This window comes from Scatophagus argus, chromosome 11 (assembly GCF_020382885.2).
Source record: "Scatophagus argus isolate fScaArg1 chromosome 11, fScaArg1.pri, whole genome shotgun sequence".
In the NCBI taxonomy this organism is placed as follows: Eukaryota; Metazoa; Chordata; class Actinopteri; family Scatophagidae; genus Scatophagus; species Scatophagus argus.
The window spans coordinates 508,472-609,402 of NC_058503.1; the positions used below are offsets into that span (position 1 = coordinate 508,472).

A 100,931-nucleotide genomic window follows, 5' to 3' on the forward strand; every position below is an offset into this window, starting at 1 on the left:
CATTTCTAGAGGCATATAAGTGATGATTGACAGCAGATACACATTACCTTGGCTACAGAAACATACCAGACCCTTCACTGCTGTGATGCTGTGATAATTTTTAAAACATTTATTATCCACATTGTCCGCGCCTTAACACCATGTGAAACACTCACCCAGAGGGTGCAAGACAAAATTCCATTTGCAGTAGGTTACTGGATATTGTTGGAAGACACAATTGGCAAAACTTGACTTGACAAAAATGACTCATTACTTGTCTATTAAATTAAAACAACTAAAAACTATATGCTTGTATGAGGTAACATTTGAAAATTGTGTAACATCCTGAAATGCTTCTCTAAATACTAGCAAATATCACTGTTTCTGCCATTCACTGCTGCTGCTGCTTTGGACTGGCAGTAGTTTTACATCCTCCAACAGCCCCTCCTCCACCCACTTTCTTCCTCCTTCTCCCTCCTGCAAGCTCCTGTGATCCTTTCACAGCTACATCACAAAGGAAGGGGGTACGCTTCCATCTTGGACCTGGATCTGAATAGTAATGTGTTCCTGGGAAACCTCCACTCCAGTGGGACAGGACAGCAGATCCTTTGTGTTGTCGGTTTTGCCCCATTCAACCCTGCAACCCACCCCCTGCCACATCAGGCCTGTAGAGGCCACTGCTATTGTCTGACCACTCTTCTCCTTACTCTTTTCCACTCTGTCTTCCAATTTCTCTATCCTCCCCCGTGGTAGAACAAATCCAACAGACTGATAGCTCTACTGAAAGCTTATTGACTACAACTTGCATTTGAATGTACAATATTTTGATATAGAATGATATATAAGTTACCCCTGTACCTTTCAATAGTATTTCCATCCATACTGAGCCAGCCTCTGCAGTTCTACTTAGAATGTAGATAGAATGGCTGAAAGAAATGACTGATTAAGTGGGGATGTTAGTTCATCAGTTCTACTGTAACACTAGCTACTCTGGATTGTAATCAGTTGGAAAACTCAAATCCCAAAGGGAATTCACTGGTTGATTGTTCCAAATAAAACTTGACCTGGAAACACAGGCCAGGTTTGTTTTGGCTTCAGCTCTTATGATATCTTTATAAGTTAGCTGAATCTCAACAGCTTTGACTTAAATATAGACTGAAATCACTGAATGGATTGCCATAGAATTTGGTACAGATAATCTTGGTGCCAAAAAGAGGAATATAAGTTGCAGATTGTTGACATGCAACACTGCAGTTTATGAACAGTAACAGCATTATTTTCATGAACTTCAAGTTCTCCTCACTTTTTGTAAGGGAATATAAACTATTTTGAATCAGATTTTATCACACACCATTTGACCAAGTTGGTTGAAATGAGTCATTTCACTAGCATGTTATGTGTTACACAGTGAGAGTTCACATATAATGATAATTCTCAGGATCTTGAAATAACTGTATCTACAAAAGTAGAGATAAGAGTACCATCCACTGCATAAGCACCAATTTATGTTTTGCCGTGGGCATCCAAAAACAAATACAACCAAAGTGACGATTGTCACAAAATCACTTTTATTAAGCTCCCTTCAGTAATTATTGTGATGTAGGCTGCTGTTGTCACAAACTTTAACCAAACACAATAGTGGCAACACTGTTCTGCTACAAATTATAACAGATAGACCATACTGGCACACAGTCCATTTTGGGTACCGGTAACAACACGACACTACAGTGTTCATACATATTTATAACAGTACAACCAAGAGATAGCAACACCTAAGCAAAAATACACATATGGTGGTGTCATGCAGTGTTTGCCCATACAAAATCAAAGATGCAGTTTTATTTATTTATTTTTCCATTCATTCATTCATTTCTTACCTTACTGATCAGTCTTTCCTGTGAGTGCTAATCCTGGGTGCTTGCACCCATAGGAGTGGCCTGTATAATCTGGTTGTTTACTATAGGTGTCAAAAGAACTTCTGAGATAACACAAAACACCACACTTTGAGTAAGATTCAAAATACAGAAAGTTACAGTACACACTCAGACACAAAGGTATGCCAGCATTATGCATTTAATTTTGTATTGTTAGCATTCAGTCAGCATGGCCAACCCTAACTCTATTAAAAAAAACTTAAATCTTGTGATATATTGTTCCATTGTCTCTGTCGAAAGCGGCAATATATTATATTGCCAACTGACAGATGATAAATTTCAAATAAGTAGTGACACTGGCAAATAATGACAACTAGTATCTGATCCTCTGCTTTTTTCATTCCTTGTATTAGCTGTTGTTGTTTTTACATAATAAGTTCAGGTAAAATTGAATAAATAAAATCACTGTCTGCAATGTAAATGCACCCAGTATTTTGACACCTGACCATTACAACAACATGTCAGCATTGCATTCTAATACATGACACAAATATGAATTTTCCCCCTTGCTGCTTTAATAGCTTCCACTCTTCTGGGAAGACTTTTCGGAAGATTTTGGAGTGTTTCTGTGGAACTTTTTGCCCATTCATGCAGTAGAGCACTTGTGAGGTCAGGCTCTGACCTAGTCCAAAACCTGAAGGACAGGCCCCTGCTGAGCTTTCTTCACCAGGCTGGAAGTGTTAACGGTCCAGGTCAGATTATCTGTGATGTAGAGAATCAAGAATCAATAATCAAGAGTTTTTATTGTCATTATGTGAACATAATGAATTTTTCCAGAGATTCCCTGCTTAAAGGCACACATCTAAATAACTTTAAAAAAGAACTTATGAATAATATTAAACACATAGTAAGTAAATAAAGTGCAGCTTAGTCTCAGTCCCTGTCTATTGAATGCTGTGAGTGTTTGATTGTGTGTGTGTGTGTGTGTATGTGTGTCTGTCTGGGTGTGAGTGTGTGTATGTTAGAAGGTGAGTGTGTGTGTGTGTGTGAAAAGGTGAATGTATGTGGCTGGTGCATGTGTGAGGGTCCTATAGGGGGATGGGATGTGAGTATATCACTGGGGAAGCTCTGGGGAAGAAGCTGTCCCTGAGTCTGTTTGTGCTTGTTTTTGTGTTCCTGTGCCGCTTTCCTGATGGAAGCGGTACAAACAGTTCGTTGCCCAGGTGGGTGGGATCTGTGGCAATGCTTCTGGCCTTTTTCTGGACTTGGGCAGCGTAAACTGGGTCCAGATCTGCTAGACTGCAGCCCACAATCCCCTGTGCTGTCCTCACCACCCAGGCTAAGTCCTTCCTGTCCTGTGCTGTGCAGCTGGTGTACCACACTGCCACGCTGAGACACAGGATGCTTTCAATCATGGCCCTGTAAAAGTTTGCGAGCAGCTGAGAAGACAGTCCAGTCTGTTTCAGCTTCCTGAGAAAGAAGAGCTGTTGTTGGGCCTTTTTCACCAGGTGTGAAGTCTTCACAGACCAGTAGAAGTCAGAGGAAATGTGGATGCCCAGGAACTTTATGCTGTCCACCCGCTCCACCGCCTCCCCAAGTATACAGACAGAACATGTTTAGTCTTCCTGGACCTCCTATAATCCACTATGACCTCTTTGGTCTTGCTGATGTTCAGGATAAGGTTACTCCTGAAACACCATTGTGTCATGTTCTGGACCTCTTCTCTGTAGTGGGTCTCATCATTGTTAGATATGAGACACACCACGGTGGTGTCGTCCGCAAACTTTACAACCATGTTTGTGGATGGCAGAGAAGTCATGTGTGAAAAGGGTGAATAGGACAGGTACCTGTGTTTTGCCAGCTGGACGCCATTTTTCAGTTCTTTCTGGGCCCTGCTATAAGCCAGTCTATCTCCTAACCTATAGGTAAGCCAGTCTATCTCCTGACCTATAGTCTCAGGAATTTGATGTTGTTGGCCCTCTCCACCTACCCACCATTTATGTGGAGGGCCGAAAGGCTCATTTTTCTGTGTTTTGTTTTAGTGGTGTTCAGGATTAGATATAGTGGTGTCATCAGTTAATTTTGTTATAATATTAGAGGAGTGGATGGATGTACAGTCATGTGTGAACAGACCTGGAGGACAAAACCCTGTGGTGCAACAGTGTTCACAATGAAATTGGACTATGTGTGGTCACCCACCCTGACGTTTTGTTTCTGTTAGTAAGGAGGTCCAAAATCCATGAGTGTGGTGGTTAATCCCAGGTTGCTGAGTTTGTTTATCACTTTATGGGGGACTACTGTTTTAAAAGCGGAGCTAAAGTCAACAAATAGCATCCTGATGTGTGTGTTGGGATGATCTAGCTGGGAAAGGGCTTCATGAAGTGCAGTCAAGCTTGCATCCTCCATTGATTTGTTTCCGTAGTAGACAATCTGGTGGCTGTCCTGATCAATTCAATTTCAATTCAATTTATTTATATAGCGCCAAATCACAGTTGTCTCATGACACTTTCAAATTAGTGTATGTTTATACCAAACTCTTTAATTTAGAGACACAACAAAACCCCCATGAGCAAGCACTTGGCGACAGTGGCGAGGAAAAATTTCCTTTTCGAGGGCAGAAACCTTAGAGCAGACCCTGACTCAATGTGGGTGGCCACCTGCATTGACTGGTTGGGTTGTGAGAGAGAGAGAGAGAGAGAGAGAGAGAGAGAGAGAGAGAGAGTGTGGGGGCTAGATAGACAGAGATGCATAACAACAGCGATAACAACATTGGACAGTCATTGGAATGACAATGACAGTATTAATAATAATGATTTTGATAGTAGTAGTAATAATACCAACATATAACATAATATAAAATAGAATATAAATATATAATATAACAGGTAGTAATAACAGTCATGAGCAGGAGGTCCAGACACCATCCATGGGAACCTGAGAGATGAGAAAGTACAAAGACTCTGGGGAGGAAGTCAAGTTAGTGACATCAGTGGGGATGTTGGCCTTGATGTAATATAGGACAAGCCTCTTAAAACACTTCATAATAATGTGTGTCAGGGCAACTGAGCGATAGTCACTAAGATGCCTGACTGCTAGCTTTTTGGGCATGGAGGCATTAGTGGTAGATTTGAGGCATATGAGGACAGGTTAACGATATGAAGTGAACAGTGAACACCTCTTTGAGTTGGTTAGCACATGACTTCAGTGTGCAGCCTGGTACTCTCACTGGTCCTGCTGCTTTGGTGATGTCAATCATTCTCATAGCCTGTTATTAGGGACATATCGATCATGTCTAATAGAGAGATACTAAGTAAGTGTCAAGAGGATACGGCGTCACTGTTGCACAGGGCTGAACCCTGATGCAGAGTCTAAAAGGGCAGGCAGATGGAGGTCCAAAATAATAGTCTTTAATTTAAATCAAAAGAACTCAAAACAGGCACACACTGTAGCATGAGGATCAACATAAAACTGTGGTAAAAATCATGGTATGGCAAGCAATTCCAGAACGTGAAGACAAAACACGATCCGACAAACAGTGACGGGGAAGACAAGGACTAAATAGACAGCATAACAAGAGACAGGTGAAACACATAATTGGAGGAGAAAGCAATCGTGATAAACCAGAGTAAAGCTACATGAAAAAGAGACACACAGGGGAAGTGACGCTTTCAAAATAAAACAGGACTCAAGGCTCGATAGCACTATGGGTCTCTGTCAGCCTGGCTGCAGTGCTGAAGAGAAACCTGGGGTTATGCTTGTTATCTTCAATTAATTTTGAGTAATAGTCTGCTCTGGCAGTCCGTAGGGCCTTCCTATGCGATCTAAGGCTGTCTTGCCAGATTGAGCGAGATTCAGTGAGCTTGGAGGAACGCCATTTCCTTTCAAGTTTTTGCGCATTTTACTTTAATTTGCGAACCTCTGTATTATACCATGGTGCCTGTGTCTTTTGTTTTATGTGCTTCTATTTTAGTGGGGCAATAGAGTTGATTGTTGTCCTTAATGAGCCAAAGTGGTCAACTTGAGAGGGACTACAATTGGCATGAGACTTCTTTTTAGTATTGTAATCTTCTGCAATACTGGGACATGATATTGAAGTAAATGACAATAAAATTGCTTCCTTAACTTTAGCCACAGCGCTATCAGACAGGTATCTAGTGCAGAAGTTTTTACTTGGTGTATAACTCCTCTTTTTGTATCTGATTTAATTAATTTAGGTGGTCGGGGGACAGATGTGATCTCTATGGGATTTTGGGTGGGTAACTGTGCTAATGGGAGTGCAGAGAGGCGTGTAGGACTGCAACTCCGCCGCCTTGTCTCATCTCTGAGCTGTCATGGTTTTGGTTTGATAAGATATGACAGCTGCTCCATCCAAAGTGGGATGAATGCCGTCTCTCCTAATGAGAAATGGTGTTCATACTTCATACTACATACAGTCAGAGATTGAATGATGACATGCAACTAAACATGTCATCACTGGTCAGATTGGGCAGGGGTCCAGAGAAGACTACGGAGTCCGACATAATCTTTGCAAATGTACACGCCGATTCAACATTAATTTTAGTGACCTCAGACTGGCGCAGTTGGATGTCATTACCGCCGACATGTATTACTATTTTACTGTATTTACACTTATCCTTAGCCAGCTGTTTTAGATATGATTCAACATCGCCCACTCTGGCCCCAAGAATACATTTAACTAGCGCTGGTGTCGCTAACTTCACATTTCCGACTATAAAGCTGCCTATTACAAAAATTGGTTTCTCAGCGACACACCTGCTGGGCTTCCACCTGCTGGGACAATGCTTCCTCCGTACAGTTACCCAGCCTTCTTGGTTTCCCAGCTGCTTGGGAGCTACCGGGGGTAGCTAGAAGGAGCTACACACTGACTTTTCCCTCTCTCCCTCTTACTCCTGCGAGATCCTGCGTTGGGATCTCGTATTCGTGTCACGTGACATATTGCGTATTACGTCACTTCCTGTTCTTGCACTACTCATTCACTTGCTAGCGTTTGGTGCTCAGTGGTATTGGTGTACTTCAATTGACATACATTAGCTTTTACTGTGGTTGGTTTTGACAAATAAGTACACAAGCACTTTAGGAAAAGTTTATTAGGAAAAGTTTATTAACCGCACAATCATCCAGATTCTTTCCTTTCCCAATCCCCGCTCTGTTTGTCGTTCAGCTCAGCTTAGCTTAGTGCTAGCATGGCTTCTTCCACTCACTCTCCCTCTGCCTCTCCCTCTCCCGTCTTCTGTAAGGTGTGTGAAATGTTTAGCTATTCCTCTGCCTCCTTTAGCGAGAGTGAGATGTGTAGAAAGTGTAGCTTATTCATAGCCTTGGAGGCGAGGCTAACTGAGTTAGAGGCCCGGCTTCGTACTGTAGATCATAGTCCATTAGTCCCAACAGCTAGCCAGCAGCAGTTAGCCTGTGCGGACCGGCCTACTTTAGCTACTTTAGCTGATGTCAGCCGCCGAAGTCAGGGAGGTTGTAATACCAAGTTTAACAATCCCATAGAAATAGTGTCAGTGCCTCGTCCTCCCATAGTCCAACTAGCACAAAATTTAAGAAGTGTTAATCATAATAACCTCTTAAAAATACAAACTAGCAAATATTTAGAGCCAAAAAATAGAACAATCAGATGTGGATTATTAAATAAACGATTCCTCCACTCTAAATCCCTCCTAGTCAGTGATCTAATTATTGATCATCAGTCTGATATATTCTGCCTCACTGAGACTTGGTTACGGGATGAAGAATATGTTAGTTTAAATAAATCAACTCCGTCTGGTTATATTAACTATCATGTTCCTCGAGCCACAGGCCGAGGAGGAGGAGTGGCAGCAATCTACCACTCCAGTATTCAGATTAACCCAACTTAAATCTATCTATAGTTCATTTGAGAGTCTCACTCTCAGCCTGTCTCACCAAAACTGTACGTGAGAAAAGCCAGTTTTATTAGTTGTTGTGTATCGCCCACCTGCTGCTGCTTACTCAGAGTTTCTGTCTGAGTTTTCTGACTTCTTATCTAGTTTAGTGCTCAAATATAATTCAAATATACGAACACTGAAGCAAACATCAAAGACGGATGGAGAGGAAGTGGTACTCCTCCAAATCAGGAGAATCCCAAAGGGCCTGGAAAGACAGTCTATTGGCATACAAAAAGGCCCTTCGTAAAGCCAGAACTGCCTATTATTCAACATTAATAGAGCAAAACAAGAACAACCCACATTTTCTCTTAAACACTGTAGCCAGGCTGACCAAGAGTCACAGCTCTGTTGAACCTTGTATTCCTGCAGCTCTTAGCAATGAAGACCTCTTGAGTTTCTTCACCAATAAAATCAATAAAGATCTTCCCAGAATAGCCGATATAGTGCCATCTCTAGAAACCTCTTTTAATCCTTCTCCATCTCTGGACAGCCCATAGACCTCCCTGAGCTGACCTCCAGCATTAATAAATCTAACCCAACTACATGTCTCTTAGACCCCATCCCAACTAAGCTCCTCAAGGACATCTTTCTCTTGATTGGCGTTTCCTTCTGAGATCAGATCAACTTGTCTTTAACAACAGGTTATGTACCACAGGCGTTTAAAGCCACTGTTATTAGACCTTTGCTTATAAAACCTTCACTTGACCTGGACATCTTAGCAAACTATAGGCCCATATCCAACCTCCCATTTTTATCTAAAATACTTGAAAGAGTGGTTGCAAATCAGTTAATTGATCACCTACACAGGAACAGTCTGTTTGAAGTGTTTCAGTCTGGTTTCAGAGCCCATCACAGCACAGAAAAAGCACTGGTTAAAGTCACAAATGACCTCCTCATGGCATCAGACCGTGGGCTTGTCTTCATACTCGTTCTACTGGATCTCAGTGCTGCTTTCGACACAGTAGATCACAACATTTTATTACACAGATAAGAACACGCGACCAGGATCACAGGGACTGCGCTAGGCTGGTTCAAATCATATTTAACTGATAGATTTCACTTTGTTCACGTTAATGATGTTTTCTCTTCATATATAAGGATTAGCCTCATTCAGTGCTTGGGCCGATCCTGTTCACCATATACATGCTCCCTCTAGAAAATATTATTCAGAAACATGGCATAAACTTTCATTGTTATGCTGATGACACTCAGCTGTACCTATCCTTAAAGCCTGAAGAAACAGAGCCGTTAGCCAGACTCCAGGACATGAAGGACTGGATGACCTCCAATTTTTTATTATTAGACTCAGACAAAACTGAGATCGTTGTTCTAGGCCCCAAACACCTTAGAAATAGTATAGCTGATAATATTCTCTCTCTGGACGGCATTACTATGGCCTCCAGTACAACTGCGAGGAACCTCTGCGTTATCTTCAGTCAGGAGGTGTCATTTATTCATCACATTAAACAGACCTCTAAGACCACCTTCTTTCACCTCTGTAATATTGCTAAGATTAGGAGCGTCCTCTCTCAGAGTGATGCTGAAAAACTTGTCCATGCTTTTGTTACTTCTAGGCTGGACTACTGCAACTCACTATTGTCAGGATGTCCAAATTACTCTGTTAATAGCCTGCAGCTGATCCTGCCTGCAGCAGCTAGGGTTTTAACAGGAATCAGTAAAAGGGATCATATCTCCCCCATCTTAGCTTCTCTTCACTGGCTTCCAGTAAAAAAAAAAAAAAAAAAAAGAAAAGAAAAAATATCCTCCTACTTACATATGAGGCCCTAAATGGACTAGCCCCATCATACCTGCAGGATCTAATAGTCCCGTATATTCCCAATAGAACAGTGAGATCACAGAGTGCAGGTTTACTTGCAGTTCCCAGAATTCATAAAAGTAGAACGGGAGGACGAGCCTTCAGCTATCAGGCACCCTTTTTGTGGAACCAGTTGGCAATCTGGGTTCGACAGGCAGACACCACCTCCACTTTTAAGACCAAACCTAAAACCTTTCTGTTTAGTAAAGCATATAGTTAGCCTCAACCAAAGTGTGTAGGGCTGGTAGGCATAGTTACAGTCACTTCTTGATATACAGCCACAGGTAGAATAGGTCTCACTGACTGTTCATCTTTAATCTCTATCATAGCTAAGCTGCTATAGGCCTATGCTGCCGGGGGACACAAACATGATCCACCAAGCAGTTTCCCCTCCTCCTTTTCCTCTTCTTCCTCTTCCATCCTCTCCCCTCGTCAGACTAATATACAATTCATTATTTTATGTCACTAACTATGTGTCCAGTTCTCCTTGTAGTTTTGTGTCTCTCCCTCCCTTTCTCTCTCTCTCTCTGTATCTTTCAGCCCAGTGTCTACTGTTGACATCTGCCTGTCATTCTTCTGTGCACCGACTATCGGAGGGGTGGTTCTTGTGGGCCGAAATTGAACTGAATTGAATTGATAGGATAGTGGTTTTCAACAGAACATGAAAAATACACGAATGATACAGCATTTCATTATAATTTCATTTATATATTTTATATATTTTTTATATTATTTATATTTTTATGAGTTGAGATTTTGTTTTACTTGTCTTTTTAGTAATGTCATTCTCATGTTGTTAACTGCTTTCCTGCCTGTACAACATCCATTGCACGTCTGCCCGTCCTGGGTGAGGGATCCCTCCTCTGTTGCTCACCCTGAGGTTTCTTCCATTTTTTCCTGTTAAAGGTTTTTCTGGGAGTTTTTCCTTAGTCGATGTGAGGGCGTAGATGTTTACCGTAGCAGGACAGATTACTCTGTTGCACCCACTTCACTGCACATTAGCTGCAAGTTCCAGCTCCATAAGTTTGAAGTTTTGCATTAAAAGGAAAAAAATTACTGATCTGAAATGTTCTGTATGTAGACTTAGATTTATATTTTGCCCCGTGGATGCCCAAATTAATCAAATACCAGTAATGGCTGTCACAAAATCACTTTAAGTAGGTGTCAATGACCAGAGCGGTCTAGGCGAGTTCAGATTCAAGTGAAAGGAGGCAGAGAAGCTTCAGGTGCCAAGAAAAACAATATTTTCCAAAAACACCAATACTCTAAATACACTGTCTGAGGGTAGACAAAATGCAAGAATAAATGGCAATAACATAACCTCACAGCAGATCATAGTACTTCCCTTAGATAGCCCCAGAAGCTGAATGAGGCTCTCTTAAAAAGGGCTACTGGTGGAGCCCAATTGGATTAAACCATTATTAAAGGGACCACCAAAATCATAATGGTCCACACACTATTATTATTCATAATAAACCAACACCAAAATAAACAATGCATCATTTCATTTATCCTCACACCATATATTCACACGTCAACAATAACTTTGTACAAAAACCCCATAATCAACACAATATTAAAATACAAACACCCCTGAGCGCAGTGGGACGCGCCCCCTTGCCCCGTGCTTGATAAAGTCCGGCCCTGAAGCGGCGCGTGCTTGAGCAGTGGACCGGAGTGCAGGTGAGTGTACGCGAGAAGAAAGGACCAGAGTCTTGCTTGCTTTAGTAAGCCTACCTAACCAAATGAAACACTGCTCTGCTACAAATTATGAAGAAGGCCAGTCTGAGGAGGAACAGGTAATAAAGAACAGTGAGTCCAAGTCTGGGCGGCACGGTGGTGCAGTGGTTAGCACTGTCGCCTCATAGCAAGAGGGTTCCAGGTTCGAATCCCGGTCTGGGCCCTTCTATGTGGAGTTTGCATGTTCTCCCTGTGCCTGCGTGGGTTTTCTCCGGGTTCTCCGGCTTCCTCCCACAATACCAAAAAAAACATGCACATTAGGTTAATTGGCTACTCTAAATTGCCCCTAGGTGTGAGTGTGAGAGTGTGTGGTTGTTTGTCTTTGTGTGTTGGCCCTGCGATTGACTGGCGACCAGTCCAGGGTGTACCCCGCCTCTCGCCCGTAGTTAGCTGGGATAGGCTCCAGCTCCCCCGCGACCCTCACGGATAAGCGGTATAGAAAATGGATGGATGGATGGAGTCCAAGTCTGATTATGTTTATGAGTTCACGCTGCAGGGTCCTCCTCATCTCTCCCTAGTGTTCCCTCATGAAACAATGATCCTCTTGAAAACTGGGGAAGTCGTGGATCAGCGGTTAGGGTGTCGGACCCGTAACCGGTGGATTGCTGGTTCGATTCCCCATCCCGGTGTCCATGGCTGAGGTACCCTTGAGCAAGGTACCTAACTAAATGCAGAGAACAAATTTCGTTCGTTGGAGTGAGTTCCCTCCAATGACAAAATATGTCACTTTAATCTTTAATCAAACACCCCTTTTATTGGTTATGAAAAATTAAGGTATCATGATGAAATGCCAACCTGTCTGTATCCACATCATTTTTTTTCAGAAATCATAACATTTCAGTGAGCTGGGAAGCATTCTGTAAATGCATCTGCTTGTTTCAATGAGCATTTCACTTCTAATGGCATCATTGATTTACCCAAACTGCAGAGTCATTTTATTCCAAAAGCTTTGTGCAAATTCATGTCTGGTCCTATAGTATTCACCACCAGATGTTGCGGCTCTCTGGTTAACAAGTCTTTATTTTGGTTTTCTGATTTCACATTGTTTAATGAAATTAAACCTAAAACAGTCCTGGTCCCTTTGATTTTTAATAGATTCCAGCTTTCCTTGCTACATTAGAACATGAGAGGGGTTGTGATTAATTGAAACTATAACTGAACCAGCTCCTCTTGCTGCATTTCATTAAGTCATTTACAAGCTGCTGACAATACAGCAGATCTTTTTGAAGAGTGCATGAAAAACATTTTTGAGCTTGTTAACCCAAATCATCGATTGCACAAAACACTGTAGTTAATGACCAGACTCAGGAACCATTGGATGCTGGTTTATTCTTTGATCATTCATGCTTAACTCTGCTTAACAATCTGTTAAAACTTTTAAAAGTTAATATGTTTAACACTCCTCTACAGAAACACAAAGGGCTGTCAGCAGTAAAAAGGGCTTGTGTTTACTCTGCCAGACTGAGATCCCTGTGCTTTGACCTTTGATCTCACCCATCCCCCCATCCCCAGTCTCCTAGAGAATTCCTCACATTGCAGCAGTAAACTCCTGCCATGTTTGTGATCCAATGAAAACTCAGAGCTTTTTTTACAGACTTGCTCTCAGAGAGCTCTAGTGGTAGTAAATGTTTTATTTAATTTTTAGTAAAATGTATAAAATCATTATATTGGGCCATATAACCCCAATTCATCATTCATAACTCCTAATACAATGTGTTTCTATGTTTATTATAATCATATAAGGAGGCACATTGTTTCTTTTTTTGTTTTGTTTTGTTTTGTTTTGTTCTTTGATTTTACTTTTATTTTTAAGCTGTGGACATCTAAATAGAACAAATGGAACAGGCTGATTGATTTGCAAATTGTAGAATAAATAATCACCATAAATAGGCCACTACCAGGAGCATAGAGTGTAACATTTCAAACAGTAGTTTTAGAGGTCAGGAAGGCAGTGTTCCCTCCCTCCCTTTCTTTCTCTCTCTGTATCTTTCTGCAGGTCTCTCTCCATCCAGATCTACATGTTGAACTGCATCCGGCCCTCTGACAAATACAATGTCTACTGTCAACGTCTGCCCATGTTGTTCTTCTATTTAGTGCTAATATAACTATCTTAAACAACATATCAGCTAAAAAACAAATATATACAAGACACAGTCTTCAGAATTCCAATTATAACAACGCGTCATGTTTGTCCTTTGTAATTTATGATGTTTATTGCATGTATGTTCCTCTCTCTCTCTTTCATCCTCTCTGTCCTGTCTACCTCTTCTTCCCCCCCTTCACCCGGCCGACTATCAGCAGGATGGTTCTCCCTTGCAAGCCGGGGCCTGCCCAAGGTTTCTTCCTGTTAAAAGGGAGTTTTTCCTTGTCACTTTCCTTGCCACGCCAGCTGATCTTTCCCGCTGTCTGCGGAAAATGAATGCTTTCATCAAAGAGAAAACAGATTATCCATCTCAAATCCAGTTGACTCCGTTGTTTTTCCTCGCTGCCCATTAAGGAAATCATCTCCTTGCTCCATCATCTTGTTGGGCATGTGTTAGGTCACGTTGTCCCCTTTGTTCTCCACACTCTCAGTTCAAAACCTCACAGTTGAGCCTGCCATCTTGAGCCTGGTGGGATGACGTCACGTGACCTCATCTTCCATTTTTTGTTCTCTCTCTCTCTCTCTCTCTCACACACACACACATACACAACCTGTGTGCTTCTGCTTTACTGTGGTACTATAGTTGCTTGTGTTTGTTGTTTAGTTGTAGTCCATGACTTTTTTAACTGGAAGTAGTGCAGAGTGTCTGGAGTAATAAAGTTTTGCAGAGTGTGATCCAAACTCCAGGAATGTCAGTTCATCTCTTTTAGTATGGCCACATTGTCTGTTCTCCTGCTTTATCACCTCTGCGCCTTGACAAGGGGACCCTGATTGTAGGATTACCACATAGCGACAGAGAAACACACCCTTCCTCAGTCTACTTACCATATGGGTCCCAGTTCAGGTTACCCACCCTCGAAAATCACAGTTGCCTACTTTTCCCTCTGACCTGAATCAAGTACCCTTCTTATTAATTCTACATCTGGTGCAAGGTGATCTAATTCACCACCACCACATGCAGACAAAGTATGGTCAGGCTCAGGTAAGTCAGAAACTCAGTCATGAGATGGCCCAGTTTGGCCTTGGAGTAATTCCTGGGAGGTACATGCAATATTGGGATCACCTGGGGCTCGAGACAGCGCTTGAATTAGCAAGGAGTAAATCATTAGAAACAGGATCAGAGGCTGCATTCTCTACTCTCTCTATTTTCTCTGTTCTTTTGGTTATTATTTCAGGCTTGCAAATGTTTCATTTGTGTACCTGACCACTGAGCCATGAGTGGATTGTAACAAGAGCAAGTTTGAGGGATACACCTATAGGAGGCGATAGTCCACTATGATTGAATGGAATGCCATTTTACCTGGATTATTACCTGGATACCTGGATTATTTTTTATAAATTCTTAAGAAACCTCTTTGTGTACAGTTCTGAAGGTACATTGAGACCATCCAGCAGAAACTGCTTTCAACCATAGCAGATCTCTTTCTTGTCACCATTGAGGCAGACACTCAGGTATCCGGGAAATTGAGAACAGAAAGTAAAATCTCAATATTTAAATAAAACTACCTCTGTATTTATTTATTTATTTTTGTAAATTAGAAAAATATTGAGTTAGTTCCAGGCTTTGGATAAACAGAACAAACACTGAGATGACAATAGTCAACAATAGTAAAATGCTGATACTCTAGAAATCTGTAAGAGGATAGAAATAAGTACAAAGCTGAAAGAGGAAACAGGGACATTGCTCCATTCTACCAAACCTTTGTCTGCCCACTCTGACTTCTAGACAACTCCAAATCTCCTCTATTCAATTCAATTCAATTCAATTCAGTTTATTTATATAGCGCCAATTCACAACAAAAGTTATCTCATGACACTTTCCAATTTGAGCAGGTCTAGACCAAACTCTTTAATTAAATTGTAAAATAGAGAGAGCCCAACATTCCCCCTTGAGCAAGCACTTGGCGACAGTGGCGAGGAAAAACTGCCTTTTAGAAGGCAGAAACCTCGGAGCAGACCCCGGCTCAAGAAGGGCGGCCATCTGCCTTGACCGGTTGGGTTGAGAGAGAGAGAGAGAGAGAGAGAGAGAGAGAGAGAGAGAGAGAGAGAGAGAGAGAGAGCAGGAGAGCGAGAGAGAGAGCAAGGGAGAGAGGCAGAGGGAAGGAGCACACAAGCAGAGATGCATAGCAGCAGTAATAATGCCAGAAGTACACAATATCAAAGTTACCACGTCAAAGCCAAGGTAATTTATTCATAATCAAATACAAAACTATTCTCCCATTCATCTTCAGTCTCTGCAGAAATGAATTATTAATTATGACTTCTGAGTGGGACCCTGAGAATTCTGTGTGAACAAAAGCACAGTAGTGTACAATAAATAATTTTGATGCTATTCACCAGAATAAATGCTATTTCAACATGGTTTTTGTTTCGGTCTTTTAAATGTCTCCTATCCTAAGTATGGACATTCAGAGGGCCCCAGAACTGACTGGGTGGATGATTACAAACTTGAGTGCTACTGACTGGTAAAAACAATTTAACAGCTTTCACTGAGACTGTAAGGAACTCTCAAATAAATCTAAAAGGGAACATGTAGGGCAAACAAGACAGTAAGTAAGCAAAAAAAAAAAGAAAAAGAAAAAAACAGAAAAATTTCACAGACTACTCCAGTATGCAAGCCTGTTTTATAAAACTGTTAGAGGAAAGTTAAAGGTGAAGCCAATCTCACATGGGGGTGAAGTAAATCTGAACAATTTTAGGGTTAAGTTCAACTTTGGTGAACTTTGACACACACAAATTTGCACTGTTGACTATTAGCAAACTGTCATGAGCTGAGCTGACCTTTGAGGAAACAGAGAGCCATAGTCTAAAATGCAGAGAGTAGCTTATGTGCTGTGTATCACCATTCAGTCATTTTGAAGTTTCTGTGTCACTGCTCCACAGCAGAGAAATTATTTGCAAACACTTGTGAGACTGGAATTGATACTACAAATATATGTTTTGAACAAATTAAGTGAACTTATTATCCTGTTGGTGACCAAACCTACTAGTTTTTTTCACCTAGTAACTCTTTTGACATACAGTCCTGAGGTAAACAGCATAGTGCAGAGAGAACAGAAAAAAACTCAGAAAACGGTTGTGACTAGCCTTATCATGTTCCCTGCTGCCTAATGTGTTTGCTGTGTTTACTCTCCATCTACAGTTCACCAACATCATCATTGAGCCTATAGTAAACCGGATAAATACAGTAGATCTATCTGTATACTCAAAAATTAAAAACAAAACAAAACAAAGAAACAACAAATACCTGGGTATTTTCAAATTCTTAGTAAGAATAATAGTTCTCCCTCCTTCTCCGATGTAGGACCAGTATAAAGAAAGTCATGTATTTTTACTTGCTGATGTCTGCTGCAGGTTTTCTGAGCTGCTGTTTGGCTATGCAAAGTCGGGCCTCTTTTCTCAACCAATAAAATGCGTAATTCATCTACACTTTACTAAGCAGCAAGGAGAAATATGGATTGTCATTTTGTGTTCTCTCTCTCTCCTTCTCTCTCTTTGTGTGTGTGTGTGTGTGTGGTGCTGGGGGAAGAAGAGCCCTGGTACCAAGATGAATGGTTGGGACTTTTAGTGTTGGTGACTGAAGGAGCCTGTGTGTCCCTGAAGGCCTCCTTTCCATATACAGGCATGTTTCTGCTTTCTGCTTTCAACTGCAGAAGAAGGGTGACGCATTCTTCAGTCTGCTGCTGAACACACTATAGCACAGAGGGAATAAATCAACAGACAACACTGCCTCTCTGTCTTAATTCACAAGTCTGCAATGTGTAATAGAATAAATAACAACATCAAAAAGTGTTGGTCTTTAGGATTTTCAGTGGATGGGGCTGCTTGAAGAGCTCAAAATAAGAACTCTAAAAGAAATCAATGTACTGTTAACATGAAATGACACTATACTGACATCAACTGTGGCTTTGGGAGATTTATGACAGTCAAACAATGAGCAAACAAAATGTTTGTTCAAAATATTGGAGCCATAATTTGATTTCACCAGCATTCATCTATATTATATAGGCAAAAATATTGGAATGGGGCTGTTTTTCAGGGGTTGTGCTAGGCCCCTTGCTTTCAGTGAAGGGAAATCTTAATGCTTCAGCATACCAAGACATTTTGGACAATGCTATCCTTCCAACGTTGTGACAACAGTTTGTGGACGGCTCTTTTCTATTCCAGCCTGACTGTGTCCCAGTGCAAAAAGCAAGACATGGTTGAATGAGTTTGGTGTGGAAGAACTTGACTGAAGAACCCTGACCTCAACCCCACTGAATACCTTTGGGATGAAACGGAATGGAGAGACAGTAGTTTTTGTGATAAACATCCTATACAGTCAAAATTTCAACATTGTTATTGTGACTACCTCAAAAAGATTTTACATTAGCCAACTGGTTCTGGTTCTATATTAATTGCTTCATATTTGTTGTGGGGATTCTTTGTACTGAAAAGGCAATACTACACTCGAGCACCAAAAGGAGCAGAGAAACAAAGATTTTATTAACACTAGCACTGATAATCAAAGTAAGACTTTTCTGGTATTTAAGGTATGGATCGACCCACCACATCATCTCACAAGATGATCAAATATGGCTAATAACATCATTAGTTCTAGGGTTGAATCCTCAATTGAAAATGAGAATCCAACAGACATAATGTACATTTTACCAAAGTATTGTCTAAGGAAAATATGTTAATATCCCTACTCAAAATGCAGAAAAATCATCATTAGGTAGCTAACTGACTTCGTTGAAGGTTAAAAACGTATTCCTCTTGTGATGAAAAATATTGTTTTGAAGCTCAATATTGAGGTTCTTCCGTAAATAGTTTTTGAATAAATAATACAACAAATTCTGATCAAACCATATCAATTTCATGGTTAAATTAACAGCTTATAGTTAGTCCTGCTAGTTCTGGTAGTCCCCAGCTGGTAGCTCCTTCAAACTTTGTTATATTTTTGTTTTTAATTTGTTATATTATCGTTATTATTTTTTACAGAAATATAGTCATCAGTTTTGGAAAAGGAATTTGAAATATTGTAATAAGCAGATAAAATAGAGGAAATATGAGTGGCCAAGCAATAAGAGAGTGTTGCACCAACATACTTTTAATTTAGGCACTTTTTCCTTTCCAACAAACGCTTTACATTTACTTTTATTGATGTAAGAAAAAATATAAGTTCCTGTTACTAGGCGTAATTTGATATGGTACAATGAGACAATAGAGATTTTGTTGCTGGTTCTAACAAGACTTTGATTTCTTACAGTGTGATTTAATTTTACACATTTTTAATGATGGAGAACTAGCATGTTGTCTTATAATTAGGGTTCTCCTATGTTGGGGCCATTTGTGTACAGTGTTGATCACACTGGTTTATGCATCAATGTGATGAAGTAAATGAATGTAAGAAATGGAGGTAGTACCAGATTTTATTTATACTGCATGTCTCACCCATTCCTCTATGGGTTAACCTGGGTTGTAGTAGGTCACACATGTGACATGTAGTACACTTGTAACATGTAGGTTTACAAACACACCAGGCAACATTAGAGGTCACAGGAGACAATACAAAGACTCAGAAAAAGAGCTGGCTGTTCACACTGAAAACATTTACGGTGTCAGCTTATTATCTTGTTGCTGCTGCAGTGATTGAAGCACCACAAAGACACATTACTCTGTAATCAGCAGTTTGTGTTGCTCCAGCAGGCAGCTCTGTTTGTGCTTTCAGTAGATAATTGGAAAGCTGAGAGAGACAACAACAAAGACTAGAGCAGGAAAGAGAATTCAGAAATGCAGTGTGCAACTTGTTCTGACTTGAAAACCATGGGGCATGTTCTCACTGGTTATTATCACTGACTGCTGGAAGCAATTATCTGACCTGAAATTCAAGTGAAGTCCTCATAATATATAACCAATGACCAACGTGTCTTTTCAAGACATTTCTTCCACAAACAAACAGCAGTTTTGATGCTTTGTTCTGAATGTCTAAAATGACCAACGTTTACATTTTTCTGACAAGCAACTTTTTTCTGGTAGTACAGGTGAGTCTTGAGGTCTTGAATCGGGAGCATGATTCTGTTAGGACACTGCAGCACCTCTTAAAGTGGGCAGACATGAAATGGATGAAGCTTTCTTTTAATGTTGAACCTGCATAATTTTAGAACTTTTTCAGACTTTTTGTTTGGTTGTATGCAGTTTGAACAATTTCATGATCTAATTTCTCTCACTGCTGCTGTTAAAAGGTCAGCTAAACTGTAATGAGCTTGTTTTAATATTATACTAGAAGTATTTTAATTGTTATGGGAAAACAGTATTCTTGATTGAGACTGTACTGTGCTATAAGATAGATAAATAGATAGATAGATAGATAGATACTTTATTGAGGGAAATTCAATAAAACTGAATTTAACTGAACAGACACCATATTGTCTGCCTTTTCCAGACTTCTGGTGCTCCATGTGATTCCTCTTACTATTTATTCACAGTCGAAATGCACGTAGTAATACTGCCTTTCTCTCTTTATGTATCTCAGGGTTGGGGATACAGCCATCTAGTTTGACTAAACTTTTTTGGAACTGTCAATGAGAATACCAACCGCAGGTCTGTGGTCAGTGTGAGCATGAAAGTCAAAGGTTTTGGCGGTGCAGAAATTAAACTCATGTGAAGGTTCAGTCAGGAAGACTATTCTATTGCAAGCTTAGGCCTGTGTTTTATGTTTCATGCTATCCTGTCATTCACTTCTCATCAATGATCAGTGATCAATTTAAAAACCTGAAATAATGTGTCATCTGAACCAGGTGACCTTTATCAATTAGTTTTTGTGCCTAAACTGAACCTTGTGGTGGCAGATCAGAAAATATGTATCACTTTGAAAGGCAATGACAATGTATTTTGTTGTTTCCTTGGGCGACTTTGTTGGTCTGTGTTCTGAAACTTAGCTTCTGTACTGCAGGTTGTAAATTCGCAGCTGCAATTTTGAGTTGACAAAAGTCAGGCCTGGTTTCTGTAGACTAGATGTGATATTTGGAGGCCCTTGTTTTGACAGACCACTCATGTTGCTAACTGCTGTGCACATGTGGCTTCAGCATGTGTCAGGTTGACAAATGTGTCAAATGAAGAGCTGTTCTACTGTTTACTGGCATCAACAGGATTTTGAGTAGCGAGCTTCATATTAAATACAAGAGAAGAATATTCATTAGATTGACTACAGAGTTATAGATTTATATAAACAGTTATTGATTTGCAGGACAACAATGTGGCACTTTTTTGTTTGTGAAGCCAAGCCATGATGCAGGAGGATACCAAACAAGGTGTTCATTTTTATACTTCCTTGTGAGTGTAAACACAGATGGCAACTGCAAACAAATACAAGAAATGTGCTTCTTAAATCACTGAGGGTACACTGAGTTGGTTCTTCTATAATGTTGCCATAGCAACAAGATGTCTGGAAATTCTATCTGTTCTTTTTTGCAGGAAATAACTAGTTTTTCTAAGCTTGTTGTGATTAAAAACTCATTCACAACATTCCTCAACAAAAGCTTTTGTGGAGGGTGTGCATAAAAGAGTTGTTTTAAATTTATTTATTTATTTTTTTTACATCAAATAAATTTAATTTGAAAAGGTATAACACAGCATACATGTTGGTGTTCCCTCCAAATTCCATTAAAACTACAAGGGGACAAAAAAATCTGTAAAATCTTAATCTGAAAGTAGCCTAACTACATCTGTAAAATAAATTCAGTGGAGTAAAAGATTCAGTATTTGCCTCAGAAATGTAATGTAGCAGATATATAAAGTAACCAAAAATGGGAAGATTTCAGTACATTTGGATATACCTGTGCCTAAATACAGTATTTTAGTAATTTTACTTAACTACTTTCCACCACTGAATAAGGGAAACACTCTAAACTTGCATGGCTTTAAAAAGACACTTCTTTCATGATAACTAGTAACACAAAATAAAACTCCCCAAACCAATCAACAAAGTAACTAGTGTTTGACTTGGAAAAGTCACATGAAGAACAAGTCATGCACATGGTTCATGTGAATGTACAAATCAAAATTCAAACAATTAATTGATGGGTAGAAAATTATTAATTGCTCCAGTTTCTAAAATGTAATACAGAAAGCTTTCCTTTGAACTTCTATTAGGTTGAAATTAATACTTTTTGGGGAAATCTGTTGTGTGTATTCACTATTTTCTTACATGTTATGTACCAAGCTGATTCATCACTTAATAGAGAAGATAATTTGCAGAATGATCTACAATTAAAATACTAATGTGTAATTCCATTACCCACTTGAATCTGAGCAGAAAACCAACTGAACATTTTTGCCAAAATAACAAAATGAATGCCTCTATTAATTAGAAAGTAGTGAGCAAAAACTGAACAGAAATCTAACATAGTGGTGAGTGCAGATCCAGTTCGAGCACTGGTTGCTGCTGGGAACTGCTGTCATTTTGAAACAGAAAAGACAACACCACACCGCAGATCCGTAAATTTCACAAACGTGCTTCAGCCTTGCTCTGAATGTTCACTTCACATGCAGAAGATAAAGACAGCAATCTGTGTCGAGCATTTTCAACAGATTGAGCTTCAGATATTAGAAGGACTTTTTCTCAGTTACCCTTCTGTTAGTCTGTCGCAGTTAGCCCTCTCAACTCTGAATTTTGACCTCTTCCTTTGAACCATGCATAGTATGAGATAAAGTATGGAAAAAGCTGTTTGTATTGTCGCTCCTCCTGCTGAGAGTGTAACCTTCACATCATTATCATAACTTCTTTGACCACATTATATGAAAAACAGTCCCACATATCATGGATTTTACATCTTTTAATATTCAAAAAATACTTCAAGTTTGGCTTCTTAGTATACAAACCACCTGGATCTGCCCTCTCACTAATACATTATAGTTCTTTGCTGTTTGTCAGGAAATGAAAAGTGCAAAGTAGTCGACACTCGGTCCTCTTTCCACCAAGCGGATGAAAGGCTATTTTAGTGCTCCATAAAGCAGTCTGCATGACATCCATAATTAAAAAGTAATACTACAGATATCTAAAAAAGAGCACGGGGCTTGAGTGACCCAATCCATGTGCAAAATCAAACTTCTGTTTCCACAGAAGAACTCTTGTGGATGGAAATAAGACGCTAAAAGTCCTCAATGACCTACAATACGTCAAAGTCCGTGATAAAACAGCAGATAAACAGGCCAGCCTGTTTCTTTTCCTGATGCTGTAGATCTCAACAGTCATTTCAAGTTTTTTCATTTGTCTTTTTTGGTTAACCTTATTTTGTATTTAGTTACTGAAGCTGCCTATAGAAAAGTGTCATTCACAGCTTCACAGCACTGAACAGCTTTAATACATAGGATATTTTTCATAAAAAAATTGCTGTAAACTAAACCTGTTTACGGCAGAATCCAGATTCCTTTACAGTAAATTTTACTAAACACTGTCCCGAAAACCAGCAGCTTTTACCGCTTCTTCTTCTGTTTGAGGGATTTCCTCCTCTTCAGTATCATTTCATACAGTTTGTCCATACCCTCGTGAAGACCCTCACCTATTATAGCACATGCAGGTTGGATGTGATAGGCAGTGGAGGGGGTCAACTCGTGCAGACCCAGCTGCTTCTCAATATCCGTCACTGAAAGAGATTTGGGCAGGTCCTGCTTGTTGGCAATGACCAACAGTGGTGTTCCCAGGTTCTCTGCAAACTTGGTGACTTTGTGCAATTCAGTCTTGGCCTCCTCCAGTCTGTCAACATCTACAGAGTCCACAACATAAATGATCCCATCAGTGCACCGGCTATAGGACTTCCACAGGGGCCTCAGCTTTTCTTGGCCTCCCACATCCCAAAAATGACAACTGATGCCTTTCATGGTGCCATTGCTCAGCTTGATCTTCTCAGTGTTGAAGCCGATCGTGGGAACCGTGTTGACAAATTCATTAAATTTGAGTCTGTAAAGAACTGTAGTCTTCCCAGCAGAGTCCAACCCCAGCATGACGAGGTGAAGAGATTGGAAGGTAGAGATGTTGGAGAAGCTGTTTCCCATTTTCGCGTTTTTGTTTTGTTTTGTTTTGTTATTGTTGTTGTTTTGCTTTGTTTTTTGTTTGTTATTTTTGCAGCTGCGTTATGTTTGTGTATAATGTTTTTTAATTCTCCTCCTTGGAAATTAAACAGCTCAGTTCAAATCACGCTCATTAATTCCTTGGTGGTATACAGGCCTCAGGTGCGCTGTGGCGGACTGATCGGCTCTGTTGTTGCCCTCAGCAGCGGCGGAGAACGCTCGGCAGGACGCAGCACGCCGGCCATTAGTATTCTCCTCAAGCACTTACATCCATTTGGCGACGAAGAAGCTCTACTTTTGAAATACCTTTTAAGTGCTGACGATGTGAGCGCTGGAAAGGACAATTATGGTCACAAGCCTTTATCAGCCTGAAAGAACCGTCTCATGCATATTCTCTGTAGTCATCCCCTCCAGTCCCCGAGAGAACCACAATCTCCCTGGAAATTGCGCACAAATAGATTCACTCTTCAGGAGTCTGACTGACCAGCTCTAGTGGTCGAACCGAGAAAATAACGTCCACCGAAAAGCCACCGATTCGTAGGCTACACCCGTTCGTCTCGGACGCTCTTCCCCTGACGGTCGTTGCAGTTGCTCTGATGTGGGTTGAAAGAAACAAGACTGCAAAACGAGAGGCGGCTCCGCGTCGCTCCACCCCACCGGGACATGTGCCAATGAGGCAACGAGCGTCCTCACTGTCGTGACCGCTTCAGACACGAACACTATAATGTAGAAACTCCTTCATCTACAACGTTTTGTTAAGAACAAAATATTGTGGAGAGTAATATTATAAAGTCTAAAGCCTGCCGTCAGAAATAAAAATAATATGAATTAAACAGTGAATTCTACCAATGAAACAAGAGAAAATCAAATATGGAAACATGTCTAATATGAACGAGTTACACTGTCGGTATGCTGTACCATTACTTCAGAAATAGTAGTGTATTTTAGACTGTGGTCGTGGTGCACTTTTAAAATCAATCATGGGCAACTACGTCATCTTCTGGTATGAATTGGTAAGAACATCAGGAGGAGGATAAATTAATCTCGAAGGAAATAGCTTGAGTTAACGAATTAAAAGAAAAACTTGATTGATGCTGACGTTTAAAATAAGAAAACTGAATGTTTTGGTGTCTTTTTGAATTATTACATTTAATCAACTAAAGACCAAGGTGAATTCAGCAGGTGATTAATATTTATGGAGACTGAGTGGCAGTGAAGTGAAAATTTGGAAGGTAAACTTTCTTTCCTTTATTCTGTTTGTTTGTTTCTTTGTCTTATTCTTTTCTTTATTTCTTTATTTACCCCTTTCAACACAAGAGGCTGAAGTGCATCGCGAGCCCATCTTCTAAATAGGACTAAAAGCATTTGAGGTTTCAGTTTTTCCATGTGCTCTAACCATGAGGTACATGAGGTACTGTGTATCAGAAAGTACGTAAAGTATGACTTAAAAAATTAAAACTAATGTGATTCATAGATGGATTATGATTTGGAGTGAAATGTCTCAGTATAGGCTACTTAGTTGGTACACACAGGCACTATATAGACAAAGTTTTGGGATGACTGACCATTACACAGACATTAAACAGGCACTTTAATGACACTGCATTCTAAATACATAGACCGCGAGATATAGAGATATAGAGATTATTGCACATGATTTATTGTCCAGTTAACACATTCAACAGCTTAAATGTCCAGTCTATCAGCTGTGCTTGTTGTGGAGTCTGACAGCAGTGGGCAGGAAGGAGCGGCGGTACCTGCTGAAGTCCACCACCAGCTCCTTGGTTTTACCCACGCTGATTTGGAGGCGGTTCTCCTGGCACCAATCCACAAACCCCTGGTTGAGTTCTCGATACTCTCGATCGTCTCCGTCCACAATGAGGCCGACGATCGCAGAGTCATCTGAGAACTTCTGTAGGTGGCAGGTTGGGGTGTTGTACCTGAAATCAGAGGTGTAGAGAGTGAACAGAAAGGGAGCCAGAACTGTTCCCTGTGGTGCACCTGTGCTACAGAGAGGCATGTCAGACTCACAGCTCTGCGTCCTCACATACTGTGGCCTGTTTGTCAGGTAGTTCACGGTCCAGGCACTGAGGTGGTGGTCTACTCCTGCACATTTCAGCTTGTCTCCCAGTAGGGTGGGCTGGATGGTGTTGAAGGCACTGGAGAAGTCAAAGAACATGATCCTCACAGTGCTCCCAGCCCTCTCCAGGTGAGATAGTGATGTGTGCAGGAGGTAGATAATGACATCCTCCACTCCAATTCATGGCTGGTAGGCCAACTGCAGCGGGTCCATCGATGAGCTCACCAGCGGGCGTAGGTGGGCTGGACGAGTCTCTCCAGAGTCTTCATCAGGTGAGATGTCAGTGCCACTGGCCTGTAACTCCTGAGCTCCCTCGGATGGGGGGTCTTTGGCACTGGTACCAGGCATGATGTCTTCCACAGCTGTGGAACTCTGGCCAGTGACAGGCTCAGGTTGAACATGTGCTGGAAGATTCCACACAGCTGGTCAGCGCAGGATCTCAAGAGCCTGGGACTGATGCCATCTGGACCTGCTGCCTTCCTCACCTTCAGCTTCCTCAGCTGATTCCTCACCTGTGAGGCTGTGACAGACAGACTCAAGCAGAGAGGAGAGGTGCTGGGGACTGAAGAGGGGGAGCCCATGTCTGCAGATGGGGTGTGAAGTGCCTGAGGGCTGAATGCTGGGGGGCGGGGGGCAGTTCACAGTAGGAGAAGTGGGGGGTAGCAGCGGGGACTGAGTGGGGGGAGGTGCAGGCACCACATCAAGCCTGTTGAAAAACAGGTTCAACTCGTTTGCCCACACCTGGTTCCCCCCAAGACGACAACTTTATTTGCTATTTGCATAGCCCATTTTTATCTTTTGTCTTGTCTTTACTCATCTCCCTCTTCTTCTGCACACCCTCAGGTCTCATTAGTGCATTTTACTAACTTAAACTTATCTTCCTCCCCCAAGTCTTTGTGCTTTCTGTTATTGCAGGTACCCATGGATCATGGTTGGAGCTTGGACTGTGGTTTTTGATGGCTGCTTTTATCATTGTTATTATTACTATTATCATTGTTGTTGTTTATTACACTTATTATAGATACCATTATTAGTCACAGTTCTAGTATTTCTGTCAATATTAATGTTGTTGCTGCTCCTGTTCTTGTTGGTGATGAATGGTACATGCAAAGCAGTCTTGTGTGTCAGAAGAGGACTAATAAAATTTTGTACACTCACTTCCTAATCGCCAATCCCCGCCTGAGCAGTTTTGCTGCGGAATAAGGTTATGAACTTCTGTCTTCACTACTTGAAAGTCTACCGTCTTTATTCACATTGACACGAGGTTGCTCGTCGGAAAAGCATATACATTAAAAAGAGAAAAAGATTTAGCAAAAATATAACATAGCAGTTTATTTGCTGTTGTGGAAAAACTAGTGTCTTAATGATAAAAAAAAATGTACTTGTCCTTCAGTTCTTTTAAAGAACACTGTCACTCTCATGTTTGTTGTGAAATATGAAGTTACAGTCAATCTTTCAGTTTAGCGTGGTAACACAATCCTCCTAGCAGCACCTCAGAATCTCACTAATTAAACCGGAAACGCACACAGTTCTTTTCCTTTTACATACACTATACACAAAAGTATTTGGACATACCTCTTTATTATTAAATTCAGGTGTGGTTTGGGGTTGTTTTTTCATTGGTTGGAAGCTGCAATTTCTGTTTTTTTTGAGAAGGTGGTATAGGTGGAATAGTTTGTTTTCAGTCACTCTCCAGTACACCCCTGGATATGACATCCCTAGAAATGAATCAGGCTTCACGGAATGAGTGCAATCAGCAAAGGGTTCTCAAATATACAGGGAAATGAATGTGTGTGTGAGAAGGAGAGAGAAAGATTTCTGCGTGAGCTCTGTGTGTGCATTTATGGAAAGAAGAGGAGGTGGGTGGAGTGGTGCTTCTGCAGGTTTCCTCTCTGGAATATTGATGAAGCTGGAACCATCTGAAAATGTACTCTAACTGCTTGTTGTAACAGGTGACAGATCTGTCACCTGTTACAACAAGATTCCTGCTAATCTACCTCGTTTATTTAACCATACAGTATCATTATTATCTGTCTATTTTTAAGTTCTTCTACCTACACTGTAGGTGTGTCTTTCTTTATCTCATTGTATATAGTGTCTTTATGTTTTTTACTGCCTCTGCGTGGTGTTCACTTTAATATATTGGGTGTTTGTTGTGTACTTGAGAGCAAAGACTAACCGGAGTCAAATTCCTTGTTTGTATACACAAACTTGGCCAATAGCTAATTCTGATTGTGATTCTGATATTCAATGTCAGTATCACTTGATCGGATATTCACGCCCTCTTCACGCCCCATAGAAACTGTGTCTGCCTTGAGACTGTATAAGCCCACAACCAAATCTGGAGGAGTTGTTCATAAAAAGTTACAATCAAAATAACTACTTTAGTTAATCCAAGTTAACTATTAAATGTGGTTTATTAATATTCGGTCCTTCATGTCCAAATCTCTGCTAATAAATGATCTGATACTCAACCACCATTCTGATGTAATGCCACTCACAGAAACCTGGTTGCGGCAGGATGAATTTATCAGTTTAAATGAATGAACCCCTCCATGCTACATTAACTACCAAGTTCCCAGAAATACTGGTAGAGGAGGAGAAGTGGCAGCTGTTTATCAGTCACATCTCCATATTAACCCTAAACCTACTGCTAAATACAACTCATTTGAAACTCTTACTCTTAGCTTCTCACACCCAGACTGGAGAGCAGATAAACCACTCTTATTTGCTGTGGTGAACCATTCCCCAGTGCCTTACTCTGCGTTCTTAAATGAATTCCCTGACTTTCTATCATACTTAGCAATAAACTCAGACAAAGTTATTATAGTGGGAGACTTTAACATACATGTGGATGTTGAAAATGACTGTTCGGACACTGCTGTATCTAAATTTGAAGAACTCATTATGGTATGCTGCGAGTGTTTGATTTTGTGTGTGTGCGTGTGTGTGAGAGAAGGTGTGTGTATGTGGCTAGAGCGGGGAGTGTTAAGTTCCTGTAGGGGGATGGGGTGTGAGTGTTTCACTGCAGGGGGGTTCTGAGGAAGAGGCTGTCTCTGAGTTTGTTTGTCCTTGTTTTAAGGTTCCTGTGCCGCTTTCCTGATGAAAGCGTTACAAACAGTTCGTTCCCCAGAAGGGTGGGATCTGTAGCAATGCGTCTGGCCTTTTTCTGGACTCGGGGAGCATAAACTGAGTCCAGATCTGGTAGACGGCAGCCCACAATCCCCTGTGCTGTCCTCACCACCCAGGCTAAGTCCTTCCTGTCCTGTGCTGTGCAACTGCCATACCACACAGTCACACTGAGACACAGGATGCTTTCAATCATGGCCCTGTAAAAGTTCGCGAGCAGCTGAGAAGACAGTCCAGTCTGTTTCAGCGTCCTGAGAAAGAAGAGCCGTTGTTGGTCCTTTTTCACCGAGTGAGAGGTGTTCACTTACCAGGAGAGGTCAGAGGAAATGTAGATTCCCAGGAACTTCATGCTGTCCACCTGCTCCACCGCCTCCCCAAGTATACAGGTGGAAGTGTGTTCCACTACGACCTCCTTGGTCTTGCTGATGTTCAGGATGAAGTTGTTCCGGGAACACCACTGTGTCCAGTTCTGGACCTCGTCTCTGTAGTGGGTCTCATGATTGTTAGATCCACGGAGACCCACCACGGTGGTGTTACCCGCAAACTTTACAATCATGTTTGTGGGGTGGTGATTGACAAACCCAGGTTGTCGAGCTTCAGGGTAAGCATATCCAGGGGTACAGTGTTAAAGACTGAACTGAAGTCCACAAATAGCACCCTAACATAGGTGTTAGGATACTGCAGGTGAGTCAGGGCCGTGTGAAGTGCTAACGAGACAGCATGCTCCATAGAACGGTTCTCCCTGTAGTCCAGGCCAGCGGGGATGGTGTCTTTGATGTATCTTGAAGCACTTCAGGATAACTTGGGTCAGAGCAACAGGTTGGTAGTCATTGAGGCAGTTGATGGTTAATTTTTTGGGCACAGGCATGATGATGGAGGACTTCAGGTACACAGGGACCATGGACAGCTGCATAGACAGGTTGAAGATGTCTAGAAAGACTTCTGCCAGTTGGTCAGACTTCAAGATGCAACCTGACACCTTGTCTGGACCTGCAGCCTTGTTGGTGTTGATCCTCCTCAAAGCAGAGGTCACTTGGTGCCGCTGCAGGATGAGAGGCTGATGCTGCACCTCTGGCTGAGGAAGATGTACAGTTCTTCTGCTGCTTGGAGAGTCAAAGCATGCGAAGAACATGGGTCAGCTTGTACCTGCACGGCTTTGACACCTTAAACGGGTCGTGGCTGACCTGCAGGTCGTTGCACTTAGTAGTCCGTAATGGTCCTGATGCCTTTTCACATGTTTTGTGGATTGTTGTTGATTGTCATTGTGGATAGGACAGCATCAAGTGAACATAGGACAGCACAGCTGACGTGTATTCCTCCAAATCAGCGTCTGCTTTGAACACTCCCCAGTCTGTGTGCTCAAAGCAGTCCAGTAAGGCTGAGGAAGCCTCCTCAGTCCAAACCTGGATGGTTCTGGTGGTCGGTTTAGTTCTGCAAATCTGTAGGCAGGGATCAGCTCCACAGAGATGTGGTCAGACATGCCTAAGTGAGGAGCTGCTACAGCCTTGTATGCTCCTGGGATATTGCAGTAGACTTGGTCCAGTATATTGTAGTCTCTGGTCGGAAAGTTGATGAATTTTTGGATTTTGGGGAGAACAGCTTTTAATTCCCATGAGAACTGCAATCTGCTTCCTGTTGCGGTAAGCGTCCTACTTCATTTTCTGTTGCTGTGTGTTGCTGGTGTTACCAGCAGCTCCGTCTGCGCTTTAATTTAATATTGCTTAAGTTGTTCTACTATTCGCTGAAGCGATTAATTTCACATTGTTACTTTGAACGTGTGTTCTAGTCATATATTTTGTCACTCACTTTTGTTACAAAGAGTCGGTGTCGCTGACGCATAAAAAGGCTGAACCCCGATGCAGAGTGTAAAAAGGGCAGGCAGGCGAGGTGGAGGTCCAAAAACAATAAGTCTTTATTTTATAAAGCAAACTCAAAAAGCACACTTACTGTGGCATGGGATCTAACGAAAAAATCTGTGGCAAAATCTCCTGGCAAAAAACACGGCATGGCAAGACAAGACTAGGCATGGCAAAGGTTTCCTGGCAATACATGAAAAAGTAACACAAAACGGTTTCCTGGCTTGAACATACAGGCATACACAATCCAGACATGGAACTCACAACAAAGAACAAGGATCACAAACGTAATGCTCTGACAAAGGTGACTGGGAAGACAAGGATTAAATAGACATGACAATGAGACACAGGTGACACACATCAGGAGGGAGAAAGCAATCAAGAAAACTAAAAGCAAAGCTACCTAAAAACAGGACACACGGGGGAAATGACGCTTTTCAAAATAAAACAGGACATGACAAAAACCTTGAACATAATACATGGAAACACAAGACACAAATGGAACATGACACAAGGACTCAAAAACCAAAAGACAGAGAACCAAGACGTGACAGAAAACCTTGAACATAAAACATGAAAACACATGAGAAACAAACATGAAACAGCACGTGGACTACCAAAAATCAAAAAACAAAGCACAACCAAAAACACCAGGCATGACAACTTCAGTAATTTCACGCTAATCTTATAACCGATTAGCATTTGTCAAATTCCGCTAAGCTAGCTTAGTATGTTTATTAGCAATGGCTTTTCTGGCTCCTTCTCTGTCTCCTGCTTAGTGTGTCAAATGTTTAGCGATTCCTCTGCCTCCTTTAGTGAAAATGGTTTACTTGTAGCGCTGGAGGCGAGGCTTAGTGAATTAGAAACGAGGTTCTGCACCATGGAAACAAAGTCTTTAGCTACTGTAGTTAGCCAACCCCCATTAGCCGGTGCGGACTGATCTAGTGTAGCTCCTAGCCTGCCCCTGGTAGCTCTTGAGCAGCCAGAAAACCAGGGAGGCTGGGTGACTGTACGGAGGAAGCATAGTCCTGATCACATGCCCACGGTTCACCCCCAGCCTCTTCATGTTTCCAACAAGTTCTCCCCACTCAGCGACACACCCACTGAGAAACCAACTCTGGTAATTGGCAGCTCTGTAGTCAGAAATGTGATATTAGCGACACCAGCGACCATAGTCAAATGCATTCCTGGGGCCAGAGTGGGTGAAGTTGAATCTTACCTAAAACTGCTGACTAAGGATAAGTGTAAATACAGTAAAATAGTAATACATATCGGCGGTAATGACACTCGACTGCGCCAGTCGGAGGTCACTAAAATTAATGTTGAATCAGTGTGTACTTTTGCAAAAACTATGTCGGACTCCGTAGTTTTCTCTGGACCCCTACCCATTCTGACCAGTGATGATATGTTTAGCCGCATGTCATCATTCAATCGCTGGTTGTCGAGGTGGTGTCCAGCAAACAATGTGGGCTTTGTAGATAATTGGCAGACCTTTTGGGGATGACCTGGTCTCATTAGGAGAGACGGCATTCATCCCACTTTGGATGGAGCAGCTCTCATATCTAGAAATCTGACTCTGTTTCTTATTAAACCAAAACCCTGACAACCCAGAGTTGAGACCAGGAGGCAGAGTTGCAGTCCTACAGGCCTCTCTGCACTTCCATTAGGACAGTTACCCACTCAATATCCCATAGAGACTGTGTGTGTCCCCCGACCGCTTAAATTAATTAAATCCTATACAAAAAGAAGAGTTATACAAAAAATCTAATAAAGAGATCAACAAGAAGATCAACACCAACAACTCCATAGCTACAACAAATAGAAGAATTAAATGTGGACTGTTAAACATTAGTTAGTTTAACGTTCATATGCTCCCCATTGGTGATATTATTAGGAAACACTCCATACATTTTCATTGTTATGCAGATTACACACAATTGTACTTGTCAATGAAACCAGAAGAAACAAATCAGCTAGTCAAACTTCAGGCATTTCTTAAAGACATAAAAACCTGGATGACTTGCAATTTCCTACTTCTAAATTCAGACAAAACTGAAGTTAATGTTCTGGGCCCTGAACACCTTGGAAGCAAATTATCCAGTGATATAGCAATGCTAGATGGCTTAGCCATGGCCTCAATAATTTAGGAGTTATCTTTGACCAGGACATGTCCTTTAACCCATATAGAATATTTCAAGGACTGCATTCTTTCAGCTCCGCAATATTGCAAAAATTAGGCACATTCTGAGTCCGAAAGATGCAGAAAAATTAGTCCACGCATTCATTACCTCTAGACTGGATTACTGTAACTCCCTTCTACCAGGCTGCCCCAATAAATCTATAAAGACTCTCCAGCTAATCCAGAACGCTGCAGCAAGATTACTCACATATTTCTCCTTGTACACACCAGACAAATGGAAAAAACACTTTTATCATGTCAGTTGTAGTGGTAGTGAAACCAGTGTGAAGCTATTTCAATTAGGTGAATATGAATATGTGGCATCATTACATGCAGCAGTCAAGTTAGCATGTTAACATACTAAATATTCCATATTATAACATTGTCCATAGCTTGAAAAGACTGTCAGTACAACTGCACCTGAGGTGGTAGGTATCTGAAGGACATTAATCTTAGGTCTTACCCTGCCCTAACTCCCGCCCTGTCTTACTTCCTGTTTACTTTACACTGCACATTTTCCCCTCTGGACATCAATAAGGGATTATCTAACGTTGTCTTTCTCACGTGGTGTCCTTTGGTCCTTCCTGTTTCAAATAAGGAAGCCTCCTCACCGTGATGTTATGACCAATATGTGCTTTTACAAAGAAAGTATCAAAGACTGCAGCAAGAAGCAGGTACAAGCTGACAAATAGTGTATATAAATATTTACATTTTATTTCTTTTCCACAAAAGTATGCAACTCAAAAAAAAGTTTCTAAACTACTACCATGTTATACAGTATGCAGTACTGAGACAAAACCTAACCAGATGCTTTGACCGACAACATCTTTCCAACAGCGGTCTGAACATGGTTACATGGTTATCAGTATAGAGTATTCATTTTTGGCAAGCTTTGGTAAGTTTTAATAATTACCTCAGACAAAAGAAATGCAGACAGAAGACAGCAAAGAGCTGAAAATGTGTTGCTAATATTTAGTTGTTATATGGAGCTTAAGGCTGAAAATAACAATTACGGTACTTAAATTGATTGATTGATGAAAAATAACAGTCATTGTTGACAAAATAAATTCAACTCACAGTTTACTTGGTTGTTCTGGAGCTTTCAGTTGTAACATTTGGTTCTGATAAGCAGATGGTTTAAGTCAATATGGATGAAAAGTTCAAGAAATTCTCAGAGCAACTGAGCAAACTGAAAGTGCTGATAAAGACCAGGTGATATGGTCAAAAGCACGAGAACAAGTGTGAGAATAAATCTTGTGTTGAGACTGCTTTAAATGACTGTTTACAAATAATAACAATAACAATGATGTTTTGAATTCATGCTGCAATCATTCAGTTTCAACTATTTAATCTGTTGTTGATTATTTTTTTCTGTAAAATGACAATTCATTTAATTTGCAATAATGGAGAGCTTGTTTAAAACATGGTGTATAAGATTAAATAATTGTTTCATTTTCTTCAGTACCAAGTCTTCTGACAGAAGAACTGAAAAGAGCCATCTAAGAGAAAACCTGAAGAAGAAAAAGTAATCTTTGTCTTCCATGTACAAATAAATAGAACAGATGTGACACTTGACAAGGCTACAGTAAAGATAAAAAAAATGGAAACATGTCTTTTCATGAAAAAGCCTCTTTCTTTGCATTCAATCAACAGTTTTTAAACAAAGGGTTCAAAGTATTGCTTTTAAAAAATGCTGTGCTATAATAAGAGTACAAAATGACAACTATGCAAGACAAGAACTACTAAAAAAGTCTTGTGAATACTGTGAGCTCTACACATCACTGTGTTGTTTGGCCAGCAGCTGCTGTTCCCCTGGGCATGAGGAGCTGAAGGCAGTGCTGCATGGAACAAAACAGCAACATATGATAGCAGTAGTGGCATTTAGACTGAGCTGACTGCAGCATTTCAAACTGCGTAATGAACGAGAAAGGTGAACTGGTGTGGGGAAACACCGGCGGTATGAACACTGAGTCATGAGGAGAGACTTTAGATGGCATAATCATCCTGAGTGGTGCAGCTGAAGGCAGAGCTCCGGAGGGAGTCCAGGCAGTGGACTAGGATAAGCGTGCCAGTTAGGTGCTTCCAGCGCTTGGTGATGGGGTTCTTCATCTTGTCTAATCCCATGTGCAGCTCCTGGATTATGTCTCTGTAGCTGTCGCCAATCTGAGCAGCCCACGTGACCAGAAAATCATATGCTGGCTTCCACATGGCCTGCGGACAGGGAGAGACAAAAGAAATGCCATGATCTGCTGAGAGTCTGACTTGTCTGATTATTATCAGAGGAGACTTTGTCTGGACTGCAGACTTATTCTATAGTATATGTTTATTGTTTTTCAAAATGGAAAAAGAACACAGGACAAACAAATAAAGAAAGGAAAAAAGGGGGACCCTCCCCCACCCCAAAACTAACAAATGAACATTAACAGGATCAACTCATCATGTAAAGAGATAACAGAGGCCACAGTCATGACAATAAGCTAAACATACATACATATTAAAAAAATAAGTAAGAATATAAGAACTATACAACATGAATAGTAGGTCGTGTTTCACAGTGATCAACACATTAGTGCTTTTCTTGAAGCAGTTGCAGTACAGGGTTCCAGATCTTTTTAAACACATCTCTCCTGTCTTTGTTGTAAAGTCTCAATCTCTCCAGGTGAAGCATATTTGCTATTTCTCTCAACCACAGATCGTACGTGGGTGCAATGTCTGACCTCCATGCCCGGAGGATTACCGGTAACTTCTTTGCAATCATAGTTCCAAATAGGATAGCTTTTTTCTCATATTTATTGACAGAAGACAAAGGGGTAGTTGCCCCCAAATTGATCAGGCTTCCAACATTTCCCATAAGCCACAGAGAAGCAATGAAAAATACTTTTCCAATATGTGTACAGTTTACTGCAAAACCAAAGAAAATGTATTAAGTTACCAGTCGCAGACTTGCATCTGTTGCAAATGGGTGAAACATCAGGAAAGAAATTGTGCAGCTTTTCTCTAGAGTCACAGAGTCTATGTAATGTCTTTAACTCATATTTCCATGCCTGTCTTATACTTGCTGTGTTCAATGGAGTATTGCTGTGCAAAATCCGGTAAAAGAACAAAACTGCCCCTTTAGCAGCAGGGTCAAGCTTGTTTATTGCCTCAAGGGCCTCATGCTCTCCCCGAATACCGAAATTGGGTTAATGCAACTTGACATAATTTTGAATTAGAAAGAATCGAAAAAGGCCAGATTTAGGAATGACTGCAGACTTATTTTAACCATCTCTATAAAAATTGCAGTTATTTATAAACAATGCATTTAACAATTATGATGTTATTGTGTGGATCTTGACAAGAATTAATGCGTAGCAGCAACATTGAGAAGGAAACTTTGTTGCCTCAGGCTCATTGTGTTTGATGACTTCACACAGCTCATCACTGGTGACTTATGATGTAAGTTAAAAAAAAAACGAGTCTGGCACATACCCAAAACTCAGGACACCCTAGGTCCCTCATAACTCATGGCCTCATGGCTGGTAAAAGTTTCAGCAGTTCAAGCTGAGCTCCCACTCACTGGATGTGGTATTTCAACATATCACTGACGTGGCATGTCAAACCTTAATTTAAGTTTATCATATATAGATCTTTTACGAGTGTTAAGAACCAACATGTGACTGTTATTTAGGGGTCATCTCATCTCTGTCATCTCATAAAGCAGACCTGCCCGATCATGAGACACTTTGCTGAGGTACTTGAGGCTAGCTCACCATCTACACAGCTAAGCCAAACAGCTATGTTAAATATTTGTTTAGTATCTGGGTGTCCACCTCAACCGGACTGGTCACATAACACCGATGCCCTGTACAAGAAGGGCCAAAGTTGCCTCCACCTTCTGAGGAGACTGAGGTCCTTTGGAGTGTGCAGGCCCCTCCAAAAGAACTTTTTATGACTCTGTGGTAGCCTCTGCTATCCACAATGCTGTGGGCTGTTGGGGTCCAGGCAGCATCGACTGCTCTGTCCTGGGCTGCCCACTGGACTCTGCGGAGGAAGTGGGTGAGAGGAGGATGTTAGCCAAGCTGACATCCATCATGGACAACACCTCTCACCCTCTGCATCAGACAGTGGAGACTCTGAGCAGCTCCTTCAGTGGCAGACTGCTACACCCTCAGTGTAGGAAGGAGCTACCGCAGGTCTTTAATTCCCACTGCTGTTAGACTACATAAGTCAATGGCCTCTTTTCCTCTATTATGAGGACTTGTATATAGCTGTATATTGTACTGTGTGTACTTGCAAATTGTTAATTTATTACCTCTATATTTTTTTGTAACTGTTTTTGCACACTTTTTGCTTTTTGCACTCTTTTTTTTGTTCTTGTGAGCTGCCACGACAAGTGAATTTCCCTACTGCAGGATCAATAAAGTTCATCTTATCTTATCTTAATCTACTTTTGAGGACTCTAGGAACCACAAGTAGCCCTCAGGATCAAAAGGTTAATTAATTTGAAAAAAAGATTTGAAATTGAAAGTTGAAATTTCGATTTTGAACTTTGAAAAATACAGTATTGTACTCAAACTAAAAGTAAGTGTTGGAAATTAACTCCAGACTCTTATTTTGAACAAATGATCTATTTTCAGTTTTCACTCTTACAATCTTTTCCTTTTACATATATTTCAACATTTGAGGCCTTATTTTTCAGTTGCAGATTTTGTGTTTTCAGATTCACGTTCTTTTTTTACAGTTTGAAATCCTATTTTTCGAGTTTCCGATTTTTTTCCACGTTCAGGTCTGATGTTTTCAGAATTTAATCTGATGTGGGTGCCCATGGCATCAGCTTAAAGGGGTGTGACTGCATAACAAAGAAGACCTTCCTCTATCACATTGCCTTCAGGGAACATAGGTGCTGTCAGAAGTATGTCTCCACACTTTCTATACACCATATGAACACACCATATACACATAAATACTGACGCCATTGATAAGGTTCTGTTTAGTTTGTTTCTTTAAACCAAACTTGGCACCAATTGCAGTAAAAGAGCAATAAACTATACACAGATTGTGCAGTTCAACAACCACACTTTAGCATTTGACATTTCCCACTTCCACATGCAACTCTGAACGCAGCAAAGTATCGGCTAGCAATGGCGTCTGTACCCCCAGGACCAGCTGCAGGTTGAAATGTTGGAAAAAGCTGGAATTACATGTCCTTTAACCCACACATATCGAATATTTCAAAGACTGCAAAAAAATTAAAAAAAAAATTAGGCACATTCAGAAAGATGCAGAAAAATTAGTCCATGCATTCATTGCCTCCAGGCTGGGTTATTGTAACTCCCTTCTATCAGGCTGCCCCAATAAATCTATAAAGACTCTCCAGCTAATCCAGAACGCTGCTGCAAGATTATTCACAAGAACCAGCATGAGAGATCATATTTCTCCTGTTCTGGCTTCTCTACATTGACTACCTGTAAAATTCATAATAGATTTTAAAATTCTCCTTCTCACATATAAAGCCCTGAACGGTCAGGCACCATCCTATCTTAAAGAGTTAATAGTACCCTATTATCCCACCAGAACTTTGTGTCCTGCTCGAAACTTACTGTGACTACTATACTAATATTGCTATCATAATCACCATAGTACCTCCTGTATACTTCATAGTCATTATCATTATGTACAGTTCCAATATTTCTGTATTATTACTGCTGCTATGCATCTCTACTTGTGTGATGCCATACCCCCCCACCCCCCCTCCCCCAGATGCAGGCAAAAAGTTTGAAACTGAAAAGATGAGACCCAAAAGTGAAAGATCTGAAAGCAAAAAAACATCTAAAACTCAAAAACTCAAAAAAACTAAAAAAAAAATAAGATTTGAAACTGTAAACAACTGAAAAAACAAGACTTCACATATTGAAATATATATTAAAGTGAAGATTGAAAATAGATAATTTATTCAAAAGAATTTCAGAACTGAACTCTCACGCTTATTTTTAGTTTGAGTACAATGTTGTAATTTTTCAAAGTTCAGTTGTTGGCACCACTCCGGGAAGTGCAAATGACATGATTAGCTTTCTGGCTTTTTCTTTTTTACATTATCATCATATTTGTCTCAGGAGACCCTTTCAGCCATTGCTCTATTGTTTACACACGAGAGCAGCTGACTGCGCTATGCGACTCTCATGTACTTTCTGTGGAGAGACTCCGGTCTCCGTGGAAATCAGAAAAAGGAATGAAGGGGATGCAGAGCCGGAGTAAAGCACTGTGAGAGGAAGAGACAGTATAAATCATGCCTGACATCTGTTGTTGTGGGGAACATTAGATTTCTCCCCAACAAGCTGGAGGAGCTAACAGCGCTAACTCAGCTACACAGGGTGTAACGGGAGTGTACTTGTACCTCTCATGTACTTCACAGAGACTTGGCTGAATGAACTCACTGCAGACCAGTACGTCTCCTTGCACGGATTTCAGCTCGTGACAACGGACTGAACAACAAAAGGAGAGTGGTAAGAGGAAAGGAGGAGGGATAGCGATGTTTATGAAGGACAGATGTTATAACTCCGGAAGGAAAAATTGTGTACCTGGGACACTGAACTGCTGGCCTTCGGACTTCGGCCATATTACCTGCCCCTGATGCTGCAGCGGCCTGTGATCTCCTTCACACTGTTGTGCCACAGCTGCAAACAGCGCACCTCCACTCCCTTCTTCTCTTCTCCAGTGACTTCAACCATGCCTGCCTGTTCTCCACTCTCCCAACTTTTACACAGTATGTTACATGCCACACAAGGGACAATAAGACTTTGGAATTATTGTATGGAAATGTAAAGGATGACTATAGTCACCCCCCTTCACAATACCCACACATTCTGCACCCCCTCCTCAGGCCACCCCACACTGAGAAGAGAGCTATAGAGGATCAGGAAAGCCACATGTCCAGATGACATTAGGTCCAGACTACTTAGGAACTGTGCAGACCAGCTCTGTCAAGTGGTACAGTATATTTTAACCCCTGCCTCTGTCTGGAGAAGGTCCCAGTTCTTTGGAAAACTTCCTGTGTGGTTCCAGTACCAAAGACCACACATGCCAGGGAACCCAACCACTTCGGACCTGTAGCTTTAACCTCTCACCTGATGAAGACCATGGAGAGGCTCATGCTGAACCACCTCCAACCCCTGGTGAGCTCCAAGCTGGATCCCTGGCTATTTGCTAACTGACCAGGCATTGGGGTGGATGATGCTGTTATCTAACTACTGCATAGATCCCTACTGCACCTTGAGGAACCTGGAGGCACTGTGAGGATCATGTTTTTTTTTAATTCTCCAGTGCCTTTAACACCAAGCTGGTGGAAGCAGGGGTGGACAGCCAGCTGACTGCATGGACCACTGACCTCACCAACAGACCACAGTAGTGAGGATTTATACATTGTTGCTTTCGCCCCTACTCAGTGAAATCCTATTTGCTATGACTTCAGTCATTTTCAGTGCTGTAACACTGAAACTATGCATGCTTGTTTTCAAAGAAATATATCACAAGTTGGTAATGTTTATTGCCTTGAATAGTATCTGCTGACTTCCCTTTAAGAAACAGCCCTGCTCACTCAAAAGCTTTCAGACATGCTATTACTAAACAAGCATTATAGTATTGTGGGTGGGGCATTAAGTGAGACTACAGAGTTGTGACCACAGGCTGAGGTGCCTACATCAGAGGAAAAGTAACACATTTTTGAATTAACCCTTATGTTTTATTGCTGATATAAACTATTTACTACATTATCACTTACAGACTCACAAGGGTCTCCTGAAGAAGTGGTTGATAAAAATGATTAAGCATCCTTATGCCTACTTTTTTGATCTTTAAATAAATTTCGCAAACACTTAAGTTAATATTTAACATAACACCTATAATACCTTTTTATCTCAATAACATGTACTGCAACATATGTATATACAACACCAAAGGGCAATTTATTGTTTTGGCTGGTGAAAAAATATGCTTTGCTGGTGGAATTTTTCATCTACCAATCCCCTTAGCTGGCAAGTCAAAGAGTTTATTTGATATTGGATACAGGTATACAGCATGACCATTAAAACCATTCAGTTAACACACTCATGTCAGCAGCATTTTCCACCACAGCTCCCTCCACCACCCAAATTTCCTCCTTATGTGCTACATTTGCCATTCCTATTGTTGATTTACCGTATTTTCCGCACTATAAGGCGCACCTAAAAGCCTTCAATTTTCTCAAAATCCGACAGTGCGCCTTATAATCCGATGCACCTTATCTGTGGATCAATATTGGTCAATCGTGGCTACCGTAGTCAGGGGGCGTGGCCGAATTAACAGATTTAAGCACCGGTACGGCGAAGAGGAATTCCAGTACAACACCATTTGTGTGTGTGTGAAGACCCCGAGATGGCTCCTTGCAAGAGACACGCTTACGACGCAGAGTTCAAGCTGAAGGCTATTAGTCATGCAGTAGAACATGGGAACAGAGCAGCAGCGAGACACTTCAACATTAACGAGTCAAGGTGCGGAAGTGGAGGAAGCAGCAAGATGAACTGCGCCAGGTAAAGAAGACTAAACAGAGTTTCCGAGGGAACAAAGCGAGATGGCCACAGTTAGTCTGAGGACAAACTCGAACAGTGGGCTGTTGAACAGAGAGCAGCAAGTAGAAGTGTCTCTACAGTCACTATTCGAGTGAAGGCAACAGTGCTAGCACGTGAACTTAACATCAGTGAATTTAGAGGCGGTCCTTCCTGGTGTTATCGGTTTATGAAAAGACGTAATCTCTCCATCCGCACACGCACTAGTGTTTCGCAGCAACTACCGAAAGACTATCAAGAAAAGCTGGCCACTTTCCGTGCATACTGCAAAGAGAAGAACGCTGAAAAAAAGATCCGGCCGGAGCACATCATCAACATGGACGAGGTTCCACTCACTTTTGATATTCCTGTGAACCGCACTGTGGATAAAACGGGAGCACGTACGGTGAATGTTCGCACCACAGGGAATGAGAAGTCGTCATTCACCGTAGTTCTCGCTTGCCAGGCTAATGGCCAGAAACTACCACCCATGGTTATTTTCAAGAGGATGACCTTGCCAAAAGAAAACTTTCCAGCCGGCGTCGTTATCAAGGCTAACTCGAAGGGATGGATGGACGAAGAAAAGATGAGTGAGTGGCTGAGGGAAATTTACGTCAAGAGACCGGGTGGCTTTTTTCACACAGCCCCGTCCCTATTGATCTGCGACTCCATGCGCTCCCATATCACCGATGGAGTCAAAAAACAAGTGAAACACACTAATTCAGTGCTTGCCGTCATTCCGGGTGGATTGACAAAAGAACTCCAACCGCTAGATATTGGTGTAAACAGGGCATTCAAAGCTAGACTGCGAACTGCGTGGGAGCAGTGGATGACGGAACACACGTTCACCAAGACAGGGAGACAGCACCGAACGACATACGCCACTATCTGCCAGTGGATCGTAAATGCCTGGGCTGATATATCAGTCTCAACTGTGGTCCGAGCTTTCAGGAAGGCTGGAATCGTGGCTGAACTACCAGACAACAGCAGCGACACTGACTCGGATAATGACGACTTTGACGAGACAGAGCATGCCGTATTCGCCCAGCTGTTCAATTCGGACACTGAAGAAGAAGAATTCGAGGGATTCGTGGATGAGGAGTGAACTGATAGAGTGAGCTTTACGTGTTTCTTTTGTGTGTTCACAACTGAACAAGGTTGGTCATATTGTGAATATGGACATTAACGTTTGAGCAACGTTGAGCTATTGTTAAATGGTTATTGCTTTGCATTATTTCGAGAGTTACTATATTGTTATTGCACTTACGTTTGAGTTACCGTAACGGTATCAGACTCTTTTACGTGTTTACTGAATCGAGGAAAATGTTGCACTACCTGTTATACCTTGCTGTTGTTAAAAGATAAACTGTGTCGCAAAAATACTACGTCGCTGACAATACCTCGGGAAAAATAATAACACAGCTGTTTATTCATTTTGGGAGTGAACGGGGTTGTTATATTGTTATTACTTTGCACTATGTCGAGAGTTACTATATTGTTATTGCACTTTCGTTTGAGTTACTGTAATGGTATCAGACTCTTTTACGTGTTTACTGAATCGAGGAAAAGTTCCCGTCCACTAAGTGATAAAAATGTTGCACTACCTGTTATACCTTGCTGTTGTTAAAAGATAAACTGTGTCGCGAAAATACTATGTCGCTGACATTACCTCGGGAAAAATAATAACACAGCTGTTTATTCATTTTGGGAGTGAACAGAGTTGTCAGAACGCTGGTTTGTATTCTATTAATAAAGTTTGACTGACTTATCTGACTGTTTTGTTGACATTCCCTTTAGCGCAGCTCCATCTAGTGGATGCAAAACGCAACCCGAGCCACTGCTGTAGCTTCTATTCTATGCACCTTATAATGCGGTGCGCCTTATATATGAAAACAGTTTTAAAATAGGCCATTCATTGAAGGTGCGCCTTATAATCCGGTGCGCCTTATAGTGCGGAAAATACGGTACTTAAGATCCGATGTTCACGTGCGTATTGCACACCACATCAAACTATTTAACCATTTGCTATGAATTCCTTCCTTGACGAAAGGGTCTCTCACTTAAAAAAACTCTTTCCCTGTTTTTTTATAACACCAAATACATAAATTAAATGGACTGCAGACTGTGGGGGCAGCCGTGGCCTAGAGGTTGGAGAAGCGGCTTGTGAGGGTCACCGGTTCGATTCCCCCACCAGACAGGCAGGAAAAATTTGGGTGTGGTGGAGTGATTAATGCGATAAAATGCCCCCCCTTCATTAGCCGGCTGATGTGCCCTTGAGCAAGGCACTTAACCCCCGCAATATGCTCCCCGGGCGCTTGATGCTGCCCACTGCTCCTGTGTGTGCCGGGTGTTGCATGTGTGTGTTCAACTAAGGATGGGATAAATGCAGTAGTCAAATTCAGTATGTGTGTATGTAAAAATATATTTATACTGCCAATAAAAGTTGATTCTTCTTCTTCTTCTGTACAGCTTTTAACCAGAACAAGCAGACGGGATCAAATCACTCCTATTTTGACTCCTTAACATTGGCTCCCAGTATGATTTAGAATAGCTTTTAAGATTTTACTAATCATTTCAAAGCTCTTCTTGGTTTAACTAAAGAAGAGAGAGTATTTGTAGTCAGGGTCCCCATGATCTGAAACAATCTACCCAAGGAGATCAAGTTGGTGGCCTCTTTTAAAACCGCTCTGAAAACACACATTTATTGGAGTGCCTTTCCTAATTTTATTTGAGCTTTGTTTTGATGAGTTTTAATGCCCTCAATTGTTTTATCTGTTCCATCTGTCTTGTTTTTGTTTTCTGTATTTTAATCTGACTACCTGATAATTTTATGACTTTCTCTTTTATCCTGTTGCTTTTGTGAAGCTCTTTGTTATGTAAGACAGATATACCTCGCTGTCAACCACCCCGTTCTTGTCACGATGTGGCGCCTCGTAAGCATCCATCTGCTGGCGTGAAACTTTGGCAAGTCTCTCAGCCAGCTCCCTCCAGCGTCCAGCCACCTCCACGGCGGTAGTCAGGAGGACAAAGTCCATGACCAGTCTGACCACAAGACCCTGACAATCCATCTTCAACAGGGCCTGCAGAGAAAAGACACCAGAGGACTTTAGACTGAGATAAATAAATGAAAGAATAGAGACAGATCCTGCCTTCTGGACAGGAGTTACACAAAAGTGTGGAACCTGAAATGCAAGATCAAATATGAGCTCTGACTGGAAATGACTTGACAGAGTAAGTTGGAGGACCACAGTGAATTGTTAAGAAGGAATCTGGTGAAGTGGAGACTAAAACCACACACTATTGACGACTAACAAATGTACATCTGCAGGTTTCATTTCACTGACTTGGTCCTCTGTTATTTTCCATGACCTCCCTTCCCAGTCTCCCAGCAAATCTCAGCTTTGTGCATTTTTCAGATGGTTTGTGGTGGAAATTTAAATAAGAGTCTAATGTTGCTTTAGCAGCAAAACTTAGGATTAGTCACATTTGAACGAAATGGCAGAACATACCTGGTCATCAATATTAATAGAGTACTACACTGAGAAGTTACTGCACAGAACAACAGTTCTGCCCAGACAATTATTGTTTATATGAAAAGAAAATGCTGTCTGTACTAACAGCAGACACAACTTGCAGCAGATCAGAAGGGATCTACAAATGCAAACTGTATCCATGGAAATACATGTCAAGCACCAGATTCATATTACACGCATATGCAGACACATTCAAGATTCGATATAACTTAATTTGTCCTGCTGCGCCGTAAAAATTTATGCATACAATATAGTGCAATAGCAGAAATTAAGCATATAGTGCATGTACCTAATAAAGCCAACTGTAGTAACTAAATAAAAAACTTCAAACTTTATTTTGTCAGTATATTTTTTACATATACCGAAATTCCTTCTCTGCATTTAACCCATCACTGAATGCCAGCGACCCTCCGGTCACAAGCCACTTCTCAAACCTCTAGGCCATGTTGAAACGAGAATTTTAACAACAATTTTGGTCAATTTGATATGTCTTAACTTTTGGCCCTGAACTGCCTCCATAAAGAATCAGTCATCCTCTAATGTAAGCAATAAAACAATTAAATACAGATATAATGTAATAAAAAAATAATATTGTCAGCATCTGCCAGTTCCCCACCCTGCTCTCCCTGTGTTCTCCTGTTTCCCCCCTCACTTGTGTCTTTTGTTCTTGTCTCATTCTTCCAAACTCCTGTCTATTTGTGTGGTTTGTCCAGAGCTTCCAATGAACTCCAACTCACGACTGCAGTTACAGTAAAAGGCAGGCTCCTCCACTCTATCTCCCCCATTACGTTTTCATGCTCATTGTGGTAACAACGATTCACGTTTTACATTGCTGGATTTTTGCTTTCTATTTTTGGATGTGCTTTTCAGTAACTTGTTACTTGTTACAAGACTCTCAGACCATGCATGTATTATCAAGGACTAAATAACATTGCAGTGCATTTGTCACAGAAGAAGAAGAAGAACCAACTTTATTGGCAGTATATATATTTTTAACATACACACACTGAATTTGACTTCTGCATTTAACCCATCCTTAGTTGAACACACACGTGCAACACTGGGAAAATTACATGCAGTGAAACACACACAGGAGCAGTGGGCAGCATCAAGCGCCCGGGGAGCATATTGGGGGGGTTAAGTGCCTTGCTCAAGGGCACATCAGCCGGCTAATGTGGGTGGGGAGCATTTTTTAGCATTAATCACTCCACCACACCCAAATTTTTCCTGTCCGTCCGGTGGGGGAATCGAACCGGTGACCCTCCGATCACAAGCCGCTTCTCCAACCTCTAGGCCACGGCTGCCCCCAGCTGAGCAGGTGAGAAGACAGCTGCAAAGACTCCATGCAGGCAAAGCTGCACGTCCAGATGGTGTGAGCCCCAGGGTCCTGAAAGCCTGTGCCCCCCAGCTAAGCGGAGTACTTCATCATGTCTTCAACCTGAGTCTGAGTCTTCAGAGGGTCCCTGTGGTGTGGAAGACGTCATGCCTCGTTCCTGTCCCGAAGACGCCGCGTCCCAGCGACCCCAAGGACTACAGGCCTGTGGCTCTGACGTCACACATTATGAAGACCCTGGAAAGACTCGTCCTGGAACAGCTCCGGCCCATGGTCCAACCACTTCAGGATCCCCTTCAGTTCGCCTACCAGCCCCGCCTTGGAGTGGACGATGCCATCATCTACCTGCTGAACAGAGTCTACACTCACCTGGACAAGCCGGCAAGCACTGTGAGAATCACGTTCTTTGATTTCTCGAGTGCATTTGACACCATCAGGCCGGCTCTGCTGGCGGAGAAGCTGACAGCGATGCAGGTGGATGCCCCACTGGTGTCCTGGATCGCAGACTATCTGACGGGCAGACCGCAGTACGTACGCCTGAAGTGCTGCCTGTCAGATGAAGTGATCAGCAACACTGGGGCTCCACAGGGGACTGTCCTCTCTCCCTTCCTCTTCACGATCTACACCACAGACTGTACGCACTGCACAGAATCCTGCCATCTTCAGAAATTTTCTGATGACTCTGCAGTGGTTGGGTGTATTACTCTCTCATCCCCATGAGAGAGAGTACAGGACGGTAGTGGACAACTTTGTCACATGGAGCGGAAAAAACCACCTACAGCTCAATGTGACAAATACCAAGGAACTGGTGGTGGACCTGAGGAGGACTAAGGCTCCAGTGACCCCTATCAACATCAAAGGGGACACTGTGGAGGTGGTGGAGGAGTACAAATACTTGGGGGATTGTCGCCAATCTTCTCCAAACTTAACCAGTGGAACACTTACCACTTAGTTTGCATTTGTGAGGGTGATGAGTCATTTAACAGTCCATTAAGCCACTTCAAGTATCTGTTCATGCTATTTGGGCTTCGTGACTTTCTGAAAAGCTTTCCGCCAACTGCTCATTAAAGCCAAAAAGTGTGAATTTCACTCTTTATCGTTAGCATCCTAGGGTTGCTGGCCTCTGGAAGGAGGCTTTGCAGCATTCGGTACAGAACCACCAGGTTCTGTAACAGCTTCTTCTCTCAGGTCATATGACTAACTTTTAATGAGTATAAATTTCTTTTGCACTGCTGTTACACTACAGGACACTTTTACCACTGCACTTTACATCATATATATAATTTTTCTTTTTCTTTTATATAACTTAACCTTTAATATATTATAATGTATTTTATTTACTTTATTTTATTCTGTGCTGAGCCAAATGCAATGAAATTTCGTTCTGTGTACACTGTTGCATAAAGAATGACATTAAGTTTAAGTATATAATCCCGCAGGGACAAGTGAAAACTGACCCAAAAAAGATTCAAATGGGCACAAATTGGCCACAGCCCACACACCACAAGCAACTTCAGAGGTTATTGGGGTTTGCAAACTTTTATCAGCTTTTCATTAGGGATTTCAGCAGAGTTGCTAGTCCTCTTACTAGGCTAATGTCCTCCAAATTAGCTGTTGCTTGGGACGATGAGGCTGAGGTCTCCTTCCAGAAACTTAAAGCACTGTTTAATTTAGCTCCTGTTTTGGTTCAACCCAACCCAGCCAGTTTAGTATGAAAGTTGATGACTCAGGTGTCTGAACGGTTTTATCCCAGCGCTCTGATGAAGACCTAAAGCTGCACTCATGTGCCTTCTTCTCCCTCCGCTTATCCCCAACAGAGAGAAACTAGGAAGTGGGAAACTCTGAGCTTTTGGTGGTTTAGTGGTTTCAGTGATTTAGCACACTGTTTTCCTATATGCAGTGTGTTTGTACTTGTCGGCCACCGTACGCTTGGGCTTTGTAACGTCCACAGGCGGACTTGAATGCTGAGAGGAGGAAGGATATAGTCCGCTGTGGACCGTCTGCTCTTCACAGAGTAACTTTCTGCTCTGAAATTGATTCTGTGCACGGTCAGGTGCTTCACCAAATTAGCCGTGTTGCCAGCCTTAGCAACTATGACGTTTTTTTGCATATATTGCATCGCGCACTATTGGCATCAATCTTGCTAAAATGGAGCCACACTCAACCTCGTGGCATTTTTTTTGACTTGTTTGACAACACACACACAACTACAGTTTCCAATACAGATGCACGTGAACCCTGTCTGCATGTGATTGCATGTGATTGCATCGCAATCACATGTAATGTTGCAGCCAGTTGCCGGCAGCATGATCAGGTCTTGATCACGTGAATAACCTCTGGGTACTGAAGCTTGGCACCGAAAGATGAGGCATATTTCGATACTCGGTACTACTGAAGCATTTCGGTTGGTACCATAAAAGAACCGAAGTTAGGTACCCAGCCCTATTGCTGCCTGTTTTTTGGCATTCCTTGTGATATCCTTTCAGACCAAGTTCCCCAGTTTACCTCCCAGCTGCGAGAATCGGAGTCTCACTTCCAGTTTTCACTCCCGGACCAACAGCCAATATAAGAGGACCCACCAGGATTATGAGGCCACGCTTTGGTGTGTGGTCTCTTCAAATCCCACCACCTGGAGCTCTCACCTGGCCTGGGTTGAGTATTTACAACATTCACTTACCTGTTCTGCTATTGTTATGTCTCGTTTTGAGGCTGATCATGGTTATTTACTTCCATTGTTCCTGTCCCAAGAAGAAGAGGTGGCAGTCCCTTCAGGTCAGCACCAAATGAGGTGTTATCACAAGATATGGAGAGAGACCAGTGCTGCTCTTCTACACACCGCTGAGAGGAATAAGCAGTTGGCCAACAGTTGTCAAATTCCAGCTCCAGACTACAACGTAGGTCAGAAAGTTTGGCTCTGCTCTAGAAACATTCCTATCAAGACTGATTCAAAGAAACTCTCTCCTCATTTTCTGGGTCCTTGTCCCATTGACACGATTTTTCAGTCCATCTGTAGTTAGACTTGAGTTACCAGCCCCTTTGTGGATTCACCTTTCATTTCATTTCTCCTAAATTAAACTTGATTCTCCTTGTAAGTTGAGCCCTCTGGCCAAGCTGTGCCTCCTGCCCAGCTTATCAACAACAATCTAGCCTACATGGTACGTTGTATCCTGGATGTCAACTGGCATGGCAGGGGTTTGCAGTACCTGATTGACTGGGAGGGCTATAGCTCTGAAGAAAAATCTTGGATTTCTTTAGCCTTCATTCTTAACTCTGCTTTCATCTCCTTCATCCTGTGGGCTTCTATTTTTCCTTCCTGCTCTCCCTGTCCTCTGTCTTAGCCCCTCCCTTTGGTCTTGGTTTATTCTTGTCTCGTTTCCCTGAAGTGTGCAAAAACAGTTTCAAAAATTATAAAAGACAATAAATTAAAAATTTTCAAGTAAAAATGTACAGTATACAGCTATATACACATCCACATAAGGGAGAGAGGACTAGAAAAGAGGACTAAACAGTTGATTTGTACAGTCTAGCAGCAGCAGGATTGAAGGACCTGCAGTAGCGCTCCATCCGAGGGTGTAGCCATCTGCCGCTGAAGGAGCTGCTCAGAGCCTCAACTGTCTGATGCAGAGGGTGAGAGGTGTTGTCCATGATGGATGTCAGCTTGGCTAACATCCTCCTCCACGGCGTCCAGTGGGCAGCCCAAGACAGAGCTGGCCCTCCTGTCCACCTTGTTCAGTCTCTTCCTGTCCTGGTCTGTGCTGCCGGGTCCCCAACAGACCACAGCGTAGTGAATAGCACAGGCTACCACAGAGTCATAAAATGTCCATAGCAGGGGCCTGCACACTGCAAAGGACCTCGGTCTCCTCAGCAGGTGGAGGTGACTTTTGCGCTTCTTGTACAGGGCATCGATATTAGACACACCCAGCTTGTTTATCCTATTTTTTATACTCTGCACTTTTCTCCTTTCTTGGTCGGGAATACTGCATGTGCAATGTCTGTAAAAACAATCCCATCCATCCATCCATCTTCTTCCGCTTTATCCGGGACCGGGTCGCGGGGGCAACAGCTTGAGCAGGGATACCCAGACTTCCCTCTCCCCAGACACTTCCTCCAGCTCTTCCAGGTGGACCCCAAGGCGTTCCCAGGCCAGCTGAGTGACATAGTCCCTCCAGCGTGTCCTGGGTCTTCCTCGGGGCCTCCTCCCGGTGGGGCATGCCCGGAACACCTCCCCGGGAAGGCGTCCAGGGGGCATTCGGAACAAATGCCCGAGCCACCTCAACTGGCTCCTTTCGATGTGGAGGAGCAGCGGCTCTACTCCGAGCTCCTCCCGGGTGACAGAGCTCCTCACCCTATCTCTAAGGGAGCGCCCCGCCACCCTGCGGAGAAAGCTCATTTCAGCCGCTTGTATCCGGGATCTTGTTCTTTTGGTCATGACCCAAAGTTCATGACCATAGGTGAGGGTAGGAACGTAGATTGACTGGTAAATTGAGAGCTTCACCTTGCGGCTCAGCTCTCTCTTCACCACGACGGGCCGGTACAACGACCCCATTACTGCTGTCGCTGCACCAATCCGCCTGTCAATCTCATGCTCCCATCTTCCCTCACACAACAAGACCACGAGATACTTAAACTCCTCCACTTGAGGCAGGAACTCTCCTCCAACCTGAAGGGGACAGACCACCTTTTTCCGGTCGAGAACCATGGCCTCGGATTTAGAGGTGCTGATTCTCATCCCAGCTGCTTCGCACTCTGCGAACCTCCCCAGCGCACGCTGAAGGTCCTGGCCTGAAGAAGCCAACAGGACAACATCATCCGCAAAAAGCAGAGATGAAATCCTGTGGTTCCCAAACCAGACACCCTCCGGCCCCTGGCTGCGCCTAGAAATCCTGTCCATAAAAATAATGAACAGGACCGGTGACAAATGGCAGCCCTGCCGGAGGCCAGCATGCACTGGGAACAGGTCCGACTTACTGCCGGCAATGCGGACCAAGCTCCTGCTCCGAGAGTACAGAGACCGCACAGCCCTTAGCAAAGGACCCCGGACCCCATACTCCCAGAGCACCTCCCACAGGATGCCACGGGGAACATGGTCGAATGCCTTCTCCAAGTCCACAAAACACATGTGGACCGGTTGGGCAAACTCCCATGAACCCTCAAGCACCCTGCGGAGGGTATAGAGCTGGTCCAGTGTTCCACGACCAGGACGAAAACCGCATTGTTCCTCTTGGATCCGAGGTTCGACTATCGGCCGGATTCTCCTCTCCAGTACCCTGGCATAGACTTTCCCGGGGAGGCTGAGGAGTGTGATCCCTCTGTAATTGGAGCACACCCTCCGGTCCCCCTTCTTAAAAAGAGGGACCACCACCCCAGTCTGCCAGTCCAAGGGCACTGTCCCTGACTGCCATGCGATGCTGCAGAGTCGTGTCAGCCAAGACAGCCCCACAACATCCAGAGCCTTAAGGTACCCAGGACGAATCTCATCCACACCCGGAGCTCTGCCACCGAGGAGCTTCCCAACTACCTCAGTGACTTCAGCTTGGGCAATGTATGGACCCGCCTCAAGGTCCTCAGCCTCTGCTTCCATAACGGAAGACACGTCAGCAGGATTGAGGAGGTCCTCGAAGTATTCCTTCCACCTTCCGACAATATCCCCAGTCGAAGTCAGCAGCTCCCCACTTCCACTGTAAACAGTATTAGCAGGGCACTGCTTCCCCCTCCTGAGGCGCCGGATGGTTTGCCAGAATTTCCTCGAGGCCGACCAATAGTCCTCCTCCATGGCCTCCCCAAACTCTTCCCAGACCCGAGTTTTTGCTTCCGCAACCGCTCGGGCTGTCGCACGCTTGGCCCTCCGATACCCGTCAGCTGCCTCGGGGGTCCCACAAGCCAACCATGCTCGATAGGACTCCTTCTTCAGCCTGACGGCATCCCTTACTTCCGGTGTCCACCACCGGGTTCGGGGATTGCCGCCACGACAGGCACCAGAGACCTTACGGCCACAGCTCCGAGCAGCAGCTTCCACAATGGAGGTGGAAAACATGGTCCACTCGGACTCAATGTCCCCAGCCTCCCTCGGAATCTGGTCAAAGTTCTCCCGGAGGTGTGAGTTGAAAACCCCTCTGACGGAGGGTTCCGCCAGACGTTCCCAGCAGACCCTCACAACACGTTTGGGTCTGCCAAGTCTGTCCGGCTTCCTCCTCCACCAGCGGCTCCAGCTCACCACCAGGTGGTGATCGGTGGACAGCTCAGCCCCTCTCTTCACCCGAGTGTCCAAGACATATGGCCGAAGGCCAGATGACACAACCACAAAGTCGATCATTGACCTCCGGCCCAGGGTGTCCTGGTGCCATGTGCACCGATGGACATCCTTATGCTTGAACATAGTGTTCGTTATGGACAAACTGTGACTAGCACAGAAGTCCAACAACAGAACACCACTCGGATTCAGATCAGGGAGGCCGTTCCTCCCAATCACGCCCCTCCAGGTATCACTGTCGTCGCCCACGTGGGCATTGAAGTCCCCCAGTAGAACTATGGCGTCCCCGGTCGGAGCACATTCCAGTACCCTTCCCAGGGACTCCAAGAAAGCCGGGTACTCTACACTGCTGTTCGGCCCATAGGCCGAAACAACAGTGAGAGACCTATCCCCAACCTGAAGGCGTAGGGAAACGACTCTCTCGTTCACCGGGGAGAACTCCAACACATGGCGGCTAAGCTGGGGGGCTATGAGCAAGCCCACACCAGCTCGCCGCCTCACACCATGGGCAACTCCAGAGTAGAAGAGAGTCCAGCCTCTCTCCAGGAGTTGGGTTCCAGAGCCCAGGCTGTGCGTGGAAGTGAGCCCGACTATCTCTAGCCGGTACCGCTCAATTTCCTGCACAAGCTCGGGCTCTTTCCCCCCCAGTGAGGTGACATTCCATGTCCCCATAGCTAGAGTTTTTGTCCGGGGTTTGGGTCGCCGGGATCCCCGTCCACAGCTGCCGCCCAAACCACATTGCACCGGCCCCTTCTGAACCCTCTCGCGGGTGGTGGGCCTACGAGAGAGCGGGCCGACGTCGCTTCTTCGGGCTGTACCCAACCGGGTCCCGTGGGCGGAGACCCGGCCACCAGACGCTCGCCTGCGAGCCCCAACCCCAGGCCTGGCTCCAGGGTGAGGCCCCGGTAACGCCAATCCGGGCGACGTACACATCCTTGCTGTTTTATCTTTCATCTGGGGCTTCTGAACCGCTCTTTGTCTGACCTGTCACCTAGAACCTGTTTGCCTTGGGAGACCCTACCAGGGGCTTAAGCCCCCGACAACATAGCCCCTAGGATCACTCAGGTACTCAAACCCCTCCACCACGTTAAGGTGGCGGTTCAAGGAGGATTATTTATCCCTCCAGGGATAAATAAAGGAATTCTGATCTGATCTGATCTGATCTGTCCACCATCTCAATGTCCAAGCCCTGGATGTTCACATGTGTATGTGGTAATGTCCTTTTCCAGAAGTCAATCACCATCTTCTTTGTTTTACTGGTGTTTAAGCACAGATGGTTTCCCACACACAAAAAAGGTTTAATTCACTTCACCAGTGCTGATTGCCTTTGGCTGCCCCTCTGGCTCCACTCAGTCCATGTTCTGAGCTGGTCTTTCGGCCCCTCCACACATTTCCTGTGTTGTTTTGCTCCAGCCGCTCCTCCAGCTTCTTACTGTAGCTGTTCTTGGCCCGCCTGATTGCGTACTTGAGGTACACTGAACTCTCTTCTATTCCAGTCTGTCCCCAGAAAAGAAAGCCCTCTTTTTCTGGTTCAGCATAGCTTTTAGCTCAAGGGTCACCCAGGGCTTGTTGTTGGAGAAACAACGTACCCTCCGGGTCGATAAAGTGTTCTCCACACAGAAGTTAATGTCTGTGATGCAGTCCGTCATCATCATGAGAGCTGTAAAGTGTCTCCCACTCTGTAGTTTGGAAACAGTCTCTCAGTCTCTAACTGGCCTCATCAGTCCACACTTTCAAAGACTTCTTTCGTGCATGCTCTCTTCTCACCCTGGGTGTATATTCTGGGAGCAGATGAATGAGACAGTGATCATAGCGTCCAAGTGGGGGGAGGGGGGCAGAGATGCTGCCTGCCCAGCAGACCACACCATAAAAGATGGCTGATGCCACCACAAAGTCATTGAAGCTCTTGAGGAGTGGACTATGCACTCCAAAGGCCCTCAGCCTCCTGACACATAGAAGAAAGAAAGTGACATATTTTGTCATTGGAGGGAACTCACTCCAACGAAATTCGTGCTCTGCATTTAACCCACCCAAGTGACGTGCACACACAACAAACCCAGGGCAGCCCGGGGAGCAGTGGGGGTTAGGTACCTTGCTCAAGGGTACCTCAGCCACGGACACCGGTACGGGGAATCCAACCAGCGACCCACCGGTTACGGGTCCGATACCCTAACCACTGATCCACGACTGCCCCTCAGAGAGGTTTGATTGAAGTGTCCACTGATAAGAAAGAGGGACTGTGGGTGCTGTGTCTGCATCCTGGTCACTGCACTGTGGAGCAACTCACAGACGACTGCTGTGGGAGGGAGAGATGTACACATTAAACACAATGACGCGAAAACTCCCTTGGGATATAATAAGGCCGGATGCCAACAGCAAGTAACTTGATGTCTACAGTGCAGACTTGTTCCTTTACAGCAGTGCTTCTCAATTATTTTCTGTTGCACCCCCCCCCAGCAAGAAGAAAACAATTCGCGCCCCCCCCCCCCGTGACTATAAATAATAGTAATAATAATATGTAATAATATTTAATAATATGTAATAATATGATGCTAACAGTGCTCGCTGGTTTACTGAAGTAAAATTCACAAAGCGGGATGATTGTTGGCAATATTCGGCACGTTTTCGCTGAAATAACTCCAGCGGCTTATCAGCATAATTGGGATGTAATGTCTTCAAGTGGCGCCTTAATTTATTTGGCTTCATGCTGTCCGCTGCCAGCATGTTTAGACACAGTAAACATACCGGTCTTTCGTCTCCCACTGTAGTCACTGTAGTGAAGCCAAGCGCTACATATGCTTCGTCATATTTCCTCGTCTTAGCTTTCGGGTGAGTTACTTTTGTCTCATTATCTTCGTCTCTCTCCGCCTTTCTTCTCATCCCTGTTAAAAATTTCTTCATGTTGTCTCTTAAGGGTTCGTTTACTGCACTTCATATCGCCTGCTCGGTGCAAAAAAACCGCTACAACATAGAGCTAATACTCCCTGCGCACACTCTGACACCATCTGCGCACCATCTCTCCTTAACCCTGGAGTCGACGGACACGCTGCAGCGTCTTGATGACCAATTTAAGATGACATAGTCACAAGACGCAGCTTCACTGAGTCTATGTTTTAATTTGAGTCAAAAGTGGGGACTTCAAACTATATACAAGTTTTGTTAAATTTCAAATTTAGTAAATTTTGTTAATATGTAACTAAAATCGGAGTTATGATACACAATATACGCAATGTTTTTTCCTTAACGTTGTCGTCATGTTTGCTGCATGTTTGGTGCGAGTTTTATGCAAGAAGACGCAGTAAAAACCGCCGCATTGTAAGGAAACATGACACCCTCTTTCCTATTGGTGAAAAATCCATCATATCAACCAGTCAATTACATGTATGGAAACCCATGGCATTCAGTTGCTAAGGGAAAAGTTGTGGGAGAAACGGCGGCGAACAAGAGATAGAGATAGTGAGTTTTGATATTTGAGAGATTTGTGACATTTGGCGTGTTTGGAGTGTATGGTTAGTGAGTAGTGAGTATGTTTAGTGTGCAGTGCAGTGTGTTTAGTGTACAGTTTAGTCATTTTTTTGTTTTGTGTGTCAAAACAATGAAGCGACTACTGAATGTGAAGCAGGCAGTGCAGCTCTTCTTTGAGCTGGAAGGCGCAGAGGGAGACGCAGAGCCAGAGTCTGAGCCAGAGAGTGAGGACTTTGACGATGACGCAAATGATCCCTCTTTTCTTTTGGAAGAGGAAAGAGAGAACGAGGAGCCACCGACGTGCGTACAAAGTGCTACTCGGAGGTCTGCACAGAGGAAGGGACGGCTTGGCACACCCACCAGGTCTAGATCTCTGCTGACTCCGGCAGCAGAGCCATGCCTCCTCTCTGGGCCCTGGAAGACAGTGGAGGATGCTGACACCGTCCCAGCTGTAAGCAGGTTTCAGTCACGAAGAACACCAGGAGTCCAGGTGGAGACACATTCCCCCCAAAATCCAAAAGACCTTTTCCTGTTGTTTTTTGCCACTGACACAGTTAGGACAATCTGCCGTAACACCACCAAAAGTACTGCACAAAACAAGGAAATAGGGAAGAAATACGATTGGACTGACATAGAGATGGAGGATCTATACAAGTTTTTTGGTCTCCTGACCTACATGTCGTTGGTTTCCCCGTGTAGAGAAGAACAGGGCCGCATAGAGCTAACCGCTGATCCCTGGTGTAAATAATAGAGCCATGGCTGAAGCTCTAGGGGTCCCCCAGTTGAGTGCCAAAAAGGTTAAAAAAAAAAAAAAAATAGCCGAAAGCAAAAAACAAAACTAATGACAGTAGTCTCCCTGTGTGCACATTTTTGACAGGAATCAAATAATAAGAAAAAAACAGGTAAAACACGCCAAAACACAGTAGAAAAAACTAAAAAGAAAAGAAGGCACAACTAGCCACAACTTGCTGCTGCTCCTGCAGCGCCATCTTGGATCTGAATTTATTACCTCCAGGCACCAATCCAGAATGCTGCTGCACGTGTACTGGAAAAACGTCATATGAGAGAAAATAGATAATTAAATACATGGGCCCTGGCCACCCCTGACCACGCCCTGGCCCCGCCTTGGCCACCCCACGGCCGGAGAATAATTTTAAAATAAATTATATGTCTCGGAGAATTTTGGTTCCGGCCGCTAGATTTTAGTTCCGCCGATTTGTTTCCCGGTGGGACCCATTTTGCTGTAACACCCACAAGCTGTTTTCTCAACCTCTCTGAAACGAACGTGCCTCGTGTAGCAGCAACTGGTGGAGGAGTCAGTCGAAGTCATGTCCACACAACCTACCCATGAACCAGGGCCGTGAGATTTGGAGGTAAGTTATTTCTCCATGTTTTTGGACATGAAATTTTCTCATTTTGCTAACTGTGGCTTTCACAAAGTCCTTTCACAACTAACTCAGTCAAAAACATCTAGCTAGTAGATTAGGGTAGGTAAAGGTTCACAAATTAATTGTAGTCTACTGTGCATAACGTTACAACCATTTTTGATTGATCCATTGTTGTATTTCTGCTAACAATCGTCGGTAACGTTAGCTTGCACATAAGTTACTAGCGATAGCATCTCGAGTTTGACCGTTCTCCCTGTTTTGAATGAACGTGTCTGCCCAAAAGTGCTGGTGTGCCCGAACGTCTCAGTGTGCTTAATTTGAACGTGGTCACTTTCAGTCATTGGTCTAACTTGAGACGAGATGTCACATCAGTACTCACTCAGCCATTAGGCTAAACAACTCTCAGAGCAATTTTTTTTTTATTGAACGGTCAGATGCAACCAACACGTTATCCCTTTTGCTAAACTCTTATGCAGCAATGTGGTTGATGCATTTATGTTCTTTTCTGTCAGGCAACATGAAAAGAAAAATTACACACTATTTCAGCCAGTGTACTAGTAGTAAACAGACATGCATCAAAGACAGAAGGGACAGTGTTGAGGATGTGCAGGATGAGATAACAGAGCAGGATAAGTCAGACAGTAGCAGGATTTCATCTGGAAATGGATCCCAAGGTACCACACACTTACGGTCATCATTGTGTGTGTGTAGATTTATGTTTTTTAGAGACATCATTATGTTATGATGCACAGTGTATCTGATGTACCTGTGTACTGTATCACTAAAACTTTCTGTTTCTGTAAACTGTTGCATTTCAGTCATTGATCCAGTAACACAACCCACTCAAGGCACTTCGCAAGGTAAGCAGTATCCCCACCACCACTGTTGATTACTGTTTAGCATTACAATCAGTGATCAGATTGCATGCAGCATTGCTAGGAGTATTATACAAACTTGACATCACTAAGTTCCAATATTATTTTATGTTGTGTGGTTAAACTGACAGATGCCAACAGACGATGCCAACAGACGAGGCAGCCGAACACCAACCCTGGGTTCAGTGGGCCCCCTGCAGGTATAAATCACATTCATGTCTGTGCAAGAATACATAATGTATATGGAAATGTTTGGTGACATGTGAGATGATGGGTTATGGTTATTTTTCTTGTTTAAGACATATCCAGATCAAGATCAGACCCACCTACCCAACCCCAGCTGAAAGAGTACCCAAGAACAGCCTTCGGTGCAAGACAAAGAAATTTCAGTCCTTCGTGGTATGGTCTGTACACATGGATTGAATACTCCCAGTCCAAGGACGCTGTTTATTGTTACGCCTGTAGGCACTTTAGCCTTCCCAACGTAGACACTACTTTCACAGTACTTTCTTTTTACTGCAGAAAGCACCTTTATGTTAAATAAGTATGTTACAATTTCACTTAAGGTCTATCTCAAACAAGAGCTCAGAACTCAAGAGATTTAGTTTCAACAGTACATATGATGGACAATAACATGTAGAAAGTGTTAACATGTGGTATGAGTTCAGTATACATGTATTTTCCTTTTATTGTAGAAAGCATCTATATGCTTATGCTACATATAATAAATGAATACATTGATTTCTTACCTTGGATTTTCTTGGATTTTGTTCATGAGTTGGACCTAATTGAATGAATACTACATAGCACCAGATAGGCCACCAAATACACCAGAATATAGGAAATCAAACCTAGCTAATTTAAAATTTTTCCGGGGGAGGACCCCAGGACCCCACGCCTTAATTGGTCACAGCATGGCCACCCCTTCGATTGCCCTGGCCACCCTTTGGCCACCCCATGTAAAAAATTCTGGCTCCGCCCCTGATTAAATAAATAAAATTGTCTTAATATTTCTCCTGTATTCGCTTCTCTACACTGACTGCCTGTAAAATTCAGAATAGAGTTTAAAATTCTACTCCACACATACAAAGCCCTAAATGGTCAGGCGCCAAGAGCTCATAGTACCTAACATAGTAGGTACTATGAGCTACATAGTATCATAGTATCTAACTAGAACTCTGCGCTTCCAGGATGCAGTGTTACTTGTGGTTCTAGAGTCACCAAAAGTATAACGGGAACCAGAGCCTTTATTTATCATGCTCTTTTCCTATGGAATCATTTTCTGGTTTTGGTTCAGGAGGCAGAGACCCTCTTTATTTCCCATGATGCACTGAGCTTCTCTCTCCTCCTCTAATTTTCCTTCCGCACACATTCATGTCTCATTAATACATGTCACTAACTTGACTTCTTCCAAAGTCTTTGTGCATTCTTGTCTTGCAGGTTCCCATGGATGGTGATATATTTGCTGATGCTGATATATTTCTACACCATTGTTGATATTACTACTACTACCATTATTATTATTGATAACATTGTTTTTAATCGTTCCAATACTTACTTATCAACCAGTTACTTATTGGTTATTATTGCTGTCACCAAGCACTTGCTCATGGGGGTTTTGTTGGGTCTCTGTGTATCAAAAATTAAAAGTTTGGTCTAGACCTACTTTAATAGGAAAGTGTTTGCTTATATTTCAGTTCTTAACAAACATTTAGATTTTATCAGGAAGGGGACATTACCATTAAAGTTTCTGTCACTTTGTACTTTATCACTGACCATGTCAGCAAACGTTAATTAACGAAAGTTAATTTAATCAGTTTTGTCTTGTGTCTATGTTGTCCTGTGATTTCCTGTTTTATTTTGTCATTACTTCCTTTCTGGATCTGTGGTCGCCAGCTTTCCTTTGGAATTACCTGTCTCAGCCCTGATTGTTTCCACCCGTGCCCCAACCTTATGTGTATATACAGAATATATATACTCTTCTCCTTTTGTCCTGTGCCAGTTTGTCCTGTCCCTTGTGTCAGATAACCAGCGTCATCTCCATGCCTTTGCCTTTGCCATTTCCACTACCAGGCCTTGCTATTTTGTTACATTGTTCAAGTGATTTTCTGTTTGTTTTCTTAGCCTAACTTGAGTCAAGGGAGTTCTTGTTTATTAGATTAGAGTAGGTTTTTTCCCCTCTGTGAAGAGCGATTTTCAGTTAGTACCTTTTGTGAATAAAATTTTATTTTGAAACTTTATTCAACATTAATAGAGCAAAACAAGAACAACCCACGTTTTCTCTTTAACACTGCAGCCAGGCTGACAAAGAGTCACAGCTCTGTTGAGCCTTGTATTCCTGCAGCTCTTAGTAGTGAAGACTTCATGAGTTTCTTCATCAATAAAATCAATAACGTTAGAGAAAAAATCAATAAAGATCTCCCCAGAATAGCCGATATACTGCCAGAAACCTCTTTTAATCCTACTCCATCTCTGGACAGCTTCCCGCCCATAGACCTCCCCGAGCTGACCTCCAGCATTAACAAATCTATGGCTTGTCTCCATACTCATGTTACTGGATCTCAGTGCTGCTTTCGACACAGTAGACCACAACATTTTATTACACAGATTAGAACATGAGACTAGGATCACAGGGGCTGCGCAACGCTGGTTCAAATCATATTTATCAGATAGATTTCACTTTGTTCACGTTAATGATGTTTCCTCTTCATATATAAAGGTTAGCCTCGGTGTTCCACAAGGTTCAGTGCTTGGGCCGATCCTGTTCACCTTATACATGCTCCCTCTAGGAAATATTATTCAGAAACATGGCAACTTTCATTGTTATGCTGATGACACTCAGCTGTACTTATCCTTAAAACCTGAATTAGCCAGACTCCAGGCATGTCTTAAGGACATAAAGGACTGGATGACCTTCAATTTTTTATTATTAAACTCAGACAAAACTGAGATCATTGTTCTAGGCCCCAAACATTTTAGAACTAGAATAACTGAAAATAATGTCTCTCTGGACGGCATTACTTTAGCCCCCGGTACGACTGCGAGGAACCTCGGCGTTATCTTCGATCAGGACGTGTCATTTATCCATCACATCAAACAGACCTCTAAGATCGCCTTCTTTCACCTCCGTAATATTGCTAAGATTAGGAGTGTCCTCTCTCAGAGTGATGCTGAAAAACTTGTCCATGCTTTCATTACTTCTAGGCTGGACTACTGCAACTCACTATTGTCAGGATGTCCAAATTACTCTGTTAATAGCCTGCAGCTGATCCAGAATGCAGCAGCTAGAGTTTTAACAGGAATCAGTAAAAGGGATCACATCTCCCCCATCTTAGCTTCTCTTCACTGGCTTCCGGTAAAATTCAGAATAGACTTTAAAATTCTCCTACTTACATATAAGGCCCTAAATGGACTCGCCCCATCATACCTGCAAGATCTAATAGTCCCATATATTCCCAATAGAACATTCAGATCACAGAGTGCAGGTTTACTTGCAGTTCCCAGAGTTCAGAAAAGTAGAACGGGAGGACGAGCCTTTAGCTATCAGGCACCCCTGCTGTGGAACCAGTTGCCAATCTGGGTTCGACAGGCAGACACCACCTCCACTTTTAAGACTAAACTTAAAACCTTTCTGTTTAGTAAAGCATATAGTTAGCCCCAAATAAAGTGTGTAGGGCTGGTAGGCATAGTTACACTCACTTCATGATATATAGCCACAGGTAGAATAGGTCTGACTAACTGTTAATCTTTAAATCTCTATCATAGCTAAGCTGCTATAGGCCTATGCTGCCAGGGGACACAAACATGATCCACCAACCAGTTTCCCCTCCTCCTTTTCCTCTTCTATCCTCTCCCCTTGTCAGATTAACATACAATTCATTATTTTATGTCACTAACTGTGTGTTCAGTTCTCCTCGTAGTTTTGTGTCTCGCCCTCCCTTTCTCTCTCTCTCTCTCTCTCTGTATCTTTCTGCAGGTATCTCTCCATCCAGATCTTCATGTTGAACTGTAGCCGGCTTTATGACCAACCCAATGTCTACTGTTGACATCTGCCTGTCATTCATTCTTTTGTACACCGACTATCAGCGGGGTGGTTCTCCCTGCGGGCCGAAATTGAACTGAATAGAATTGATAGGATAGTGATTTTCAACAGCACATAAAACATACATGAATGATACAGCAGTTCGTTATAATTTCATTATGATAATTTCAGTCTTGTGAAATGCTAAAACCATATTGAGGTGGTATCAAAAATGAAACTAAACAGTTGAAATTTTGTTTTACTTGTCTTTTTAGTAATGTCATTCTCATGTTGTTAACTGCTTTCCTGCCTGTGCAACATCCATTGCACGTCTGCCCGTCCTGGGTGAGGGATCCCTCCTCTGTTGCTCACCCTGAGGTTTCTTCCATTTTTTCCTGTTAAAGGTTTTCTGGGAGTTTTTCCTTAGTCGATGTGAGGGTCGAAGGGCAGAGGATGTTGCTGATGTTATGTTAAGCCCTTTGAGACAAACTGCTTGTAAAAATGGGCTATACAAATAAAGTTGACTTGACTTGACTTGTGTGTGAGAGTCGTGCATTTGGGTTCAGGTATGTAGATCAGTCTTGACAGATCAGCCATAACATTATTTCCACTCGCATAATATTGAGTAGGTCCCCCTTTTACCACCAAAACAGCCCAGACCCACTGAAGAATGGACTTCATCTGACCTCTGAAGGTCTGATGTGGTATCTGATACCAAGCCGTCAGCAGTAGTAGTCCTCTAAGCTGCAGGGTGGGGCCTCCATAGACTGGACTTGTGTTTCCAGCACATCCCACAGATGCTCGATTGGTCTGAGCTCTGGAAAATGTGGAAGCCAAGTCAACATCTCAGGCTCATTGTTTTGTTCCTCAAATGATTTTTGGCAGTGCAGCATTCTCCTCCTAACATATAAAGCTCTGAACGGTCAGGCACCATCCTACCTTAAAAAGTTGATAGTTCCCTCCCTCTAGTTAGAGCTGGCCTAGGCCCCTAGTTATGCTGCTATAGGTTTAGACTGTCGCAGGTGCCCCTGGATCATGGTTGAACCTCCTGCTGCGGTCCTATTTGAAACTTACTGCGATCACTAATCATCTATTTTAATTTTATCACTACTCTGCTGTAGCTGCTACCATTATTATTGTTACCAATATTGCTATCATAATCACCATAGCACCTTCTGTATACTTCATTGCCATTATCATTATCTACAGTTCAAATACCTCTGGTATTATTACTGCTGCTATGCATCTCTGCTTGTGTGCTCCTTCTCTCACGCCCCACCCCCCTCTCCCTCTCTCTTTGTCTGTCTATCTCTCTCTCTCTCCCAACCAGTCAAGGCAGATGGCCACCCATCTTGAGCCGGGGTCTGCTCCGAGGTTTCTGCCTTCTAAAAGGCAGTTTTTCCTCGCCACTGTCGCCAAGTGCTTGCTCAAGGGGGAATGTTTGGTTCTCTATATTACAATTTAATTCAAGAGTTTGGTCTAGACCTGCTCTAATCGGAAAGTGTCATGAGATAACTTTTGTTGTGAATTGGCGCTATATCAATAAACTGAATTGAATTGAATTAATGACCACATAATTGCTGGTTTGCCATTGAAGGAAATGAGCACCCCCCATTCTACACCCTCCATTTGTCATGACTTCACTGATAGAGGAGTGAAAGAGCCTGGGCAACCTGCAGAGCAGGGCCAGGTAATTGTATTTCTATACTTTAGAGAATCCTCAGTGAAACAATACATTCCCTAACACATTCCCTAACCCTAAGTTGGAGTCACCATGTTACAAAGCATTTCACAGAAGGCACAAAAGGTGAAAACCAACAATGATAATGGAAAAAAAGAAAATACATACATTAAAGAACAAACTGACCCAGAACCCCTTTCTAAAAATGTTGTCTCTTTCCATACATCCACATTCTCCAGGTCCTAAATTCCAACTGTTCCTCGCAACAACGCAAGGATACACATGCAGGAAAAAAAGATACACACACACACACACCAGGCATTCTTTATCTTGCTCACTCAATAGAGCAGAGGTGAATTTAAAGCTCCATTTTGGGCCTCAGTTATGAATGCAGGAATGTGGGGAACTAGGCAATGAAGGGAGGGAGGAGGCTGGAGGAGGATGAAGGGGGAGGGGGTGAGGAATGCATGCTCCAGCAACCAATTTTAGTCTGACAGCAGATGAGATCGAGGAGGAGCAGCGTCAGACATTACTGACTGTTCTGCAGAGATGCTCTAGCTGCCAATACATTACATTAAGCAAAACACACCCACACACACACACACACACACCCACAAAAGTGTCCAAAAGACTGACTGCGCCAGTGTGACAGAACATTTGTTGGTTTGTTCTTTGTGGATGCTGAGGGAAAAAGCCTCAAAGAGATAAACTCCTTTATAAACACCTGCTTCCGCTCTGGATAACAACGACAGGAAATCGCTGCCAAAATAATGGGCGGATAATAAAGCTGTGGATGTCAGTCTGTGGTCTCCACTGCTGTTAAACAGTGTGATTGCAGTGGGCACAAATGAGCGTCTAAAGCGCTCTGTCCTGCTCTTGCCCAGTATCAGTGAGTCGGTGGCTCAATGAGCTGCTCAGCTGCCACAGATGTCTGTTTTCCTATCCAGCTTGTTCAGTCTGTTGGCCTCCCCAGCTTTTATGCCACTACCCAAACACACCAACGCAAAGAACGGAGTGCTGGCAACCACAGACTGATAGAAATATTGAATGATTAGTCTCCTCATGGAGGAACAGTCTGCTCTGTCTCTTCCTGTAGAGGGCATCAGTGTTGTTTGGCCATCCATCCATCCATTTTCTGTACTGCTTATCCGTCAGGGTCTCGGGGGAGCTGGAGCCTATCCCAGCTGACTACGGGCGAGAGGCGGGGTACACCCTGGACTGGTCGCCAGTCAATCGCAGGGCCAACACAGAAAGACAGACAACCACACATTCTCACACTCACACCTAGGGGCAATTTAGAGTAGCCAATTAACCTAATGTGCATGTTTTTGGTATTGTGGGAGGAAGCCGGAGTACCCAGAAAAAACCCACGCAGGGTTCACGAACATACAAATTCCACATAGAAGGGCCCAGACCGGGATTCGAACCTAGAACCCTCGTGCTATGAGGCGATAGTGCTAACCACTGCACCACCGTGGTTGTTTGGCCAGTCCAGTTTATTGTTTATACCCTAAGGTACCTCTATGAGTCCACCCTTTCCACTTCCTCTCCCTGAATGAAAAATGACACAGTAGACCCCCTCTTCCTCTGATAGTCCCCCACCAGCTCCTTGCTGTTGTTGATGTTGAGGTTCTGGTGGCTGTTGTTTATTTTAACTATTTTAACTAATTGTACATCACACAATTAGTTAAACATTCTAGGTCTCAGCAGTTGTCTCAGTCTTTGTACTAAGGTCTTTGTGAAGCCACTATTCATGTCACTCCCTCTAAAGCTCTGTTCTTCCTCTATGTTCTGATTGGGTTACCCTGTCTGTGCCTTACCTGGTCAATCTGGAGCAGAGCTGGAAGGTCCTGCCTCTCAGACTGCTTCACCTACCTGAGCACCTGCTCCTCATTACCAGCAATCAGTCATCCCCTCCTGTTTTATAAGATCGGCATTTCTAGTCCATCTTTGCCAGATTGTCCTATCTATTGTTGGGGTATCATGTCAGACCTTTTTTTGCATCTTTTTGGAAACTCCTCATGAATGTTTGCTGTTACTAATTGTGCTTTTCTGTGTTTAGATTCACCTACTTGCCTGAGCTGTCTGCTCCAATACTTACTCGCTCCAGTGTCAAGTATGCACTGTGGGACGCTAGCGTTTACTCATTGTATCTTTTGGATTGAAGGCTTTAGAGACCCACCTTTGTGTTAGAAACCCCAAGAAGATTTTGGATTTGCTCCCTTGAATATTTTTTAATTAAAGAATCTGAATTTTGACATGACTCACTGTGTTGGTTTTTGGGGTCTAAATTTTTCTCAAAACAATTCCCCCACTTGGTTACTGCTTGTATCAGGTTACTTTCATCTCTGACAGAAGTTTGGTTAAATGTACAAGATGTATTCTGAAGCTGAATTACTTCTGTACATTTATTTAGTGTAAACTTGTTGTTTTCTCACATAAAACTGTTGTCCACTGTTTTACTCTTCGAGTTCCTCTGAGCATAAACGTTGAGTCCTGTTGTGTGCTTTGCGCAGATGTAAACTATTAACCTTGTTAGATGTTAGCTCCCTTAGCCAAAAACCCTGAAGGACTCTGCTGCTCACCAGCTGCTAAAAGATAACAGCTAACTATCTTTCTTGCTGATTTCAGACTTGCTGGGACCTCTGATTTATCCAATGTAACATCAGGGAAATCCTGCCAAGACGTTGTTTATAAATTAGGGACTAATTTAAAATTAAATTTAATTAAAATTAATTTAAATAGATATTCAGTAGTGTTACTGATTGATTCAGGACCAAATCTTAACATTTTAGTCGAAAGTATTTGAATTTCCTGTTCTGTGTTATGAATTATACATAGACTTAGACTTAGACTTAGACTGTCTTTATTTGTCATTTGGATTTTCATCACAAATGAAATTTCGGTACAGTGGCTCAAGAAGAGCAGGAATTACCGACATATTCTTTTTAAAAGGAAAAAAAACACTTAACACTCAGATGATGAAGGTATTTCTCAAGTTCTCAAGACAGCAAATTGGGGAGTGGCTCAGCCAATAATTTCTGTCACATCACAATGTAACACACACACCACTTGTCATCATCCACTTGTGCTCACTCCAGAAAAATGGGAGTAAGAGGGGATGAGAGAGGTATGTAACACACATCACTAATGGTTAAAATGATATTTACTAACATAAATCACCATGTTTTGAAGAGACTCGCTCTAAAAAAACAAAAAAGTTATATATGCATTTTGGAACATAAAACAGCAAATGTAACTGATTATTCAACCTTACACTTCCACCGTCCAAGAACTACAACACTCGGGGCAAAAAATGATGGTTAACAGGGAATTTTATAAAAGCATAGTGTGCGTTGAATTTCAGTTCTTCTGTTTATGTTAAAGTTCAGTTTACTGGTCAGAGCCTTTTCCTGGCATGACCTACTGGTCAGAAACATTCTGGCTGCTATAAATCCTTGATAGTGTGTTGTAAAGTATTTATCACCGAACACCAGGCCCTGTGAGTATCCATCCTGATTTTAAACTAATAATTGCACTGCAGCAGATGGAGCTGGGTGTACTGTTGTTACTGCAATTTAAACAACTTCTTTTCACTTGAACAATACACTAAGACAATGGAGGAAGTAAATCTGTGCTGCGGTATTCTAAAATGTCAGCTGGTCCCTGTAGATGACTCTGACTCTGCGTGTATGCAACAGAGTTTGTTTGACTGGTTCAGGAATGAGTGCTTTTGATCCTCACAGCCCACCCCCATCCCACGTGCACGCGCACATACACTGCATAAATCATCTGCTTGTCAAAGTGAGAAGACAGTTCCTACAGACATATTTTCAGAAATAACATTGCTGTGGAAATGAAGAGGCAGGTTGAATCATGTCTGTTGCTGCACACCAAGACAAAAACACAGTCCCTATGCTTTCAGATTAGAAGAAAATAGTAAAACTAAACCTCAGTTACAGCAGTAATATAGTGAACATTTGATAAATTGCTTTTCTTTCTTCTTTTGTTTTCTACTTCTGTTTTTCCTTTCAGCCACAAAACAGATGCCCAAACTCTATTTCAATGTTATTTTTCTATGCCATCTTCATTTTCCAACTGACTTCCTCCACTTTTCACATCTTTCACATCTCCACTCTGTCTTACACTCCAGCTCTGCAATTTCATTCATTTTCCAGTTTAACTTAAAACCTGTTGTCTCTTTACTTTTTGTTAAAAAATCTCACAACCAAAACCTGTGGATGCTGGGACATATTAAACATAGTGAATGCTAAATTTGACAATACAAACAAGGTCAAACTTCGAACAAGTGAGTAATCTGTTGTTCAGACAATTATTCTAAAAGTAGCAGTTGCCACACCCAGTCACTGTAGGAGAAGAAGCAAATGACCAAAGATCAAAGAGGCCAGAGATGATGAAAATAAAAAGCATTCACTTTTATTCACATTATGTGAATTCAACCAGGTTTCAGATTTAAGTTTAGGTTTTGTTGCCACAGTACAAATTTAAATTAAATACAATTACATTATTTATACAGAAATGTGATGCCTTCCTAGTCAAATGTTGTTTCATGTAAAACAAGCATCTGTTATTAATGTTAGCATTGCCTGTTAACTATTGTGCCTCAGCTGTCACTGAAGAATGTGACGAAATTAAAATTTTTAATTGGCTCTTACGAGGTACACAATATTGTTTGGAGTTTTGACTGACTCTGACTTCCATCCATCCATTTTCTATACCGCTCATCCATCAGGGTCGCGGGGGGCTGGAGCCCATCCCAGCTGACTACGAGCGAGAGGCGGGGTACATCCTGCACAGACAACTGAACACCTTTGGGATAAACTGGAACGGAGACTGCAACCAAGGCCTTTTTGTCCAACATCAATGCCTGACCTCCCTATTGCACTACTGAATGAATGGCCAAAAATTCCCACAGAAACACTCCAATATCTTGTGGATAGCTTTCCCAGAAGACTGAAAGCTGTTATAGCAAAGCTGCCCATGTATTTAGAAAGCAATGTCATTGACTTCCCTGTTGGTGTAATGGTCAGGTGCCCCAATTATTTTGTCTATATAACAATATCAATAATAAAAACAATCAAAGCATTATTATGAAGACACAGTCAAGTGAGTTAACTTACATTAGCTAGCTAGCATTAACAATAATAGTATGATAATGCAAATGACTAAACTTTGGCTTTAAGTGTAGCGAAAACATTAATTCTTCTGTAAAAAACACACACTGCTGATACATAAATTCAGTCATAGTTTTATCCAGATTCTGACTGAATTCGAAAAAAATAGCCATCTTTTCAATTTACAGATTCAATGTGGAAAAAGGTGTGTTCTTCTCAGATGCGAGAATCAATGATGACAGCGAAATCACAGTAAAGTTCCTCAGATGAAAAAAACAGATCAATCACAGAACCACATATCAGAAAAAGAGAGGGAAAAAAAAACAACAACAACAGAAAACAAACAAACAATATTTGAATCGGTAAACAAATTGTTACATTTTGTTTTGGTGGCTATTTAATCACAACTATCACTTCTGGTTTCTGAATCCAGATGCGGCAAAAAGAAAAACAAGATGCTGTGACTTTTTTTTTGTGAAGTTTACATATTTCTGTTTTCTCCAAGTAACTGAGTGAAGCAATAGCAATGTATCCTACTGGGCAGTTTTGCCACTAAAGTTACCATCTGTGTCACTGTGCTGCTACTGAAGAAGCATTCACTTGTGACTTATGAGCGAGCTAAATGGATATTTATGCAAACTGAAAACTATAATGTTCACAGCTAAGGGAGGACATCCAGCGCCTGAAGTAAAATATCTGAGGAAAAGACAAGCTGATGAAGGATTTCATCTCGATAGCCAGCACATCTCCATTCTGGCTGCCTTCAATGAATGCAAGCCCTGCGCCATTCTGCCCAGAGGGCCCACAGGCTGAGGTGATGAGTCTTTCCCACAAACAGGATCTAGGTGCCGGAGGACTGGCTTCTCCCACTGGTGTCACACCTGACCTGGGCCTCACAACCTTATAGCTGCTGCTGGAGTTGGTATGGAAGACAGATTGTTGCCTTCAACCCACAGCACCCCGCCAAAACCAACCCTATCGCTCTGGACAGCATTGGTAGGCAAAGAGAGAGCCAGTTGGTGAGGAGTTACTAAAAAAACTGGTTATTTTACTTTAGTTACTGCTTTGAACTGTAATTGGTTTACTTCACTCATTACTAATTTTAAAAGGTAACTTCGCTGCTTTTACTCGTTACTTTACTTTCTGCACCCCCCCCCCCCCCATCCAAATTTCATGCAGAAATGTATGCAGAAACCTAGTCTTTCATTTAACTTTCTCAGAATCAGAATCAACTTTATTGACAGTATATATATTTTTACATACACACACTGAATTCATTTTCTGCATTTGACCCATTCTTAGTTGAACACACACATGCAACACCTGGCAAATTACATGCAGTGAAACACACACAGGAGCAGTGGGCTGCATCAAGCGCCTGGGGAGCATATTGAGGGGTTAAGTGCCTTGCTCAAGGGCACATCAGCCGGCTAATGGAGGGGGGGGGGCGTCATCACACCCAAATTTTTCCTGCCTGTCCGGTAGGGGAATCGAACCGGTGACCCTCCGATCACAAGCCGCTTCTCCAACCTCTAGGCCACGGCTGCCCCCAAAATATTGCTTCAACTCGTTGATGCTCCTCTCCATGGAAGTCTTTAGTAAAAGGTGAAAGACTTGTGCGCTATGAAGAGAAACCAGAGTAGTTTTTTTTAAAGCAGTGACCTTGTGCAAAGTATGAACATGGTTCAAGGCATAACTTAATATTTTTCGGAAACGTGGTGAATCCATTGTAGACAAAGGAAGCATGTCCTCCACCACATAGGCTGCCACTAGTTTATTTATTTCTCCCTGCGGTGTTACCTGCTGTGGTTCTGTAAGTTTGGCCTGCTTTGGTGGTCTTGTGGCAGTCTCATCACCGTGGCTCATCTTTCCCCACAAGCTTGGTACGGCTGCGCTGTCTTGCCAAGTGCTTTGACAAATTGCTCATTGACAGCACTGCTGTGGAGAGCAATTTATCTCCAGGACATAGCCTGCACTTCACTGTAATGTTTTTTGCCTTTTGCCAACAAACTGAAAATAATGCGAATATTTCCAGTTGCCGAATGCCACTGTGTTTTCGTCCACGTCCCGAACTTCACTCTCTTCCATCTGATTAACCGACCTCTGCAGCAGCACACATGCGCCAATAGCTCTGTCTCATTTAACATGCCATTTCTGTGTGAGGCAGTGAATTTCTTTACACAATCAATTCGTTTTATTAATCAACCTATAGATGATTTCACTCCACAAAAACGTGGGTAACGCTGTAACCAGCATTACTATAGTCTAGTAACTGTAATGAAGTTACCAAAATTTGAACGGTAATGCGCTATGTTCCTACGTTTCTGACAACAGTAACGAAATTACAGTAACGCGTTCCTTTGTAACATGTTATCCCCAACACTGGGGGGCACTGCCACCTGTAGCCCTCTCCAACAGCTTCCTCCTCAAAGGAAAAGGTCCCAGTTCCATGTGAAAACCAGATGAAAACGCTGCACAAATTATAACTTTGCCATATCTTTGCCACTCTGACCTGAAACGGTTTGGCAGCTCGCCCCTCCTCCAGGAGAAACAACCACTGTCACATGATGCAGGAGGCCATCCTCAAATAGTCAGGGAGTCTAGTCCAGGCTGAATACCCATATCCAAGTACACCCCACCCCGCCCACTTTTAAAGTTCGTTGGGGGTTTTTAAAAGGTGCTGCATAAATAAAGTTATTATTATTTAAGGGTGTGGGGAAGGGGTGAAGTGAATCCCGGTCCTTCCACGCGGAGTTTGCATGCTTTCCCTGTGATTGTGTGGGTTTTCTCCAGGTACTCTGGTTTCAGGCACATTAGGTTAATTGGCTGCTCCATAGTGTTCCTAGGTGTGAATGTATGTATGTGTGGTTGTTTGTCTTGGTGTGTCAGCCCTGCGATTGACTGGCAACCAGTCCAGCGTGTACCCCACCTCTCGTCTGTAGCCAGCTGGGACAGGTTCCAGCCTCTCCACAACCCTGATGGATAAATGTTATAGAAAGTGGATGGATGGATTATTATTATTTATGCTTGGGCATGGCAGGTCAGCTCTATAGCACCTTTTGGCATTTTGAGGACCTTATCACAGCCAAAAATTCAAGAAAATTGGTGTAGGCCACAACATCACATACAATGAAGTCAGTATTGTGCCTCACCAACAGTTCTTAAACAGAGGAGGCCTATTTTGGCAAAACCCAGAGCCTGAGGAACCATGTTTTGTATGCCAAAGCAAAGAACTTGGTTAAGGTTACTTTTCCCAGCATGCCCCTGAACCGCCAATCTACTGAGCTGCCTCAGATCCACAGTTACCATTGGGTGAGATCTCTCCACCATGACGTCATGACTACAGATACCTGCAGAAGAGTAGCTAACTTGCTCTACATCTTTCAACGACAAAGAAGAACCTTTCCTCTTCAATACGTTGACGCCTCTTTCCCTCCACTGTCTCGCCAAGGAGAGAAGCCGCTAGCAGCCACTAATTAGCACTATGGACCCACTGCCTCATCTGCATCAATGGATCATGATCACACCTGAACTTCACCCATGAAAAAGCAAAGTATGAGGCTTTTAGTCCTGGTCAGAAGAAGTTAATTAAGTGAGTTTGTTAAGTGTGTTTAGTAAATCACTGTTTTCCCTTGCTGCTGTATAGCAGTACAAAGCAGTCATGTCCGCCATCTTGCTTTCCTCACCTTTTGAGCCCTTGCCGAGAACCTGTTGAGCCTGCTCCGAGGTTTCTGCCTTCTAAAAGGCAGTTTTTCCTCGCCACTGTCGCGAAGTGCTTGCTCAAGGGGGAATGTTGGGCTCTCTCTATTTTACAATTTAATGGAAAGTGTCATGAGATAACTTTTGTTGTGAACTGGCATTATATAAATAAACTGAATTGAACTGAATTGAAATTCTCTCTCTCTCTCACACACACACAGACACACACGCACGCGCGCGCACACACACACACACACTCCTTGCTTGCTTAATGTTTGCTGTAGTTAGTAGTGTATGGTAGGACTTATGAACAGAAGCAGTACTGATTTGTAATTAACATTGCCAGTGTTAATAAATTCTGTTACATTCAAGAGAAGTTGTGCTGCTTTGGTTATTGGTCCAGGTTTTCCTGGTGGTGCCCCATTTCATATTAATCTTGATTAATGAGCTTTTAGCCACACATGCTTGAATATAAAAATCCTGTTGCATTGGTGTAGTAGACAGGTCCTGGACAGATAGTCACGTCCTGGCAGAAATAGCCTTTGTTTGCAATAACAGTGTTATCATATTACAGAGCCGAAATTCCAATTTCAAAAAATCAATCCCTACTCCACTTCAAACATGGCCATGCAGAAAACATATCTAACAGAGATCTAACTGCTGAAAGCTCCATGCAGGAGTATCTGAACAATTACAGTTTATCTGTTCACATGGCAGATATTCAGCTTGGATGTTAAATAAACAAAATAAATAATAAATGAAGACAACCACAGGATAAAAACTACAGCTTAAATGAGTTCTGACATGGAACAGAAATTTTTATATATTACATAACAGATTTCCAAAGCAATAGATGATATAGTGACAGTTGGTGGTGAAAGTGCAGAGGGGGTCTGGGTCAAGGAAGATTATGGGAAGGACGCAGAAGTTACATGGACTGCAGGCGCCCGCAGGTCCACAAGTGGAGCTCCTGTTTAGTTTCTGAACAATGAGGCAGGAAACATCTGCACGTTTGAGATCCAACAGACACAACATGGAAAATTTCTGTCATCCGCTGACAACAACACAACCTCTTGACAAACAAACAAGATTCACGTCGAGCTATTCCAGCCTAATTCATACATGATAGTAGCATCATTCACACAGATCCTATGCCCTTGCAACACCGAGAAGGAATGAATAAATGAATGAATTTCAGATTGCTTCAGTTCAAATTGTTATGTTATGAATTTTGCAGAAATCAATAGACATTATTCAATAAAACACTATCTAATAAAGGCAAAAGTACTTCACATGTGGACACAAAAAACAAGTAAAGCATAAACAAAGCAGTCAAAAGCAAAGAGAAACACTAATGGGTGTACTATTTTGGTACTTGTTATGTTACGAACAAGGTGTGAAATCAAGAATGATAATCCTAAAGCACAACCATGCATCCACATATTATAAAATAAAGGATGCAGCTTTTTCAGCTTGTTTTCAGTTTCTTTCTCTTTTTTTGTTTCTTTTTTCAGTTTCATTACATAATAACTAGCACGTTGTGGTGATCTCGTGGTACGAGATGAGAAATTTCACCCTACACTGCTGAGGTTTACGCCAAGTCCTTGTATCTTATTCCTGTGAACAAGTAAGTATCATTTGCAAACATAATTAATAATCCTTTAATCCATCCAAAAGCTCACATTTCCATCTCCCTGGCCTACAGGACATATCTATGGCCATTATTAATACCTGTAACAAGATAATATCTCAGTTTGGTTGTTGGGATACGGTGACACTGATTAGCCTGAGAAGCAGATGAATACAGAAATTAAAAATCTGTATTTGTGTATGTACTACTTACTGTGTATATACACTGGTGGTGAGCCCTTTACCCACTAACAATCAAAGCCAACCAGAATGGATTCAGACATCTTTGCACAAAATAAGCTTTTGAAATCACAGTGCTTTTGAATGGGTTCTCTTCATTCTCAAAATCTGTCCATGTCAGCCGACACACCAGCAAATCATAAGAGACTGCCTTCTGTGACATGAAACTGTTTATGTGTTAGAGAAGAGGAAGATGAGGATTTCATCTAAAAGTCTTTTGAGTCACTCAGCCTTACTCTGAGGTCCACTCACCCAACAAAATCCACTCTTCAGAGGACAAACAGCATATTTGTGCCAACAAACAAAGACTGCGTGGTTTCAAATTTTCTCTATTTCTGGGTGCTTTGATTGTGCCCATTGGAACCAGCATTTCAAATGTTATCCTGCCTGAAGAAAACAGAAAAATAGACCTATATTCAGAAATGAATTGTACAGTACTGACTCCCTCAAAGGGCATATTCTCAGCCATGACCTTTTATTATGTTCTTTTCCATACTACAGTTTCTCTGTCTATAAATGGCTTTAACTAGTGTTTACAACCTCAAGTAAATTATAGTGTTGCTGTTCCGTGGTACTTTAGCTGTAATACATCCATGACCTCTGATACAGACTCAGTAGGATAATATGTTGACAATGAATTTCATATCCAGATAACAATATCTTTCACACATAGGACATTTTATGCTAGTTTGCTAAAAATGACCACATAGAAAGACATATTTTATATTATATTTTGAATTTTAGACTCCATTAGTAGTGTTTGAGTCTGGCACGCACATGCAAGGACACATCTACTCTACTGCACATGCACTGACTTACCCAGCTCCCCATGTCTGTTCTGTTGACTTTCTTTATCAGCAGTATTGTTTTATTAAGTAAATGTTTTTCACCTGTGATTCAGTTTTCACAACAGCAGAGGAGGCAGCTTTCATTAAAGATGCAGCCAATTGAAACTATCAAAACCAACATGGTACCAAGTGACATCAAAGCAACCAGGTGCACATACAAGCTTTTATAAAATAATAGCATAAGTAAGCCTGCATTAAGCAAGAGAGGTCAAAACAGGACTTTTGTCCGGTTTTGTCTTGGATGTCATTAAACGACTGACATCACTTACATGCTTACTGTTTGTCATTCGACACTGCTTGAAACATTTATGCTTTAAAGAGAGATTTTTGGTTCAATGTAATAAACAACAAAGCATAATATGAAGCAAGACATTTTTCTCTTGTCAGACAGTAGATATCATATCGCATAACACGAGGAATGAACAGACCACATCTTCGTGTTCTTTTATTTTAAAAAAAGTCAGTACGTAAGATCCCAACTAATATTTGACTTGGCTAAAGAATTCCCATCTGAAGAATTACAGTAGAACGGATTCTGTAAGCCACCATATATACGCATGCGATATACACACGATAACCCTTCCATGAGAGGAAGGGTTATCGTGTGGATTTTTTTCAATTTAAACATGGCAAGCAACTGTGGCTCTATTTTTCAGATATTCAGTTATTGGTTATATTGGTACACTGTGGTCTGTTTCAGTAAGTGGGTCCACTGCTTTGTTTTTTCCCTTCATGCACTTTAATTCATATGCACATAAAAACAGAAAATTCTGAGAAGCCTAGGCAGTGAATTGAATTTATAAGAACATCATGCTGCCTACACACTGCACACCAAGTCTTAAGCTACAGGCACTTGTATGAGGACAAAGCTCTCCACAGCTCCTCAAGGCCTGAGTTGACACTGATAGCTACACAGCAGTTATGGACTGCACTCCCAGCTCAATTAGCAAATTGCACTATAGCCTAAAGCCAGAAACCTAAAGCAGCTGTGGGCAGATTATAGGAGAAAGAAAGAATTGAGAGAGAAATCTAACAGGAGAATATACAGAGAAACACATTTACTTTTACAAAAGATGTGACTGAAACTTAAAATTTAAAACAGGATAGTTAGCAATGACCTCAATAGAATTGAGGTCATTGATTAGAGAAATCAATGAGTCAAATCAATGCAAAGTCAATACAAAGGACGATGCTGAGGCTGTAACTTACCGAAAGGAGTTCTTTCTGGAAAGACTTCCGCTCTTTGCTCTCTGCATTGTTGCAGTCTTCCTTCAGCCTTTCCAGCACTGATGCTACCCTCTCAGGTTCGCTGTCCAGCTCTGTCCGACAGAAATGGGTCAAGGGCAGGTTGACGTATCCCAGGGCATCTGCAAATGCTCGCCAGTTACCAATGTTTTCCATCAGTATAGTTCTGACCGAGGCGTAGATGTACGTGAGGAATTTGCAGGGCTTCAGGATCTGTTCCAGCAACAATGAAGTGGTGAGGTCAGGCCCACTGAAGTAAATGGGCTTAACTTTGCTAACCACAAGCACATTCTTGGCATGAACAAATCCCATTTTGCCCTGATAATATCCAATGTACCATTCTTTTGTCCACAACTGCCCCTTCAGCTTGATCTTCTCTTCACTTAACAGAGCTACAAAGTCTCCTTTCTTGTACTCAAGCAAGTATTGATTCTTTGTTTGTCGGATGACAGTTTTGATTAATTTTCCGAATGTCAAGTTATTTATTCTTCTGTCCTGAAAAACAGGGTATTTGGTGGCAATGGCAAGAGGTGACAAGACTATCTTCCCGACTTCCTTCTTCTTCAGGAAACGCCGTTGTATTGATATCTTTGGACCTGCTCTGGGTGGCGGTGTTGGTGTCTGAACACAAAACTGAGCCAGTATACCATCTTGGTTATCTCTAACCTGGATTCTTAAGGTGAAATCAGACACATCTTCAGTGTTGCGCGAGGACATGACATAGACAAGCCTGCTGACTTTTCCTAGCTTAACCTGGAAGCCCTGGACCACTCTGGTTGACTGGTTGCTAGTCTTCACCTCATAGTTGGCAATGTTGGAGTAAACTCCAATGCGGAGGTCCTGGGGCTTGGACAGGACAAACTGGTGTTTACCCCAGAGCTGTAGCACTACTGATGGTGCAGACTGCACCTGTTTGCCTATGTTACTCACCAGTAATGTCTTTGGAGCACAATCATGGCCAAACATAGCCACGACTGTCTTGAAGGATGGATGAATATGTTTGGGACCATATACTCCTAAGGTGATCTTTTTAACCACGTGCTCCCAAACTGTGGAGTCTGAAGATATGGACTGGGACTGAGCCACAACACACACATACATGCATGGCTCCAGGTTATCCAGGGAAACCTGGACTGTGTCTCCATACATGTAGGCCTGAGGAATGGGAGCGTAAGGTCCTTCTTTACAATCACTCCTGACACACAAGACTTCTGTCATCAGCCTGCTTTCCATTTTCACCACAACAGACACTTTCATCTCCAGGGTAATTGTAGTTTTGGTCTCCATGTTGCTGAGTTTAATCTCAACCACAGGGCTGACAGTGGTGCAGCGGTCATTATTCAGCTCAAGCGGCGGGTCAAGCAGTGCTTTGACTGAAATCTGCTGGGTGTCACCTGGGGCCACATGGCCCTCTGGGATATGGATACTGATGTTGGTGTCTGGAAGCTGGACAGCCCCTCCTGTGCTGTCTAGCTGGCAGACAATGTTAGTCTCCACCGGCTGTGTTTGGCCCCAGCCTGGGTTCTGACCCAGCAAGTCCAAGTGATGGCAGGACCTGGCTAGCTTGCGGTGGGTGAGCCACGCTGTCCGGAAATCCTCCCTGCTTTGAAATTGCTCTGGCACTGGTGCTTTGAGGCCTCCAAACAAATTGCAGGTTAATGGTGTTTCAGACTGGGACTGCAGGACGGACAGCTCAGACAGACTGTAGGACCGTTTGCTTCTAAAAAACGGGTTATCCCTGCGCAAAGTTTGTCCCACCCCTTCACTAAGAGGATTCAGCTTAAAAACATCTCTGTCAAAACCATTAATGTCTGAGGTGCTGCTGGTGGAGTTGGCCACTGTGTTGGTATCAAACAGAAGGAGGTCTACTGATTTTTCATTACTATTTTGATCAAGTGAGCTCTGAGGACCTCCGTTTAAGAAAGGGTTTGTAGAGGTATGGGTTGTTGTTGTTGGAAAAGGATTTCCGTTTTGGAAGGTGGTTGGTTTCAAAATTACCTCAGCCCATTCTCCCAGTAAGTCCATTTCCTTAGCTACCTCCTCATTACACTCTCCCACAGTGTCAATCATTCCGCTGTCACTGAAGGATGAGTCTCTGTAGTTGACTGGCTGCACATACGGTGCAGGAATGTAACCCATCTCTGTGTTATTGTGGGCATACCACCACTCTGCTCCCGATGAGTCCAGAACATAGAGGCGGTCCCCTTTAGAAAACTTCAAGGTGGTGAAGCTTGATGGGCAGTAGTCCTTAATGGCAATGACTTCCCTTGCAGCACCAAAGGAGGCAGTCGTGTCCAGTCGTAAGACACTGGGAGAAGGCACTGGAAAAAAAAAGCAATGTTAGATAGATGAGGATGATATTGCCTATACATCAAATGTTTCTATTAGTAGCATAATGCATGAGATTATAGCATCTTTCAAACATTTCTGATGTCATAAAACAGGTGAGTTGATCTGCTTTTAGCCAATTCATTTTTCTACTTCTGGAATAGATTCATGGACCAGAAAAAGGAGATTTACACTGCTGTCACCTAGTCACAATTGTTCAAATCCTGGACATAGGGCTTAGACAGAAAGAATGAAAATATGATTTAAACATATATTTTAAGGCCTGCATGTGCAAGACAGCTGCATTAAAATAAGAATGACACTTGCAAGGAAATCATCATTTTCATCCGAAAAAATACAGGCTGTCCCATTTAGCTACAAACAGTTACTACCAGATGCTTCAACCATGTAGCGCAATAAAAAATTGGACTTTCACAAGTCCAATTTTTTATTATCAAACTCAGACAAAACTGAGGTCATTGTTCTCGGCCCCAAACATCTTAGAACTAGAATAGCTGATAATATTCTCTCTCTGGACGGCATTACTTTGGCCCCCAGTATGACTGCGAGGAACCTCGGTGTTACCGTCGATCAGGACGTGTCATTATCACATTAAACAGATCTCTAAGACCGCCTTCTTTCACCTCCGTAATATTGCTAAGATTAGGAGTGTTTCAGAGTGATGCCGAAAAACTTTTCCATGCTTTTGTTACTTCTAGGCTGGACTACTGAACTCTATTAATAGCCTGCAGCTGATCCAGAATGCAGCAGCTAGAGTTTTAACAGGAATCAGTAAAAGGGATCATATCTCCCCCATCTTAGCTTCTCTTCACTGGCTTCCGGTAAAATTCAGAATAGACTTTTCCTACTTACATATAAGGCCCTAAACAGACTAACCCCACCATACCTGCAGGATCTAATACTCCCATATATTCCCAATAGAACACTCAGATCACAGAGTGCAGGTTTACTTGCAGTTCCCAGAATTCAGAAAAGTATAATGGCTTAATGAGCCTTTAGCTATCAGGCATCCTTACTGTGGAACCAGGTGGCAATCTGGGTACGACAGACAGACACCACCTCCACTTTTAAGACTAGGCATAGTTACAGTCACTTCTTGACAGACAGCCACAGGTAGAATAGGTCTGACTAACTGTTAATCTTTAATCTCTATCATAGCTACGCTGCTATAGGCCTACGCTGCCGGGGGACACAAACATGATCCACTGAGCAGTTCCCCCACCTCCCCAATACCACCACCATCTCTACTCCCCCACCTTCTCTCCTCTTCTTCCTCTTCCCTCCTCAGATCAACATATAATTCATTATTTTATGTCACTAACTGTGTGTCCAGTTCTCCTCGCAGTTTTGTGTCTCTCCCTCTCTTTCTTTCTCTCTCTGTATCTTTCTGCAGGTCTCTCTCCATCCAGATCTACATGTTGAACTGCATCCGGCCCTCTGACAAACCCAATGTCTACTGTCAACATCTGCCCATGTTGTTCTTCTATGTCAGGGGTCGGCAACCCGCGGCTCTAGAGCCGCATGCGGCTCTTCAGAGCCTCCCTAGTGGCTCCCTGGAGCTTTTTCAAAAATGTATGAAAATGAAAAAAAAATAGGGGGGAATATATATTTTGTTTTAATATGGTTTCTGTAGGAGGACAAACATGACACAAACATTCTTAATGTTTTCCAATGCTGTAAAAATGTTTATAATAAATATTAAATTTCAACATTTCTGTCAACGACGATGTGCGTCATAGCCTGCGACACACGTTTCAGCGCGGCGCGGTGCCACGCAGGTGGCTGTTGTAAACAAACCGGCGGGTGTGTCATGGGCCATGGATCCCAAAGGGGAAAAGCGAAAGATAGCTGATGAGAACAGAGGATTCAAGGAAGAATGGACCGAATCATCTGCTTTCATTGCCGATTGCCTTCATGTTTGCTTTGTAATGAGAAGTTGTCAAATAACAAAAAGAGTAATTTGGAAAGACATTTCCAGGGAAGGCATGCTAAATTTGCAGCAGACCACCCAGTTGGGAGTGAGAGAAAAAGTGCGATTGCTTTACTTTTGGAGAAATTAGAGGAGCGCAAAGATAGATTTAAGAAGTGGATTGCATCTCCAAACTCCACTTCTGCTGCTAGTTTTGTTGCAACCCGGGAGATAATAACGCGTGGAAAACCGTTCACAGATGGTGAGTACATGAAGGATTCATTCATCAAATTAGTCATTTTGGTAAGCTAATATAGCTAATATACACTTACAGCCTGTGTTCCCTTCATATAAGGCTTATATAAGGCTTTTAATTTTTTTGCGGCTCCAGACAGATTTGTTTTTTGTTTTTTTTGTTCAATATGGCTCTTTGAACATTTTGGGTTGCCGACCCCTGTTCTATGTAGTGCTATTATAACTATCTTAAACAACATATCAGCTAAAAAAACAAATACATACAATACATAGTCTTCAGAATTCCATTATAACAATCTGTCATGTTTGTCCTTTGTAATATGTCCTATATATTATGATGTTTATTGCCTGTACCTGTACCTCTTTTTCCCCCCCTTTTTACCCAGCCGACTATCAGCACGATAGTTCTCCCTTGCAAGCTGGGTCCTACTCAGGGTTTCTTCCTGTTAAAAGGGAGTTTTTTTCCTTGCCACTGTCTGCTTGCTTGGGGGTTCAGGCTCTGGTTCAGAATCTAGAGACAATTCTGATTGTATAAGGTGTTATATAAATGAAATTAATGGAAACTGAATTGAACCATGAGAAGAAGTATACAGGCCATTTAATCATAATAAAAATAAAATAAGAATTATCTAAAATATAAAAATAAATACAAAGGTATGTGTGTGGGGTATACAGGTATTGTACAGGCATGCACAGGTAACATATTAAAATGCACTGTATAATTCACTAAGAAGCTCTCTGTGCCAAAACAGTCCAGCTTGACCATGTGCCAACACCATTGTGAAAACTGTCAACATAACCACAGGGAATTTCAGACTTTCCTGTCTGATGTTGATGTTGAATACAGGGACCCAGTCTACCATTCTGATCTGTGCTGGCTAAGTTGTAGCTGTGTGCTGCAGCAGTTTTATTTCTTGAAATCAGAAATCAACCAGTTTTTGAAAGAGAACTGACCTCTTCATGAGACCTGGCATTTTTAGTTGATCCTACTGATTACCTTAACACACTGAACAAGAGCCTGCAAGGCAAAGACCAGCTTGTACCACAACATAATGCACACATGAAAGCATTCTGTGTGAAGCTCTGTCTCTTTGCGATACAACTACGCAACTTCAATGTTGTGTACTTCCCCACACTGTCCGAAATCAAATTTGCATTTCCAAAGGCCACTCTTTGTTCTAAAAAGGGGCAGCACTAGGCCTCACGATATCAGGAAAACTTGTGATATGCGATCCATCCATCCATCCATCCATTTTCTATACCGCTTATCCGTCAGGGTCACGGGGGAGCTGGAGCCTATCCAAGCTGACAACGGGTGATATGCGATAACACATTTAAATATTACAATGGCTATATGATTCGCGATATACAAACAAACGTTGAAGTTTAGTTTAAATGTATTTCTGCTTTAGGTTTGCTCTGTTGACAGGTGAAGAGTGCATGAACACTGATAAAATAAATGAAAAGGGTTATTTACATTCTACCAAGCCAGTCTTATTGAAAAAAAAGTGCATCTGACTTAAGCAACAAATCTGACCAAGAAAATACCACCAGCTTTGTGCATTAGCAGTTCATTAGATGAAATGACTCATTAGTTCGTCAGTTCTCAACTTGACTCAACTCATATTTCACCGTCTTCCAGCACATATTGTACATTTTTGGAATGGCGACTTGGGAAAAATAATCCAACTTGTCCAACTTGTTTATCAGACTTACAAAGCCCTCATTACTCACAGTGTTCACGGGCATCATGTCCCTTACCAAATAATGTGCAACTGCCTCCGTTATTTCTTTGTAGCGCTTGGACGTTTTTTCATAAGGTCTAACACTTGCAAAACTCTGAGTAATGGATGTGATCCCGACGTTAACTTTTTCGCAGTGGCTGAAGCTAGTTTTTTTAAAATCCTCCCTCTAATTCAATTCAGTTCAAAAAACTTTACCAGTCCCCAGGGGACAATTAAAATAAATGCGTTGAACGTGATATTATCGCAGTTCAAGGACTCTTTTGCGATATCATTATCATATATTAATAGCGCAATGAGGATAAATGTTCGATATATCGTGCAGCCCTAGTTAGTACTTCTCTTTTGTAAATGAGATTGCCAGATTTGCTTCAACTATAGTTATAGTATAGCTATCAGTCTACAGTCATAACAGTCACACAAACCTTGGAGAGCACATGTCCTAGTTTACAAGACAAATGAAACAGGCAGCTGTCTGTGTCTGATGTTATGATCAAGTTGCTACAATTTGTACAAAAATATTCAAATTTGATTTACCCCTAGTTCTAATGTCATTAAAACATACAGAGGTAACTCCATGTGAATGCATTTTTTAGATTGAGGAGCTGACCTTTGACATCAGTAAGACTGGCTTCTGACAATCCTTCACTGAGATCGATGAGCGTCCCCTCGGACTTGCAGCGCGGGAGAGAAGTGTTGTTGGTGGCGGTGGCTCTGATTCGATGAGCTGCCATTTTTTGGACCTATTACTACACACCAACTGCTGTGTTCAGGCTTTCCTGAACCGGCTTTCCTTTTGCTAGTGGCCAAGTCGAGTGTCAACAACCTCTCATGTTTTCTGAAAGAAAGAAAATATTGGATTACACATAATTAATATTTAATATTTTACATATCTAATAAAACTCTTATTACCATCTTTTGAAACTGTTATTTATTACTTACTATACACAGTGCTCAGTGTGAAAGATCAAACTCCAACACCCAGCCCATCCTCTCATCTTTTGAAATTTTTCTTGCTGAGATTTTTAATGCAATTTTAAGGTGAAAGGTTTTACATTTTTCTGCTACAAATCAACATAAGCAATTAATGCTCGTATAAAGGAGATGAGCATAAATATCTGTATGATTAAAGTCATCCTAGTATCTTTGATCCTAGATTCTCTTCTCAGTGGTCTGGATCTTCATGCACAAAATCACACAAACAGAATTTTGGGGTTTGGGTTTTCTGTCTCATGAATGCAATGTTTATAGACACTGGATTATTCATTCATACTAGGACTCTATCTAATGACTGATTTCCCTCACTTTTAAACTTGGAGTTTATTCAACTAGTCCAAAGTAAGAAATCACCCAGACAACAGTCAAGATTGAGCACAATTTAACCTAGAAATGTAAACAATGTCCCCCAACACCAAAAAAAATTAATAAATTTAAAAAAAAATTGAAATTGTTAATCACATTCTTCAGTAACATCTTTGATGCAACAGTTAACCTGCATTGTTAACATTAATAGCAGATGTTCCTTTCATTTTTACTTTTTTTTTTTTCACATTTCAGCGCACATCCTTAATTCACAAACATTTCTGCAATGATTAACAAACTGGGTAAGTGTGAGAAAAAAGAAACCTTGTGTTTTTTATTATTGTACATCGTGTAAATCACCAGAGACCTGCACTATGAAGCAGGATTTCTGGTTCGTGAGATAGCTTCGAAGTTACCCTGAAGCTATCTCACAAACCAGAATTACCCTGAGTTTTCAGGTTATGAAGGTGGTCCTATTCTGTGGTACACTGTCATGGTAACTTATACTGCGCATCATCTTTTACAGTGTATGGGATTTATTCCACCAAGGCCAAATGTGTGGTCTTACAATGTTAGATAAAGTGAAAATAATTTGTGTATTTGCCCCACGATTCTGGTTGACTGCAAAATTTTATAAGTTCTCCCTTGACCCATGCCATTCCCTTCCACCAAGTCTTATAAAAATCATACAAGAAGTTTTTCTGTAGTCCTGCTTACAAACCGATAAACACACTAACAAACTAAACTGAAAGCATAACCTCTTTTGCAGAGGTAAAAAATAAAATAAAAGTTAAAAAAAACTGAACAGCAGATGTGGGTCAGTGGAACACCACAGTGTGAGAGACACCAGGCTTTTTTACTTCAATCTATTATTCATAACAGTTTCAGTTTGGAGAAGACACAGTGAACAGGAACAGGATGGTGATACTCTCACATTCAGATGGAACAGAGACAGCACTGCCAAAATCTGCCAATGAAGTCCACAACTGCTCTACTTGATCAACTCCAACTCAATTTTATATTTTTATATTGTACAACAGATTGAATCTAAGTACTGCAGAAATTGTCTGTAAAACTGCAATAAAATATCCCTCAATATTGTACTGTATTGTACTGTTCAGTGTAAAGTTTCAGTTCCTGGTGTGACTTGAATGGACAAATACTGGAATACGCTGCTGATGGACAGTTTAATTTATTTTGTTTATGATTTAGATGTGAGGCCTTTATTACAGCAGACGTCTTGACTTAAAATATTAGGAAAAGCACAGGCGTTACTCATCATGTTATAACGATGACCCTCTTCTAGTCTAGTTAATTAAGCATGACAGTGTCAGAGTCAGTAAGATTATCAGTACCCTGAAACTTTAAACAATCTAAAACAAAGAAAAGCAGCAAATCCTCACATTACAGAAAATGGAAACAGAATCTTTAGTGTTTCTAATACATCAAAACGTGATGGCAATGTTCAGGAAAAAAACATTGTGTATAATTTTTATCATAACTCGGGTTTTACTTGACATATTAACAAAATTGAAAAACTTGTATATAGTTTGAAGTGCCCACTTTCGACACAAATTAAAACGGAGATTCAGCGAGGCTGCGTCTTGCAGCTATGTCGTCTTAAATTGGTCTTGTGATAAGGACGCGCCGGCGCGTCTGTCGACTCCACGGTGTTAAAAGTGGAATAATAACTTGCCACAACACATACCTAATGCCCAGCTTGATCAATGAGTCGCATAATTTTATAAGCTGAATCAGTATATGGAACTTTTTTTAATTAATCATGTACAGAATTTTTTTTCAAATTAGTTAGTCCAGTCAGTCTCCCCACATACCCCCTGGCAACAGTACAAGTAGCCCATGGGGTCAAAGTGTCCCTGGCTGGGATTCACTGATGTAGGTTACACGCAACACACCACTTCAAAGTCTTTCACACTGGTTACCCATCAATATTTGTATTTGTATAAGGGACTATCAGGTCCTCTGCACAAGCCTTTCAGTTGTTCCAGCATTACATCAATTAAACATTTGACTGTTTTTTGCTCCGAATGTTTTATGACTCTTGTTTAATTTTCAACATGTTTTCTGTTAAGGTTCTAATTAAATTTTTTACCTTTCTACCTTGTTATTCAATGGAGGTCAAAGACAGCCTTGATGACAAAATTCTCTGAAAGTATTTGTTGAATGTACTAAAGGATCAAAAATAAAACAAAAGCTTTATGTTTTGCATGCCTAAATTTTTTTGATCAACTTAAATCACTTCTTCAGAATGCTTACTCATTACCACTTGTAGCAGACCACTGGCAAGTGACAATTTAGCTGATGTCAGCAAAGAAAGATGAGAGTTATATTGATTTAAAAATGTGTCATTTTGCCCTGCATGATATCAGGATGTCATCTCTTAGTTTGGGTGGGAGGGGTAAGATTGAGTTTAATTGTAAACTCTGGGTGGTCTGCAGCAGCTGCAGCTATCCAAACCACAGCCTGACCACACTGGGCCATTTAACTCCCTCCACATAACAATGTTGGGTGGGAACTGCTGGATGTAAATTTGACAAAGCACAACAATGTGAAAGCTCTGTCATGCAAATCAACTTGATGCCTGCTGATAAGTCAATGATGAGTCCATAATGAGGCTCTGCTAGCTTCTTTGCTATGTGCACATAAAGACAAACTGAGGCTTGATGAAGGTGTGTTCAGTTCAATTCAGAAACACTTTATTTGTCCCCATGGGGCAGACTAATTGTACAAATTTAAACACACTAAAGACTTCAAAGTGGCTACAGCAGCAGGAAGATTTGGAGATATTGTTGTTAACAACTGCTTCAGACTGATAGGACTCTCCCACCGCAAAGCAAAGCTTTGAAAATAAAAGTATAATCTTGTTTGCCATTCCCCAATCTTTACTTTTATTTCCTGTTTGAGCTGTGAGGTGGACATTGTCAATGTACAGCAGGAGCAGTAGCGCATTGACCCAGCTGAGGCAACTGATTTCCACACTTTTTTTTCACTGTGGTGATTCTTTTTATACTGTCAGTAATGTTTTAAAGATGTCAGTAAAGCTGGGCACGAACCTAAAATTTATTAAAACCTACATTTGCTGGGGACAATGCACTGAGCCACAGGGCCACACGGTTACTTTCTCAATCCTGCAACAGCATAACATGATTATAAACTAAAATGGGTACTGTCAAATAACAATATCTCCTCTAGAAAATAAAGAAAATTTTAAAAAGATATCAAAAAAGGGATGTTTTTTTTATTTGTATTGTTTCTATGTCTCAAAATTACAATGTCGATGGTCTTTATTCCAGTGGTAAAAATCAAAAATTCTTCATTTCCAAAGTGATGAAAATCCATAAACACCACACGCCGCACTTTTATGCAACTGTTAAAATAAACTGACCAATTCAGTCCAAGTCAAGTCCCTATAATCTGCTCAAAAATCCTGTGTTCATAGCGACAATGAAAGTCAAGTTACCTGACTTCGTCCTTCCCAGCACACTTTAAAGTCAAAAAGCTTAAAATGTGTGAAATGAAGGGACGTGCTATTTATACACCTTTCTGTGAGTTCACAGTGATTGGTCAGTTTCATATGCTTGAGTGAATGTCACTGTGACCTGCATTATCTACTAGCACCAGTAACAAGCTCAAGAATGTATCGATACTGGCTGTCTGTGAAGCTGCAAGTTTTGTCATGTTAGATGAGGCAAACCACTCTGTCTCCTGAAAAGACATTCCTGGTCGCCGTCTATGGAGGAATACCAGGGAGGATGTTGCTGCATGTGCTATATGTGCCCGAAGCAAGTCCCCTTACTGTCTGCCTGGGTCTCTTACGCTCCGGCCAGTAAGAGTGGCCAGTGTCTTCTTCTATGCTGTGGTGTGCTGGGGTGGCAGCATCAAGAAGAGGGACGCAACACAGTTGGACAGACTGGTGCGGAGGGCAGGATCTGCGGTGGGCACAGAGCTGAACTCTGTAGTGTCAGTAGCAGAAAAACAGACCCTGGATAAGATCCTGTCCATACTGGGCAACGCCTCCCACCCTCTGCACAGGACTCTGATCAGTCAGATTAGTGTGTTCAGCACCAGGATGCTGTCTCTGACCTGCCCCACAAACAGACTCAGGAACTCGTTTGTTCCCCTGGCCATTAGACTCTGCAACACATCTCTGGGTACTCAGGGGTCACGAGTCTGTGCCAGTCTGTGCCTGAGTCACATCAGGCTTAAAAAAATCACATTTATTTATTGGACATTTATTCCACTATGCACCTTACCTTATATTTTTTGCACAATTAACCTGCACTTTATAGCTCATTTCTGAGTAGCAACCCATTTACATATGTTTACACTGTGGCTCTTTAGTCTCTTGTTTCATACACACAGTCAATCTGGTCGACCTGCTTTCTCTGCACTCTATTGTACTTTATGTAGCATACATTAGTTTATTTAGTTTATTTTGTATGTTTAGTCTATTTTTCTATTTTTTCCACTAACAGTTAGGCCTTGGTTGTTTGTTTGCTTACTTTTGACTACCCTACACTGCTGTAATGGGCTACTGGTGCTTGAATTTCCCAATCAATAAAGTATCTATCTGTCTATCTGTCTATCTAACTACCTGCAGGTGTGCAGAGTCCTCTACAAGTCCCGTCTCTGTCCTGGTCACACACAGCCAAGGACTTTGTAACATGCTTAACTGTTATAGATTGCTTTTTCAAGTCTGTGCACTTCATAATTCTCCCTGTATTTCCCTGTCAGGAGGAAGACTTGGCTGTTCAATTGGTCCAACATCACATTCAGCGGTGTCAGAAGATGTACCTAAGCCTTATTGCAAACTACCAAGAATAATAAAAGATTGGCATATCTACATCAGATTCCAGCTCCCGCATATAAGTAGGTCAGAGGTGTGGCTCTCCTCCAAAGACATTCCACTGAAGACAGAGAATGCATCCCACCTTCCAAATTTCACAAAATAAGCCCATTTCCTCCAGCCAGCTATACAATCCTTTTTGCCCCACACCAACTGCCTGGTTCATTGATAACCACCCAGCTTTTACTGTCTGCCATCTGCTAAACATTCATTGGTGTGGCAGGGGACTTCGATACCTGCTGCACTGGGAAGGCTATGGACCTGGGTATCCCGCTCTCTCATCTTGGATCAGGCCCTGGTCAAGGAGTTCCACAGACCTTCCACCTTATCCTAAGAAAACTGGCGTGTCTTATTCAGGAGGGGGAATTGTCAGGACCCATTAATATCGTTGCCTGTTCCCCTGTCTTCTCTTCCTTTTCCCCCCACCCTAGTGTTTTGGTAGTGCTCTGTCTGTGCTGTTCTCCCATGTGCCGAGAGCTAGGCACGATTACCATTTCAATTCATCCCAACTTCTCACCTGCACAGATGTTCCTGGTAACCTGCAATCAGCTCCACCCCAAAACCTCCACTATAGACCGATTCATTCACTCCATTTCGTTGTGTTAACCTAATGGTATAACAACTGCCCATCTTCTCTGTCTGTCCTTTTCTACTCTCACCTGCTGTACCAAAGGAAAAAAAACGGAAAGTCTTGTCTCCTCAGTCCAGCCAGTTAAGAACTCTGAGTTCACTTAAGTTTCTATTTTTATTCCAAGAAACTTAACTAAACCTTCACTTGCCTCTGAGTTGTAACTGTATGTGTCTTGCCTCTTGAGTCCAAAATGAGCATCCACACTAAAGTATGTTTACATGCATGATTTAAGAGTTTTGAAGTTGAAGTTTTAGGTAATTATTGATATTTTGTGTTTTGCCTTGTGATTAATGAAAAAATATTGTGTGTCTCGTGTAATATAATATTAGCATTAGAAAACACACACCTCAGATTCAGCTGTTGTCTTGTAATTTTTGTTTAGATTTGTTTTAATTACGTTTGGATCACAATTGTGACTTCAAGCAGAATGTGCTTACTCATCAATAGAATACATTCTGTGTAGAGAAAAAGACTGCAGAGAGACAATACTCATGGCTGTAAAACTGGTCACTGCACAAGGTCCAACACAGAACGTTCTCCCTGAACCAAAACAAGCACCCTGAAGTACTGGCTTCACATTACCCTTCAGTGCAGGCACAATCTTTGCTACTGAGCAGGAAGTGGCTGAGGAGGAAATGCCTTTGTGATGACAGGCAGCAAGATCTTCACTGACTCTCCCTGCCTGCCACAATTTTTAGAAACACCGCCTTCAATGCATTATTCTGACCTGCTCAAACACAGTCCAGAAAAATGCTTGAGACTATGACATGGCTTATAGATATAGTACAGAAAGTTGTTAAAAATACTGCCAAAACACACACAATGTTATTGACTTGCAATCAGGTCTTATGAGAGAAACAGAGCTACAGTTTTGTTTTTTTTTAATATTTGATAAACATTGTTCTGAAAGTAATCCCAAACATATCATTTGACACTGTTATTACATATACAGTTGTTTTGTGAACAGCTTTGCACCCTCTCTCTCTCTCTCTGGCTCACTCACAAACTTTGGCAAACTAGGCCTTCAAAATATGAGAAAAATCTGCAACGTGAGGTAACATTGCTCAGCATTGTGATATATATGCTATTTGTCAAAAGTTTGGACACACCTTCTTGTTCAGTGTTTTTTCTTTATTTTTATTATTTTCAGCATTGTATATTTTTACTGAAGACATTGAAATTATGACAGAACAAATGTGGAAATATATGCAGTCTGCAAAAACGTGTTAACTCAAAATGTGTTGTATATTTTTGATTCTTCAGAGTAGCCAGCTTTTGCTTTGATGACAGCTTCTGCTAAGTGCAAACCAGATGGGATGGCATGTTGCTGCAAAATGCTGCGGTAGCCACGCTGGTTAAGTGCGCCACCAATTTTGACTAAGTCACCAACAGTGTCACCAGCAAAGCACCCCCACACCATCACACCCCCACCTCCATGCATCGTAGTGGGAACCACAGTCACACACTCTCCATGTCTAACAAATACACAGCAAATCTCAAATTTGGACTCATCAGGCCAGAGGACAATTTTCCACTGATCTAATGTCCATTCCTTGTGTTTCTTGGCCCAAGCAAGTCTCTTCTGCTTGTTGTTCTTCAAAAGTAATGACTTACTTTGTGCAATTTGACCATAAAGGCCTGACTTACACAGTCTCCCCTAAACAGTGGATGTTGAAATATGTGTGTCACATATTTATGTGGACTCTAATCTGAGGTGCCATAAATTGGCAATTTCTGAGGCTGGTAATCCTAATAAATGTATCCTCTGCAACAGAGGTAGCTCTTAGTCTCCATTTCCTGTGACAATCCTCAGGAGAGTCAGTTTCTTTATATTTAAAGACATATTGCATTTGGTGATACATTCAAAGTTCTTGAGACCTTTTGGATTGACTGACCTTCATTTCTTAAAGTAATGATGGACTGTCTTTTCTCTTGTGTTTCTTGTCATCATATGGATTTGCACTAATAAGGCTATTGACTCTGTACTCACCCTTTCTCTGCACAAGACAACTGATGGTCTAAAGCACATTAAGAAGGCAAGAAATTGCAAAAATTAACTCTTGACAAGGCACACCTTTGAATTGAAAACCATTTCAGGTGTCTACCTTATGAATCTGCTGAGAGAATGCCATGAGTGTACAAAGCTGTCATCAAAGCTAAATCTGCCTTCCTTGGACAATCTAAAATATAAAACATATTCTGGGTTGGGGTTTTGTTTGTTTGTTTTGTTTACTACATAATTCCATATGCGTTCTTTCATAGTTTGGATGTCTTAATGTGCAATGTTGAAAATGATAAAAATAAAGAAAAACCATAGTAGAAGAAGGTGTGTCCAAACTTTTGACCGATAGGTAGAAGTTTTAATTCTGATTCCTCTCTTGAGTTTCTGTCCTGAAAAGTTTTCTAACTACAGCCTTTAACAGATTAAAAGTGGTGCTGGGCAGATGTTTTATTCCCACATCACACTGAATTAGGATGAACTTGAACATGATGCCATTTTCCTCATAAATCCTGCCCATCAGAACTGTCTTATTTTTGAGGTTAGAAGTTTTAATTCTGTGTTTTTGTTTTTGTCCTGAAAAATTTCATAACTACCACCTTTAACAGATTAAAAGTGGTGCTGGACAGATGTTTTCTACCTATCTATCTATCTATCTATCTATATATCTATCTATCTATCTGTCATTGTCCCTGCATTAGCCACAGAGGAGTTCAGGATCTCTTTCTTAATCAGGTTTTTGCCTCTCCCTCCTCTCCTCCTCTCCTTCCTCTTAGAAAATAAATAAAACAACAACAAAGCATTCAAACTGTATCATCCAAAATGCAGGGCTACTTGCGGTTCCTAGAGTCCTCAAAGTAAATTGGGAACCAGAGCCTTTAGTTATCAAGCTCCTCTACTATGGAACCATCTTCCGGTTTCGGTCTGGGAGGCGGACACCCTCTCTATATTTAAGAGTAGACTGAAAACTTTCCTCTTTGATAAAGCTTATAGTTAGGGCTGGCCTAGGCCGGCCCCTAGTTATGCTGCTATAGGCTTAGACTACCGGGGGCCCTCCCATGACGCACTGAGCTCTTTCTTCCTCTCCCTCTCCTTCTGCACACATTCATGTCCCATTAATGCATATCACTAACCCAACTTTTTCCCTGGAGTCCTTGTGCTTTCTCATCTCGCAGGTTCCCATGGATCGCGGTCGGACCTCCTGCTGCGGTCCTGCTCGAAACTTACTGTGATAACTACTGTTTAGTCGTAATCTATTTTAATTCTGTTACTACTCTGTACAGCTACTACCATTATTACTGTTACTAATATTGCTATCATAATCAACTGAACCAGGGAAAGTCACGCACAGAGAGGTCTCCTGCTTCTGTGGCAGACCCCATATTTGCCAATGCCACAATCCCATAATGGTCATCCTCCAAACAGCCAGTGCTCAGGCCAGGCCAGTGATCTAAATGGAAAGTTTGTCATGGTGAAATACGAAGGTCAGCCTTTTGTGGGGCAGGTCCTTGAAGTAGTGGAAGAGGGGAAGAGATTGAGGTGAGCTGCGTGCAGCAACCGGGAGGAAAAAAATGCATTCACTTGACCCCATCAAGCTGACAAAATGTTTTTCTACGCAGCTGAAGTGCTCAAAGTGATTGCAGAGATTGCAATTCACGGCACACATGGCTAATGCATACTGATTGGGAATACTTTAATACACAAAACTAGGATGAGATATTGACTACCAATGTTGACCCAACGTTTGAAAATGTTCCAATTTTGTTAAATGATACTTCATTGTTGCCATTTAGAAAAGTGTGATGGTGTTGTAGTGTTATACTGAATCAGAGCCAGCGACACCAACAGACTTGATAAGATCATCAAGAAGGCTGGCTCTGTACTCTGTCTCAGGCTGGAGTCTTTTGAGACCGTGGTGGAGAGGAGGACACTGAACAAACTGTTATCCATCATGGACAATGAACAGCACCCTCTCCACCACACAGTAGACAGACAGGGGAGCACCTCCTCCCATAGGCTGCTACAGTTCCACTGTTGAAATGAAAATGCATTTTTTTCAGCATATCTCATGTCATAACTAATGTTGTCAGGTGGTGCAACCAATTTAAACCAATAAATGATAGGTTAAAGTGACCACATGGTTTCTAAATGTAATGTGTGTAGTTATTATACTAAATATATGAATTTGTGCAATTGTGTAATTGTGTAATTATTTTCCTGTCTTTAAATGTAAAACTGGATGTTAACTATACTTAAAACCTGACCTATAGAATGCAAAAATCTTAAATTATTGAGTAAGTTAAAAGTTAAAAAGTTAAAAATACTGTTAAAAAATGAATTAAAACAGTTAGAAAGTTATTCAATAAATGAGACTTGTTCAAACACATTGTTCTGGACTCAAAAATATGTATTACATCTATATTGAAAATACTTTTTAAAAAAACCTTTTTTGAAATTTTATGTCATTGACCCCCACTTCATTGTCATTATCATTATCTACAGTTCCAATACTTCTGGTATAATTACTGCTGCTATGCATCTCTGCTTGTGTGCTCCTTCTCTCACACCCCACCCTCTCTTTCCCTCTCTCTCTCTCTCGCTCTCCTGCTCTCTCTCTCTCTCTCTCTCTTGCTCTCCTGCGCTCTCTCTCTCTCTCTCCCTCTCCCTCCCCCTCTCTCTCTCAACCCAACCGGTCAAGGCAGATAGCCGCCCATCTTGATCCAGGGTCTGCTCTGAGGTTTCTGCCTTCTAAAAGGCCGTTTTTCCTCGCCACTGTCGCCAAGTGCTTGCTCAAGGGGGAATGCTGGGCTCTCTCTATTTACAATTCAAGAGTCTGGTTTAGACCTGCTCAAATTGGAAAGTGTCATGAGATAACTTTTTTAGGAAGAGGACGCCTTCACAGCCACTATGGATCAGGGGGGAGGTGGTGGAGGACTACAGATACCTGGGAGTGGTGATCAGCAATAGACTGGACTGGACATCTAACACTGAGGCTGTGTACAAGAAGGGGATGAGCAGACTCTATTTCCTGAGGAAGCTGAGATCCTTCAACGTGTGCAGCAAGGTGTTGGAGATCTTTTACCAGTCTGTTGTTGTCAGTGCCATTTTCTTTGCTGTGGTGTGTTGGGGCACCAGCATCAGAGCCAGCGACACCAACAGACTTGATAAGATCATCAAGAAGGCTGGCTCTGTACTCGGTCTCAGGCTGAAGTCTTATGAGACCGTGGTGGAGAGGAGGATGCTGAACAAACTGTTATCCATCATGGACAATGAACAGCACCCTCTCCACCACACAGTAGACAGACAGAGGAGCACCTTCTCCCACAGGCTACTACAGCTCCACTGTCAAAGGGACCGATACAGGAAATCTTTCCTGCCACATGCCATCACATTGTATAATAACAGCTAAACTCATGTCATAACATACAGTCACTACGCACTTTATATGTTTTACTCACTCACCTTACATTCTACTGGCACCTTACACTCTACCTATACTTTATTTTGCACTACATTACACTGTTTACTGTTGTATATATACTTTTTTTATATTGCCTTGTATATATATTTTATATATGCCACTTTTTATTTTGCTATTTTTAACATTTTGTTTAGCTTGTTGTGTGTATTGCTGATGCTGCACTGCAATTTCCCAGCCTGGGATCAATAAAGAATATCTATCTATCTATCTATCTATCTATCTAAATAAAATGACTGGTAATATCAACGGAAAATGTTTCAAACATCAGTCAGTTTTATCAAACATGATAGTAGGCTGACTGGCTTGTAGCCTAAACGTTACCTTAAAGGCCAATAAAGCTGTTTGCAAATACGAAAAAAAAAACAAAATTCATATAAAACAGCACAAACATAAGCCCAATAGCTGCAGTCAGAGTGGAGGGAGAAAAGGAGACAGAAGAGGGGCAGAGGGTGGGTGTAAGCTGAACGTTGAGCTGATAAACACATGAAAAACAGACTGTATTGACAGGCCCACCCTATTTCGTAAAGGCTCACCTACTTAAAAATTTCTGGCTACGTCACTGCCCCCATCCCTGCCGTGGCCTAACCCCGCCTACAAGGCAGCCTCCCGCAACTTCCAGTCTGCGTTCTTCGGGGAGCGGGAGGTGCCGTGGGGGGCCCTCCTAAAACAATTGTAGGGGAAACACTGTCGAGGCAATGCAGAATGGGAGGAAACCGGAGTACCATGAGAAAAACACACGCACAGGGAACAAAAGCACACTCCACACAGAAGGGCCCAGACCCAGACTCAAAACCGAACCCAATTTCACGATGGAAAAGTCAGTAGATCACCAGAACCTCATACTCTACTGGGGACCAAACCGTTTTTTGATTGAGGTTTTTGAGCGAAGCCAGGAAGGTCTGTTGAAATATTTTAAAAACCTAAAAATCCTAAAACAAATTGTGAGATGGGAATATAAGCAAGATCAGTCAATAAAAACATAGCTGCCATCAACCAAAAAACCTTGTAAAAGGATGGGGTCATTAAAGTGGTCACAATTCATTAAGGTCTAATCGAATCGACTTAAATCTTGATACATATCTTCAAGCCATGAGTGGGAATTAGCACTTCAAGATTGACACACAGAGGGCACCACAAATTCAAAAAGCTAGCATCTTGTAATTCTGAGTTATTACAACAAATCTACATTTAAAAATCTAAATTGCAAAAAAAAAAAAATTAAAAAACTACTTGTATGTTTTAGAGAGCTGAATTTTTTCAGAACATCCACTTGTGACTCAAAAGTTACACACACTGCAACCTGCTGTAAATTCATTTTTTTATTGGCATGCTTTTAAAATATGCTAAATTAATTATATCAACAAGCCTTGTTCAAATGCTACCAAAACTGAGGTTACCAGACCAGAAATGTCAAACGATCCACAATGATATTCAATGTCTTTCTGTAATTTATATGCAAAATATTTTACACTTAAGATCAGCAGAATAATGTGTGATTTTTTTATATGATTTTTTAACCAGAATTTTATGTTTGCACTTGTGAAAAAATGTGGTCGAAGACCAGTTCTTCCAAGTAGAGCAGTCAGTAAATCACCTTCCCTGTCGTAACGAGCGTTCAGCAGGAATTAAGCTCCAGCATTACCAGAAGAAGCCCATTCATCCCTGGATGGGAGGAGGAAGAGGCACCTATCTGTAATCGTGCATTCATTCAATGCACGATTCGGTCATTTGGTGAAAGCCTAATGGAAGTTTTTCTAACCCAAATTTTTCAAATCCCTGAGTCCCCTGATGACAAACAAAGTAGCTAGTTCATGTAATTTATGCTATTTGTTACAACAGTTTCTTGCTAACAACTAATTAGAACAAATGGGGTAGATTACAAAGAGAAGTATACAAGTATGTTTGTGACATTTAGCCTCTGTACAGCACCACAATGAATTTGAAATGAAGTAATGAAAATGAAATACTCAAGATGTAAGTGAAGACTTTCAGCTTTAATTCAAGGCATTTGACAAAACGCCTTGGCATTAACAATTTAGGAATTACAGCCATTTCTATACCCCCACCCGCATTTTTTTTTTAAGACAGGACAAATGGCTGACAAGCAGTTTCATGGCCAGGTATGGCCTGTTCCCTCATTAGCTCACGGAAAATAAAACAGATAAAGGTCTGGAGTTGGTTATGAGTGTTACAGTTGCAATTGGTAGCTGTTTACTGGAGCACTAAACATGAGATCCAAAGAGGTGTCTATGCAAGTGAAAGAGGCCATCATTAGGGTACCGTGGTACGGTACGGTATGGTTTAAGCCACACCCACTGTTGTCCTACTTTTGTCCCACTGTTGACTGGTCGATAGGGAGTCGTCACTTCCGCTCGACAACGTTATAATACGATATAAACATACGGCAGCTTTTTCTCAAACAAAGCCTGCCTTTTTGCTATGATAAGCCTAGCACATTAAATGTGATCCATTAGAAAAGCTAAAAAAACCCTCTAACCCTTATGATTAAAGACTCGTTATTTTGTATTTTGAGACTATGCTTCATGGCATCAGTTAAAGGAACAGTTTAACATTTTGGACAGTGCACTTATCTTTAGGATTCAAGGATTCAAGGAGCTTTATTGTCATTTCACACATGTAGAACATGAGTGGAACGAAATTAGTTTCCCCGGTCCCGGTATAAGCCCAATTACTTACAAAATAAATATAAACAACGCTATATAATATAAAAAAGCAATCAGAATAGAATAATAATAATGATAATAATCATCATCTTTATAATAAAGATCAATCATTCTTATATCAGCCTGTTTCATGTGAACATTCCTGGCTATCCTGGCCACTAAGCACATGACTGTCCATTTGTCCGTCAGTCCAGAAAATGGGGGACCATTTCTCAGCCTAGGACCAGTAATTTCTTGAAGTCTTGTCATTTAGTGAGGTTGCCAGACAACCAACAAATCCAGGATGTCACTGCTCTCAGCGAAGAAGTCCCCCAAAAATAATCCCTTTAAATCTCAGGCGAAAGGGAAAGAGAAAAGATTTAAAACCCAGCATTGTTTGTTCTTGTTCTGTTATGCAGTATAAGAAACATAATACCAAAGAAAGACCTAGCTGCACATGATCAGTTACATGTTGTTCAAATGTGATAAAATGCAGTACCTCAGTACATATTGTCGTTACAGCCGATGACCAAATTAGAAGGACACAACAAAAATATATTGCTTATTTACCCTATTGATATATGAGAATATAAAATCCCATATTGTTTGGGAGACATAAGCCAACACTATAAAATATTTAACTTTTTTTATAATGTGTGTAAACTGTGATTTTAATGATTGATTAATCAGTTTATAAAAACTGTTCAGCCCAGTGAGCCCAGAGTGAGTTCCCAAGGATATTTATTTCCTGTTATATGAGAGTAATAACACCAGCAAATATTCACATTTCAGAAGCCGAAAGGAGAGATTTTTTGTTTTGCCTTCTTTAAAAAGAATAAACTATCTAGATTTTTGCTAATTACGTCTCTGTTAATGGACTGATCAACTTACTAATCACTTCGGCTCATTAATCATCTCCCTGTATGTATTATATTATTATTATTATATATATTGTACATTTTGAACACTGGATTTCACAGTTCCTGACCGCAGAGTTCAGACTGAAACGGATCTTGCAGAGTGAAACCTAAACCCAGTCTGAGCACAGTCTGAGGCAGTGCTGTGCAGAAGATATAAATGATGATGTCAGGTACTGTAATTCTCTTTGCTGCTAAACCAGGCCCGGAGTACTGTATTTCGTCTCGATGTGTTTACACGAGAAAATGACACGAGTGTTAAGGCAACTGGTGTCACCCACAGCCCCTCCTCAGTGACAAGACAGACAACCAGATTCACTCACATCACAGAGACTTAACGGACCATAATATGAGGGCCCAGCACTACTACAGTAGACTATCTGGCACTTATTCCAGCTTTACATCGCTTTAGTTTTCTTTCAAGTGGGTTTTAAACATCAAACGACAGATTTCAACAGACTTTTGATAGGCATTTATGTAGCAGAGAGCCACTGTTTCTAAACGAAAACAACAGTTATTGTACTTTTACAGCGCGTACGATACAGTTTGAACCAGAGAAATGCTTACTACCACTTAAAACGGTGCAACAAAATGTCCTTTAGCCGTTAAAGTCTGAATATATTGAGAACAAGTGAGTCCAAACGAGACCAATTTGTTAGCGGTTAACCGTCGTTTTCTCACCTACAGCCCCCAAATGCAACAGTTTAGCTAGATTTCCCACCTTGAAAAGTTGCAGCTAATTCTTCGGCTTCAGGATGAATACCGTCGCTCCCAGGTGGAGAGACTGCTACGTTTTCTCAAACCGACAGCACTTTTACATATCCATGAAAAGAGCAATTTTACCGCACACGGGGGGGAAATGAAAACGACAACAAATGGATGCTTACCTGGTCGAGAAGAAGTCTGTTTATGTCCTGTGTAGAAATCGATAACGGCGAGCAAGAGCTGTTTCCGTCGGTTCTCCTAGTGGTGTTGGATGTGTAAGAACGGATTCGCCGTGTTCTTCGGGAAGAAAGCAACACAGCTCCCGTTGATGTCATGGGGACAGGGAGGGGCCTCACTGCAATAGATTTCCATTAAGGACATGATGTCACTTTTCCAGTTCAAATGTCTATTGACTCTATACTGAAATTTATAGTTAGTTAGTAGGCAGGAAGTTTCATCCTGTTATTACGGACTAATACTAAAGGTTTTGTGCTAACAAATCCGCAATGATGTTGGATGCAAATTTCCAGTCGCTGCTCACAGTGCTATTTTTAATGAAGAAGATCGACTACTGTAACTGAGGCACTGAAAACGTTGGGACGCTATCTAAAACACACAAAAAAGAATAATTTGCTAATCCTTTTTTTAACATATACACAATTTTATATTTTGGTTTTTTAAAACTTCTTTAGAATCAAAGACATCACAAAAACAAAACTTCAAGACTCAAGATTTTTTTCGAATTATATTTTGAAACGTTAGACATTTCACAAATAAAAGGGAAGGATGAGACATAGTAAAAGATATAGTAAACATAAATATTCTTATTATCTGTCAATATTTTCTTCTCCACACATTCATGCATGCTGACCTGTTGGCCACACTCAGTTCAAGTGCTTTACCTCACTTTACCTCAGCAGAGTAACTGCTGCAGCTCTAAAACTATACACATGATTTACATCCAGGAGTCAAAAACATGACCTGTTCACTTAAGTTTACAATTTGAAATCTCTTACTGAATAAAACAATCACTTCTTCACAGTGGTGTAATTAACTGACAAGCTGTTATTGACAGTCATAAGGTCAAAAATACGCACATACACTCATTAGAAAAATGACAATGAATGTATTTGTTTGTCAAAAACACAGCAACTCTTTAATGTTTTATGTAAAAAACACATTTACATTTTTCTCAAGGGAATATGCCACTCTTTATGCTAGGAACACCATAGACAAGCAAGCAAACATGGCCTTTCATACTAAACATTAAATGAAAAATATTATTTAGAGAAAGCCTGGCATTAAAAACACACTGATATGAGTGGAGACATGTGAATGACTCTGTAAGGTTCAATCACACTTTAAAGTGTTTGACAGAATAATTTATGATCTGCAGTGCAAATTTCTGAAACAGGATATTCGGCTTTCATTCAGC

The 100,931-nt window shown here is 41.9% G+C and overlaps 2 protein-coding genes, 1 long non-coding RNA gene and 1 other non-coding gene across 5 annotated transcripts; 1 reads left to right on the forward strand and 3 right to left on the reverse strand.

Moving 5' to 3' along the window:
- Nucleotides 1–22,283: 22,283 nt before the first annotated feature.
- On the reverse strand, nucleotides 22,284–24,226 carry LOC124067413 (ADP-ribosylation factor-like protein 4C). Its single transcript, XM_046404739.1, has one exon. It carries the CDS (start codon nucleotides 23,515–23,517, stop codon nucleotides 22,939–22,941), a length of 579 nt encoding a protein of 192 aa, XP_046260695.1. The 5' UTR covers nucleotides 23,518–24,226; the 3' UTR covers nucleotides 22,284–22,938.
- A 9,242-nt stretch (nucleotides 24,227–33,468) lies between these two features.
- LOC124066912 (SH3 domain-binding protein 4) lies at nucleotides 33,469–99,980 on the reverse strand. Of its 2 annotated transcripts, XM_046403775.1 has the most exons (5): nucleotides 99,679–99,978; nucleotides 83,542–83,769; nucleotides 76,641–78,997; nucleotides 44,226–44,414; nucleotides 33,469–34,987 (listed from the first exon to the last, which is right to left on the reverse strand). In XM_046403775.1, exons 2-5 carry the CDS (start codon nucleotides 83,663–83,665, stop codon nucleotides 34,763–34,765), a joined length of 2,895 nt encoding a protein of 964 aa, XP_046259731.1. In that variant the 5' UTR covers nucleotides 83,666–83,769; nucleotides 99,679–99,978; the 3' UTR covers nucleotides 33,469–34,762. The 2 variants fall into 2 exon arrangements, with proteins under 2 accessions (XP_046259731.1, XP_046259732.1); XM_046403776.1 differs by lacking the exons at nucleotides 33,469–34,987; nucleotides 44,226–44,414 and adding an exon at nucleotides 72,977–73,718 and having other exon boundaries at nucleotides 99,679–99,980.
- LOC124066913 lies at nucleotides 57,070–58,701 on the forward strand. The gene is made up of 4 exons (XR_006844662.1): nucleotides 57,070–57,288; nucleotides 58,122–58,163; nucleotides 58,310–58,378; nucleotides 58,478–58,701. It is a non-coding gene; the product is annotated as an uncharacterized LOC124066913 (long non-coding RNA).
- On the reverse strand, nucleotides 70,541–70,658 carry LOC124067690. Its single transcript, XR_006844797.1, has one exon. It is a non-coding gene; the product is annotated as a U5 spliceosomal RNA (small nuclear RNA).
- Nucleotides 99,981–100,931: the final 951 nt, after the last annotated feature.

What these genes read in the sequence shown, in the direction of transcription:
- LOC124066912 (XM_046403775.1), bottom strand. Translation starts at nt 83,665, where the DNA reads ATGGCAGCTCATCGAATCAGAGCCACCGCCACCAACAACACTTCTCTC. An exon ending in CAGTCTTACTGATGTCAAAG is followed by an intron (nt 78,998 to 83,541) that starts GTCAGCTCCTCA and finishes TTTTTTTTCCAG; the next exon opens with TGCCTTCTCCCAGTGTCTTA. An exon ending in TCCAGAAAGAACTCCTTTCG is followed by an intron (nt 44,415 to 76,640) that starts GTAAGTTACAGC and finishes TTTTCTCTGCAG; the next exon opens with GCCCTGTTGAAGATGGATTG.
- LOC124067413 (XM_046404739.1), bottom strand. Translation starts at nt 23,517, where the DNA reads ATGGGAAACAGCTTCTCCAACATCTCTACCTTCCAATCTCTTCACCTC.